Source organism: Panicum virgatum, chromosome 9K (genome assembly GCF_016808335.1).
Source record: "Panicum virgatum strain AP13 chromosome 9K, P.virgatum_v5, whole genome shotgun sequence".
NCBI lineage: Eukaryota > Viridiplantae > Streptophyta > Magnoliopsida > Poales > Poaceae > Panicum > Panicum virgatum.
Window position 1 is genome coordinate 54,683,275 of NC_053144.1, and position 138,248 is coordinate 54,821,522.

A 138,248-nucleotide genomic window follows, 5' to 3' on the forward strand; every position below is an offset into this window, starting at 1 on the left:
GCTTTGATTCGCTCTAGCTTTCCGGACCCTTCGGGGGTCCCACACTCCGGCTTTGCGAGGCAGATTCTGCCGCTTTGCGCAACACCACTGTGCGGCTTGGCCTTGGCGTGATGACAGACAGGGGTCATTTGAATATGAGATCCTTCTATTTTCCAATTCAGTTTTATTTTACTGGGAAAAGAATTAAACGCATTATTAGCGCACACATTTATGGAAAAATTGACTTGACGTACATCATACATCTAATTTGATCATTTAGGGCCGGCTTGGATGAGCTAAATTTGAATGCTAAACTTTAGTGGTATGTATAAGTAAATATATGTTTGCTAAAGTTTTTGAATCTTGGCTAAATTTAGCCTATCCCATTAGCACTTCCGTTTGAATACGATACAATAGTGCTAAACTTTAGCACTTTAGAGTATTAGCATTTGGATCCAAACACTTCTTTAGATGCATCATCTCTAAATATCAATTTGGTGGGTAGGCGGCTCTAAAAAAATTAGTGGGTAGGCACAGATGGTCGCTATGTGGAAAAAAGTCATGTTACTAACTAATGTGCTATTCAGTGTCTTATAGAAAAATTATATTAGCAAGTTGTAAAATAATTAAAAATCATATATTTATGGAAAATAGTTATTTTTTAGAGATGGAATAAATAAAATAAGATAAAATAACAAAATATATGTTTAAAATGATGGCGCACATCGTATGAGAGCATAAAGGCAATCGTAGGTTAGTTCTTACGTATAGTGCAAAGAGTTAAAAAACACTGACCCATATAGGACGTAACACTTAATCAAATACTTCTTTTTGTGGTGAATCACATGCATCAATATGCAAATTGTTGCGGTACAAAGAATATTGATAAATCACATTTGAACATTATTTCTCCTTGTAGGAATGGTTTATATTGAGTTTTAAGTTCTTGAATGTATGGAACAAACAATTATGAACCACACCTGGATACATATACAATTCTATTATTATTATTCCATCCATCAGCATGCAAACTTTATTATTAATTAGAATACAACTTTGGTAATCTATAAAGCACCGAGAGTGATCGATTGTTGCTAGAAAGTGTGCGGGGTTGGCCACAGCCAATTAATTGGCTGGATGGAAGCAAATAATATTGTTGATACACCAATTGAATAACAGGAACTGTGAGAAACAATAGGGTGGTTTGCCACAGCCGCTGAATGGAAGTAATTGTTTCTCCAATTGGTTGAACACGTTAGGCAACAGCAATTGTTGTAGGGCTGCCATGGTCTGTACATGAACCGAGAACTGTTGTTGAGGAAAATCCTATAATTGTTTCACAATAAAATCTGACATGGGTGAGATGTTTGATGCAAATGTTTGCAGTTGACTGTATGATTGAACAAAATGCGCCTATCACTCCTAGCAAGTACAACGGAATAGTGGCAAGGTCAACCACTCGTAAGAAGCTAGCATTGCGGAATAGTGATTGCAGTGGTAGCGGTCACTTAAAAAAACAACAAGTGTAAAAGATGCAAATATGAAATATCGTGGATGTTATTGTTGATGAGGATATGGTAGTATGTTTAGTTTCTAACGCTTGTTGATTTTGATGATATATGCAATACCCAATCCAATATCCTTAGGTACCGTTTGGGTGTAGATATTGAAGGCTAGATATTGGAATTGGTATTGAATACACTCAATGTCAGCTGTTTGGATGTGCTGAGAATTGGTACTGGAAACTCCCACCAATACCAAGCGGATATTCAACATACTGCTAGAACTTCTCTCACGATTCCGACCCCTAGAGCTCTATATTGGGTTGCATTTACCAGCGTCCGCGTCTCTCCGCCTCCGCGTTGCTCCCTGAGTTCCCTTCATCCCCTGCCGCGCCCCTCGCGACCGGCGGCCAAAGCCGCGCGTCACTCTGCTCCCACGCACCCCTCCGCCTCCTCGGCGCCCCTCCACCGCTGCTCCCCGCGCCCCTCGCGACCTGTAGCCCGGCGGCCGAAGCAGCACGTCGCGGCGTCGCGGAGGTCCTCGGCGGCGTCGAGCCGGCCCCCGCCTCCTCCGCTCCTTCCCCCCTGCGTCCCTCCGCCGCCCTGAGGTCCGCCGCACCGCTCCTCCCCTGCGCCCCTCCGCCGCCCCGAGCTCCGGTGCCGTGAGGCCCATCTGCTTGTGGGCTCAACCTCCACGTGAGGAGGGAATCTTACGGCGGCGGCGGCAACTTGGAGCCCAGACTAGTGCGGCGACTGCGGCAGCCTGGAGGCCCGAACCAGGGCATTCTTCGGCGAGGCGAGGGCAGCGGTGGTGACCTCCTCCCCAGGTCAGCGCGGCGGGGCTTTCTCCGGCGAGATGACGACGCGACCTTCTCTGACATGGCTAGGGTGGAGAGGATGAGAAGGTCAATTCCCAATTTCTTGACATGCCCATCCAAACATGAATTGGCATTTGCTACTTCATTGGATTCCAACCGCCAATTCCATCTACACCCAAACTGCAGATTTGATATTATAACCCATTTTCAATACTAGTCTGCTTTGATATTGGTACATAATTCAATTCCAGCTGCTCAATATCTACATCCAAACGGAGCCTTAGAGCATCTCCAACAATTACTCATCCATCTCCCTAATATCAAAAAGTTGATGCTTTGGTGATTGGAGGTGCTCCAGTAGATTACCAATCCAATCCCCCATTACCTAAAAAATTTTGGTAATCACCAAAACACACCTCCCTCTTATCTAAATGACGGGGATTTCCCTTCTACTCTATTTTTGGTGATTGAATTTTGATAATCTGCTGAAGCAACCATTACCAAAAACACAAAAGTAGCTATTGGTAATAGAGAGAGAATATATAGGGTATGAGTAATCTGTTGGAGATGCTCTTAGTAGTAGTTGGCCCATTAGCCCAATTGTGGTTGTAGTGTGTGGTATCTTAATACCACCTTGAAAGTTTAGGGGTGAGGGCCAGCTTATAATCCTTCTCATTCCAAACATAGTATGTACCTCCAGATTCAACCACTTATATGAAGCGAGGATGAAAATATAAGAGATGTGCTATGTGTATGCGGACTTGCTTTGTGTGTGGTGTTATAAGCAAAATAAATTGTTAGCTGGATAAGCAACAAATGACGTGTCATCTAGTCATTTTTGTCATCTACCCATTGATAGTGTGTAGGACCTCTTCCCTGGTTTGAAGTAATTTTTAGGTTTTTTCTTGCATTTTAGTACCGGTTGGTGTTACCACCCGGTATTAAAGGTACTTTTAGTACCAAGTCATGCTACCGGTGCCGAAGAAAATACTAGTTGCGAATAGTACTGATCAGAGTTAAAAACTAATATTAATTAAAAAGTATTTTTCAAAAGTGATACAACAGAAAGTTGGAAGATAATTTGCACCTTAAACTAGCAAAAGTGTCTTTATGTGTATTTTCTTGATACATGAATTGTTATCTCTATGAAAAGTTTTTATTTACACATGTAAATCCCTTCGCCGATGCTTGCACTTCTGTAGAAGTGTTTTTTACCTAATGATATGCAGTTTTATATTCTTAACTTAACTCACACGACTCAATACGCATATAAATATAGAATAGGATGCCAATAAATCACCTTTGCTTATTATTTATGAAAATTTAGAGTATTGGCATGTGAACTTTATTATTGGAGTACAATCCCATACATCATTTAGAAGATGGCACCACCAATGAAGGGTTGCTGCAAGTAGGCAGCAGGATTCGCCAAAGGCACTTGGCTGAACACGTTTGACAACAGTTGTTGTTTGCCAGTAGGTGACAGGACTCGCTATAGCCACTTGGTTGAACACGTTTGGCAGCAATTGTGGTTGTTGCCAGTAGGCAGCAATGATGGGGTTTGCCAAAGCCACTTGGTTGAACACGTTTGACAGCAGTTGTTGTTGCTGCCAGTAGGTGATAGGGCTCGTCATAGCTACTTGGTTGAACACGTTTTGCAGCAATTGTTGTTGTTGTTGTTGTTGCCTGTAGGCGGTGATGGGGTTCGCTAGAGCCACTTGGTTGAACATATTTTGCAATAGGGTAGCAGCGGGGTTCACTAGCATTTGTTGTTGGTGCTGAAGAGCAATTATGCTCTGTGCTGCAAGATGTGCTTGGCATTGTTGTTGAACCATGGCAAGTGGTTGTTGAATGAACACAGCGGATGGGGCCAAGATACCTGATGCCAACGCCTGGAGTTGTGCATAGTATTGCACGCACGGGTGTGTGGCTGCTATAGCAGTAGCCTGCGGGGAGTATAGCGGAATAGCACCTGCTGCAGCGGTCACCGGTGAAATGTATGCTGTAGCAGCGTTCACCGAGAGAGCAAGGAGAGCAAAGAAGGCAAAAACCTTAGCTGCCATCTTTGCTGAGAGTTGTCTAATACTTCCAAATATCTAGGCTATTAACTCTCAATATGGGTTATGAAGAAACAACTGATTTGAGGGTCTATTTATAGAATATAGTGATCATGTTCCCCAAGCAAGATTTTGGCATTTGGTAAACAAAAGTGTCGGGTGTCTCGATAAGTATAGATGACATGGCTTTGAGTCGACTAATATGCTTGATGACTCTTTTATTGGAAATATATTATGTGTTGGCATGATAAAGCTATATACTTGGTAGTCATGCCTCCTTTTATTGTCATTGCTTGATATATGAACGATCGAGGTATGCTAACTTTAACTTCACACATGCAGCGTCAAAATGGTTTCTGCTTTGTGGAAATGAGTTTGTAGTGTTGTGATATGGTGACATGGATCTATAATCTTCTCAACCAGATTTGTCTACTAATTAGCATGTGTTCCACATGTCACGGCAATCAATCTTGCATATTTTTTTCCTCTTTGTTTGCTTCGTGGTCTAGTGTATATTTGGCAAGTCAAATGTATATTTAATTCTTCAAAAAAAATGTATATTCGGGCCGTCGACAATGGCGGGAAGCTCAAGAGCGCAGAGGTTCACGTATATAAACATTGGTGAACAATGTAAATCGGCATCACTGACAGTAGGCATCTCTTCCGGACTGGCAGCAACCACCGATGCCGAAATTGCACGGGGTGGACAGGGCCGTCGTATAAGATTGAACTGCTGAGTTCCTACACGGACCTAAATTTTTTATGTGTGGATGAGATCATCAGAAGGGTGTCATAAAGGAAAAACATCTTGAGTTCAAGCTCATTTCTGTTAGTAACATGAGAGCCAATCTTCGCATTGTTCCAAGTAAAATTTAAGCGATTAAAGAATGTCCACAAAAACCATCAGTTCCCGTGAAATTACCAACAGCTGTTATTGTACTATAAAATTTTCACAAGATAGAATTCGGTTAGGTAATCAGCTTTCTAATGCCTTTTATATTGTCTACACGAGCTCTGCCGTTAGTCCTAATCCGCAATATACAGGTAAGATCAATGTCATCCAATACGAATCAGAATGTGTTCCTTTCATATGTCACAATATACATGTACAGTCAACCACTATATCTTCTTTTGCATCGGCTTCCATCCTGAATGGCACCGTCACAATTTCTCGAAGTTCTCCAGAACCTCAAGTGCAAGATACCTTCCTTTGTTTATTCACTCTTGCCAAGTTTTCTGAAACCACCCTTGTCAGATTTTGATCCTCGAAACTAGCATCAAGATTGAACCTGAGAAAATTTACCCACGATGCTGATTAGAAACCGCGTAGACTACCTAATGTCTTACTGTTGGAGTATATTGAGCCCATGTATAAAGGCTCATCTAGAGGCCCATGTATAGGAACTATATATCCCACCCTTCTAGGGTTTGGAGGAATACAGGTCACTATTCTCTCTTACATGGTATCAGCCACCCCTCTCCTCTCCATGGCCGCCGCCGCCTAGATCCTGTGCTGCCGCCGCCGCCCTATGGCCGGCCGGCCGCCGGCCCTCTCCTCCTTTCCTTCCCTCTCCTCCTTCCCTCCTCCCTCCCCTGCTTCTGGCCCTGCTGCGGCCACTGCCCTGCCCGCCGGTCCCTGGCGCGCCCTGGAGCCCGCGCCGGGTGCCGCCGCCACCGGGCTCGCGGGTACCCTGCAGAGCGCTGCGGCCGCCCCTCCCGCTGCTCCCCTGCTCGCGGGCGCTGTCGGGGCCGTGGGCGCCGACGAATCTGCTCCGGCCGCCGGCCCCTAGCGCGCCCCGCCCGCCGCCGACCCATGGCGTCCCTGGCGCGCCCTGGAGTCCGCGCCGGACGCCGGGGTCGCGGGCGCCGCCACGGCGGGCGCCGCTGGATCTGCTCCGGCCGCCAGCCCTTGGCGCGCCCTGGACGCCGGGGCCGCGAGCGCCGCCCCCGCGCCCTGCCCCTGCACTCGCATGAGCCCTGCTGCTGCGGCCAGTGCTGGCCAGGCGGCCCCTGCTGCTCTTGCTGCCCCTGGCCTTGCCACATCCATGGCCGCGTGGGCCGCCGCTGTGCCGGCGTCGGCGCCAGCCTCCTTGGCCGTGCGGGCCGCGCCGCGCGCGTGGCACCATCCCGCGGCCACTCCTCTGGCCGCGCCCAGCGCCGCCGCCGCCATGGGCGCGGGCGCGAGCGCGGCCCCTGCCGTCGCCGCTGTGGCCCAGGCCGCCGCCGCCCAGCTCGCCGCTGCTGCCTCCTTTGCACGCGCGTAGTCCCAGGGCGCCGCCGTCGCCGCCGAGCCCTTGGCCGCCGCTGCTGCCTCCTCCGCGCGCGCAGGCTCAGGCCGTCGCACCCCTCATCTGGTCCAGGGCGCGGGCCAGACCGTCGCGCCCGCCGCCTCCCTCGCCGCTGCGCGGGCCGTCGCGCCCGCCGCCCAGGGGAGGGCCTCGTCCTGAACCCTAGCCAGCGGCCATGCTCGCCGCCGCCGCTCCCCTGTTCGCGCCGTTCTGGACCCCGCCCGCTCCACCCAGCCAGCAGTCGACCTGGCCTGGGGGTGTGACCAGGCCGCACTGGCGCAGTCCTTCAGCGCCATGGGGCGGACGCCGCCGGTCAGCACCGAGTGGATCGCCGACTCGGGTGCCTCCTTCCACACCACCCCACATGTCGGTATCCTCTCTTCTATCCGACACCCACATCCCTCTTGTCCTTCTTCCATCATGGTTGGGGATGGGTCTTGCCTTCCTGTCACTGCCGTGGGTTCTGCTCCTAGCTCCTTTCGTCTTGCCAATGTTCTTGTTGCTCCTCAGATGGTTCATAACCTTCTTTCCATTCGTCAGTTTACAGCTGACAATTCTTGTTCCATCGAGTTTGATTCTTCTGGCCTCACTGTAAAGGATTTGGCCTCCCGGCGTCCGCTACTCCGGTGTGACAGCACGGGGCCCCTTTACACCCTTCGCCTTCCTCCTTCCGCTGCACCTCTCTCGCCTTCTTCTTCGACCTGGCCGTCTTGGTCTGCCGTTTTTGCCGCGACACCGTCTTCCACCACCTGGCACCGCCGTCTTGGTCACCCTGGCCGCAACGTTCTGGCTCAGCTCAGTCGTAGTACCGATGTTCCTGGTACTAGGGCTCCTGCTGAGCCCCTCTGCCATGCGTGCCAGCTCGGTCGTCATGTTCGGCTCCCTTTTTCTTCTTCTCCTTCGCATGCGACGCATGCATTTGACCTTGTTCACTGTGACCTGTGGACCTCTCCTGTACTTAGCCTTTCTGGTTATAAGTACTATCTGGTGGTGGTCGACGACTTCTCGCACTACTCTTATGACGTCGTGCGCACCCTTCTTATCCAGGCTTCTCTGCCCCCACGCTTCTGGGATGAGAGGCTCCACACCGCCATCTACTTGCTCAACCGTCTTCCGTCCACTGCTTCTCCTGCTCCCACTCCACACCACGCTCTCTTCGGTACCCCTCCCTGCTACGACCACCTTCGGGTCTTCGGATGTGCGTGTTACCCTAACACCTCCGCCACTGCTCCTCACAAGCTGGCGCCCCGTTCGACTCGTGTGTTCCTCGGGTACTCCCCTGACCACAAGGGGTACCGATGCTTTGATCTCACCTCTCGCCGCGTCCTGATCTCCCGACACGTCGTCTTTGACGAGTCGGATTTCCCTTACTCCACCTCCTCCACACCTCCTGACCCCGAGCTGGAGTCGCTGTTTCCGACTGACCCGGTGGTTCAGCCACTTTTTCCTGTCTGTCCTTTCCCTGCAGGTTTTCCAGGTACACCGGCACCGTTCCCGGTGATCCCTGCTGCGCCGAGCGTGGCCCCGGTGCCCACGGTCGCGCCTCGCGCGGCCCCCGGCCCTCCGGTCGTGCCGCGCGCGGACCCAGTGTCTACCACTGCGCCACGCGCGGCCCAGGTGCTTCCCCCTGCACCTGTGCGGTACGCTCAGCCGGTGCAGGTGTACCGGCGTCGTTCGGCGTCGACACCGGCGCCGCCTCCTGCTCCGGAGTTCCCTGCGACGCCGACGTCGGAGCCGTCGCCGCCTCCTCCGGCTCCCTCTCGAGCCGAGCCGGAGGTGTACCACCTGCCAGTCATCCATCGGGATCCTCGGCATATCCATCCCATGGTGACTCGGCGGATGGCTTCTCAGGCCGCGACTCTCTCCGCCACCGAGGGAGAGCCGCGGGTCTCTCCGGTACCCTCCTCTGTCCGCGACGCCTTGGCGGATCCTCACTGGCGTCGCGCGATGGAAGAGGAGTACGCGGCTCTCCTTGCCAATCAGACGTGGGACCTCGTGCCGCGTCCGTCTGGTTGCAATGTGGTCACCGGCAAGTGGATCTGGACGCATAAGCGTCGGGCTGATGGCACAATGGAGCGCTACAAGGCTCGCTGGGTTCTCCGGGGGTTTACCCAGCGGCCTGGTGTGGACTACGATGAGACCTTCAGCCCAGTGGTGAAGCCTGCTACTGTGCGCACGGTCCTCTCACTCGCGCTCTCTCGCTCTTGGCCTATGCACCAACTGCATGTGAAGAATGCGTTTCTTCACGCCACTCTGTCAGAGACAGTGTACTACTCTCAGCCGGCGGGATTTGTGGACTCGAGTCGTCCGAATATGGTCTGCCGGCTCAACAAGTCCCTCTATGGTCTGAAGTAGGCTCCTCGGGCTTGGTACTCTCGGTTCGCCACGTTCTTACTAACTTTGGGATTCACCGAGGCCAAGGCTGACACTTCTCTCTTCGTCTACCGCCGTGGGGATGAGACTGCCTACCTGTTGCTCTATGTTGATGACATTGTGCTCACCGCCTCCAGTCAGCAGTTGTTTGAGCGCGTCATCTCCTTCCTGCAGCAGGAGTTTGCTATGAATGATCTTGGTCAGCTCCACCACTTCTTGGGCGTTACTGTTGAGACTCGCCCATCTGGCCTGTTCCTTCACCAGCGGCAGTATGCACTCGACATTCTGGAGCGGGCTGGGATGACTGATTGCAAGCCATGCTCCACTCCTGTCGATACTCAGGCGAAACTGTCTGCTGATCTAGGTGATCCGGTGGCTGATCCTACTACCTACCGGAGTCTGGCTGGCGCTTTGCAGTACCTGACCTTCACCCGGCCAGATCTCACCTATGCCGTTCAGCATGTATGTCTTCACATGCATGATCCCAAGGAGTCTCACCTTGCTGTGCTGAAGCGTCTCCTCAGGTACGTCCGTGGCACTGTTGGCTTCGGCTTGGTTCTTCACCGCTCTCCCACCTTTGAGCTGGTGGTCTACACCGACGCTGACTGGGCTGGCTGCCCGGACACTCGCCGCTCCACTTCCGGCTACGCCGTCTTCCTGGGCGGCAACCTGGTCTCCTGGTCGTCCAAGCGGCAACCGGTTGTCTCCCGCTCCAGTGCTGAGGCGGAGTACCGGGCTGTCGCTAACGGCGTGGCGGAGGCGTCCTGGCTTCGACAGCTCTTGGCGGAGCTCCACAGCCCGCTCGCCAAGAGCACGCTCGTCTACTGTGACAACGTCAGCGCCGTGTATCTCTCCACCAACCCCGTCCAGCACCAGCGGACGAAGCATGTGGAGATCGACCTACACTTCGTGCGCGACAGAGTCGCCGTCGGCGATGTTCGGGTACTCCATGTCCCGACCACCTCCCAGTTTGCTGACATCTTCACCAAGGGACTGCCCTCCTCGACCTTCTCGGAGTTTCGCTCCAGCCTCAACGTAGCCGGTGGCTAGTTGTGTCTGCGGGGGGAGGGTCTTTGCCCTTTGTACTTTATTCTTGTTCAGTCTTGAACACCGCTGCGTCGGTAGTTCAGACTGCGGGGGGTGTTAGCTTTCTTGTTGTCCAGTCTTGAACACCGCTGCGCCGGTAGTTCAGACTGCGGGGGGTGTTGGAGTATATTGAGCCCATGTATAGAGGCCCATCTAGAGACCCATGTATAGGAACTATATATCCCACCCTTCTAGGGTTTGGAGAAATACAAGTCATTATTCTCTCTTACACTTACTCCCTTCATCCATCAATGTAAGGTGTATTTTGATAGTGGAAAAATCTTTCAAAATAGATTTTCTCACTTGCTACAAAAATCAATACTATCTTAAAATAACTTTGAGTATATATCTTTTGGTATAATTTTTTACACTAGACATGCATATAATTCAATTAATTACCGATGAAGCTTCTAAAGTTTGACATTTATCTAGTCAAAATACACCTTATATTGGTATAGACTGAGGAACTAAAGTGATATGGTAAGGAACACTTGACAAACATATGATGTGGGCAGTATAAGAACAGGCATCAGTGCACGTACTTGGGATCCAGAGTTATTCTCTGAATTTCTCTGACAGATGAACTTGCTGCATATAAGGAGATCTTTTTTACCTGTATCATTAATGAAAAAGGTTTCATTCTCTCTGTTGGTGATTAGCATTATTAAGGGGGTGTTTGATTTGAGAAATGGGGACGGTCCATCATCTCCTCACTCAAATTTTTGTTTGGTTTAGGGAATGAAATGGTTCGATCCAGCACCAGTTCACCACCTCATCCCTCACAAGCACATGGTTAGCTTAATAATGAGGAATAGGTTCAATGGTTCATCCCATAAAATTTCATGGGATGACTCCATTCTACATAAGGTGATTTCTCATACCAAACAACCCCATAAGTTGTGAATCCATGGAAGGTCACATAGTAGTTTGGCAGATCACAACTTACCTCAAGCATCTTCAGTTTTGCAAAATGACCATTCGGCAGGCAACGGATCTCTTGGGCCATCCGGACTGACTCTGGCAAACTCTCCGGAGACAAAAAATTGAGAGCCAATTGAACGGTGGACTGATCATGTCAATAGAACAGAAAATAATGTAAATTATATCCACAAATAATGTATTTAGCTAGTTCAAAAAAATCAAAGAAGTATGTAAGATAATATATCACTTCAGCAAACCACGTGTAACAGCCACATCTAGTGTAGCTGTCCAAACAAAATAGGGAACAAAATTCATCAGAGCAGCTAAACCTTGAGTTCAAGTAACACAACAAATAAGAGTGAACAAGTCAAATTCAATCTGTGCAAAAATCAGCTCGCATGATTAACTGCATCAACTGGAAGCAGGTTTTAATGTGAAAATACAGTTTCAACACATGATGATGTGCAATAACTCTCTTGCTCTATTTCAGAGCACCACTGCTACTAGTGTCTTTTATGAAACCCTCTAGTATGTTCACACATGCAAATCACTACATTAATTTCTTAAATTTAAATAAGAAATCTGCCACGACATTGAAGTCCTGCAGTTTCATTCAATTCTAATGCCAAAATCTTTGCTCATATTGAACATGGAAATATAACAATAACAAGGAATTCCTGGAAACCTATGAAGGCAATTTTATCCCCAATATTAGACGTGTTTAATGTTGATTATTTTGAATCATCACTTATCATGAAAATAACAGCGGGAGACTTTGAGCCGAGAAAGGATATGAAGCTAAGATGCATCACCTGGAGGTTTTTCACTTGGAAAGGACAGCCGGCTGGAATGAATACAGCCTCACCAATATGTTGGTGGAATGTGCAAGGCTCAATACCTATAAGAACATCCAAATGGAAGTTACAAAAATATGATATGATGGATCTTAATTCCAAAGTTCACTTCTAGGATAGATTAGCAGCTTTAGACTCTCATTCATTGACTAGTGGAGCCCTGGATCCATGAGCACAACCATGCCAGGGATAGAGAAGGGAAGTGGGAAGATCAACATTCTTTAATGGTTCATAATTTTGTAGAGGAGTTCGTGACAAATTGGACTAACTACTAGATATGATATCTAACAGACAATTATTTGAATCTAACTAAGAGATCAAAGTAAACTAATTGTTAAGGATCTATTCTTAGGGTGCGTTTGGCATAGCTCCCAGAGCTGATTCTCTGCTGAATCTAGCAGGAGCTCTACCAAACGGTTTTTCAGAGAGAAGTGATTCTCTACTAATTCTGTGAAATGAACTAAGAGGCTGGGAGCTGAAAAAAAAATAGCTTCTCCTAATTCTGTGAAGTGATTCTCCATCCTGATTTTAAGAGTTTTATGCTAGAGAATCAAAGAGAATCACTTTCAGCCACAGAATCACTTCTCTCAGAGAATCAGCTCCCATAGAGAATCAGAATCAGATGGAGCTCTACCAAACAGGCCCTTAGTACCGAACCTAGCTTGGCACTTGGTGCACAACTTGATGGGGCTAGCCCATACCCACGAGGCCACAACAGCTGCATGTTTCATTAAAAGCATCTAGGTACCAGTCCTAGCTTGGTGCAGGTGCAGCCATGCATCTGGTGCACCACTTGATGTATGTAGCCCACGCCCATGATAGAAGCACGCAGCTAAGAAAGAATGTAGCATGCAAATCAAAATGTAATGTTGATCCTCCTAAGAAGCAAGTCTATCTAGCACAGAGATATTTGGTTGCTGTCTTCATGTGAGAAATTCGAAAATAAGCCGCTTCAAACTGTGGGCTTCAACAACTTACCATTGTAAACTTCGGCTCCAACAATTTGCCACTAAAACATAAGCCACTTACATTCCGTGCCAATCTAAATGGTTTTGTGTTTCTTTTACAAAACCAACCTATGCACCCCTGTGATTTCTTGGGCAGCGCGATGACCATGGCAACTGTGGTGCATGGATCACAGCATAAGGGAAGATGAAGAGCCTGGTGCAGTTCTTCTGGGAGGACGAAAGATCAAGGGAGATGCTTTGGGTCACAAGGGAATCACGTATGGGAGGAATTGGACCATGGCTTGCTGGAGAAGATGAATCAACATCAGCAACACATTTGGCTCCTGCGATCAGGTGGTGGAAGGCAAAAGTGCGAAACGGATGAGCACGATTAACTTGGCGAATGGCAAAGGAGATCATGGCAGCTCTCTTTGACCGGTCGGAGCTGCTGGACGACTGCAGATGCAGCCTCAGGGATGGTGTGTTGGTTGAGAAAGGGAGGTAGAGGCCAATTCAGGTGTTTAATTCAGACAGCAGGGTACAAGGGTTGCTTTACAAGGCGTGACAATGTAAAAGAAACTCAACCATTTTGATTGCCAAAATGGCATGGAAGTGAAGCAGCCCGTATTTTTAGTGGCAAATAGTTGAAGCTAAAGTTTACAGTGGCAATTCGTGAAGCCTTTAAGTTTAGAGTGGCAAATTGTCAAATTCTATCATCTGCTGGCTGAAGTTTGCAAATAATCATTTAAGCTAAGTTAAGACGATAGTGAAGTGACTACATGAAATAAAATGCTATTATGCAATAGCAGTCAGCAAGTCCACAACTAATACACTATAGATCAACCTTTTGGAAGTAAAAACTAGTATGTTCTCTAATTGCACTTGGTACTTACCATATTGATCCTTCAATGTCTTCTTATGATGATTGTTGAGGTACACATTTTGATCATAAATAGGATATTTAACCTGCATTGGAAACATATTATCATAAAACATATTTGAGAATATATTAGAGAATAAATTTGATGCCGAAGAAAGGAGTCATTACAGAGGGCACAGCTTGACAGTTAGCTCCAAATCCTTCCCGGTGAGCAGCCAAATATTCATTAAGCTTTGGAAGATCCTGCCTGCGGAATACATCCCAGACAGCACCAGCCTGTGATCCTTCTAAATTGTTAGCTTTTGCCTGCTCGCAATGTGAAGTTGCAAGTTTGCACTTTTGCTCCCCCACAATCAGATCCAAATATGGAACAGGAGTGTGATCATTTACATGCGTACTAGTTCCATTAGCAATCTTTTCAGCTCCATTAGATGATGGCCTCTTGGGACATTGGTTATGTACTTCAACTGCATGCATTAACATGTGAACCTACAAAATGAGACCAGTAGCATTAGCCATCTGATATTTTAAACAGTTGTCAGTTAGAATATTCAAGTTATTCAGCAAGTCAACATATGAAAAGCAAAGGCTCACATCTAATAATGACTAGAACTTTGAAGTGAAAACTGAGCAAGACCAAACTTACCACATCACCCATGTTAATCGTTAGATTCATCACTGGATCACCTTCACCAAGTTCTTGACGACTTCCATATGCAATTAGCAGTTTCATCCCTACTTCAGGCTGTAATGCATCTTGGGGTAACTTGGCAGCAAGATTTAGGAGACCCCATCTAGGATGAATAAAATCAACAAGAGGAAAATTGACAATAAATTCTGGTCTGTGGCACAACAGAAACTCCTCTAAGACACTGGGCTGGGGCCACTCTTTCAATTTCAGCATCAACAAGCGGCCATCGCCCCCCTTGTTGCCATCTGAATAACCTTTGATAAACTGTTTGAGCTCGATATCCACCTGAACAGGAGTAACAAAACAGGATATATATTTTTTTTAGGATAGTGGTACCAACAAATTTTTTTCTAGCTACTTTCTGATTCTCTACTTCCACAATTTTCCCACTTCTCCAAAATCCCACTTGAGGTATGGGTAGAGGATGGTCACAAGGGATTTGCAAAGCTGGTATGACATAGTCAGGTAACCTTTTTAATGCTAACCTAAAACAGACCAGTAATAGCAGTGTAACTAACAGAACAATACATCGGAACCTCTCAGCACTTCTTTCTTACCTCAGATTGATTTGAGCAGTCCACAGCTTTGACTATTACATCTTCATCCATTTCTTCATCGATGATCTCCTGGATACCTCTCCAAATACTTAAAGGGTCCCAGATTGATGACAGGGAAGGCTCAAATGCTTTTCTGATGACAATAGGCTCCGCCTTTATCCAATGCTTACGAAACTGCATGATGCCTTCATGTTTTAAGTCCTCCAATACAGGAGAGTACACACAATTCCCGCTAATATCATCACTGTTTGAGCATTTTGAGAGACCAAGGTCATGCTGACCAATTAACTCTAACTGTCTGCCATCACTGTACGACAAACATTCATCCTGCAGATCATATACTTTGCAACCATTGACCATTTCTTCAGAACATTTTACAAGTTTAGCGATCCAATTAATTTTGAATATTCGCCTTAGCACCAGTTTTGAGGAACCACAGCCACCAGCTTCATGAGGCCCACAAGTGAGGCTGCCGTCATTGCTGACTCTCCATGTAGGGACTAAAGATCTAATGTCAATATTGTTTAGATCCATTGGCTGAGAGCAAGAATTGTCATTTACACTTTCTGCAGATGGTTCCAGTCTTGCTCTTCTACTAAAAGAATCTCTACTTTTACCTTCAACATGACCTTCAGTATGTTCTCCTCTTGCAACAGTGGCCTGAGAACGCCGTATGTCTCGACAGCAATCAAGGCATAAATCATACAGACACTTTGGGCAGTGGCGGTGATAATCAAAAACTGGCACTTTGCATAAATCACTGCAAAAACAAAGAAAAGTTTCAAGGCACCATTACAATATAGGCACCATTACAATATAATATATAGTTGGAACTTGGAATGGAAAGTTGACACAATGACAAAACAACACAAAGCCATACCAGCACATTTGTTCATCAAAATTTATCTTTGCTCTGAGGATATCTGTCTTTGGACCTATCACAAATAGTAGTGTCAGAGGAATGCTAAGATTCAGAAAAGAACATAACAAGAGAAGATGAAAGGGAAACTGGAGTACCAGAAGATCTTGTTTCAACACCTATTTCAAAGCATTGGTCAGAATAAATCTCCTTTAGTACTGGAAGAACATAGGACAAAAGGCAATGAAGATATCTCAACTTATCAACAACTGGTATTTCTTGCACCCTGGCCTTTAAAGTACAAAAAAATTGTTACATTAAGGACAAGTTAGTAAAGCATAAATCAAATATATGGTAACGAAATGGAAGAAAAACTATTAGAGACTATGTACCTTTATTAAATTGTCTCCTTGTAAGCAAACTCTGCAATTACAAATGCCACGGCATGCGGGACAAACCTTTCGAACATCGTCTATCGGAATGTCAGAGTACCTGCATTACATTTGTGTTACCTTAGTACAGCCGATAAAAGGTTTGGAGGAGTCTCCACAGCATACTAGAAGTCTAGGACCACTGGTTTGTATTGCGCTATATTTAAAAGTATTGACAAAGTATTTTTCTTTCACCCACAGATTTAGTCATATCTTCGCATGAGCAATATACATTCTAAACAGTCAAAATGTACTAGGACACTATTGGAAAAAAACTCAAAATATAGACAAGGAACCATAGAAAAGCCTTGCACTTTTGCACTACAAAACCATCTTCAACTCAAGTTATAAGAAAAACTAAGTTTTCAGGATCATCCTGGTTCCATCCAAACAACATACAACTAATTCTATGACCCAGAAGTTGTACTATCTTATGAAAAGATGATGACTGTTGCACCTGAAGTTGTGTGTTGTTGCTTTCACATCTGACGATTTGGAATGAACTGACGCCAAATTTTGCCTTTAAGAGGCCAACCCAGAGGCTATGCTACTGAAACGAATAAGACAGGGAGCAGTTAAATATCCTTGCATTTTTTGGAGGATGCATGTTGCGATAAGAATGCCCTAAGATAGTTTATGCTTTCTGTAAGTTCCATTCACAAGTGCCTGAGATAGCTCATGTTCTCTGCAAGTTTCATGCACAAGTGCTTTCGATTTTTGTAGGTGGTTTGGGCAGGCAAAAATGCAACACAACGCGTAGCAGTAATTATTGTAGTATATCTCCTTCAGTATGGTCATAGAGATCTGGTGCACGTCTAGGTGGACGCTGCTGCAATCACCTAACAATAGCATAAAAATGGAGAACCACAAAGCCTGAGGCACCTTCTATGCACTAATGCACTACTAGCTCTAGTCTGTACTGACTACTGACAGACCATGGCGCAACATACCATCTCGAAATGCAGCCGGCACAGTAGCCTCTCCTGTCACAGCTGGAGCACCAAAGGACGGCCCCAGCCTTGCGGCACTGGTGGCAACTCGTCGTCCCCGCCGGGCCTCTCCCGACCAGCTCCTGCAATCACCGGCGCCCAATCAACACGAGCCCAGCAGCACAGGGAACCCAATTGAGCGCGGGGAGGAACGTAGCACGAGGCGGCAGCCAAACTCACCGCCGCGGTGCGCGCGCCGGCAGCATTGCCCAGGGGCAGGCCGTCGTACGCCGGGGCCCTCGACGCCGGCGCCGGCACGGGCTCCGCCACGTACACCGTCTCTCCGGCGACCCTGGCGTAGACGGGCCTCGCGACCGCCATCGGCGGCGGCCCGGGGCGGGCCCCGTCGTGGAGGCGGGCCGCGGCGGCGGAGGAGGAGCGGAAGGGCGGGGCGGGCGCGCCGCCGGCGGCGGCGGCGGAGGCGGACGAGCGGCGGAGACTTGCGCGGAGCGCGGAGGAGGCGGAGCGCCTCTTGGCCTGGACGTAGTGCTTCTCGCAGACTGTCTTGCCGGGCACGGAGGGCGCGCCGCAGCGCCACTGCTTGCCGTCGGAGCGCTTGCAGCGGAGGTCCTCCGGCACGGCCGCCATCCCCTCCGCCGCCCCGCCGGGTCACCGCCGGCGCCACCACCGCGGCGAAGGGGATCTAGGGTTTGGACGGGGCGCGGGGCTAAAGCGTAACGGTGGCGGTGGTGGTGGTCGGGTTTAAGTGGTGGTTGGGCTTGCTCCTGCGGGGTCGTCTGTAATTTGGGGACGGAGCCGTGCGTGCGGCGCGGGGATGGGCTGCGCTGCAAGTCTCCATCCATCCTTCCTTCCCCAGTTCCCCCTCCCTTTCTCTCTTCTCTCTCCTCTCCTCCTGCTGGCTGCTGCAGTGCGTGGGTGCTGTGCTGCTGTGGCGGTGTGGTGCGCGATGCTAGCTAAACAGCTAGCTCAGCAGCACTAGGGCTGGTTGCCGAGTAATTTCCCTTCCATTTTGGAAGCGGGTGGTGCCTGCCTCTGCTGCCTGCGTGGGCGAGCGCTGCACAGGCCTGCTGCTGCGACACAGAAGGGGCGTTGAGCGAGGGAGAGGACTAGAGGAGAAAGCCAGTGGGCGACGCGGCGCGGAGTTACCGGCCTGACCACGGAGATGGCAGCTGGTTGCGAAGAGGCGGAGGGGTGATTTGGGGATCTACCCAGGGTTGCCGGCCGCGAGAGAGAGGCGGGGCGCCGGGGCTCGCGGGGGAGACGGCCGCACTCGCAGAGATTTTAGAATTTGGACGTAAATTCGCTAACCTTTCAGAATTCGATCCTCTGATCCATATATCTGTCTCGGTTCTTTTTTATCTTGACCTTTTAGTTGGACGTGCTGATTTAGATTTTTTTTTCCAAAAGGGAAGATATGTATTGAATATCAGTGCATCTCCCTTTTACAAATAAGACCCTAAAAAAATAAAATTACAAGAAAACCCCAAAGGCTACTTCATCTTCATCGGCTTCTCCAGACTCCAACGTTTGTCATTTTCTCCTCGTGCACCTTCCAAATCCGCCTCCCATCACGCCAAAGGACTCCAAGCATTGTAAAGCCACAAGATCCAACGCCTATGCTCCACCAAGTGCATCGATTTCGCTGAATGACTACCGGCCATCACATTGACATAACGGAAGATAAACAAGAGATCCACCACCGGTGACCGGAAGAAGAGTCCGCCATCACTGATGAACTCAGCGAGCCAGACAAACCACGCACACAGGGATGCCCCATATGCCTACCCTTTCGCAGAGGAAAGGGAGAAAAGAACTCACTCTGACATCACCAGCTAGGTCAAAGAAGCTCCGATAGACGCACCTTGCCACGTACCCGCCGAAGCAGAAGTCATCCAAACACTCGCTGGATCTGACGCCGAGGAGACAAAAGACCCCATCCAGAGACAACGCCGAAGAGAAGGATCTACCACTTCACAACCCAAATCTAGACCTTGAAAGTTGGAAACTGTGCACCGCCCATCAAATTCGTAGCTCTCCACCACCTCCGACGCCCACAAGGCAGATGAGCGCGGTGGAGAACTAGCGAGATAGGTGCTGGACGGTAGCAGGGGAAAGGTCCAGAGACAGTCCGAACTGGTTCCCGTTCCAGGTTTCATGGAGCTAGTTTGTGTTGATTTAGGATCTGTTTATTTGAGCTGCAGTTTTTAAGGGTTTTTTTAAAAGATGTTTCTATTTTTTATTTCTAAAAATCCAACACTAGCTTTAGAAGATATGTCTAGCTTCATGAGCTGTGGCCAGTTTCCCGACCCGCCACACTCTCGGATCGCACTCTCGGATCACGCGCTCAACGACGACTTCCCGGGAGCAGCGCGACCCACGTGGGCGCAGGACGTCGTGGGTGCGTAATCGACGCAAGGGAGAACAGCTTGGCGAGGGCGTGTGCTTCGGGGACTTTCCCTTCGGCTTCGGTGATGTCGGTGAAGTCTTGGCACCAGACATCCCGATCTTGCTCGCCGCCGGGCGCCGGCGGCGAGCGACCTCGGCCCTTTGGGGACGTCATCGCGGTGCGCAGGATCCCTTCAACCGGCTCTCAAGCCAATTGTTGGAGAGCCCGGCGATCACCTTCCAGGTGAGCACTGCGACCACCAGCCCGGCGACCACCTTCTTGGTGAGACCGGCGACCACCTTCCAGGTGAACCCGGTGACCACCAACACAACGCTAACTCACGCGAGAACACTTGGAACGCACAAGCTTTTTGGTGCTGCAGAACTGGCGACGTTTTTTGGTTTAGATTGCTGAATAGTATAAAGCTGAGATTATAGAGTAAAACGCGGCACGTTCGTGCTCACAAAGTGCCATCCCAAGTCGCTGGGACGTGACGCGGTGATCGTGCGCATGGCAGGCGAGCGGCTGCATGCGCGCAAGCTCAGCAAAAGCAAAAACTGACTACCCTGTACAAACTAAGATCAGGAACATGTGAACGTGCAGGATTTAACTAACACCCCCGCATCATCAACCGCTGAAATCCTCCAGACACCAGCTGTCCCTGAAAGATGAACATTGCTCTTGTAAGTTCAACGGTCAACTGATCGTTTAATTTACTGAGCTTGGTAGTAGAATTATGTATATGGGGGAACATGATGTACCATTGAAGCAGCAAAACTGAGTAACGCCTAGGGGTGCAAAGAGGTGACCTTTAGGTGCACCTCCGATCATCTTTAGTTCAAAATTTTGTACTACTTTTCTAAAGTTTACTTTTTCACAGTTGATCCTCTTTAGTTCAGAATACTTTGGAAAAGTAGTACAAAATTTTGCGGAGGTGCATCTTAATTTGCACCCTAGTAACGCCGACGGCCCTGCCTCTCCTTGCTCATACTTGTCAGCAGACGTTCGTCAGAATTGACTGCACATATGGTTCACCGATGGTTAGAACTAGTGAAGTTCATCGTAATGTCATTTCCATCAGCTGTGAAACTAACATTTTACATAAGAGATGGCATCTGTACTAACCAAATTTCCAGCGAGTCTGAACCAGAGCAATCTCCGGAATGCGACCCGCATGCTACGGAGCCGTCCGCACATACCACCAGCAAGACAAGGTATAGCTAGTGACCCCTTGACCCAAATCCAAACGCATCATATTCTTACCTCTGACGGCGAGGCACGACCGCACGAGACGCCCTGATGACGCATCGGATATCCTACTCCCACCCCTCGACGTCATCCCCCGCGCACGCCGCTCGCCGCTCGCCGCTCGCCGGCCGCGGCCCCATGCCCCCCCTCCCCCCCCCCCCCCCCCCCCCCCCCCCCCCCGGCGCACGCCGCGCCGCCACTTCCGGCGTAGGCGGTGGGGGCTCGCCGGAGTTCCGTCTAGGGCGACCAACTCTTTCGCAGTAAGCCCATGACGTTGCAGTCCAGCCCACCCACATGGGCCTACCTACAACCTGCAGCCCATTACGATTTTTTTTCCCTTTTTGGGACCAGTGTGAAAAATCTTGGCAAGATGGTCCGGCGACGACGACTTTCTATATACTAATCTAATTTTGCAAAGAATTGAAAATTTAGCCCTCAAAAAAAAAGAATTGAAAAATTAAATGAATTTGAGCTCCGTTTGAACGTAAGAATTCCGGCACGAATTATTCGATGGAAACATCGCCTTCGACGTGGACGATTGTTAGCCGCCAGCGCTAGCTACCTGCAGCCGCCGAGCGCAAGCGCAACTTTTCCGTGGACATCACATAGCATGCACGCCATCACACGTATGGTTCCGGCGGCCGGCCGGCCGCCGTGTCGTTGGTGCTTGCTACAAGCCCCGGCGGGCGCCGGTTACGGCGGACTGGCCGGCCATGTCTAGCCGCACGCCGGCTGGACTACACGATGGTCATATAGCTTCCCCTACTCGCTCATTGCACCCGAGAAGGACGGGTTTTGGAGTTAAGTAGAGAAGATGCAAACAAAGCATCCATGCCCATGCTTCAACCGGCCTGGATTCTCCGGGATTTGTTCCTTCATCGCTCACCGTATTTTTTTCTTTTTTTTTTTGAAAAGAGGGCAGGAGCACTGCCAAATTATGTTAGGAGAAGAAGTTCTAATTTTTACAAGATTGTGATTACATAAAAAATAATAAAAACCTCTAGAGAGAGAAAAATCATAGGAAACTAATAAGATACATCAGGGGCGCTGCACGCTCTGAAACGAAGATTCGCCTCCTCGACGAACTGCGGCACGGTTGAAGGCTCTGCTTTCTTCCCTTTACAGGTTCTCCTATTCTTTTCCTTCCACAGGCTCCAAACAGTATACATAAGCTAAGTTTTTGGAGCCACCGGTAGGCTAAGGCCCTCTTTGGCTCGCTGGTAAAACGTAGGATAGGAATAGGAAGGAGCCGGCGTAGGAATAGGAAGGCACCCGTTTTCTTTCCTCTCCCTTTTCTTTCGCTCTCCCTGCGGTTCACCCACGAACCAAAGGACCCCTAAGTTTTGCAAAGATTGGAGCCACCGGTCCTCAATGCTCATATTCATTGCTGCTCATAAACAGTCCCCCCCCCCCCCCCCCCCCCCCCCCGAATCCTGTGCCCTGGAGGAGAGGAAGTATGCGATGCGATGCGATGCGAGCGGCAGATGGAGATGGAAGCACGTGCTGTGAGCATGAGCCTGAACAAAAAAAAAAAATCAGAATTGATCACCCCTTCTCCACTCGGCACTCACTGCAGCTGCAGCGTCGCCCCCCGTGCCGAATTCGCTCCAAGCGCGTGCAGATGAGCGGAAATTTTAGAGACGCCTACCGTACGCGTGTGACACTGACACGGTAGGCTACTACCCATCCTTTTTTTGCCGGGAATTAACTCTCTCTCTCTCTTATGTGTACTCTAGCCTTTATATAAGCGGTTCGGCGCACCATAGTACGTGTACTAGAGAGAGAGAGAGAGAGAGAGAGAGAGAGAGAGAGAGAGAGAGAGAGAGAGAAGAATACTGAAGAGCTAGTAGGGCACGCGGCAGGGAGAACGAAGAAAGATGAGGCAGCAGCAGTCGAGCAGGTTCAAGAGGATTTGCGTCTTCTGCGGCAGCAGCCAAGGCAAGAAGATGAGCTACCACGACGCCGCCATTGACCTCGCCAAAGAGTTGGTAATAACTAATAATTAGTACCTACTACTCTCTAGCTAGTACGACCCAATGCAACTATATATGCAGTAGGAGTAGCTAGCAGTAGTAAGCGCGTACGCACTACGCAGGCTTTTCTAGTATAGGATGTACGACGGTGCGCGTGTTCATCATTCTGTTTCGATCTTTCCACTATACGCCCCTCGATCGTATTGGTAGATCAAGCATCCATCCATTTAGGCCCTGTGTTTGGATCTCTTAATAATGATTAAGAGAGTATAAAATAAACTACTGATTTACTGACTGGCCAAGATAAAGATAAATAATCCCGGCACACTAACTTCTGTTTACCAAGCAAGCGTCTATTTAGGCCCTGTTTGGACTTTGGATCTCTTAATAATGATTACAAATCAGCTAAAAAGCCCTGTGAGATCAAACCATGCGCATCATATTCTTGTGAGGATGGAGTAATCCAATAATTTACCAAATTAATGTAATCATATTATCTACTCCAATCCTGCTATTTAGATAATTAATTTAGTAGTAAAAAATAAAAGACTCAATCGACAGTCCAACCACCTAGTGATCCAAGGATAGATTCCAACAGTCTAGATAATCATAATCCACTATCGGTATCCAGATTCTTGTAGTTCTTAAAAGGGGTCAAAATATGGCTTTATTTAGGCCGACTAGCAGGGAGGGATAGGAAAACATATTAGGGTTTCCCTAGTTCATAGATGTGCGATGGAAAACATATGCTTGGCTGGTGTTATGTCACCCAAACTAGCTTGTCAAAAAGAAGAGACAAAGAACGTACGCGGGTACTGTTTATTTAACTTATCCTCTGGCCCTGGATTCAATGCAAGCGCTGCATCGTCCTTGTGGCGCTAGCTGCCCTGTCGACTGCCACGCTGCGGCGGGTCAGGAGCTGCGCGCGCGCATTAGACTAACTCCAACGCGTGGTCCAACCCGCAGTCTAAACTGATAAATGGACGGGCCTGTCTGCCGACGCCTGCAGGCCATCCGGCGTCACCCGCGCGCTTAGGCCATTGTCGGTGCAAGTTTCGTAGACACGATTATATGATTATATAGAATGACACATCATCTAAAATTATTTGAAACTAGAATAAAACACTCCTACCTCAATGCATAATTTCACCTATTGTTGTTTTTTAGGTTACATGCAAGACACAACTTGTTTAGGTAATCGTGTACACAGGGTTTCATCCCCATAAAACTCATTTCACATCTCTCTTCAATAATACACTGCCACATCATCAAAAATACTGACATAACAACATATTTAATGCCTATAAAATTTTCACTGAGAATGGCCTAAATGGCCTAAATCGCCCCCTATGCAGGAGCCTGCCAACTTCTCCTTAATTAACCGCGTTCTCCTGCCAAGTTTTGCGTTCTCCTGCCAAGTTTTGCAGGAAGAAATATGCAGGCCGGCGGACGTCTGCCGGAGCCTGCGAGGCCAATAAGCTAGTACGATCTCAACAACGTAACGCCTGAACGACTGAACCCGCAGGCCACTTGCGCTCCTTGTCATTTCTAAACAATTCTAAACAATGGAAAATAACAGTGAATTTGACATTTGTGCTAATATTTATTGGGGAAACTACCCCAAGTCAGAACTCAGAACTACCTTGCAAGCTACAATTTACTCAAGTCTAAAACAGCAGAGCTTTCTGATAAAAGCACAAGAGCAGTTATCAGGTGGGTTTTGTCAGAAGCAACTAGGATTGAGTGATGCGCAGATATAAGCAGATTACACAACAGTCTAGCAATCTATCAGAAATTCTATTAGTTGATGAATCTAACTAACAAGCAAAGTGCACTGACTGCACTTCGGAATATCGACAAGCTTGAATGATGGAGACCTCTGCATGTACTGCTACAAGGATGTGTAGTAAGGCTGTTTCCAGCAGCCCTCGCATCGCATCCCCAATGCGGAAAAAGCGCACTACTAGGGTACTGTAGCACCCTCTAGCAGCTCCCGGATGCGGACGCGAACAATACGAGAAGGCCGAATGCGCACCGCATATCTACACATTCTCTCTCTTCACCGCATCGGTCGTCGTCTGTGATCTCCGTGGGCCCGCGCGCGGCGGCCGGCGGCCTGCTTGTTGTTTGCGCGTCCGCATCTGCACCGCTGTTGGAACGGGCCTTCTCCTATCACCTAGCGAGTGGTGGGCCCGATGCGTATACGGAGCTTTTTTCCGCATCCGCATCCGCTATTTGCTAGAAATAGCCTAAGTCAAGAGTTGCATCCCGAATGCCCTGCAAGGAGAAAGCAATGACATTAAAAGCTGTCGGTCAACAGCAATAAACATGTTTGCTGCATCCAGCTAACAGTGTTTTTCTCTCACATCAAACCAGCACCAACCAGCAGCCACCAGCCAGCCAGCAGTAATTTTCCCTCACAACAAATCAGCACCAGCCACCAGCCACAGCACAGCGAACAGAGTGAAGGCTATCTGCACTCGTCGTACTCTAAATTCGCTCTTGTCGTGGTGTGGTAAACCACAGCCGGGTGACGGAATGCACCCGCCTAAGCCCAGAGGGTGAGTACTCAGGGGTTAGCTACGACTAGTTCGATCTCGCTCAAGAACACGATGAACACACCAGGTTTAGAGTGGTTCGGGCCGCCGGAGTGTAATACCCTACGTCCACTGTCTGTTGTATTGCTTGTGTTGTGAAGCTGAGTCCCAGAGAATCTGAGCCCAGCGTGAGTCTGAGTGAGCTTGGGAGCCTCGTGTACAGCGAGCGCCTCCCTTTTATATCTCAAGAAAGGTGTACATGTCCGTTGGGTCCCCGACAGGTGGGCCCAACGATATAGTATAAAATAACATACTGTTCATACATTATGGCGTTGCAGGAGGAGGAGATATCATTCCTGGATTTTCTTGCCTGCCCGCGGGGATCCTCCGTCCATCATATCCATGCCCCGTCTTGTCGAAACGGCGCCAGGCGTAGCTTGCGGCGTCACCAGCAGCGTAGCTGAACGGGCCGTGTAGCTTGCGGCGTAGGCGGCATGATGGAAAAGTGACGTGCCATCGTATTCATTTAATGCGGCAGACGGGCTCCGCGCGGATGCGGTGCAGGCGGCTGCACTGTATACCTCGGTAATACACGGTCTACAGTGAGACCTGGCAAAGGCCCCTTTCCCTCTCCTCTTTAATATGCGGTGGGTGGACGAGTCTTCCAGCGGAAGACCCGCGCCCGCACCCGTGCCTGCGGGACACGTGGAGCCTCCGGACCCCCCCCCCCCTCGGCGGTATGCTGGCTCTACGCGCGTAGGAGGTCCGGACAGACGCGGGGGGGGGGGGGTCCGGGCCCTCGGCTATCCCTATGGGGGGTCCGGGCCCTCGGCTGTTGTCTCGGAGCTTCCCCTCCTCAGGGACACATGACGTCACCGGACCCGTCCCAGAGCGGGAAGCGGGTCCGAGGCCGTTTGGCCCGGTGAGGTAGGAGCCTGACCTGTGGGGCCCGGCTGCTCCACCCCTTATGGCGTAGTTACTGATGACTACGCGAGTCCTGCCTTGCTGCAGTAGAAGTGGGTATCCCTGCTACAGAGTACCGACAGCTCTCTAAATAGAATATTTTATCCTGGTCATCGAAATTCTCTTCTCTACATTCAGTTTCGCTGCACTCATTCACTCTTTATATCTCTACTTTATACCAACTACCAACCACGGGACCCACACATCAGCTTTTTTATCCCCCCTCCTCCCGTTCTCTCTCTCTTTCTCCTCCTCCCCCGCCGCCGTCGGCATCTCCTTCCGCGCTCGGCTTGCGCCGCCGCCCCAGCAGCCTCCTCGCGCCCCACAGCAGGACTGCGGCCTGCGCGGCGATTGGCCGGCCCTGTGTGCGGCGGCGGAGGCCCCTTTTCCCTCCTTCCCTCCCTTCCCCTTCCCCTGCTCCCGCGGCGGGGCGTGGCGGAGCGGTGGCCGGCGGCCTCCGCTGCTCCTTCCGCGCCAGGCCGGCGGGCGAGGAGCTACGGCGACCTCACCGGCGCCGGTGCAGGGCCTCCTCCGGCGCCCGCTCTCTTTCCGGCCAGCGGCCATACCCCGCACGGGCGCAGGCGGAGGCGTCGGGCTCCGATGCGGCGTAGGCAGAGGAGCGATGCGGGGTGCCGAGGTGGTTGGAGCGGGCGCCGGGCCCCGGGCCACGTCGCTGAGGGCGCACGTTCTGTGCCGCGCTTGGCCGCGGTATTTTAGTGCATGGGATAGCGATCCCCGCTGCGGCGATTTTTTCGCTAAAAGCAAACTGGAAACGGCTTACCGCGTGGGATAGAGATCCCACTGCGGACAGCCTAAGGATGCCAAAATCCATTTTTCATTAATTGTATCCAAGTACTAGTTACAGCCTATACAAGCAGAGTAAACACAGAGCATATTCTAGATGTAACTGTCTTCCAGTAAATAGCCAGATGCTACAAAGTTTAAACTACATTCATTGTTTGAAAGAGAAATCCTGAAACACATATAGTGCCATAGCAGAAATGAGATTTTTTAATTTTTGGCACTGCATCTACATACATTTACTGATGGTGCTGCTCCACAGTTAATCCCATAATCCAAAAGATAATTCTGTGCAGCACTTCCGATCATCACCTAATATAGGTCACACAATTATAGAGACAGACCTTGAATTTCTAATGATCATTCAGCCCCAGCTTCTTTAATAATATCGCTCATGTTGTCAATCCATGAAAAGTTTACTGAAACTTAAATATGCATGGCATAATTCAGAAGTATGTTAAACACACTTGGCACTATATAATTTTTTGATGAGAACAGTTCAACCAATCCTAGAAACTAAGATGCCAGCACATGAAATTGATCACTATCGGGGACATGAACATTAGCATTTATAGAACTTGGAACAGATGTTGAAAGCGACAAGGAAGAACATTAGCATTACTGTAGGAGCTCTGCTAGTCATTGACAGACAAACAAACGCAACATCTGCAAGACAACTTTCAGAATTCCTACCTAATATATAAATTTCTATAAAACTCATATTCTCTGGATGTTTGGCGCTAAAGAACTATAGCCCTATTACTAGTGTAATCCATCAAAGGAGGCTCTCTTATTGGCAACTAGGGGTCACTGACCAAGTTAAGCTACAGAGATCCATACGACGCAGACCAACCAATTGCTAACGAACGGACCAATCGGAGATCAGATAGGAGGAAGGGGATCGATGAGCCTCGCAGAGTTTAGACGGATCTGGGGCGCGTACTGTCGGTACCTCTGGACTAGGGTACCCACTCTTGCTGTGTCAAGACTCGCGTGGTTATCCGTAACTACGCCCTAAGGAGCTGAGCAGTCGGAGCCCTGGGGTCCGACTCCATCTCACCGGACCAACGGTCCTGGACCCGCTTCCCGTTCGGGGTCGGATCCGGTGTCACCACGTGTCCCAGAGGTGTTGTTGTATCTAGGCGAGAGCCTCGTAGTTATCCTTGAAACTACGCGCTGACGGCCTGAGCAGCCGGTACCCCGCGGTCCGAATCCCTTCTCACCCGGTTAGCGGGCGCAGACCCATTCCTTGCTAGGAAAAGGTCCGGTGACGCCGCGTGTCCCGGAGAAGGTCCCAGATCCCCATATGCTATCCGGACCCCTCAGCGGGGAGGGAACAGACACCCCGCCTGGGGGGGTCCAGAGCCGCCACGTGTCCACAGGTACAGACACGTGCGCGTCCGCGAGGCTTCACCGGAAGACTCGCCCACCTACCACATTTAATGCGGGAGGTGAAGTGCGCTCTGCCACAGCAGAGCCCGAGGTGACTTTTGCCAGGCTGTACTATTGACCGCGCGTTATCAAGGCGCACAGTACAGCCTCTGGCGCCACCCACGCCACGCTCGTCAGTCTGGAACACCAGTTAGACACGACAGCTCGGCGACGGAGTATAATAACCCCTACGCGGTAGATGCAACAGTCTATGCCGCAACCTACACCGCCTCAACGGGCGCCTCGCCGATGGGACAGGTGAAGGCCCCCCTCGGTCAGAGAGTCTACAGCGCGATGAAGCGTATCCGGCGAAGAGATTCTCAACCACTGGAGCACCATTAAAGTCTTTTTTGTGGTATTCTATACATCTTTGTTGGGCCCGCCTGTCGGGGTCCAACGCATGTGTACGCGTCCCCCTTGCGCTATAAAAGGGAGACGCCCGTTAGAGAAGGACTCAAGTCCAAAAGAGGACTGGGAGGCAGAGGATAGACTCATCCACAGACACAAGAGCAATACTACTCTCAGTGGACATAGGGTATTACACTCCGGCGGCCCGAACCACTCTAAATCCTCGAGTGTTCTTGTGTGCTTGCTTCATGAGTAGATCTGAGGTACCGCTTGCACTTCCCCGAGTAACCACCTTCAGGGATTAGGCGGGTGCACTACGCCACCCGGCTGTGGCCCTCCTCCTAGAGCCATGACATCTGGCGCCGTCCGTGGGGATCGCGCAAGCGTTGGCCAGATCTCCGCTCACCTCCTGGCTTCTTAGGTTGAGCTCATCCTCTGCAACGACGACGAGAAAATGAAGAGAGGCACGGCGTCACCTACGCCGCATGCCTCGACACCGAGGCGACAGTGCCCTCGGTGCAGTGGCACACGACAACGGCGTCTGCTGTGCGTCGCCACTACGACTCCTCAGAGCCGGCACGGTGGCACGCAGGGGCGACGCTTGCTGCGCGTCACCCTGCGACACCCCAGCATCGGCTCAAGGTTTCCTCTCAAGCAACCACCAGGATTCCCCTGCGGCGGCATGGCGTCGGTTCAAGGCTTCCTCTCAAGATGGAGCCTAGCCTCGATGGCCTTGGCTCGGGGGAAGTTGACGGTCGCCTTCTCCCCCGTCTGGCTCAGGCCTCTCTCGGTGCTGCTGCAGACAGGCGGCGACCTCCGTCGCAAGGCACGGGGGCCCTGCGCCAGTACCAAGGTGGAGCCGGCAAACGACCGCCCTTCTCCACACTCCGTGCTCGCCCAAATGAGCACTCGTCCTTCCGCTGCGCCAGGGTGTCAAGCTGGCTTCAGCTCACTATGAGCGGCCATCGGGCTGGCTTCCGACGGCAGCTGGCAACGACAGGGCCACTCCCATTCAAAGACAAAGAAATTGTTCTCATGCTATCTGAGTATGAAACAGTTCTTGTGCTGAGGAGGACCCTGCAAGCTCCCGAGGTGATGCTGGATGATGCTGTATAGGCACGTCCAGGGCGCCTCCACCCCCAACGGCTGAGAAGAACCTCCAAGGTGGCAGTTCCACTCCGGCCAGGAACGTGCATGCCATACGAAGCGACGGCTACAGGTTACCGCTAGATAGGATTGAGTGTGTTTCTCCTTTGTAATGATGTGGTGCCTACGTGTGGTCCAGTGCGGTAAAGGTCCGCCCTTGTAAACCCGACCTCTAGCTTCATCGCACAAACAGGCGACACCAGCAAGTGGTCCAGAGCGGTAGAGGTCCGCCCTCGTAATCCTGTCCTCTGATGTACACCACGAATCAAGTAATGGAGGAGATTTGCTTCCTCAGTCCTATCTTTACATTAACTTAATTGCGCTCATCCGTTTCGGCTTGACTATTTCATTCTCCCGTACGGAGTTTTTTCTTTTGTTGTTAACAATCCAAATTGAGTTGCTGGCTTGTGGTCAGGTTGGGACACCCCATCCAGCTGGAAGGTGGTCCGAACTCCTAGGGACCTGTCCCGGAGAAGTGGTGCTTGTATCCTGGGGTGGAGGAGTTCTGTGTATCCGCTTAGCCTGGTAATGTACCCTAAGCCTACGCACTTCACTGCCCTGTTACGAGTACCCTAGTATCCGAGGCTGCCGTGTCTAGACGTCCGGACTCCTTTCTAGTATAAGGCGTGGTTTCATATGCCTCACCGCGAGGTCCGGTAACGTATCTGGGTGGATCGATGGCAACAGCTCAAGTCCACTCTGGTGGCCCGCTCCGGCGGAGACCGCTCGCCACGGTCGCTCAAAGTCCACTCCGGTGGCCCGCTCCGGCGGAGATCGCTCGCCATGGTCGCTCAAAGTCCACTCCGGTGGCCCGCTCCGGTGGAGACTGCTCGCCACAGTCGCTCAAGTCCACTCCGGTGGTCCGCTCCGGCGGAGACCGCTCGCCACGGTCGCTCAAAGTCCACTCCGGTGGCCCGCTCCGGCGGAGACCGATCGCCACGGTCGCTCAAGTCCACTCCGGTGGCCCGCTCCGGTGGAGACCGCTCGCCACGGTCGCCTGGAGCCGGGTCCGGGGAAGTGGTGCTCGCTCCCCGGGCGGTTCGAGGTTCGTGCAGCCGCTTCACTTGGTTCCGTACCCTAAGCCTGCACCTTCGCCGCCCTGCGGAGAGCACTAGTACCTGAACCTGGTAACAAGTGCTCCGGCCTTTAGGGGGTACGGAGCACCCGCTCGCGACATGAGCACGCCGACACAGCCAAGTTGCGCCAGAACACATCACGATAATGGCCCCACTTGCGGGTTCGTATCTCCCCCGAGGTGGGCCCGGGGGCCACTGTCGGTACCTCTGGACTAGGGTACCCACTCTTGCTGTGTCAAGACTCGCGTGGTTATCCGTAACTACGCCCTAAGGAGCTGAGCAGCCGGACCCCTGGGGTCCGACTCCATCTCACCAGACCAACGGTCCTGGACCCGCTTCCCGATCGGGGACGGGTCCAGTGTCACCACGTGTCCCAGAGGTGTTGTTGTGTCTAGGCGAGAGCCTCGTAGTTATCCTTGAAACTACGCACAGACGGCCTGAGCAGCCGGACCCCCGCAGTCCGAAGCCCTTCTCACCCGGTCAGCGGGCCCAGACCCGTTCCTTACTAGGAAAAGGTCCGGTGACGCCGCGTGTCTCAGAGAAGGGAGCGCTCAGGCAAAACAGCCGGGGCCCGGGACCTCCCACGGGGTCCCGGACCCCAATATGCTATCTGAACCCCTCAGCGGGGAGGGAACAGACACCCTGCCTGGGGGGGTCCAGAGCCGCCACGTGTCCACAGGTACGGACACGTGCGCGGCCGCGAGGCTTCACTGGAAGACTCGCCCACCTACCGCATTTAATGCGGGAGGTGAAGTGCGCTCTGCCACAGCAGAGCCCGAGGTGACTTTTGCCAGGCTGTACTATTGACCGCGCGTTACCAAGGCGCACAGTACAGCCTCTGGCGCCGCCCACGCCACGCTCGTCAGTCTGCAACACCAGTTAGACACGACAGCTCGGCGACGGAGTATAATAACCCCTACGCGGTAGATGCAACAGTCTACACCGCAACCTACACCGCCTCAACGGGCGCCTCGCCGATGGGACAGGTGAAGGCCCCCCTTGGTCTGAGAGTCTACAGCGCGATGAAGCGTATCCGGCGAAGAGATTCTCAACCACTGGAGCACCATTAAAGTCTTTTTTGTGGTATTCTATACATCTTTGTTGGGCCCTCCTGTCGGGGCCCAACGCATGTGTACGCGTCCCCCTTGCGCTATAAAAGGGAGACGCCCGTTAGAGAAGGACTCAAGTCCAAAAGAGGACTATGAGGCAGAGGATAGACTCATCCACAGACACAAGAGCAATACTACTCTCAGTGGACGTAGGGTATTACTCTCCGGCGGCCCGAACCACTCTAAATCCTCGAGTGTTCTTGTGTGCTTGCTTCATAAGTAGATCTGAGGTATCACTTGCACTTCCTCGAGTAACCACCTTCAGGGATTAGGCGGGTGGACTACGCCACCCGGCTGTGGCCCTCCTCCTAGAGCCACGACACGTACCTTTCCTGGCCAGTGGTTTCCCAGATCTGGGCTTTGACGACCTTGTCCTCGACGTGGATGCTGCGAGTGGCGAACTCGACTCCGATGGTGGACGACGACGGCGAAGAGGTGGAGGCGGAGGACACGCGGCTCGCCGGATCCAGCGAAGGCAAAGGCGGAGTGGAGGGGGCAGCGTCGTTGCGTGGAGGCGCGAGGAGGAGTGGAGGGGCGCCACCGTTGCGTGGAGGCGCGAGGCGGAGTGGGAGGGGCGGCACCGTCGTGTGGAGGTGCGAGGCGAGGCCGCGAGGAGAGGGTCGGCTCCGAGGCGCTGTCGTGTGGAGGCGGAGGGGAGGAAGGTTCTTGATGCGCTCTCGTGGGCCTCGCGGGATACCTGCAGATGGTCGCAAGCTTCCTGCTTTGGCCCAGCAGGGTTTGCAGGCCCATCCCACTTCAGCCCGCCTCCAAAATGCAGTCGCCTGCAGAGGCCTGCTAACACGTTTTCGCAGGGCGGGCCTAGTGGGCTGGCATGCCCACTTGCGCCTGCCTGCATCTTGAATTATTTGCCACGGCGAGGGCCACTTCACACGACCAGCTGCATGCACGCGGGCGGCTGTGCATAGGTCCTCGCTATAGATGGCCAAATGGGCTGGGTTAAATGGGCCGCACTAGACACGACATGAAAAAACACGACCCTAACCCAGCCCAGCCCATGACCAATAGGGTCAGGGTCGACACAACCCGATAGATTGGGTCGGGTCTGGGTCGAGACTCCGACCCATAGTGTTGACCCTGACCCGACACGACTAATAAGCTCAACTCGATCCGACTCGACTAATTTTGGAACCCCCAGCCCAGGCCAAACCCATTACTACATTAGCCGTTGGGGCAGCCTGACCCGGCTAGCCGTTGGAGCGGCCCAGTAGCCGTTGGGCCGCCGGCACCGGGTATATAGGGCGGGCGCTGGGTGGGGGCAGGCAAACCCTACCCCCCCCTCTCTCAATCTCTCACTCTCTCGGCCGCCGCGAGCCCACGACTCCAGTTTCCACCTCTCGCAATCCCGCTCGTATTCCGCCGCCGCTGCCGCCTCGACTCACTGGTGCTCCTCGACTTCCTCCTCTCCGGCCCGCCGCCGTCGGCCGTGGCCCGCGGGCACCGATGGCCTGCAGCCCGGGCCATCTCGTCTCCTCCTCCCTCACCGACCTCCTCTCCTTGTCCACTCTCTTTCTCTAGATCTAGACCACCTCGTCTTCCTCCTATCCGGGCGGTGCCCGGCGGTCATCCGCCGCCGCTGGGCTTCACCCGGGCACGGCACAACTCTTCCTCTTCATCCCCGCCTCTCCGCCGCCGCTGGATAGTGCCTGGGTCGGCACTAACCCTATGGGTTAGCCGTGCTAATGGGCCGGCACGGCACGACTAATTCTTAGTCGTGTCGTGTCTGGGCCGACGCCCAGGCACGCAGTGTCGACACGGCACGGCACGACTAATTAGTCGTGCCGAATCGTGTCGTGCCGAATCGTGTCGTGCCGAATCGTGTCGGGTTACATAGGGTTAGGGTCGGGTCGTGCCGTGCCGATCCATTTGGGCATCTATAGTCGTCGCTTGTAGAACTGGAGTTGCATTTCTGTGCATGGAGATATAGGTAGGGTCGTTCATGCCCTCTGCCCGTTCCAATTAATATATACAGTGCGTGCTTGCGCGTTGATTCCATATATATTTGGGGTTTTGCATCTATTCCACGAATCGCAAAAGCAAACACGTACTGGTCATCATTTTCACGGCGTGGGGGCTTGCATTGAGGCGCATGTTGCGCTAGCTTCTGACCAGTGGAGCCCCCCGATGGTCTTTCGGTGGACGCATGCATGCAGGTGTCCAGGGGCGTCGACCTGGTGTCCGGCGGCGGCGGCGTAGGGCTCATGGGGCTCGTCTCGCGGACCGTCCCCGCCGGCGGCAGGCGCGTCATCGGGTGCGTGTATCGTACGTCACCATGGTATACATACTGTTGGTGGTGTACGCGCAGGCAGCTAGCCGGACACCGTACGTGCATTCATCTTTTTTATTTGTTGCCGCATGCTTGCAGGGTCATTCCCAGGAGGACTCTGCAGATGACCACTCCCGAGGTATGTATGTACGTAGTAGTACGTGCATGTGCGTGCGTGCGTGTGTGTGTGAGTTTCGTTTGTTGCCAAGTACCATACCAGTAGACGCCTCTCTTCTGTTATATCGTTCTCGCACCTAAAGATGACGGAGTATATGTCGTGGGTCAGGTGGTCGGCGGGGAGACAGTGGGGGATCGGAGGTGGTGCCGGTGGCCGACATGCACCAGCGGAAGGCGGAGATGGCGAGGCAGTCCGATGCGTTCGTAGCCCTGCCCGGTGAGTACGTACACCTCACATATTGATCGCAAGCTGCTACATACACTCGCTCATTCTCAGCACGCAGCACATGTACGTGGACCACCGGCCCTGCACAGTACAGTACTTTTTTTTATATATATATAAGCATATACAGGGGAGAAGCTAGAGTTAAATCGAGGGGGGTGCCCAATCTATGGTTCTGCTGCTAGCTCTCTAATTTATAAGGTGGAAATTTGATGATTAGCATTGAGTTTTCGTTTCGGCGTGGGTGCCCGGGCACCCCCCAGAGTGAACCTAGCTCCACCTATACATGTAACTTTCACGTGCTGACAGACGATAAAGCTGCATGCATTGATTTGTATTCCCTCCGTTCCAAATTATAAGACATTCCAAAAATTTTGGAGAGTCAAAGCAATCTCAAATTTAACTAAAATTAAAGAGAGAAATATAAAAATTTATGATATCAAATTGATGTACTATATATGAAAATATAACTAATAAAGAATCTAATGGTATTTAGTTTATATAATAAATATTATTATTTTATTATATAAATTTGGTCAAATATAAAAAATATTGATTCTTCAAAATTGTTGGAATGTCTTATAATTTGAAACTGGGGGAGTACATGCGTGCTGATCCAAAAACGACCATGCCAAGCTATCTCTGTTGTGCGTTCGTACGTATACATACCTACTACACGACCTGCTGATGATTTTGGTATCAATGCATGCATGATCATTATTGCGCTTTGATTATTTCCAGGAGGATACGGAACCCTGGAAGAGCTGCTGGAGGTCATCACATGGGCGCAGCTAGGCATCCACCGTAAGCCGGTAGGTGTGCCCCTACAATATGCATATAGCATATATGTGTACGTGTGGCTTGAGGTAGCATGACGTACCAGATCAATAGATTTAATTAATTTTCTGCAGGTCGGGCTGCTGAACGTCGACGGCTACTACGAGTCTACGACTCCCTGATGGGGTTCATCGACCAGGCCGTGGAGGAAGGCTTCATCAGCCCCGGCGGCCGCGGCATCGTCGTCCAGGCCCCCACGGCACAACACCTCATGGCCAAACTCGAGGTATCGCTACCTGCTGGTTGTTATACTTTAGGATCACCAGTGAATAGATCATTTGGGGTTTCTGTACAACTTTTCTCTTCACGAGTTACAATTGGTCCTAATCTAGGAAAACAAGAACACAGAGAGAGAGACGGAGAAAACCCTCGCTGCCACTGGAGCTCGATTCGGCATCTCTGGTTCGGTGGTGAGGATCCGCTCTTTGGCGGCGACGGTCGGTGCAGTGGCGACGGCGAGCCGGTGGCGCTTCCCGTCGCTTCAGCACATCCCTGATCGGCTAGGGTTTCTATCGGTTGGGCAAAGGGCGACGATCTTTGGACTGTGTGCCACTGACCCCCACCTCTTCCTTTTATATGTGTGCTGCGCGACGGGGGCCCACCAGCCTTCCATGGACTGGGCGCCCCCGATCAGGGCGCGAGTCAAGGCCCGTTTGGTCCGTTGGGCCCAAACGGTGGAGATCAACACTAACATTCTCCCCCTTGATCTCATCTCGTATTTTAACTTATCTCAATCTTTACTTTCTTCATTCTTGATTCTTTATCTACCTACTCCATTACAGATTAGTGCATATGAGCATGTCTCATCGTCACGGTCAATAGCCGATGGACTTAACAGCTACAACACACCTCTCGGTTCTGAAATAGATACTTTAACTTTGGGCCCTTTATCATCCGGAAAACATAGGCTATACCATAAACCCATGTCGACTGTGTGTTCTCTGTACACACTGGGCGGCAAGCCTTTAGCAAGCGGATCCGCAGACACTTTCTGTCATTTATACTCACAATGCATTTCATCATGATTCCGGACTTTCTCCTTTACAACGTATAACTTTGTGTCAATGTGTTTGGCACCACACTTGACTCGTTGTTATAGGAGCAAAATACTTTAATGGTTATTGCTGTTGTCAACCATTATCAACTCCGGGTACAGGTTCCCTTAACCATTTTGCCTGTCCCTCGGCCTCGTATCATGCTATACTATATTTTTGCATCACATTGATCATAATTGCTTTGTTTTGGAGCTTTTCCACACAAAACCTCCAAATGTGAAAGTTAGCGACAATTGTGGATTTCGCTACATATTTCACAAGTTCTACTTTTGTACTCACAACCTTTTGAGAGTACTTGATCTTTCCAACTTAGCATGAGGCCAACATTCTCAATTTCAATTCCAGTGATCTATCTCTAGATTGTACTTTTGCCAAAATAACCCGGATACACAAAATATGTCAGGGTAAGTTCTTTACTTGCGCGCTAATAAAGCTTCCAACAGCTGAAGTATATGAGACTATTTCTGTTTCACATTGATTCCTGGAACATTAAGGTTCCCAAAACTATTACCCTTAACGATAGGAACAGGCGTAGGCTTACTCCTTTGCATACTTCATTTCTTTAGAATCTTTTCTGAGTATGCCTTTGTGATAATCATAATACCCCTTTCTTTTATCTCGATGAGTCTCAATCCATAGAATGAAAAACTCATCACCGAGATCAAAATTTGAGGACAAGAATTCTTTATCTATAACAGTATATTAACACCACCACTAGTGGGTAGGGTGTTATCTTTAAGTTGTGGAAATAAAATTTCCCATTCTTTAACTTTCTTTAAAACTTTCCTTAAAAACTATTATCCTCCTTTATCTCTTTAAACCTAAAACTTCATATTGTTTTATTTAAACTTTAGATACCACCGTCTCGTGGCTTTCTTCAATCCATAAATGAATTTACTATTGTGGTATCCCATATGTTCTTTCTTCTCTTTGACTAAAACTTTTGTCACAAAATTTGCTTTATATCTTTCAACATTCCCTCTGGAGTCACATTGACATTTTGTAGGTCCATTATAACCTACTGTGATGATTCTTTCAGGAATCACATCCCTTTTTTTTTATATATATGGACTTAACCCACGGAATTCTTATGACTTCTTCAAATGAGGTGGAATCGACCTCCATTTGATTTTCTTTAATTTGTATGGGAATGTTGTTGCTCCTTTTGCCAAATGGCTATGGACTAATGAGATCCTGCATAACAAGATTCTTCTTTACTTTATTCATTTTCTTTGAGAGCTAACAACATGTGTTGTATACAACATCAGCATGTATGAGAAACTTGTTGTTCTTGAATCATCGAAGTGGACACGCATTCTCACTTCTCATCAAGTCTAAGGTATCTACATACCATGCTCCCCCAGATTTTGCCATCTTTTGTAAAGATGGCATATCAATAAATCTTTTGGTTTAGGTTCTATCTATGCTCCGTAAACTTTATATGTGCTCGTAAGCACCATCTTACTATCTTTGAGGGTAGTCCAGTAAAAAATGCTGAAATTTAGCTATTTCTTTATATAGGGGTATCAGTATAGTGACCGTTGCACTCCCTCTGACGGTCACATTCATTCTTTAATAGATCATCTCTTGCTTTCAATGCACATTACAGGGGAGTATCTGTATTAACTGACTCATATTTCTCCCCCTCGAAATGTGGCTTGAACTTTTCTGCCACAATTTCGAAAACTATTTACAACTTTTGTGAATGAGTAAATTTCAATTACTTACTTCATTCACATGATTACGTCATGTAGAACAAAGTAATTCTTAGTTCGTATGGGAGTACTTTTAACTCATTTCACTTTAAGAACTCAACATAGTCCTTTATTTCATATGACAGTTCTTTTTCCTCTTTTCACTTTAAGACCTTTTGCAAGTCACGCTCGCATATCACTCTTATCTTGAGGTTCGTATGCAACTTTTCATTCTTTTTAAACTCATTGAGTGCTTAATCACTGTGACACAATGGAAGTGCCCAATCAATTCTAGAATAGCAAAGCTACTCCTAACTTTTCTTCCAGTATGAAATAAACCAGCACATGAGTCATCACAACTTTCTCCTGCCATACAGGATTGGCACTATGCCAACTTTACCCCGTCATGCGGGTATTATTTCATACTTTTTCCAGACATAAATGTCAGAATTGGCTCATATCAAATTCAGAAATAAATCTGAATATTCCATAACACACATGCTTAATCCGACGTTGGTCAAATTAAACATGTATGAGTTATCACAACTTTGAATAAACTCAAAATAAATCCTACTTGATAGAGAGTACATAAGAGATATTTCTCAATACGATCTCTTATTGCTCTATCTTCTTTTCTTGGATCAACATGTATAATTACTTTTCTTTTCAAGCCATTCTTTAAAAAGAATACACTTTCTCATGCAATGGTCTTCTTTCTTTTTGAGTCACAGGTAATCAGTTCATGTTCTTTTATCCCTTCAAGAAGGACTACACGCAAAACTTTGTCTGAAAAGACAATAATTAAAACTTTAAGTTCTATTCTATATCACCGTTGGGCAGAAATAGAATAAAACATCTTTCTTTTACATTAATTCCATATCACCGTTGGGCAGAAACAGAATCAATGAATGGAAAACTTAATAAACTTTAAAATCATATATCTGCACCTCAAAATTAAATTCTCCCATTGGTTCGAATTTAATTAGAAGATAATCAACTTTATTGCAGCAAAAACTTGGAGAATATGTTTCTCTAGTTTAAGAGCAGTTCTTTGTCTATTCTCTGAAAAATAGTCACTTTGATGAAACATCTACTAGAGACTTTAAACTTTTAAACTTTAGGCTATAACTCATGAAATTATAATATTGTTATCATCAACGTTGGTCAGAAAATAACAATACCATAATTAAATTTAATTTGTTCTTCTTTGAGAATTATCTTCGAGACATCAAATGGCATTAAAATGCCAAAACTCAGCTTTGACTTTAAACAGCGGAAGGATTTCTATCTTTTACCCACAGAAAAAAACTTATTTAAGACTATTCTTCCAATTAAATCTTCTCGTTGGTTCCGACTTAATTGAAAAATAGCAACAGTATAACACCATAAATCTTTTCCTTTCTTTATGGCAGCGGAAAACTTTTCTTTCTTTTGAGAAACAGTACTCTGTACTCATTTTCTCTCTAAACAATCTATCTCGTTGGTTCAAAATTGAATAGAGATAAAACTGTACAAAATTTACTCAAAGTAAATTCTTTAATCAAGCTCTTAAAATTAAGAGCAACACCTTTAAAACTTTGCCGCGAATACATGTAAAATTCTATTCTATATTCAGAAGCATTATCACTTTAAAACTTTACTATTCTCTAGAATAAATTATCGCGTTGGATTAAATTTGAATCTAGAGACAAGACTGTGTAAAAGACATCAAGTAAAAGCTCTGAAAAAGAGTCAAATAAAAGATAAAAGTTACTGTTTAAGCAGCCCGAAAACGAAAACGGCCCGCGGCCCGCTCAGCGCGCGGCGCCCCCCGGCGCCCAGGCCACAACCTGGGCCTGGGCCGGAAATTTGGCCCGCGCTCGGCTCCCACCTGGGCCGAATTCGGCCCGATTACCGCCGATCGCCCTTGGCCGTTGGATTCGATCCGACGGCCGTCCGGCCTCTTCGGCGGATCAAAACCCGTCGGCCGCATCTTGCTCCTCAAAACCCTAATCCATTTCGCTCCTTTCCTTTTCTCTGCGCCCGCTCCGAGCCGGCGGCGCCGCCGCCTGGTGCTCTCCTACCGGCGCTCCTCCAAGCGGCAGTCACGCCGGTGTGGCCGGCGACCCCGAGGCATCCTTTCTTTCTCACGCCTCCCTTCCCATTTCCTTCTGTCCCAGCTCGGGTCCTGCGGCGCCGTCGGTGGCCTCTTGACACCACGCTGGCCGGTCTGATCGCCGCGCCATGGCCGGCGGCCCCGAGCCTGTTCTTTCTTTTCTCTCCTTCCCGGTTCTTTTCTGATCCCGCAGCGCACCACAGCCACTGCAGCAGCGACGACGGCAGGCACCCAAGATGGTCATAGAAGGAGACTGGCGGCACCGCCGTAAGGCTCCTCGCTGATGTGAGCGTTCGCCCTGGGCTGAGCGCTCCGCCGTCGAGTAGCCTTGCGACGGTGCCCTACACGCCCGAGCTGAGGCATGGCCGTGCGTTGGCGTGGCCTTCCCGGCCGGCGAGTCATCATTTCTTTCCTATTCGAAATCGATATTCTTTTCTTTATTCTCGATCCAAGATCGAGATCTTTCTGTTGCTTTAGATCCGAATCCGGATCCTTCCCAATCTCGATCTACACACTAGATCGGCTCTGGTACCAATGTTATACTTTAGGATCACCAGTGAATAGATCATTTGGGGTTTCTGTACAACTTTTCTCTTCACGAGTTACAATTGGTCCTAATCTAGGAAAACAAGAACACAGAGAGAGAGACGGAGAAAACCCTCGCTGCCACTGGAGCTCGATTCGGCATCTCTGGTTCGGTGGTGAGGATCCGCTCTTTGGCGGCGACGGTCGGTGCAGTGGCGACGGCGAGCCGGTGGCGCTTCCCGTCGCTTCAGCACATCCCTGATCGGCTAGGGTTTCTATCGGTTGGGCAAAGGGCGACGATCTTTGGACTGTGTGCCACTGACCCCCACCTCTTCCTTTTATATGTGTGCTGCGCGACGGGGGCCCACCAGCCTTCCATGGACTGGGCGCCCCCGATCAGGGCGCGAGTCAAGGCCCGTTTGGTCCGTTGGGCCCAAACGGTGGAGATCAACACTAACACTGGTGGGCCACACACACACACACACACACACACACACACACACGCTGATTACTGGATGCATTCTATTATTCGTCCAGGAATACGTGCCGTACTACGACAGAGTTGCCTCCGGGCTCAACTGGGAAGCGACGAGGGCGGCCGTCGTCGGCAAGGATGCCGCCGCCACTGGTTCTCCCGGAATCAGCGTTTCAGGCATATGACCTTCTCGCTAGCTGTTCTTCAGGGTCATGTAGTGTGTGCACGGCCAGTTGCTTTCTTTGGCGTAGTACCTAAAACCTTCGACCAGCTATCGGTTTTAATTTCTCGATCGTTGAATACCCAAAACTACCTGCTAGCGAGATTTGTCTAAACAGAAGATGCGCGGGCTCTAGCTAGTTTGGAAGAATGCAAGTTCTAGTTGTTACCACCATAGTCACAAAGTTCCCGGGTCGATCGGGTCGAGGAACGGGGTCGAGGGTCGAGGATCGGTACTTTATAGAATTATAGTACGAGGAGGGTATACCCGTTTGGAACGAGAATCCTAAATTTGGTATGTGACTCCGTCGTCTATGGATCGATGATCCTGGGACGGTGCTTGGGGTTGAGGGTCGCGTCCCCAATGTTTATGGATCGATGATCCTGGGACGGTGCTTTGGGTCGAGGGTCACGTCCCCAATGTTTATGGGACAATGACCCCGGGACGATGTAGATATTGTTGGATTGTGATCCAACTTATATTGGATCGACTTATAGTGCATGAACCGTGAGTATGAAATCAAGAATTCCTAAGCACATATTACACTCCAATAAACTAAAATTCGAAATCAACAAATAGTCTGACTCTGACACACTCAAATCTGAATCCCAAAACTAAATAGTCTGGCCTGGTAAGTCGTCGTAACCTTGTCCATCTGCATCTTGTCTCGTCCCCCTCTCGAATCGTCCCGTGGTGCGATGGCCGTCGAGATTCGGAGCTCGTCCCTTGATTAACCTGTGCGGCAACAGGACGATGACCCGTCCTGAATCGGGACATTGACCCCGTCATTCCTGACCCTCGATTCGGAACACCACGGATCGATGCACCAACCCCGAATTTTGTGACTATGGTTACCACCCACGGCATAGTGCCTAAAACCTTCGACCAGCTATCGGTTTTAATTTCTCGATCGTTGAATACCCAAACCTACCTGCTAGCGAGATTTGTCTAAGCAGATGCGCGGGCTCTAGCTAGTTCGGAAGAATGTAAGTTCTAATTGTTACCACCCACGGATTCTGAACTAGTAAGTAGTAACGGGTAAACGGGGGCGTTGTTCTACGCGGACGACGCGGGCCGGGCAACAGTAGAACAAATGGGCCGAGCTGCTGACCAGGCCAGGCCAGTGAGGAGCAGTGCACGTGCTTGCTTGGTTGTGTTCGGATTAATGGGCTGGAAGCTGGACCAACGACGGGCAACGGAAACGAGCCTGCTGCAGTGCAGCGCCTTTTAGAACGGGCTAGCCACGCAAGGGCTCAGCCCAAACGGACAGAACGTCGCGCATGGTGCGCATATCCCCCACCGGCCACCACCCTCCTTCCCCGGCACGAGCAGGTGGGGCAGGCTTCGGTGCGCCGTGCGCGTTCTCTCTCGTCCTCTCCCCGCTCCTCCCGTGGAAGTGGAGGCTGAGACCGGAGCCGCGCCCCGGCGAAAGGGAGTACGTGGCGCGCCCGGAAACGGGCCGGGCGCGTCCCCGTCGCGGGCGGTGCCGGCGAAGGACGTGACGCGCGGCGACGCGCGCGCCCGGCCGACCGTCGGTTTCGGTTAGGCGCGCCGCGCCAGCGTCCTGCGATCGGCTCGTCCTTCCGTCCGTCGTCCCGCCCGCCGCGGAGAAAGCGCCGGCACATCAAGCGCCTCCCGGCGTGAGCCCTGACATCTACCTGCTAGCCTCCCCGCACCGGCGGCTGTTCCATCAGGACTCAGGAGTCGGTCGGCGTGCGGCGCTGTACACCGTGGCGGGCGTGCACCAGCCACTGGGTAAAGAAAGTTCGACGGGAGCGCCAACCCAGATTTTCCTTTTTTTTTCCCCTCCCTCTCGGAGAGTTCAGAGTCTGGTTCCTACTGAACTCTGTTGCGCTACTCGAGCGCTTTCCGGCGTACAGCTGTAGCATGCTCGGATGAAGTTGCTCATCAGAGCATTTTTTTTGTAAACGAGGCAATCCCATTTCCATTTATGCAAACGGAAATACCAGTAGTCTGAGAGGTCACAGATGGAGGGGCGAACTACAAGAACAGAGCAACTAGCTACAAAGGCTCCGAACCTGATTCAAGCTAGCAACCTAAGCAGGACCTCGAGGAGAAGAGTAATGTCATTACAGACAACCAAGGCCAACCAACACCGAGCAGGCAAGATGTCTTAACGAAAAAAGAACGAAGAAACAGGCCTCCAGCTTCATGCACCACCATCCTCCCGGTCACTTGGATCCTGGTGGTCAGTGGATGGAAGGAGCAGCCTTGGCGCGGAACGACGTTGATTGGCAAAGCATCTGACAGGTCAACGGCAGCAGCACGCCCACTCCGTCTTTGATCTGAGCTTGAAACTCCTTATGCAGACCTGCCCAAAAGTTCAACGGAGAACAAGTGTGGCAAACTAGCTATTTCAGCCGGATGTTTTATTGTTTTAAATTCGAAACAAGCTCTATTTCTAGCCTTCCAAATGTCCCAGCGAATAGCTGAGGTCGCATTGCCACTGGGTTTTTTCCTCTGTGTTTATTGCATTAAGAAAAGCTGGGCGCCGGCAATGTGACATCTGTGTGTGTGTGTGTGTGAGAGCCTTCCGTGTCGTTTCGTTTCCCGATTAGCTGCGCACCACACGAACAGGGTACAAACAACGCGGTCTATAAAATATCCGCTAAAAATGGTGCTAATACACATCAGGTGTCTAAAAAAATGGGTAAAGAATTGGCAGGCTTTCCGTCGTCTTTCCAGTTGCTGGTGCGCCGTCTCGCTGCCCCTCCAACTGCCGGGCTAGTTCATCTACGCGCCCTCCCTCTGTGCACCTGGACTCTTAACTCCACCTGAGAGGACACCCTCCTGGGCTCCTCCCTCTACCCTAGTGAGTAGTGACTGAAAAGTGAAAACGGCAAATCTTGCCGCCAACCGCTTGCAAACTAGGGGTTTGTTTGGGAGGCCTTCCGCCGGCTCCGCGCTACGGCGCTCCGGCTATGGCCCCGTAGCGCGGAGTCGGAGCCATCCATACTAGGCTCCACAGCTTCAATAAACAGTGTCACGTGCCAGTGAGACAAGGGGAGATGAGAGGGTGGAGCTGCTCTGATGAATAGTGCTGCTACAGTATTGCTGCTGTGGAGCTAGACCCGCATGGAGCCCTCCCAAACGGGGCCTAGGGGTGAAACGCCGTGTTCTAAGGGTGTAGCAGCTTGTGTGGAAAATGAAAAAAAAAACAGAGAGAGCATAGCGTAGGAAATGATACGTTGCTCGACTCGTCATAGCCATCAAGAGCCGGATCATACTAAACAACCGTCACGATCGATCGTGCTGCTGCGCTTGCTTGGGACTGCAGTCCAGTTCTCTGTTTGCATTTTGTCACCCTCACTCATCCCTGATGAAGCTAGATGCTAGTGGAAGTTGCACGATTTTTAGATGGGACATGAGGTGGTTACGCGATCTATGTTGTTGCCATGTCATATTAAACTAATCTACTAGATAAGTTGGCCGTATAGATAGTCTGCACTATTAATACTTGATTTATTTTAATTCTCTCATTCTCTCACCAAGTTTATATGTGTCCGTGTTGTAGTCGTAAGCAGGCTATAAACTTGCAGCATGCTTCTCCTCTCTCCCCTCGATGTGATATTCCATTTAGCCTTCATACGTCATTTCCTAATACTTGCTCTAACGAGCTAGCAGTAGCCAGTAGCTAGGCTAGCGGATCAGCAGCTAGACTAGGCCACCATCATTTCTCATCAGGTGCAGTTCAGTGCAGATAAAACCATACCTGACGAAAGCCACAGGGGCAGGTGCTCTTCAGAGCCCAGTGTTTGGGTTTACCCTCCCACACCCGTGCGGCGCAATGATATACAAATTGATAATCTTTTATTGTCAAACCCTAAGGCACGTACACCTTATTCGGCTGGCTGGATGGCTGGCTGATTTGGCGTGAGAGAAAAATACTGTTGTGGTTGGCTGAATCTCCCAGCCGAACAAGGGGGTAGGCCGCGCTGTTAGCGCGCCTAATTTCTTGTCCTAGAGAGCAAGCGAGATCAACGAGATACATGTGTCGCCAAAGCGGCCGGCAGGGACAAATGGGGGCACGTCCAGTCCTCATCTGATCCTGGTCAACTCGATCGATTCCTTTTCGCCTAACAATCATTCTTCAGACAAGGCTTTTAGAGAAGAAAACGAAGAGGAAAAGGACGTGATGACGGTGCTGATCGGCCTGATCTCCGTCCATTTTGGTTTAGGCCCAACGCAACAGTAATTCGTGCGCGGGTGCACAGGTTGCCTATGAGAAAACCACACGATTTCGGATCTCTAATGTGTCAACTGTCCATCAACGGTGACGCCCGCTGCCACTGAAACAGAGCTACGGCCATCACGATCAGACCAAAAGCTGGGGCCTGGGGCCTGGGGCTGCGGCCCGGCGACATTCGAGCAGTAATAGTCAGGCAGGCCCTGCTGCTCGAGCAGATGGGGGCACTAGCGGCGTCAATGGCCGCAATTCGTGGCGACCCGGTGGCGGCGAGCGCCCTCCTCCTTTTCTCCGGATCCCGGAGCGGCCGCTTCGCTGCCCTGACGTCGCCGTGGAAGGCGAAACAGTTGCGGCCACGAGCCATCGCGTCACAGCGTCACGGCCCGGTCGATTTCCGCAGGTGCCTGCTGATTAGATTAGGGTTGGATTGGGATCGATCTTGTCGCAAGAATAGAGAAAAGGAAAAATGATCAGCATCGAGACCAATCGATCGGTCATGGGTGCTGTGGAGTTGGACGCGGCAAAGTGTTGCCATTGCCTCCGGTTGCGTACGGGCCTCGAGCTCTGACAATGGTGGCCGTCAATTATGTGACCATATTTAAGCATGGCTGATGGAGGAAGGCGGAAAAAGAAGGGAAAAAACATGACGAGCGAGCTAGATCTAGACCGTGGGTTCCGGATCCAACGTTGTTTTGGACGACGAGCCTAAAAAATTCTTTACTCCATAGCACCAATGATTCAGCATCAGAGGAAAGAGAACCCCAGACGCATGAGCGTGATGCTGGGGAGTCTGGAGAAGGCCGGCAGTGCCGCCCATGCCGCCCTGCTGTATAGGTATGGCGATGACGCGGCGTCGACGTGGCGCAACCACGGGCCTTCGCGTGGGCGTGGCGTGCGGAAACCGCATCGACCACATCCCGCAATGTCTGCGGCCGCCATGCACGCGTGCATGCTCGTGCAGAGGACCGGTCGTTGGAGTCCGCCGCCGGCGGCGGCGGCGAGTTCCTTCCGGCAGGGGTCGCAAAGGTTGAGCGGTGGCGGGGTGGGTACGCGGGTCAGAGAGGGCTCAAAGCCGAGCTGCGGCAGCCGCCAACGCGCACGGTAACGGAACACCTACCGCGCGCGCGCGGGCGCGCGCACGTACGCCCCGCCGTCGCTGCCTCGCCGGCCGGTGGGGTCGTCGTCCGTCCCCTGTCGCCTGTCGCCGGCTGGCCACACGCACTCCGCAGTAGGAAATTAAAATCCACCACCACGTACGACCTGTCAGCGGGGCGCTATCCCGGTGCGCGCGTGCGGACGAGAACGCCGGGTGAATCCCGAACGCTCCCGGCGGGCCGCCGGCACCGTTGCTATCCGCCGGGCCCTGTGGTCACGAGAAACCGGAGGAAGCCAGCCACGGGCCACCACCGTTAGTAACTTAAAAATCTTTCCGGCGACCCGGCCGGCGGGCGGCGAGCGCGCATTGTGCAACGCTGGCCAGTGGCGTCACTGCGTCTGGCGCGCCGCGATCTGTGTTCTCCGGGGATACTGCTAAATGCTAGTGCCCATGACGTCGCCGTACGTGGGAGGCGAAACGGCCGATTCGTGTCAGCCAGCAGCGCTAGCGGCCATGTATGTACGCTTGCCGCCCTAGCTTGGCCTGTCCCGCCGGTCGATTCACGCCCTGGTGCCACCTGACTAAGATTTTAACGAACGGGGGGATCACCACCACCACCCGAAAGGTTAGTAGATTACTGCTAGGATGCACGGATGTATCGATGGTGTTGGCGACAACGGACAGGATTATAGTTCCGTGGGTGCCCAAGGTTGCGTACGTGCTTGACGCTCCGACAATGGAGGTGGTAAGCTCGCCACCGTGCTTACAGGCGGCTGCCGGTGATCTATCGCTCTTCTCAGAGTTGAGATAGATTCAGCGATGTGCAGGAGGCAAGATACATGATCGATGAAGCAGGTCTCTGTACGTCTTGTTCAAAAACTATAACGGAGCTAATTAGATCCGGGCCATGGGTTCAGGATCGGATCCAACAATGTTTTTTTTAAAAAAAAAGAGGATCCAACAATGTCGAACCCCACCATATTCGTATATGGAACGGAAAGTCAATGCAAGGCGGAGGCGGCGCACAGGCGCTGGCCCATGATGCACCGCTGTACGGGTGTGGGCATGATGATGCAGCACTGACGCGGCCAACAACCTCAAAGCATGGCACTCGGCCGCGGTGCTGTGCACATGGCCGCCGATCTTCGAGTTCGAGGCGAGGGCGCCCGAACCCACGGCGCGTAGCACGCTCGTCGACTGTTCGTTGCTAGCGCTTGACGACGACGCCAGCCGCGACAAAGCGCCACGTACGCCGCCTGACCCGTGTGTTCCTGCATGCGTGCGTGCGCGGTGCGTCTCTGTGTTTTACCCGGCCACGACGCATCCGGCGAGGGATTGCCGTCGGATCGAATTCACCCTTGCCTGAACTGAACGGCCGGCACTTCTCTCTGTAGCTAGCTAGCCAAGCACTGCTCCAGCAGGCTACAGCGCTACTGCTCCTGGATGGCAGCAACCACCAACACGCCAGCGGCGGATCGTCCTCGTCAATGCGCGCCGCGACGACGAGGACGTCCAAGAGGGAGAGGCGTGTCCGCCGCTGCCTCCCCTGCCCCGCCCCCGCGCCGCGACGAGCCAAACCTAACCCCGTGCGTCCACAGGCCGCTCCCGCTGGCGCGCGCGGCCAAAGCTAAGCCGAGCGAGCCGAGCCGGGCCTTGCTTTCGTCGCACTCAAAGCCAGCCCCCTCCGATCCCTGGCAAAACCAATGCTAAACTCCCTCCGATGAACAAGAGAACTAACAAACGGCCGCCACGCCGGTTCCCAGAGACGTACATCCACATGCCCATCGCGGGAGCCACGAGAGACGACGAGCTGCAAGTGGCGCAGCTGACGGGCGCTGCAGACAAGTACGCGGGCATCGCAATTAATACGGCGAGCGCGGCGCGGCGCGACACGTCGTCGAGCCAGGCCAGGCTAGGCCAGAAAAAAAAGAAAATAAAGGGAGGAACGGACAGCCAGTTTTATTTTACCCGACGAGGGTTTATTTCCAGCGATGGGAAAAACTAGCGGCTGCCTGTGAAACGAGCTCTCTGCTCCGCAGCTTGGAGCTGGAGCAGCCGTGGGGACCGAGAACGCTAGGTCCCTAGAGAACGCCATCCCGATCGATCCGCGCAGCGGCGCAGGACCCAGTGGCGAGGGAAAGGCGGGCGGGGAGCTATCCGGATCCTGACCCGCCTGCCTGCCAGTGCCAACCTTCCCTGCAGCTACCTCCTGCTGCCTTGTTTTACAGTTGCCCGAGCGGGGCATTGCTGAATGCTGGGCGCTCGAGCAGTTGAGGTCGAGCCTTATCGAGATAGCCCGCGGGGGCCAAGAAAAGGCGGCAATAATGGGGGCTTTCCAGGCTCCCCGTCGAGGACGAGCTGAGCTCGGATCGCAGTGGAGTGGAGCCGCCGCTAGCGCTCGCTCGCCGGCGCCGGCGCCGGGAGTGCAGTCCAGCGCGCCAACATGATCCGGTTGCCATCGCTCCTCCGCCGGACGCATTTGTGGCGATGGCGTCAGCCTCGTCCGTCCTGCCCAACATGGACAGCGGCGGGGTCCCCGCGCACCAGGCGCTGACGTGATCGCCCGGCTCTACTGCCGTACTGCTGCAGGGTAGCCCCCCCCCCCCCCCCCCCCCCCCCCGTGCCGTGTGTATCATGCGGTGGAGCCCTCGAGTGGAGTGGAGTGGAGCTCAGACGAGAGAGGACGCCCCGGGAATGGATTACAGCAAGATGGGAGAGAAGATATATATATATATATATAACATATAGTTTCTCTTATAAATGATTGTTCATAGATAACTTAGTTTATAGACAAAAGCTAATCGTGTGCCACATGATCGATAAACCCCTGAAACATTTTATTTAAACTCATTCGAACGCAGCCAAAACAAGAAATGCGAACCATGACACCTGGCATACAAGAGCATCATTGGCATTGTGTTTGCATTTTTTAGACTGTGTTCGAGTGCTTTCGAAATCGAATTTGAATTTAAGAGATATTTAGGATCGACATCCACCCCGTGAAGTAACTCGAAACTTTAGCACATAGCAAGGAAAAGTAATAAATTTATCAAATACATTTATAATATTGTTGCTAGATTTTACTATTTTTGTAATTGCCGAAGCAGCAACATGCCAAGCACAAGTTGTAGATGAAAATTTGTTTGAAATTTGGTTAAATTTTCCTTGCCTCATTGGGCCAACATTGCAAGTAGTCATGCAACATTAATTAACGTCAAGGTACTTGCAAAATCAACAATCGAGGACACATGTGTAACACCACAGGTGTTGATTACTTATAATTAAATTAATCACGGTTATTAGTTCAAAACTCAAGCGACAAATCACCAACTCAAACTTGTTTCTGTCAGTCTGGGCCAGTTCAGCCCGGACCGGTCTAACCGGTATGGGCGACCGGTCTGACCGGTCTAAACTGAGTTGGCGGTTTTGGACCCCACAGCATTTAAATCACTATCCTCTCTCTCCCAACGACTCATTCATCCTCCCCAGCGCCCAGCCCGTCTCTCTCCCGAGCTCCCTCCTCCCTCAAACCCTCACCTCCAAATCCCTCCTCTCCATTGGATTCCAATGGCGGGGAGAGCTTCAAATCGGTGGAGGATCAACTTCCCCATGTTCTCCTCCATGGGGTGACGCGGGATCGCAAGTTCTTCGTGGAGGAGGAGCCATTCAAGGTAAATAGGTTAGGGTTGGATCCATCTCTTGTTCTAGAAGGTTTTAGGTGGTTTCCTCTGGTCAAAAGCATCCACATGAACCCCTGAACTAGATCCTAGAAGGTATTTGGAGTTGGTGGGCGATTTTCGCCGCGCCAAGGTTTCTAGGTTCTGGTCTGGCTAGGACCGGTCTGACCGGTCGGAGGGACCGGTCTGACCGGTATCACGGTAGGCTAAGGGGGACCGGTCTGACCAGTTGGGTGGACCGGTCTGACCGGTATAGCTGGGCTGAGCAGGGGTAAATAGGTGGTTGTTGACACAGTTAGTTGGAAATTTATTTGGGTATTGATTACTTATAATTTTTATAAATCGTGCATATGCATACGTGTAGCAACCACAACGGAGGAGGTTGTATACGAGGTGGTTGCAGAGCCACAGGGGCCCCAGGGGCAAGCCCCGCAGCAGGAGGGTCGTGAGGAGTCGGCCCAAGGCCCCACTCACCCTAGTGTTGAGCAGCAGACTCAAGGCAAGCCCTGGTGCACATCCTACTATTTCAAATTTATGACACCTATATACATGTCTCTATTACTTGTGCATTAAGTTAGGAACTGTTTGAAACTCTAGCTGCATGATCCCTAGGTTCCCTTGAGTTATACTAGTATGTTTAGGACGTTAGAAATGCTACGCTTAATAGACTTCGGTAGAAGTCGAGTGATCTCGGGTCACTCGCGAGATATAGGGTATCTCCATGTTTTGAAGATATGGTATAATGGATTATGTAGGAAAGGAAAAGAATTTGGAGACCGGGCGGGGAAAGGTTAGCCCCGTCTGTGTCGGTTAAGGACCGTTCGTTGTCTGGCCCTGTGATCGAGTTTGAATTGTACTAACCGCATGTCGGGAGTAGGAGGTAGTCGAAACCGGTAAGCCTAGTACTGCCTCGCTTCGAAAGTACAGAACTGCATCACCACCCCGTAGGGCGAGTCGAGCAGTCGCGGAGAAACGAGATGCATTTGTTTACTTTTGGTGTTCTCACGTTGAGCTCGGCTGACTATATGAAGGTGGGGTGGTTCTGTAGTTCGAGGCGGGGAGGGGAAGGGTTGGTGCGTGTGGTCCGACGGGGCTTTTACGTGCCGTGTGGGTTAGGTCCACCTTGCAAGGTTAAATCGGATCGATTCGCCGTCAGTCGCTCTCGGATATGAGCACCTTAATCTCAGCACCGCATCGTAGTAATCCCTTATGGAATTTAAGTGATGATTGGAAATGACTATCATGAATTATTACCCCATGTTTGTTATGATTGCTTAGCAGGTGCAAATACACTAGTTAATGATTTTTGTATACAGAATTTGGAGCTAAAAGTGGAAAAATAAGGACTCATTTTTGAAGCTTTGTGTGCAAAACAACCACCAGCCAGAAAGCCTTGCATGTCTAGATATGCGGGCTAAGTTATACCCACTGGTCGGGTAAGTCTTGCTGAGTATTAGAATACTCAGGGTTTGTTGCCACAATATTATTACAGGACACCCGGACGTGGACTTCTGCCCCTGCTGTGTCAAGTTCATCCGCCGGGATGCAGAGGGGTGGGAGGTCGTGGAGCGAGACCCCTAGGCTGGGAGTCCGTCGGGTTGTACACTTGAGGGTTGAGTGTGCGGACCCTCTGTTTTGCGCAGACCGGTCTGACCGGTCCCTGGGACCGATCTGATCGGTGGTGTCGGCAGGCAGTGCCGACCGATCCGACCGGATGGGAGAACCGGTCTGACCGGTCCTGAAAGTTCAAAACTGATGAAAGCTAGAGTAGCAGTAGGATCTTTTATATTCGCACTTCAGTCATAACTATTGTAAAGTTTTTGTAAATTATGCAACTCATGTAAAGTTTATGGATATTTGATCTCGGTTTGTAAAAATTAATCGTTCCAGAATCTTGTTGTGTATGTATTTTAAAGTATTACCTCGTGCTTGTACCATCTGCGCCCGCCTTCGTGTGGGACTTCCGGTGTTGTTTCGATCGGGTCGTTGGTTGAGAATGGATCGCCAAATTAAACCGTTAAGCTAATGCGCCTGATGTGTTCAAATGACGGCCATTACGCTTAATTAGAATTTTAATTTGGCGGTTCCGTCACAACATGCAATGAAACAATCACTATAATGATAATGACCTTGAGCGATAAAAGCTGACGACGTACGCAATCGAACAACATGCTCTGTGCACAATTGGAGCTGCATATCATTTCTTGTTTTTTGTCATTTCCATTGTCTTTGAGGTCAAAGAGATGTATGATGGAAAAAAAGGCAATATCCAAGACTATCTCCATGACCTCCCTCTTTTGTCTTTAGATTAGAGTAGTTAATTAAGTCTACACTAGAGTAGATGCTGCATCAACCTATACCCAACCTAATGTGATGTACTGAACTGGCCTTCTAGTAATCTCGAAAAAAACCATTTCATCATGTTGAAAGAATGAATCCGGTTTATTGTTTCCCCGGTTGGCCTTTTCCACGATCAGTCTATCGTCTGGTTTTAAGTGTTGGACCGTCGAGCGCGCAGCCCGGCGGCTAACCGGAGGCCCGCCAGACAACCGGCTGTCCCTAAGCTCATACTAGCATTTCAGTTGAACCCATTTGAACGGTGGACCCACGTGTCAGCGACCTTGAACCTTTTGCCCCGTCTCCTCCTCACCCGACTATAAGATGGGCACCCCGGCTGCCGCCTCCCTCCCCTCCCAACGGCCCCAAAGCCACAAAGCCGAGTTCCTCTGCTCCTCGAGCAGCCGAACATAGCAGTCTCCAGAGCACCCCCCATGGCGACGGCAGCTGCGGCGGCCCCGGCCGTTCAGGTGAGCACCACGACCGTGCCTTTCTCCTCTCCCCCGAGAGAACCCGAGCGCTCTTCGGTCTCATATGAGGTGCCAATTTGGTTGCTAGCTGAATGCTAACTAACCTCTTGATTCGTGCTTCGTCCTTTGCAGACTGTGGTGCTGAGGGTGTCCATCCACTGCCATGGCTGCAAGAAGAAGGTCCGGAAGGTGCTCAGGAGCGTCGAAGGTGCGGTGCCTAGCTTAGCTAGCTAGCTCGATGATGTCCTGGTTTGCTGGCATTTCGGGGCGTTTTTGCTGAATCGCGGTGGTCTCGGTTTGTGCCTTTTGGTTTCAGGTGTGCAGAACGTGACGGTGGACGCCGCGCAGCACAAGGTGACGGTGACGGGCACCGTGGACGCCAACACGCTCGTCCAGAAGCTGCACAAGTCCGGCAAGAAGGGGGTGCCGTGGCAGTACTGCCACCCGCCCGCCAACAAGACGGAGGCCGCCGCGCCTGCTCCGGCGCCGGAGGCGCTGTCGGCTCCGCCGGCCGGCGACGGCGGCAAGGATGATGCTGCGAAAGCGGCGGACAACAAGAAGCCGGACGAGGCGGTGAAGGAGCCGCAGGTCGAGAGCTCCGAGAAGATGCAGCCTGAGCAGGAGCCCGCGGGCGCGGAGAAGAAGGCGGAGGCACAGCTGAAGGCGGAGAAGAAAGTGGAGGAGAAGAAGGACGGCGGCGACAGCGAGGCAGCTGAGACCAAGGCCAAGGGCGCAGAGCCAGCAAAGGAAGAGGCGAAGGAAGCCGCCGCCGCTGTTGCCAAGAACGAGGACGAGGCAAAGAAGAGCGACAAGCCCAAGGACGCCGCCGGCAAGCCGGAGCCCGTCGCCGTGACGTCGGAGAGGTCCCTGCCCGCGCCCCCGCCGCCGGCCCCCAAGTACGCGTACGAGGAGGACTACCGCCACCCCTACTACGCGCCGGCGCCGCAGCCGGTGATGAGCTACCACGCCGCGCAGCCGAGCGCGAGCGTGTCCTACTTCGCGCCGCAGCCGCAGCAGGCCTACTCCATGCCGCCGCCGGCGTACTCCGCGCACCAGCCGCAGCCGCAGCCAATGCGGCAGTGGTCGCCGTCGTACCTGTATGTCCCGTACCCGCAGGCGGCGCCGGAGCCGTACCACCAGGACTACTACAGCCCGCCCGGGATGCACGCGTCGCCGCCGCCGATGCAGGACTCGTACCGCATCTTCGACGACGAGAACCCCAACTCCTGCAGCGTCATGTGAGCGAGGGTGGTTCGCCGGCCGCCGCCGTGCCGGGCTTCGTCATCGGGTCGGTTCCGTGGCGGGGGCGAGTATAGTTGGGGGAGGCGGCACCGCAACCGCAATAGAGAGAGACCTCTCTGTGGTTGTTGGTAGAGTAGCCTGTATTACTCTCTTCCACTCAGAGGTCAAACCTCTCTCTCTCCATGACAGAGCCTCCATTTTCTTTACTGTCCCTTTTTTATTGTTCTAATCAAGTAATTAGAGCATGTAAATTGTAATGAGATACGTACGCCTTTACCTGTAGTTAATTTCCACCGCGTCTGTGCAGGCTACTAGAGTTTTGTATGAGCTACCACTAATACATACCAATACCATGACAGATCACATTACTAATAATCTAGTAATAATTTTATATAGAGAGGGAAATGCAAAGCCTTCTTCTCCGAAGAATATTCCTGCTGATCCTCGTCAGTTGAGACATCAGGCTTGGACCCGCCGTGAGCCGGAGATTTTTACAAGTCTTTTTTGTGGTCCGTTTCCAAGTTCCATTTCTCTTTCTGAAAAGGGCAAAAAATGTGTAGCTCCTCTTCAGATATAGAAGCTAGTACGAGCTATGAAGGGGGTATATTCACCACGAGCTGGGTCCTCTCTCGGATATTCTATAGGAATCAAACATGTAACATCCCATGCAAACATGGATAAGAGCACTCAGAACAAAAACCTTATAATAAACTCGAGGGTGAGCACGAAGAATTCCCCGGACGAATCCCTCCCGATCCAAACACCCCCGTAGTCGCAAGTCGCAAGCCGTAACCGTAACCCTTGCGCGATAAGCGACCGGTACATGTCATGAGGGGACGGCGTGACACGAGCCGCCGGAGTCCCGTAGACTTGGCTACCTCTACGGTAATTTAAACCGATGATGCTAACCCCTTCATCTTTTCGCTGATCCATGACGCGAGCGCGATAATGATGATTAATTTTGGCGTGATAGCTTGAGAGCCCTCCTCCCAGGGCCAGGCCAAGCTGGCCAGCTTGTTTGAAGGCACTTTGAATACACCAGGTGGGGGCATGTCCACACGCCAATGATTCACCCCTGCGTGCCTCAGCCAGGCTGATCACATGATTATATAAGTGTCCGGTCGCTAATCGCACCCCCCTCCAAATCTAATCTAATCAAATTATTGTGGGTTGAGGAGCATGATGAGAGCAGAGTGGAGGGCAAATCAGTGGTGGCGGTGGGCCCCGCGGGCTGTACCGGATATCATATTAGAGGAGAATCAGTGGCCTCTGCTAAAACAGGTGCTTATGAAATTGTTAATTGTTAATTGGGCACTTGGGGGGGGGGGGGAGACAATGGATGGAATGGAATGGAAGTAGGGCAGTCTCCACTGGGAAATGTGCTTAGGTGGATGAGGTCACAGCTCTGGTTCTGGTGGTTTGTATGCGCCTGTCAATGACTCAAAAGCACGCCTCCTGCTGCCGGCTTGGCCGGGCTCCCCTGCCCTGTGGGTTGGGTTGGTTGTGTTTGGCCTCTATCTATGTGGAACGCAACAACTATTCTCTCTCTTGCTTTGCTCGACAAATCACACATCTGTGACTACTATTCAATCCAGCACGGGACACATGTTGCTGTCTGTCCTAACTTCTAACAGCTGGTGTGTGTGTGTGTGTGTTTTTCTCTCTGTGTGTACGTGGGCTTAAGACCTGTGATTAGTGTTTGGTTGTAACTGTACTTGATAAAACTGCTGCGCTGTTCGTTTCCTTTCGGTGCAACAGAGGCGGCACATGGGGGGTGCCATGCACCAAACAGCAGAAGATTCGGCGGTTTCGCTGCTCCGTTGATTTGGCCGAATGTTTTCTCGAATTGAGATCAAAACAAGCTCCTACAGGACAAAAATTCAGGAAGGGAGGAATATCATTTGCTCGTGCCAGCAGGTGCCAAGTGCTGAGCACTAAGTACCTAACAATGTGCCGGTGTTGGAAAATGCCTGGCTGATGACATCGATTTTGAGTTTGAGTTGCACCGACCAATTCATCGAAAAGATGGAACCGAATACTCCACTCTCGCTGTCTTTCAGGACACACCTACGTGTAAAAGTTTGGCCCTTTGTCATTCATGCCGATGCCAGATTTCCACTGCGCACACTCGCGTTTGGCCATTTGGGTATAAATGTTTGAGCCCCCGTTTGATTTTTTTTTTGGGTGCGTTGTGCACGCACCACTGATTCAGGACCAACAGCGACAGCATTTTCCGTTGACACCCCACACGCCGGAGCTGGACGAAGCGAGCATGGGAAGTGGGCGCTGGAGAAAGGGATAGGATATGGTTGGTGCAATAGCTCCCGGCACGATGGATGTTGGCTCCAATATTTTTTTTTCTTTCCGTTTTTCAGAGAGAAAAACCCCTCGAATTCACAGTCTCAGCGTGGGCCGCCGCCGGCGCGGCAGATCCACCGTCGAGCTCTTTCCCGGCCATCCCCGTACACAGTATTGAAGTTGCGCACCGCCCTTCACCCACCCACGCCCATTCTCTCGCTCTCTCTCTCGGTTCACTCTCCCTCTCACTCCCGACGCCATGGACGGCGCGTGAACCTCCCGTTCGCCGGCCGATTTCATGAGCTCCCCTCCATGGATTTCAAATCCACCGCACCCAAAGCTCAACCACCTCCCTAGCTCCCTCCTCAACCCCTCCAACCACAGCCACAACCCCCACCTCGCCGGGAATCCCGGATTCCCCGGCCGCCAGTTCAAGTTTCGCCCAAACTCGACCTCGCCGTGGAACTCCATCGCCCGGCCACCATTTCTTTCGTCCAAGGGCTCAAATCGACTGTAAGTGAGCCACTCATGCTCGTGCTCCCCACGTTCCTCCACGTTCACATCGTTTCCACGCACGTTCTCGACAAAGTTGTTTTGACCGCCACGCGCCGCACGTCGCCGACTAGGTTAGGTTTGATTTCTTCGCGTACATCACCCATGCCCGTGTGCGTTTCGTCCAGTAGATGGTGTAGTGCTAGACTCGCCGTCGGTCGGGCCACCGTCGGCGGAAACGGCGCGCCGCGCTGCCGCGCCGGCATCACTGGTGGCAGCGCGCGGTGTCAAAAGATATGAACTGCGGACGGTCCGCCTATGAGGGCCGGACAGTCCGCAGGTCAGGTTAGATGTTGTCCAGAGAAGTTGTTGCCTCTGATGGTTTCGCAGAATTGAACTGCGGACGGTCCGCTATTGGAGAGCGGACAGTCCTCCGTAGAGTCTAGAATTTTGTCCAGAGACGTTGTCGTCTCTGGTGGATTGACAGAGTTAAACTGCATACGGTCCACCAAGGAGGGCCGGACGGTCTGCAGTAGAGTTTAAAATTTGTCCAGAGGCGTTGTTGTCTCTGGTGGTTTTGCGGAGTTAAACTGCGGACGGTCCGCTGTTTGAGAGCGGACAGTCCGCCGTATAGATTTGAAATTTGTCCAGAGACGTTGTCGTCTCTGTTGGATTGGAAGAGTTAGACTGCGGATGGTCCGCTAATGGGGAGCGGACAGTCCGCAGTATAGATTTGAAATTTGTCTAGAGAAGTAGTTGGTTCTGGGGGGATTGCAGAAGTGTGTTGCGGACTGTCCGCGCCTCAGTAGCGGACAATCCGCCAGTCAGTCTAGAAATTCTCCAGAGACGTTGGGGGTTCTGGTGGGTCTGCGAAGTTGAACTGCGGACGGTCCGCCATTTAGTTGCGGACGGTCCGCAGGACATTTCATTTTGGGTATAGTGATTATATAGTTTGAGTTGCACTCAGTCATTTCATATGCATTCGTGTAGCATCCGCAGCTGAGGGCGCCGTATATGAGGTGATTGAGGCACCGCAGGAGCAGCCGGAGCAAGCCCAGGAGGAGAGGCGTGAGAACTGGCCTAAGGCCCGTCTGACCCTAGTTCTGAGCAACAGCCACAAGGCAAGCCCCGGTGCATAACTTTTATTTCAAACTATACAACAATATATATATATATATATATATATATATATATATATATATATATATATATATTTCTTGTGCATTAAAGTATAGGAGTTGAATGGAACTTTAGATGCATCACCCTTAGGTACCATGAGTTCTATACTAGAATTTGTCAGACGATAGACGTGCTATGCTATATTGAGTTCGATAGAAGTCGAGTAATTTTCTGTTACTCGCGAGATATTGGGTGTCTCTATATTTTAGCAATACGAGCTACTGAATTCAAGAATGAAAGGAAATGAAAGTGGGGACCGGGCGGAAAAATGTTTAGTCCGTCCGTGTCATTAAGGACCGATCCGTTGTTGGCAGTGCTGATCGGGGATTGAACTGTACTAACCGCATGCCGGGAGTAGGAGGTAGTCGAAACCGGTAAGCCTAGTACTGCCTCGCGTCGAAAGTACAGAACTTCATCACCACCCCTTAGGGCGAGTCGGGTAGTCGCGGAGAATTGGATGCATGTATTTACTTTTGGTGGTCTCTCGTTGAGCCCGGCTGACTATGTAGGTGGGGCGGTTCTGTAGTTCGAGGCGTGGAGGGGAATGGTTGGCTCGTATCGTCCGACGGGGCAAATGCGTTCCGTGATGGTTAGGTCCACCTTGCAAGGTTAAATCGAATTGATTCGCCGTGTCTCGCGGATATGAGGGTCTCGATCTCTTTGTCGCCTCATAGAAATAAATTTGAAATATTAGTGATAAGTGATGGAACTACTTTGAATCATTATTGTAATGCTCCAACATGAGTGTTTTAGATATGCCAATATTAGATAAGAGTCTTTCTATACAAAACATGAGGCTAAAACATTGAAAGTAAGGATCCAATTGTAGCTGCTTTTCTGCAAAACAACCACACTAGCCAGAAAGTCGTGCATGTCTAGGTAGAGGCTATGTATATCCAAAGTCGGGTAAGTCTTGCTGAGTATTAGTATACTCAGGGTTAGTTGCCACAATTATTTCAGGACACTCGGACGTTGACTTCTGTTCCTGCTGCGTTAAGTTCATCCGTCGGGACGCAGTGGGATGGGAGGTTGTGGAGCCAGACGCTTAGTTAGGGATCTCCTCGGGGTACTCTTTTGGTAGTTCTAGACCATTTCCTCTATTCGAACCTTAATGTCGGTATTGTAAAGTTTATAAACTAGATATGTATTCAAACTTGGATTGTAAAACTCAAGATAGAGCTTTATGTATATTGTTGTATTTTCAAATATGTGTCGTGCTTGTACCATCTGCGCTCACCTTCGCGTGAGACTATCGGTTATGTTTCAATCGGGCCGTGGGTTGAGAAAGTATCGCCAAATTAAGTCATTAAACTAATGCGTCTGATGTGTTCAAATAACGACTATTATGCTTAATTAGAATTTTTAATTTGACTGTTCCGTCACCACGAGGCCCCAGACGCGTCCGGCTCGGGTCGAATTCGCCCAAGATCATCAGAGATCTCGTGGAGCCTTGGAGGTTGCCTGCCGAGATGTGTCCGCCAGTCATGGGCAGTCTGTTCGATCTGCCACTTTGGCTTTAGCAATGTGAAGTTCCTGGGCAGTTTTGTTTTGTTTTTTCTGTCTTGGTGCGGTTCTGATTTCGGTCGAGCTTTCGGTTATCTATCAGGTCAGGTCTACGCTGCAAGCCTGCAACTAATCAATCTTACAAGATACTTACAAGGTTGATGCATAGAAGAATATCTACGGAAGCAATATGGTCGGCTTCTTTTCGTGGTACACTGGCACTGCATGATGCTGGTAGATGCTGCAAACCACCGGCATCACACGCTGGACCCTGCATCAAAAGGTAACTTTTGAGTCAGCCGTTGGGTCTCTCATGCTGCAGCTCGATTCAGGGGCCGTTTAGTTTCCAAAAATTTTCACCTCCCTTTTAAACACATGTATGAAGCACTAAATATAATTAAATAACAAAACTAATTACATAGTTTGGATGTACATGACGAGACGAATCTTTTAAGCCTAATTAGTGTATGATTAGCCATAAGTGCTACAGTAACCCGCATGTGCTAATGACGCGGTCAAAGGCCTCAAAAGATTCGTCTCGTGGTTTCCAAGTGAGTTCTGAAATTAGTTTTTTAATTAGTGCCCGAAAAGCCCTCCCGACATCTGGTCAAACAATCGATGTGACCTTTGATCCAAAAAATTTCACTAACTAAACACCCCCTCGCTTTGCTGTTTGCATGATAGGGGAATCGGGAGGTCAGGGTATAGGGGGTCGGTTGACAATTTCAGCATGGTCTAACTGCTATTATTCAGGCCATGTTTAGTTCCCACCCCATAAACCCCTAAACACAAAAAAAAACATCACATCGAATGTTTCGACACATGCATGGAGTACTAAATGAAGTCTATTTACAATACTTTTTGCATGGATGGGCTGTAAATCGCGAGACGAATCTAATGAGTCTACTTAATCCATGATTTGCAACAGTGATGCTACAGTAATCATCCACTAATTATTGATTAATCATGGACTAATTAGCATTATTAGATTCGTCTCGCGATTTACAACTCATATATACAAAAAGTTTTGTAAATAGACTTCATTTAGTACTTCAATTAGTAAGATTCTATCGCAATTTTTTTTTACAAAACATCTAAACACGGCCTCACTACACAGCTGTTAATGGCACACACCCTTTTCGCGGCATGCGTAAGGCTATCTCCAACCATTCCCCCTCTCCAACTCCCCCAAACGTACTATTTACTATATTTTATTATCTCTCTCAAAAAAATTCCCCCTATAACTCATTCTCTCTAACCATTCCCCCATATCTATTCCCTCTATATACTATCACTCGTTAACTAACTATTTATTTATCGTGGGAGCTTTGGGGAACTGTTGGAGGGAATCCCCAAACCCAAACTCCCCCTACCTAGGGTGGGCGGCGGTTCGCAGGCAACTGTTGGAACAAGCCTAACCATTTGGTCAAGGTTTATGCATGTTAGGTAGCTGTAAGCTTTTTAGTACAAAGTTACATTTCAAGCCGGACTAAAGCACTTGAACATCGAGCCCTTGTTATCCCACTAGAGCAAAATCTTTCTCTAGATACGTCGAACCATCTCCACCTTTCATGATTTTTTTCCAGATAACCACAAAGAACGCTCAAAATATGACCTGAAATCCGTATCAGATGAACAGCTACTGCTGACCAAACATGAAAACCACCTCGTTTCAGAATGGCCTCCTAGCACGAATTTCTTTTGCATGTATGTAGTACTAAATGAAGTCTATTTGCAAAAATTCTTCAGAGATGGGTGTAACTTTTCGCGACAAATTTAATGACGGTAATTAATCAATGATTGCTACAGTGATGCTACAGTACCATCGTCAAATCACACGGTCAAAGGTCTTATTAGATTCTTCAGGGTTTCTAGTGCAGGAGTTCTGAAGTTAGTTTTATAAACAGTCATTATTATTTACTACCCCTAATTATTGATTAAAGTTGCTACAGTTCCTAACGTAGCACAAACCAAACAGAACCAATGTGCGTGGGTCTAATTCCCATCAAGAAAAACACCAACAGCAGAAATTAGTGCGTAGGGACAAAATGGCCAGAATGCATGGTTTGCCATGTACTCAACCAATTGGTCCCCTAACAAAGTGTCCACCGGCTGGTACCTATCCGGAAGAAAAACTTTTTCGTACACTAAAGCGAGATTTGCAATTCCTCCAAAGCTCGTAACATCTCAATCGCCCCCCATGACCTAAAATTGCCCGTGGCGTCCCGGTCGCGAGCCGCAATCTCCTTGCGCAAGCTCGACTTTTTTTGCCTGCCTTTAGGCTGACTTCAACAGCCATGGGCAAACGTATTTTTGCCTCTCCGATGCCGATTGTTCACAGAGGAATCGACTCCAACAGACCATGCAATCGCGGAAGGCAATTTGCATTCGAGGAGAGAGACGGTGCAAAATTGCACTCCCTCTCTCCTCGAATGCATCCGCTTCCGCGGGGCGAGGCGAGCGAGCGGCCGGCGGGGCCAGGCGACGCGGAGCAGGGGAGGCCGGGCCTTCCTCCTCTCCGGCGGATCCCGGCGACTGCGAGCCTCCTTCCCCTTCTCTCCCTCCTCTCCGACGGATCCCGGGCGCGGGCAAGCAAGGTAGGCAGAGCTGCTGCCTCTCCTCCTCCTCGTAGTCTTCCTCGCCGCTGCGACCCAAGCAGAGGCGGAGCAGACCCGAGCCACTTGCGCACGGCGCGGTGCGGGTCCCGGATCTCCACCGGCGCAGTGGCGCACCCGTCCGCCGTCCGCCTCCTCGAACGCATCGGCCCCACCCCCAAGGTCCAACTCGCCATCATAGTCACCCTCTTCAGCGCCGCGCTCTACCTCGTCCTCGCCTGCGCCACCGCCTCCGCGCACCTCCTCGCCGGCGGCCTCATAGGCTTCATCTGGATCCAGTCCGGCTGCACCCGCCGCGGGCAGGCGAGCTCCGCGCCGCCGCGGCCTTGGGCGGGCCAGCTCCGGAGCTCGAGCCCAATCCATTGGCGCCGGCGCAGGCCTGCTCTGCCGCGGGAGAAGGGGACGGCGGCCCCGAGCAGGAGCAGGGGAGGGGCCGCGGCGGGAGAAGTTGACGGCGGTGCGTCAAGCGCCGCTTCTCCATCCCCGCGGCCGACGCATCCGCCGTGTCCATGGCCGGCGGTGGAGCTCCGTGCACGTCGAGCGGGCAAGCTCCTCGCGGCGAGGCGAGGAAGCTCCTCACGGCAGGCGGCGCGTCGAGCAGGTTGGACAGCGGCATGGCGAGCAGGCGGGACCATGGTGCGCGCGGGTCCATGGTGGCCCTCCTCCCTCGCCGCGCGGGACCATGGTGCCCACCCTCGACGGCACGCACGCCGGCGGCGGAGACGGCGTCGCGGCGGCGGATCCTCAGCGGACTGGAGCGCGGGCGAGCGACGGGCGTGCAGGACTACGGCGTGCGAGTGGTGGCCGGCGAGCTGGACGGCGCCGAGCACTGCCGCCTCGCCGAGCTCGAGCAACAGCTCCGGCGGCCAGCTGCGGCGGCGGTGGAGAGTGACGAATGCGATTGCACTGCGTCTGTTGGAGCCGGTGGGATGAGAGAGGAATGGGAAATACTGTTCACGCGAGGCAAAGGTCTATATGCCTTCCGATTTTGCACTTAGTTGTTGAAGTTAGTCTTACCATGTGATGAATTATTCATTCCCCGGTACGCCACTCATAGTGTGATTCTTCGTTGTCTTGCTTTCTTAAATTGCTAGTGATGTTTCCTTCATAAAATTGTTAGTGATGTTGATAACACCGCACCAATCGGCAATGAGTGTAGTTTTCAGGCTGATTAGGCGATCGAGAATGCGTGTGCAGAAAACTTTGTGTCATTTCAGGAAAGGAAACTTGTGGTTAAGAGAAACATTGGAGCCTTTGCTGCACGAATGGTCAGGCTGCATTTTCCCTGTCTTTTTGATGGCTCGACACACTACAGAACAGATGACTAGATGAGTACTCCACCTGTGTACTTGCGCCTCGTGTGTTGATCAGGCCGTGTGCGCATTTCAAAGAATTTACGGTGAGGGTAGCTGCTGATGCAGTGATGCTCAGGATTCCACAGCAAGGTTTTACTAAATTGTCTGGAACTGTGGTTATTCAGGGAAAGGGTTTGGAAGTCGGAGACACTGACAGTGTTGCTATTTCTAAGCCACTGTGTATTTCGGACCGACACATTTCTGTCCGCATCATCCACCTTATCTGGCTTTTACTCCCTCCATTCTTAAATATATGATGTTTAGAACAATAAAATTAATTCATTTTGAACTAAATAACTTGTCCTAAATGTCATATATTTGAGAATGGAGGGAGTATTTGACTAGGCACAGAGTCCCTGTTGGAAACAATGCGTGATGTCTAAGTTACCGACCGGTCCGGTCAAACCGGCAGGGTCCGGTACCGGTTTGGCCGGAAACCGGTCCAAACCGATCGAAGTCAAATTTGAATTTAAAATCCTCTGTGCAAACGGTTTGTACCGGTATACCGGTCGGTTTGACTGGTAACCGGCCAAATTCAATTTTTTTTCTTTTTTTGTTTAAATTCAAATGCCCGCAAAGTATACTAAATAAATGTTTGTATAACATGTTTTAGCCTAAATGAACCCTCCAATCCTTTTTTTACTACCTTTAAATTGTATTTGTATACTTTTGTATGCACGTTTTTTTTAACATCAAATCCCCGCAAACTATACTAAATGAACGAATTTTTGAGAAAATTTGACACCATTAGATTCGTCGCACCTTGAATTATTTTTAGGATTTTTTGAGAAATTTTCATTTTTTTGAATTTAAATTTAATTTTTGAATTTGAGCCGGTTTGGTACCGGTCCAAACCGGAACCGGACCGGTCCGGTTTGACCGGTTTGGTGAACCCTGGAGGTCTCATCTCCACGAGCAAATTTTCTCAAGAAACTGATAGTAAATTGCCGAGCTTCTGTCCCGTAAACCTCCGAAACAATTTTCTAATCCACCTAACCCATGAGCTCCGAATAAAAAAACGGAGGTCGCGAGCTCGGCACAGGCTGGTTGGACTTGGAGAGCCGAGAAGCTCGGTTTTGGTAGGCGAGAGGGAGATCCTCTCAGCGCTGAATCAGACGGATGGGCACGCACATTCCAGAACGAGGAGGAGTGGCAGGTAGGTGGCGACTTTGCGCTGCAAGCGGCCCCGGTGCTGACATGGAGCCGCGTAGGCGGCGAAAGCAGGACGTGCCACGAGCCAGCCGTCGTCTTCAACCTCGCTATCTTGGCCGTGTTTGGTTTGCCATATGAAATTTTTTTTACAAAAAGACAAATACATGCATGAAGTATTAAATGAAGTTTATTTGCGAAACATTTTTACGGATGAGAGTAAATTTTCGAGACGAATTTAATGAGCCAAATTCCACCATAATTGGCTACAGTGATACTACATAGTTATCCTCTAATCATATAGTTGAAGGCCTTATTAGCTACAGTACCACAGTTGTGGAGGTGGTTTTACAATTAGATCTCATTTAATACCTCTAATTAGTGGTCAAATGGTTGAAAAATTTTGATGAAATTTTTTTCGCCGCTAACCAAACACGGCCCTTAACAATTCGCGAAAAGGAGCTTTCGGGAAAAGAGAGATCTTGCCGGACATGGCCGGCATGGGCATTGGTCGGCGAGAGCCCTCGGTTCCCGAGCCCGATCATCGTGTTGTCCCAGGGAGTAGTAGGCTACTTAGCCCAGAAGCAAGATCAGAGACGGGAAAGATGGTGGATTTCGAGTAAACTAGACCCGGTTTCCGCAGCGAGAACGACGACGATCACTCGGTGCATCCTGATGCAAGAGCACGGCCCTACTTCGGCAGGGCCGTGCCGCCGGCAGCCTCTGCTGGTCGTGGGCGTTGCATGTTGCGTGCACGGCCCTGGCTAGGCCGGCCGCCGGGGGTACAGTAGAAGCTTCTTCCCGGGTGGCGAGAGCCGCCCGACCTTTCCAGCCGCAAACCGCCGGCGGCCGCCGGTGGCGGCGTTGACGTGTGAAACGCCTGGGCCCGGCGAGCGCGGCGTCTCGTGTATCTTACTGCGGTGTTTACCGGGGAGATAATGTAGTTAACACGAGTTGATCACCTAAAATGGGGGGCCGAGTTTAATTTCTTGGTGCAGAACGAAGAGCCTGTGCATTATGCAAAGCCTGGCATCGGTGTCATGAGCTCATAGCCAGACTGGGAGTAGACCATTGTGTGTTTTAATTTTGTATAGAACTAGGTAATTATGTCCGTGCGTTGCTACGGACAAAGTTGGTATAAGTATTAGATATGTATTGATGCCGTATATTAATTTATAGGGATCTACGTGATTGAGTCGTAAACGGAAGGGATTAGTTCGACTCGCATACGAGATGGACTAATGCCCACCTGTCAATAACATACGCGGACCAAACTAAACAACCAAACCAAAAAAATTGGGTAGAAATCTTACTCGCTTCAGTAATAGATATATGTATAGATTTTTCTGCGGTTGAATGACCTAAAATTTTCAATCGGGGCAGGTTGAAAAAAAAGAAAGATTCGTATTTTTCAATGGGACTTCGTGCCTGCAGGAAGCCCCCGTGCGGGTTCGGACCTGGAAAAGGTCACGAAGTGGGGTGTTGGATTTGAACTGATCTCGGGAGAAATTTAAAACCAGGCGTGGAGAAAAGCGATGGCTGCGCGTGCTGTCTGGCGTACCAGCGTACAGCCCCGGAGCTGCAGGTGAAAGTTGTGCCAGCATCAGGTCACGGCCCGGCCTCACGGGCTAGGTTACGCGGTGGACTGCATTTGTGCCTTGCATGCGTCGTCTCTTCCGGCATGTGAAGTCGTGACTCGTGAACCACCTGCTTGTATTTCAGCTGGTAATTATCCGACAAATGAAAGTCCTGTGCAATAATGCGTGTACTACTGACTGATGACTTTTAGGCCAATCTCAGTGAAAATGTCATCGACATAGTTATCTAGACATGAATCTTAAGAACTGTGCCAATAAAGTGTCAAGGTGATGACATTCCTCTCACATTTCATGACACTCTTCTCTTCTCTCTCCTCATATTATTGGTGCATGTTAGCAAATTTAATGTCCACAACACTCATGACACTCCCATTGAGACTGACCTTGGGCGGCAATCACATCTTGCTGTGCCAAGGAGGACTTGACGAGTAGGTGTAGCATTTTGTGGGAATCGCATGACCCAGACTTCTTGCTGCATGTGTGGCAAGAAGATCGTAAACCCGTTGATTAACAGAGGAGAAGTTCTTGATCGCAAAAAAAAAACTCCTGAATACGGAGTACGTGTGTTCCACATGATGACACATTTTCCTCACTCTGCCCAGATGCACTCCGTTCCCTGTCTTCAGCAAGACCTCACGCACTGACGCGAAATGAGTAGCAGCGTCTCACTCTCTTGTTTGTTGGAGATCTTTCTGATAACTTCCGGTAAAAAAGAAAAATCTCGACTGCTGACCAGGAGATACTTTGGCAAGCGCCACGAGAAGATATGCTGCGCGCGGCGCCCATCGAAGCCGGCCGTCGTCGTCGCCGCATTTCCTCCGCAGGCCCCAATAATTCGCGTCCCCGGAGGACCACGCCGCGCCGCCGGCGGCGGCGCGCGATGCGTCCGTCTCGGCGCATTGAAAATTTGAACGCGCGATTGAGTGCTGCTCTTCGTTCCGTTCCCCTCGCCAGGCAGCTCGGCAGGATGTGTCAGTGACGGTGCACGCATCAGGTCTCAGGCCGACGACGAAGCGCCGCCGCGCTGGTGGCCCTGGACCACCAGTCCGGTGAGGTGTGAAGCGATGTCCATTTCCGGGGACCTCGCCTTCTCGGATGCAGAGTGAATGCGTTTCTCGATCTGCACGACTCCACTGTTTCTCGCTGTTAGGGGCGGCAACCTTCAATAAATTTTCGACGTTGCTTTTGCGTTGCTCCGAAGATTAACAGATCGCGGGAGGTCGCAGTCTGAAACGGAAAGGAACCGCAGCCCAGTTTTCTAATGGGCTAAAGTAGCCCAGTTTCTTAATGGGCTAAAGTAGCCCAGTTTTCCTATGGGCTCACCTGACCAACATTCCAGCCCAACTAAGCACACGCCAGCCGTACTGTTCTTTCAGAACCGTTCGTTTCAGCTCAAACGGCTAGGATTCGCCGGCGGACGGCCTCGCGAGAGGCGCGGTCACGGCCTGTCCACCGGCGGTCCGGTGCCCGCGGAGGTAAGCGTGGGGGAAAGCATTGCCGTGTCAGCACCTCCCCCCCCCCCCCCCCCACCCACCCCTGCGCCTCTGCAAATCCCTCTCCCCTCCCGTCGCCGCTGTCGCCTGCCCCGACCACCACCTCAACGACTTCCTCGTTCATGTGGACCTCCCCTGTCTGCGCAAGGACGACAACGCTGTCGCCCTCGTCGCCGGCCGTCCCGTCGCCGACGCGGACAAATACCGACCGCCTTCCGCAACGAAGCCTTCCAACGGCGCCCGGCGACAGTGAGTTTTTTTTTTTTGGCTTGCTTATTGGTTGTGTTTCCGTTGAACATGATTTAGGCAGGGTGTACATTTTTTCAATTGCCTCCTGGACTGCTGGCACATGCATCTTGACTTGTTCCATGATAGGGTTGAGTCCGGTCCACTGTAACTGGATCATTGATTCAGTGTTTAGAATTAGAAGAACGGTTGTTGAATCGGTTGCATATGCACTAACTTGTCCCGATGGCGTTAAAAGAAAATTATGTCGTGCTGCATTCCTTCTGGTTCCTCAGGCAGCTTAGCTGAATCATGTAATCTGAAAATTCAGTTACTACTCCCACTTGAAGTGACCGTCATGCTGTCCCTATAATTCCTTATGCTTGCAATCAGTTACAGACCACCGGGATGCTTAGGTCTTAGCTGAGTAGCTGATTAGTGTGATAGCCATCAATGTGTTTGTGGCAGTATTAGTAACAATTCATTGAACTCAAAGGTCTGCTAAGATCTGGCCATTGTGTGCCCAAAATATACCTAATCTGGCTATATCATTTTCATTTCATTTTCCTTTTTCTTATGAAAACTAGAACTAATACTCTATCTCTGGTTCATTTCACAGAACGGCAAGTTTAGCAAGTGTTTTGGCTAGCATAGCAAAACTGGTACGCGAAGACCCATTAAGGTTCATATGGAGTTTGCGCGTATGTATTTCTTTCTGTACCTATTTGAACTTACTGTTAAATTGTTACATGTATCCTGAAAAGTGGATCTCGTGATAAGCCTGGTTCGTGACTTCGTGTTAAATTGCGTGCAAATTCGGTTCTCAAGTTAGCGCGTGCATGTGGCTGGAAATGTAAACATGGTTGTCAGATTACTCAAGAAATCCAATGAAGGAAATGGCGAACCCAATGGGATACTTTAGATAAGAAAGCTTGCATTCTCAGGATATCTTGACGACAACCGATCAATCTCACTGTCTAGACCGTCCAAGGAGGTTTAGGTATGGCATTTGTGCCAACCCGAAGGAGCTACCACTTACAGAACACAGGGACGCTTAGGTCTCAGCTGAGTAGCTGGTTAGCGTGATAGTCATCAATGTATTTGCACTAATATAACCTTATTAGAAGTTTGCAAAAAAAAAAGTTCTTTCAGGGACATATGTGCTAGTGCTAAGTTTTTTTGATGGGTTCAGTAACAATTCATTGAACTCAAAGTTCTGCAAATCATTGGCCATTGTTAGATAGGACAAAATCTAATTTGGCTAGCAATTCCAGATGATAATATATAATCACTCTGTTCGCTGTGATGTGGCTGGTGCTAATTTGTTGTGAAAGCAAAGTAGGCTGGTAGCTGGTGCTGGTTTGGTGTGAGAGAAAAATACTGTTGGCTGGTTGCAACGAACATAGTGAATGAAAATTTTTATTTCTTCTCCCTTTTACAGATGCAAATTAGAATCAAAACTCTGTCTGGCGTTCATTTCATGGACAGACAAGTTTAGCGAGTGTGTTGACTATTTTCGTGGCTAGCTTTGCAAAACTTCTACATCAAGATGGGTATATTATTACCAACTGAAGTTCATATGGAGTTTGTGTGTATCATATTTCTTTCTTTTCCTAACAGAAACTACATTGAAATTTGAGTTACCTAGGTGACTATACCATACAATTGCACGGAGTGATTTGCACTTACAAACAGAAATTTAATGATTTCTTTCCAATTATTCAGTGCAAGCATTTATTTCCTCTCATGCTTATTTTTCTGGATGCATCTAAAGCTGTGCAACACCAACATGCATGACTAGAGAGTGGACAAATGAAACGGCGTGCCATGATATTTTCATTATTACTGTATAAGCATACCGTGAATACATTTATGAACTGCTTCAGCTAGTAAGGTGCAGCACCTCGCCTGTTTCACATATCTTGCAAAGTGGATCTCCTGATGAGTCTAGTTCGTGCTAAATTGCGCGTGCAAATTTAGTTGTCAAGTTAGCTGATGCATCATGCATGTGGCTGGAGCTACAGACACGGTTGCCAGCTAACTCAAGAAACCCAATATAGGAAATGGAGATCCCAATGGGAGACTTCAAAATAAGGAAAGCTTGCATTCTCAGGACATCTTGCCAGCAACCGATCAATTTCACCATCCGGACTGTCCTGGAGGTTTAGGTACGGCATTCTTGCCAACCTGGAGGGGCTACTACTTACCATGATGATATTTATATGAGAAGACACCATACAGTCTATACTGTATACTCTATAGCAAGCCATCATCGCCAGGGAATTTGACAAACTGGTCTGAATCTTGAAGAAACGACAATGAAGGCCCTATCTACCTTCCACCTGGCCATGGCACAGCTATAGCTTGCGTGTGGAGCAGACAGCAGAGCGTCCAAGAAGAAGCTGATGTGTCAGTTGAGGATGGAGCCAGGGCAATCAAATTTCAAGCTCTCTTTGCAGAAAAGTTGTTTCAACAATTAAGCACACTTCGACTTGGACGGCTTGCTTCTCAGGTACAAGTATCCAATTTTAGCGGCATATGTCACAGTCTTATCTTGCAGGATCAGAAAAACTTGGCAACAATCACCGCCGAGAACGGTAGCTAGCTGCTCGCGTCGGTCTTCAGGAAAAGAAGAGGAGTAGCTGCCAGATGACTCGACATTATGCTTCCCACTATATATCTGGTAAGCAACATACCGTTTACCCCCAGGCACTGCTAAAGCTTCAGCTAGACCATGGCATCCTATGCTTCCGCTTCGTTCATGCTCTTGCTGCTCCTGCACCTATGGTCTTGCAGTGAGGCATTGCCTGGCGGTCACCTCGTCGACCCGACCTGTCCTCCGGAGTGGCCATCAGCGGCGGCCATGTCCTCCGACAGCGAGCCGTCCTGCCACTGCCAGCCACCAGCGCCGCACATCCCGGTGGCCGTGTTCCCCTACGACGTCGACCCGATGCAGTTCGCGCTGAACCTGGAGTTCACCGAGGCCGAGTTCTTCTTGCACGCGGCGTTCGGCGTGGGGCTCGACAAGATCGCGCCGAAGCTGGCGCTGGGCGGCCCGCCGCCGGTGGGTGCTAGGAAGGCCAACCTCGATGAGGTGACGTGGCACATCGTCGCCGAGTTTGGCCTCCAAGAAATTGGCCACGTCAGGTTCGTGAGGAGGACCCGATGTAGTGCACTGTACTGTACCTTCGATTATAACTTTATAGTATACGATAAAGTCCTTTTCAAAAAAAAATAGTATACGGTAAAGTTGCAAGTAGCAGCTGCAGATGTATTCCTTTTGTTGCAGGGCTATCCAGCGCACGGTCGGCGGGATTCCTCGGCCACTGATAGACCTCAGCGCCCACAACTTCGCCAGGATCATGGACGAGGCGTTTGGGTACCATCTGAACCCTCCTTTCGATCCCTACATCAACAGCCTCAACTTCCTGCTCGCCTCCTACGTGGTCCCCTACCTCGGCCTCAACGGCTACGTTGGCACCAACCCCATCATCGACGGCTACGAGACGAAGAAGGTAACCATCTGAAGAAGCACATTCCATGAAACGTCACATCCATAGTCACAAAGTTCCTGGGTCGACCGGGTCGAGGAACGGGGTCGAGGGTCGTCACTTTATAAAATTATGGTACGAAGGGGTATACATCTATGGAACGATAAATTATTATGTGGGACGCGACCCTGATTCATCGGGGTCAATATCTTCGGGTCGATAAATACAAAAACTATATATATACTACTAATGAAGAAACTAATCTGCACAAGCATATAAGAAACATATAAAAGAGTACATTTAGACCATGCTATACGTACTCAACTCATTGTCTAACAAAAACCACACCAATCCACTGTCCTTAACCTCCTTATCCTAATTAAATCTGCTAGCAATGGGGCTGCGACCCCTTTCAAACCGGGACACGATTCAACCTTGAATGGGACACTGACCCTCTTCGACCCCGACCCTCGAATCGGAACGACGTTCCCAGGTCGAGGGACGAGGCATCGACCCCGAATCCTGTGACTATGGAGCGTTTTTCTTTTCTTTCAAGAAAGCACATCTATGGTCGATGAAAACATGGCGCGGGCAATGTGTGTGTGCAGCTTCTAGCTGGGCTGCTTGGGGTGGAGGCAGGGCAGGACGCGGTGTTCCGGGGGCTCCTCTTGGAGCGCCTCGGCGAGGCCGTGCCGCCGTACGGGAACATCACGGTGGCCGAGTTCGCGGACCGCACGTCGGCGCTGCGCAACCGGCTGGGGCGGTGCGGGGTGAAGGACGAGGGGCTGACGGTGCCCCGCGAGCTCGGCGCTGAGGGCGCCATCTGCACCAACTTGCTCTCCGCCGACGGGGACTCCCTCTCCTACGCCCGGACGCCCGCCGAGCTGCTCAGGATCCTCTACCTCACCGGCGACGAGCACATGCCCGGCGGGTTCTACCCGGAGGGAGCCAACGGAAGGATCGCCAGGTCGTTTCTTAGCAAATAGTAAACCACACTCATGACTCATGTTGCTGTCGCCTGAAAACTAGCTAAAGCTCTGAGCTGCCAGCCCTTTGGCAAGTAGTGTGCGATTAAATTGTGTTTGGGGTGGTGTATGTGAACTGAAGTTGAAGTTATGTTGCACTATTTATTCCGAGCTCGAAATAATTACAAAATTAACCGAGTAAGCTTTAGAATTCTGCAACTCGATACGGTTCTGTTGAACTTGCAGAAGTTGCAGAATATTGCTGCATTATTATGTACAAGAAATGCGACTCATTTGTGTGGTTCAGTGTGTAACGAAGAGAGCCAGCCAGCTGACGGGCATAAACACCAGAGTAGAATGGACGTAGTTCACCAGGGCGTTGTGGGCGTTCTAGCTGCCGGCAGCTCTGGCGATTAGACTCAGGGATCGGCACCCGGCTCGGGATGAAAGGATGATGTGGAGGCAACATATGCAACCTGTAAGACATCAAACTCACAAAAAGGTTAGTCACAACTGTCTAGTACTGTCTACTGCAGAAAATTTGACAAACTGATCTGAATTCTGAACAAACGAGAACCTAGCGAACAACCAAAAGTGCCCTATCTACCTTCCATCTAGCAGCGGGATAGTACAAACTACAAAATGACGAAAGTTTGGATGCAATTTCATCACAATCCACATGACAAATCGAGTATACGGTGCGCACGTCATTCCTTTTTGTGTACAAATTTTGCATTTAGTGGATTACTTCTCGGATACAACAGGTAACCCCCTAGGTGCATTTATTGACTCGAGTGGATTACCTTTCGGGTACAATTGCTATCACTTTTCCCGCTAGAACCAAATGAACCTGCAACAAGAACAGTCGGGAACGGCAGCTAACCGTTTGTATTTTTACAAGGATTCCTAAGCTACTGTGGGTACTGGGTAGGCTGTTTGTCAGTGCTTTGCTTGTGAACCCACTATACCAGTGGTGAGCTCCGAGCTTTTGCTTCAATGGCAGTACTATCCACTTATCCAGCACAGTGATGATGGACAAGACGTTTAGGGCGTGTTTGATATGGGCCAATTCAGTGGCTCGAGCTCCCCACATGCAGGCAGCCGATGTTTGATTTCCTTCCACTGCTCCTCGACCAGGCTCCAACGAACCAAAAAACCTTCTCTCTCTTGGCTCCCGTGCGACGCTCTTGACTTCCGTTTTTCTGGAGCCAAGCGCGTCCCGTGCTCGCGCGAGCCACGGGTGAGGATAGCGCTACCTCCACTCTCACCCACCGCCCCCCTTGAACACGGTACCTCGACGCCTCCTCGTCGTCGTGCCCGGCGACACCGACGAAGCCCAGGCAGGCGCGCCAGGAGGAGGAGCCGGCGCCGAGAGCTTGGCAGCAGGGCGGCGGTGGATTGGGGTTCTGCTCGACGCTCCTGTCGCAGTCCGGCGCGGCGAGGACGCGTCGTCGCTCGTGGTGGAGCAGAGCACGGCTGGTCCAAGCCGTCGCCGCGGTGCCCCCGTCCGCGGCGCTGGCGTCGAGGCCGGCGCCGGTCTCACCCTCGGCCGCGGCCCTCGCGGTGTTCCTCACCATGGACATCCCGAAGCTGGCCGCGTCCCCCGCCGCCGCCCAGGCCAAGCGCCGCTCTCCTGTGCTCTACCGGCGTCCCCGTCCGACCTCATTCGTTCAGCGTCCGCGACCGGCTCCCACGGCAGCAGGCTCTGTCGCGGGCGACGGCGACCTCCGCGTGGGCTTGAGCGAGGCCGCCGGACTCGCCCACCGTGGGCCAGGCGCGGGCACCCGCACACCGGCCGTGCTGTCGTCGACCTCGAGCGGCGGGTGAGCGGCGGGCTCCCTGCTCCGGCATTGAGATGCGCGAGAACGGCGGGCGAGCGCGGTGGCCAACCGACGAGCGAGAGCGTGCGCAGCGGCTGGCGGGAGCGAGACACGAGGGTCTCCACGGCGCTGAGGTGCTGCTTCACCGGCCCAGAGGTGGTTGGCTGGTCGCCATGCATGTGTTCGACGAAATGACTCACAGGCGAGAGCAGAGAAAGGATGGGTGGTAAGGCTACATGTTGCTGGATGCAAGGTACCCATACCGCTGGTACACGCAAATCAAACACATTCGCTACATAGCCTGGCTCATTTGGTACAATTAAATCAAACAAGAGCAACTGCTGGCTTGAGCCTAGCTGTGGCCGGCGAGCCACGAGCCAGGCGCCCAGGCCTTCTAGAGCGCAGAAATCAAACACGCCCTTAGGGACTGATTGGTTCCAGGATGTGCCTAGCCTGCATCGCATGGCAGAGCCAGACTCCCCACAACCAGGCTCTGCACATGCAAGGGCGGTATGTTTGATTGCTAGTATGGCTTGAGCCAGGCTGCATTGAGCTAGTGATTGGTTGCATGGATGCATGGAAATTTCAGTGTAAAATACCTGTCCCGCGCTGGCCGCTGCACGCCGGGAGGCTGGCTCCAGAGAAACGAGCATATATGTAATCCTATATCGCTGAACCAAAAGGGACGCTGCGGGAGCCTCTACGCTGTCCTGCCAATTGCATTTCCCCACCTGTCTCCTGCATGTCCAGTGTTTTGCTTCATGTGTCCTGCGTGCGCGACGCGTGCCCCATGTTGAGGTGGCCTGTGTTTTGCTTCCTGTGTCCTGCGTGCGCGACGCGTGCCCCATGTTGAGGTGGCCTGCTCACTGCTCATCGCCGTTGCTGCGCTGCGTTCTGCACTTATCTTTGGCCTTCATTTTTTTTCCTGGCCCGTTCGTTGCGTCGTCCTTGCCTGTGCGTCGTTTTGGCCTGTTTTCGTTGCTGCTCTCGGCCTATGGCCTGCATTAGGACCGCGTACCTCCTACACCACATCTCGATCCCGGCTGTGCCTCTCATCTCCTACCTGTGGGTCATTTTCTCGGTTGCGTCGCTGGCTACGACGCCCATCGGCTCCACCGCCGACTACAGGCATCTTCCTCCTTTCCTTCCTAGGTAAGTTTTTGTTCCTATGTTTTCGTTATTCCACTTTGGTGAGTTGTAAGATTTGTCGGCCTTTCTCCAGCTCTACGTCTTGCTCCCTTCCCTCATCTCCTCCTCGCCTCCGTGCTGCTCATTGCTGCCTTCTTTCTGTTCGTTCCTTTCCTTTTTGGTTCGTGGCCTTGGCCGCCGGCGCCCAACAGGGACCCCTCCTCGGTGACGTCGCGATGCTGCGGGAGGGCGACGGCTTCGGCGCGTGCGTCTGTGGCCTTCGCCACCGGCGCACGAGTGGAGCCCCTCCCAAGTTCCGTCGCGTCGCCGCGGGAGGGCCACGGCCTCGGCGCGCGCCTCTGTGCGACGCCTGGTACGCGGAAGCCGACGAGATGCGGCGGCGCACGTACATACTGCTCTGCTCATCTGATATATTTTCCTTTTTTTCATGCGTAGGTTCCATTCACCTGCTCTGTGCTTTGGTCTTCATGCATGTGAGATTACCAATTTTAGATTCTACTGTTCTTGAGTGCCTACCCGAATTATCCTGTTGTGCTTGTGCTACCATTTTATTTTTGCTTGTTTCATTGCGACTGTTTTTCGTTTCTGTGGATACGCTCTACGAGGGATTTTTGTTCTTCTCTTTTACATGTGTTGTGTCATGTGAATCTTATTTACATTCCATCATTGCTTGCCGTGTGCTTATTCTGTGTACCTTGCTTCCTTTCCTTTTGTGATTGTTCTTGCTGGTGCTCTTAATCTGAGAGTATCAAGTATCCTTTGTGTGCTCAAAAAATTCGCTCTGCTCCATGTGCTTGCTGATTATAAAGTCTTTACCAGGTTTAATAGAGGCCCTTTGTACTCAGAATATTGTTGTTATGCAGTCACCTTTTTTGGGGGGTTGTCATTCGTGCTGTTCTGCTTCCTACTGTTGCCCTCCTCTTTAGTTACAGTGCCAATTTGCTAAATTGTCTCAGTATTGTTTGGTTTTTTCCTGTATATCTATTCCTCTATGTGGGTTGCATAGCTGTGTTCAATTCTATTTCGATGCCTTCTAAAAGGCCAAAAAAGACTTGGTCAGCTGCATCTGCATTGTCTTCTACATCAGCCCATCCTACTTTGTTTGTTCGTGGTGTGCGTGGTAGAGGTCCACCAGGCTGTCATGGCCATTGTGGCCATCGTGCGTGCACTGGTCTTATTGAAGGCCGTCCAGCAGCATTTTTAAGTGCAGGTCTCTGATTTGCTAAGGATCATCTTGGTTCAGTATGGCTCATTTTGTGCTCAATTGCTCCATTTTAGCCTCTCTGCTCTGTGTTTGCTTCTTTTTTTTGCCCATCTGTGATTTATCTACACCTCTGACAATATGTGTGGTTGTTCTTATTTGCCTTCCTGCTCTATCAGGTGCAGCCTCCACGGTTGTTCCTTCATGGGGCATCATCGTCAGTTAGTGCCTTCCCTTCTATCTGTTATACATTCTCAGCCATATAAAATTTTAATCCTTTATTCAATCCATCTACGGTCATGTTGTCGATATAGGAGACCACTACTGTTCGTTGGTGATGCGTATTGACTCAAACGAGAGCCATGCTAAAAGAATGTGTTACAATAGAGTCAAGGCGGCAGCGAGGCAAGGTCCGTGCCTTTCCTCATTGCTTGCCTATTTTTCCTATTAATCTCCATTTAATGTTCCCGATGCTACTTTGGCTATTATTTGTAGATCGTCTTTGTCGTGCTCCTTTTGGTATGCCTGTATTTTCATTTCCTAAGGAGTATATTGATGTGTTGAAAGGTACGTTCTTGAATGACTTTGTGTGATTAGGTAATATAGGCCTATTTTTTGGGCTGCATTTGCACTGTCATGTTCCTTCCTGTCTCTGCAGCTAGGTATTCTGAACGGTCTTATTACGGTGGCCCTGACTATGTGTGCCAATATTGCTTAGTTGTTTTCTGGTACCACGAGAGAATACAAAATCAGAGTACATATTATGGTGGCTCGAGGCTTATTGGAGATGACACTGAGTGGCCTTTTTTATTCGATAAGGCTATCGCTTGGGCAAGTGCATATCAATTGAGAAATTTATTTATGACTGTCTTAGTGTACCGTGATGTCAGTAATGTTAGAGCTTTATTTGATCAGTACTGGAAATATATGGCTGATGACATTGGTTACCGCCTTCGGATTGCACTTAATAACCTATCATATATAGTGCCTGATTCTGTGCTGCAATCGGGCCTTATGAAAGAGCTCAATGATATGTTCAGCAACAATGGCCTTTTTCATATCATCCTATGACCTACCCGTTTAAGGGATGAACTCCATGGATGCCAGTGCTAATAGACTTATCATGGAAGAAATGTGCTATGATAAGCATGTGTTACTTGCCGATTCAGTTAAGATGGCTGCTTCCTTCAATTCTGATCAGAGATCCATATATGACTCTGTTATTGATGCTGTTTCCAAGCATGAATCATTTGTTTACTTTGTTTCTGGACATGGAGGTACTGGGAAGACCTTTTTATGGAATGCTATTTTAGCAACTTTGAGATCACATGGTCACATTGTGCTAGCTGTTGCCTCATGCGGTTTTGCGTCATTTCTCCTTCCTGGAGGTCGTACAACCCATTCAAGGTTGAAAATACTGCTTGATATTCATGAGAATAGCCTTGTGGGATAGGAAGAGGAACTAACTTTGCTGGTTTATTTCTAAAACTTCTTTGATTATATGGGATATGAAGCTCCTATGAGTCACAAGCACTATTTTGAGGCCCTGAATCGTTCTATTCGTGATATTCTTGCTGTTCAGCCAGGCCCGAGGCCTCTCCCTGCACGCGGCGGGCTAGGCTCACTAGCTACTCCGGGCAACCAATCACCCCATCCTTGCATGCGGAGAGCCTGGTTGGCCTGTGGTTCGGGCAACCAATCAGACCCTTAGGTACCCGGCTGAACCATCGCTTTGACAGTTCCTACGTGATCTCGCACTTAGTTAGCTGCCGATGCTTTGGTAGTTTCATAATGATACCTCTCTACGAACAATGAACCATAATTTCAAAGCCTTGCGGTAATTTATGTATTGTGAACCTATGCGGCATCAGATAATGCGGCATTCAACAAAGAAAAGCAATTTCACATAGCAGGTTATGCAATTTCACTCTCAATCTCACGAACCAAAAAGAATTTACTGATCTTTTAATTCCCTGTTTCTCACCATGAATAGATCAAAAGAACGACTGAAACTTTTAAAATTGTGCGTTGCTAGAACCTTCATGACACCAAACAGCAGAAGAGGCAACACTTGTGCTTAGCATTAAAAAAAAATCTGAAACCACAATCATCATAAATTCTGAGATCTAGTTACGCAATGTCGCTGCAGAAGGGAGTTAAGCTACTTTCATTTGACAACGTGACCAGGACACATCAAAACTCAGAAGGAATCCAACAAACGATATTAAGTCTTTAGATTTAAGATACCAACTGAAATCACAGCATTGTATCCCAACGGTGTGGAGACATGAAATCAAAACATAGCTAAGGCAGCATCCCTCAAGAGTCGATTCTTAGTGAAACTATGAACGAGATCTACTGCTTGATCTCAGCCTTCCTCTTCTGCCACAGCCTGTCCAACGAGCTGTCAGCGTCACCCTGCCAAAAGAAATTAACAAATCAGAACCTCCTAATATAAACACATAAAAGTTACATCCTGAGTAAGCAGAACAAATACAGGATACAGGAAATCTTTATATCCAGCAAATTACCCAATTTACAGACATAAACCAATTATTAAAGAAACAATAGACGAAGCGGCCTAACAGCTCTAAGATGCAAACATCATAATAGTATTGTGCAGGGGCGAAGCCAGCCACAAATGTCACCAGGGTCTTCATGTTTATGCAACGGGGTCTTCTATTAGTATTCGCTGTAGAGTTCTATAGAATTCTGAATTTTTATCGGGGTCTTGTGACCCCAATGCTAATGGGTAGCTTCGCCACTGGTATTGTGTTCCAGTGTAGTCTGGGTCCACGCAACCATCCATTGTGTATTCAACACAAATTATGAATCCGCATGGACAACTTAAGATCGAAAAGCTTAAGAATTAAATCATGATTATTGTCCAGTCCTTAGCTTGGTTCAGTTAACTCTGGTACTTTAAATTTACTTAATCTGAAATAAGTTAAACAATTCAAAAAGAGAGAAGGGGGGAGGGGGGGATTGTGCCAGGAGACAGGTAACATGGATGCAGAGAAATAAACATCATGCTGTTTAATTCTGGCTTCGTGTTCAATCTATGCTTCCCTCTACAGAATGACCCGACAATAGAAAAATCAGGTCATTCTTCCAGTCGTGAAGCAACAAACCAAAACAAAAACAAAATGTTGTTACATTTTGTTAAACTAAGCTTGTAAGCTGTCTATAATTCAAGATGAAACAGCAACGTGCTTTGTCTCTTCAGTTCAGGTCTCGAGAGTTCCACACAGCACCATGAGATAAGTGCGTCAGAAGAACGAAAGTATGCATTTCAATCATCACCAGAGACCGGCAAATAGATTTTTTTAAAAAATTACCAATAAGTTATTAAAAGTAGAAAAAGCAACAATGAGCACCCTCAGACACGAAGTGAAGAGTATCAACAGATTGATAGTTTTTCAGACAAGGCTGAAACTTAAAAATATGTGCATTCATCGGGTTAAAGGGAAAAAAGATATTTTTTTAATAATAGAAAAATAGAACCACCATGAATATGGAAGATTAGTTCAGATCCCTCTGCGTGATAATAATACGGCTCATCAACGATGTAAATCAGGCCACTACTTTAACATCACATCTTCATCGGGATCTCGCAAGAGCTCAGATCCTTCCAAAACAATCCAAAAGAAAGAAAAAAAGCAGATCGAGTAAGAATCTCCTCAGTTCAGGTCTCCAAATTGTTCTTCCACATTGCAACTTCAGAAGAACGAAAGTAATTTTTACATCATCATCAGAGAACAGTCGATCCATCAGCAAACAAATCTCAAAAGCCAGACAAACAGTGGATCAGAATGGAAAACAAGCAAGAAAATTGAACTGGAAGAAACCAGAGCAGAAGAGAGCAAGAGAATCAGACCGGGAGAGCATCGGAAAACTGAGCTTCGCAGTGATTGTCTAGTGCTGAGCAAGAATGCTAAGAAATACTTTGCATAAGCAACTAACGTGTGAGCTTTAAAATTATGACTACCATGAGTACATAGGATTAGTGGACATCACTCAGAAATGTTAGAATTTTAGCAAATTACTAGTATGAAATTAATGCCAATCAGCTTAATGGTGTTTATCTGTTTTCTAGTTGATGGTTCAGTATTTCAGAAAATTCAGCACCATCAGTAGTTTCTAGCTGCGGATGTTGTGTTAACCATTGAGTTAACGAGGCAGTTATCCAATTAACAGACAGACAATAAACCAATAAAGAAAAAGAAAATAAAGCGACCTAACAGCTCCAAGTTACAATCATAACAGTATTGTGCTCCAGTGTATCTGGGTCCACGCAACCACACATTTCTCTGCGCTACAGAAAAAACGGCCTAAAATAAAGGATTAAGGTGACCAACAATGTGAAACACAGAATAGTATGCGCATTCACAGTAGAAAGTTGCAACCAGGCATTACTTTGTAGCTCGGAATTTGATAGACTAAACACACTGCAATAAGAATAAACTTGAATGCAAGGATATTTGACAATCACCTGAGCGCGGACAAACCCAGAGAGAGCGAATGTGGTAAAGTGACCATCATACATGCCATTCGCATCCAAGTGACCAATGTTGATCTGGACAGAGGCGTGATCCTTGGCAGTAATGATCCTGTTAGTGGCGGAGCTGCAAAAACAGATCTGAAGCTTAGCACGCTACATAACGAACAATGAAGAGCAGCACCATTTGAACAAGAGAATGAGGCAAACGTACCACTTCCTGGGGACATAGAGGTCCACCGTCTTACCCTCCTCGTTCTGCATGGTGACGGTTGGGGGACTACAGCAGCAGCAACTGCAGAGCACAGAAGAGCAACAATCAATCAGTCACATGGGTAGCAAAAATAACAGCACTATGCACCTGATATATCCTTTCCACTGCTGTAACTATTCCAAATTTATGAATGAACCTCTAAAACTTATAACTATACAGAAACTACTATAGAACCGCTCCAGTTAGGATTATGAACGAAAATTCTAGGATTTATCCGTGACTATACGCTCCAGTTAGGATTCCGTAAAAATACTTGATTGATCGGATCCGGAAAAGGCATTTCTTTGCAATTCGAAAAATGATTGGAATGAACTCATCGGCGCAGCTAAAGCTCCAAACATACAGGTTAACTAATCCCTTCCATCTAAGAAACAAAGCATGGTACCACCATTCTACTTGAAACGCTAGCAGCAAACACAAGCCACCAGGAGATCCCAAAGACAACCCTTGACTAACAAACAATCAGCGATGCTCGCAAGAACGAAAAGGAATACGAGACTGTGCAGCAGATCGTCAAGGAATCGGGGAGAAGGGGAGAGGAGGCGCACCTTGATCTCTCGAAGGGGAGCGCGGGAGACCGATGACGGCTGCTGCGGCGGCGGCGTGTGATGGTTCGGGCGAGAGGGCTGGTGCGATTTATAGGAGACGGCGGGTCGTAAACCCTAGCGTTTGCCTCCGGGCCGTACCGGTCCTTATAGTGGGCCGTGTCACCGTGTGCGTTTCTTTGGCCCAGTTCAAACGGGAAAACGGCCCACGCACCGTCCCTTCCCTTCCCTTCCCGTTCCGTTTCCTTCCCCTCTCCCCAACCAAGGCAGCGCAGGCGGCGGCGGAAGGGGAGCAGGCGGACGCGGCGGCGGCGATTCGGCCATGGAGCTGTCGATGAGCGGCAGCTCGCTGCGGACTTTCGGCCGGTGCGTCACCTTCCTCGCGCGCGTCGCATCCGAGCTCGTCCTCCAGGCGCACCCCGCCAAGGTCCGCCGCCCCCCCTCCCCCTCTCGTCGCCTCCCGGCCGCCGCGTGGGGTCCCCCCCCCCCCAAACCCACCCACCCACCTGATTCTTACGCGTTCTCTTCGTTGACGTTCCATCAGCTGGAGCTGCACACGCTCAACAGCTCGCGGTCGGCGTACGGTTCGGTCTCCCTCGCGCGCGACTTCTTCGACAACTACCACCTCGACGCCGCGGCTTCGGCGCCGCCGTCCACGCCGCTGCAGTGCAGCGTCCTCCTCAAGTCCCTGCTCGCCGTCCTCCGCACGCCGCACGCCGCGCTCGACCGCCTCGACATCTCCCTCCCAGAACCTGACGCGCCCAAGCTCCAGTTCACCCTCCACTGCCTCAACGGTGCGCATACATACACGCCCCATCCTGCGATCTCTATCTGCTTATCTAGCCTCTTTAAGGTTTCAACTAGGAGATTTCTGCGGCCATGAAACATTTCCCCCAATTTTGTGAATCCCGTGCTCTTTGCCCGCCGTTCTCTGCATTCCCGCCATTTTGACGGTTTTGGTGGGTGCCCCTTCCATTCCACTCGTAGCTGTGCTGAAGTGTAATTTCTCCCCAAATCTTGGGGTGCTGCGTTGTTTAAGGTGTCAGGAAGACGTACTGGATCGTGTGCAGCGCGGAGCCCGAGGTGCAGTCGTTGGCGCTCGACCGGGGGCGGTTCCCGAGCCGGCTCTCCATCCGGCCACGGGAGCTCGCGCGCCTGCTCTCCAACTTCCAGTCCTCGCTGCAGGAGCTCACAATCATCGCCACAGATCCTGCTGCAGGGCTGCCTGATGCCGGCGGGGACGTTGGGGGCAAGGCCGTTGAGCTCCGGAGCTACAATGACCCTGCGAAAGGTAGCTCCTTCTGGTGTGGCGTGGCGTGGCAGCATAGTTCTCTTTTTTTTGTTCTTGATCGTGGAGATAAGCGTTTAGAGTGGTGATTGGGTTGTGAATTGGAATCGTTCATGGAGTTGCAGATGACTGTGAGACTAGACTGCACACACAGCTGTGGATCGACCCTGTTGAGGAGTTCGTGGAGTATGTCCATGCTGGTGATCCGGTGGATGTCACCTTTGGTGTAAAAGAACTAAAGGTTATCTATGATCCATCTTTTGCTCTCGTAATGGGAAATGGATTTGAATACAGTGTGCCTTTGATTGAATCTGAGAATAGCTTTGCAGAATCAGCGAGGAATTATGGAAAAACTATGTTTGTCTGTGTCAGCACATGCATTACATTTTCAACTCCCCACTATTGTGAATTAACAAACACAGTAGCAGAGTTAAAACTCCACTTAGTGCCATTATAGACTACAGATTTCTCCTTGCTAGAAGTTTGTTAGTTCTTATGGGTGTGTTTGGTTGTGTGGCTTAGTTTGGCCTGGCTACAAACTTAACCCAGGCCAGCATAAACCTGTCTACCGCAATGTAAGAGATCTGTGTTTGGTTGCTTGTGTTAGTTAAGCCTGCAATGGAAACATTGTGTTTGGTTTCCTAGCTTGTAGCTCTAGTTGCTGGAAGTATGTTCCTTCATGACTTCATGACAAATGGCATATTGGCATGCTTAGCAAGTTCATACATTTTGTTGTTCGTTTGTTTGAGAAAAGATCCATCGTGTTTGACATTTGATGCTGATAATTGCTTTGCTTTTCACGTCAAGTGATATTATGGAGTCTTCACATATTTCTTTCTCTCTTTTTTTGTTCTATATGCTAGGCCTTTTTGACATTTTGTGAAGGGTGTGAGGTTGACATTCTTCTATTTTTTGAGAAGACTGGCGAGTAAGTTGCCTTGCTTATGGAATTTTGTTATCTCTTCGAATTGGTCCACATGACTTTTTTGAACTGCAGACCTGTTCTTTTGGTTCCGAGATTTGGATTGGATAATGGATCAACCTCTGATTTTGAAGCTATGCTAGTTCTTGCCACTATGACTGTATCACAACTAGCTGACAGCAATGATGCCCAACAGCCAGCTACATCAGCACAACACAATGGAGAACCAAGGGCTGCCACTACACCATCAGTCTCGAACCATACTAAAATATGGTCAGAGCTTTCAGGTGTGCATCTTTCTAGTCCAGTGTTCTTTTTTGGTAACCATTGGTATGGTTACACTACATGCATGGCTTCCTATGCCCTATCAGGCACCATTGTGGTCTGATGGGAACCAGGGCAGAACCAAAGGAGGCTTTGGTACAGAACATAATGGCCACTTTTGGTGCATTGCCAGTATCAGACCACAATGAATGAATGGACCATGGCATGCCTTGGTGTAATCAAACTAACTGGTGACTGCGGAACTACTTTCATCTCCTGTCTTATTGCTATACCATCAGGCTAGTTAAACATAAGCAAAGCCTTCTTAAACAGGTAATACTCCCAAAAGCTTTGAAGCTAACAGAGAAACACATGCCCCAAAGAAGAGCAATGCAGGCACTAGTATGCTGGACGACACGTCAGTTTTGCCCAATGTTACAAATGCTCCACGGAAGCCACCAGCTGCAGATAATGCAAACAATATGTATCCTATAAGACGCTTGCACTTAATCCTTGCTAATTTCTATTCAATGTTATAATTTTTGCCACCTGAAATTATGGACTGACAACTTTCAGTTTGTTGTATTTCTTTCCAATCCTCTAATTAGCTAATCAGCATATGTTGTCACGGTAAATCTACCAGCACTTTGATAGCTCATTAGTCGCATTAAAAAGACATGCTTTTCTCTGTTTTCTGCGCCTTAAGGACATTGAAAACTCTATGCATGCTTTATCTGGGATTATCAGCATCCCTCGACATGGAACCTTTCCGCCCTGCGTTTTCATCTAGACAGAGCAAAGCCTAATAGTCTATCTGGGCATGCCTGTCTTCCTCAGAGTAAATGTGTTTATGCTAATTTAGCATTAGGCAGTTAAAGTTACACTTCTGGCTTGCGAAAGGAAAAATTGTTGCAAACATTTTGGATAATGACAAACTTATATGGTAGGAGTGACCTACCATCGTGTTAGTTGTATAGTTGCACTGAGTGGCCTAATTGAAGAAGCTATGCTGATATACAGTCTCTGAGTTTGATGAATGAAAATTTTCTCAGACGATGTGTTGATTCCATAACAAACTTTCATCACCAATAACTACGTGGGAAAATAGTTACTGTCTTACTGTGAAAAAGTGGTCTGTTGTATCTAACATTCTGAATTGGTAGACCAACTCAATGAAGTCATAGAGACATAGATCATGCATTTGTTTTGATGTTGACAACAGACTTTTCATTTGTTAGAAATCTTAAGTTGGTAGCTATAAGATGTTGGAGTGCTTTTATTTTATTTGTGTTTCCTTAATTAGCTTGTACCACAGAATGCAGCCTTTGCAGATGGTTCACTTGGAAGAGCATCCTGGTTAATTATCATAACAAAATCATCGTTTCCATTACGTCACCAGTTACTGATAATATTTCGCTAACTTGCTTTTATGTTGTTGCAGAAGTTCTCAGTGCTAACCCAAGGTCGCAGCATCACCCGAGCAACTGGGTAGGTGCTGAAGATAACGACGATGACAATGAAGACGAGGAGCTTCTAGTCCAAACAACACCTCACTACATGGACTGAGGATAACTGCTGATTCTGAAACATGCAGACTACATGAACTGAGGATAACTGCTGATTCTGAAACATGTAGGGACATTTCAGCCTAAAGTGTAGTGGATTAAGGATTCTTCATAGTTCCTATAGGGCAGGAGTTTGCAACTTTGACTAACTTTCCCCAGTCATGTAAAAATGTAACAGCTTCTCTGTATCAAGTGTGAGTGTGTGACTTCCATTTCTTTCCATAATGTAGGGAAACATCGAAGGTGATTTGTTCTGATCCGCGTTAGCGGCCTGTTTATTGTTTCTTCTGTTTCATACAGCATACTTCTGATTTCTTCGCAATTTGCCTACACTCTGAATGCTTTTTGGGTGCGCAAGCGCAACCAGCAGGCACCTGCTTGTTCATGTACTGATGTGTCGTGTGCCGTGCGCGTGGGGACGCGCAGCGCCCATCATCGCGTTGCTGCAAACCTCAGGGTTCAAGGATTTTGTGGTCGATTCTTTTTTTCCCATATTCCAACACCTCCGCGGAGCTTTCCTTTCATCATCAGCTGCTGCGAGGCTTTGCTATGCGTGGCAATTTGGTTTGTTTACGACTGTTTGTGCTGCAGTGCGTGACTAAACAATGTAGTGTTGTCACTTTTAACTGGCCTTGGGAGACGGTGGAGAGAAGCTGAGATCTGGCATGGAAACTGCTTCCTTTTACTAATGGTAGCTTTGATTCTTCCGAGTGTCCTGCGGCAGGCCATGCTTGCTGGTGCAGGCGTGCAGCTCGCCTGGCCATCATCGGAATCCGCATGCTGTCCCGCTAAACTGGCAGAAAAGGATGGCCTCATTTCCTCGTCTTTCATTTGCATCCACGAACATGGTGTAGCTCTTACAAGTTGCAACTGACCAGAGATCTCGGGGGGGGGGGGGGGGGGGGGGGGGAGGTTCGATTTTCTTGATGCAAATTGAATGGGGTTCTTGAGTTTACGTGCCGTTTCTGCAGGGATTACCGATAGTTTGATTCGTTCAAACTTGATGCTGCCCATTTCTTCATGCAGATTTTCACCGTGCGGGTATGGATTACCGATAGTTTGATTCGTTGAAACTTGATGGTGCGTCGCAAACTCGCAATAACCCAAGGCGGTGTGTGTGTGTTTTTACCAAGTCGGAGGAAGGGAAATGGGGGAGAAGATTTCTAGGCCAACCTGCAGCAAGAATCGCGCGCAGGAGCAGCGGGAGCGCTAGATGTCTGTGCATCGCCACGCGACCACGCAGCCTCGATGCCCGTCGGCCGTCGCGTTTCGTTGCTCCTCTGCCGCATATCAGAAGAAGGTTTACATGGCATTTTTTTTTCTTCTGCAATTTTCTGCCCTAACGGTGCTGCAGGAGCAAGGTCAACGTAATTGCATCGCCACATACCAGTAATCTCCTACTGACCCACGTGCAGGTGCAGTCTTGCAGCACTCCCTCCGGTTTAAAGCCTTCTCCCTCTCTTCTCGTTCCCTCCACCGCCCAAGCCACGCTCACCTGCCTCGCGCGCCACCAGCTGCACCGAGCACCACCGGCTCGCCGCAGCGCGCGCCGTCTCGAAGGACAGGCGCAGCCAACCGGCGCCCACACATGGCCTCGTCGCGGCACGCTCTACCGACGCTGCTCCTCTTCCTCCTCCTCGCGGCCGTGGCGGCGCTCGTCGTGGGGTCCGCGGCGGCGGGGGAGCTCACGCTCACCACGGCCCTCCACGCGCGCATGGCGGCGGAGTGGGCGTGGTCGGCGGCGGGGGCGTCCGGCGACGACTCGTGCTGGGGCTCCCCGGACGAGTGCCCCGTCGTGTACGACCTGGACGCCGAGGGCGGCGCCGGCGCCAGCGGCGGCGCCGCGGCGAGGGCCCGGATGCGGCTGCAGGAGGCGGCGTACTACGACGTGGACACCGCGGCGAGCCTGCTGCCGACGGCGCAGTTCATCAGCTACGCCGCGCTGATGCGGGACTCGGTGCCGTGCTCCATCCCCGGCGCGTCCTACTACAACTGCCAGCCGGGCGCCGAGGCCAACCCATACACGCGCGGCTGCTCCGAGATTGCCCAGTGCCGCGGCTAGCTCCTCCGCCTCGCCGTCTTCTGCTGCCGTGGTCGTCGCTCTCCTTCTCTCCGGCCATCTGCTTGATGGCCTCATTGTCTCCAGGGGAAGAAACTGGGAGAGATTTATTGTACCCCCTGCTGATACGCTTATTGTTACGCGGATGGAAGAAACTGATTAAATGAGATAGATTGGAAGCTTCCCCCCCCCCCCTTTCTGCTCTGTCAGCATCCCGATTTATTCTCGTCTATCTCTGTTCAGCGTCCACCACTGCATTGATAGTTTGACGCGCTGAACTGCATTTTTCAGCTCATTCCTCTCCACACTGAATCGCGCAGGGACTCGCCGCAGAAACGATAAATGTTGCATTTGTCTGTGGTATTCATCTTGCTTGGTTTTTTTATTGCACACAAGTGACGGTTTCTGTGCGCTCCAGGGGGGAAAAAATCAAATCATACTTTCGGTTGTTTGTCTTTGCTGGTTCATTCCGCTCTGAATTTGGCTACAAATTTGGGGGGTTAATCTCTGTTATCGAGGGACAAGCTACTGAGGAGAAGCTGGAAAGGGAATTAAAGAATCTGATTAATCCAGACTGGGATTATCATGTCAAAGAGCTAGACAGGAATGTTTTCAGTGCTGCTTTCCCTGATCAGCTGTCACTAAACACCTTTTCCAAACTGACTGATGTGGGCTTAGCTATATATGGCATCAAGGTCAAGATCTCTAAGACAAATATAGATCCAGTTGCTTCCTCTATCTTGCAGTCTACTTGGATAAGGATTGATGGGTTACCAACATTTGCTAGGAAAGAGGAGGTGGTAAAGGAAGTTGCCTCTCTAGTTGCTGAGCCTCTCAAGGTGGATAGCTTTAGCTTGATTAAAGAGGAACCAGTGAGAGTTAGAGTTAATTGCCGAGACCCAGCTAAATTGAGAGGAGTGGTGGAAATTTTTTTTAATGGTGTAGGATATGAAATTAAGTTCTGGACTGAAAAAGGTTCCAGCCCCTCCAGGACCAAAGATGGTGTGTCTAGCTCTGGATTGTCAAGAGATAGAAAGGGCCCGGATAAGAGCAATGGAGGGAATCAGGACCACAAGCAGAAAGACACTACAAATGACAATGGCTGATGCCTTGAGCAATATGCTGGATAAGGCTGTGGAAAAAGGGCACTTAGTGGGGGCCTTGGATTGGCTAATCCCCGGGGGGATTTCCCACATCCAGTATGCTGACGACACTGTTCTCATGATTGATGGGGCTTACAACTCAATTTTATCTCTCAAACTGATCCTCTACTGTTTTGAATGGCTTTCTGGCCTCAAGATCAATTTCCATAAGAGTGATGTCTATGTTTTTGGGGTTGATCAAGAGCAAAAAGAACATCTGGCCAACATGTTGAACTGTAGAATAGGTGACTGGCCTATGAAATATTTGGGTTTACCTTTATCTGACCACAAGCTGGGGATCCAGGCTTTCTCAAGTGTGGTTGACAAAACGAGGAAAAGGTTGGATCCTTGGAAAGGCATAACCTTATCCTCAGGAGGCAGGCTTGTTCTAACTAATTCCTGTCTAACAAGTCTTCCTATTTACACCATGGGGTTCTATCTCTTGCCTAAAACTACACATGCTGAAATGGATCAAATTAGGAGTAATTTTTTTCTGGCAAGGGGCTGGAGAGAATTTCAAATATCACATGGCCAAAATGGATACCATCTGTCGACCTAGGAATCAAGGTGGCCTGGGTATGATCAATACCAAGATCATGAATGAGTGCCTACTGACTAAGTGGATATGGAAAATCCAAAAGGGCTCGAAGGAGCTGTGGTATCAGATTATCCAGGCTAAATATCTGCAATCTGGCTCCTTCTTTTGTTCTCCTTGTGCTGGTACCTCTCAATTTTGGCAAAGCCTTCATAAAGTCAAACACTTGTTTAAATGGGGGGCCATATATCAAGTAATAAATGGGGAAAGTATTTTCTTCTGGGAGGACATTTGGCTTGGGGAAGTTCCTATCAAGGTCCTGCACCCAGACCTTTACCTAATGTGCAGTCAACCGCAGGCTAGAGTAATTGACTACTGGGATGGCAGTGATTGGAGCATTGCCTTTAGAAGGAGTCTGAATATCTCTGAAAAGCAAAATCTCGATGACCTGATCTTGCAGCTGAATCAGGTTGACCTGGTAGTTGGCAAGGATAACATTCTGTGGGACCTGGAGAAATCTAAAGTCTTCTCGACCAAATCCTTAAACTCTTTCATTACCAACAGGGGTGTTACCTTACAAGACTCAGGCTCCTTCTGGAGGATCCGTGTGCCTCTGAAAATCAAAATCTTTCTCTGGCAGATTAGCAATGACAAACTACAAAATGCCACCACACTAAAGCATAGGGGTTGGAGAGGGAGTCACTTATGCTGCCTTTGCCAAAGGCCGGAAACGATTGATCACATTTTATTCCAGTGCTCCCTTTCGACATTCTTTTGGACAGGCATTAGTGAGGCGTTAGGTTGGCCAGGGCGGCCAAAAACCTGGGAAGATTGGTGCTTGTCTTGGGTTCCTTCTAAATGCAAAATGCCCAAACGTCTTAGCATGTTTCTCTTTGCGGGCATGGCTTGGGCGCTCTGGAACACTCGTAACAAAATGGCCATTGAAAGCATCTTCCCTAATAATGGTCTTCAGCCTCTCTTCGTTGGTCTTGGTTTCTTGCAGCGATGGACTCCGCTGTTGAAGGTTGCTGATCGTGACAAGATTCGAGAACTGGTGGAGGTCCTCAAGGCCTGGGCAACGAATTTTACTCCTGCTGCTATAGACTTGTCGGATGTTGGCTTCATTTAGCTTTCTGCTGTTGTTTTGTGAGCGGTTGCTCTTGCTCAGTTGATGTAAACTGGTATCCCCAGTCCTTTATTTGTTTTTGCACTATGTACCGTTATAGCTTTCAATCAAAGCAGAGGTTTTCCTCCTTTAAAAAAATGGTAAGTTAAGTACCCCAAGTTGATGAGATTGAGCATTTTGCAGTGTTATTAATCGCACTGGGCAAGGATAGGTCATGGACTGAACTGAGCCGTCCGGCGATGTAAGGAAAGGGAAGCCAGCGGAGAGCGTAGCTTGAGATTTATCCTAGAACCTTGTTCCTCCGAATTCCTAGTAGTTGTCTAACACAAAAATTTGATCAAAACGAGAAAATTTGACAGTATAATAAACAAGAGAGCGCTGCAGTGTGCTGTGTGCGATCTTACGAACCACCAAGTGCGTGTGCTTTGTTCCAAGGCTTCAGCTTGGACCAAGATATTTGCGCATTCCCCTTCAAATTCAAATAATCAAATGCAAATCGATCATCATGGACGAAAGTATGCACTGCACACCTTCCGCTTCCTTTGTTGCCTACCGGCGTGAATCTCCCGACTCCCGATAGCTTCACGTCGTCTTCACATGAACACGCGCGCCGCCGCCGCCGCTCGGCGGCCTCTGTCCCGGAATCCGCCATCTTTGCGCTCCTCCAGCATTACCGCCTTCGACTTATCTTGTTCTACGTCCAAGTAGCTACCAACACGGCACGACCAGACGCCGGAGCCGCCGTCACCGCGTCGCGCGTCGCGCGCTACTCCGTCCGAGCGCACGCCGTGGGCCTGCGGCCGCGGCTGCCCGCGCACCGCGACCGGACGGTCGCCGCCCAGATGCTGCGGTGTCTGTAGGTGCGGAGGTGCCGCGGCCGCGCGAGGGCCAGCCATGGTCGCCGCGCCACCCGCGCGTACGCCGTCTCCCAGCTCTGCAGACGCGGGCACTGGCAATGGCAAGGGGGCGGACGGTATGTGCAGACCGGGGGTGGACGGTATTTCGTTTACCGTCCACCCCAAAAGTACCTGAGCCGTTCGATCCACATCCCTCGGTCACGATTTGAAGCAGGGCATATACACAGGAGACGAACCCACGCCAGCCCCTGCCCGTGGGCCCCCAAGCCACCGCTGAGATCATATTTGTAAAGCCCAAGAGGCCCACTCTCTCCAAAGCCCACGACAAACAAACGGCACCACCGGACTCATCTGCCGACCAAATTATCCATCCACACGCAGACACGCTCCCACTCCCCCGAGCTCGCTCGCTCGCACGCACGCCGCGGCGGAACACCGCCGCCGCCATGGCCTCCACGTGCACCTTCCTCTCGCTGCGCCTCCCCACCCCGTCCCCTGCCCACGCGGCTTCGTCTCCTTCCCTCCCGCTGCCCCTGCTCCGGCAGGCGCGGGGCGGGGCGGCGTCCTCGGCTCTGGTGGCACGCGCGGCGGCGCCAGCGGCGGCTCCGTCGCCGCTGTTCAACCCCAGGGGGGACCCTTTCCTGTCCACCCTCGCGGCCGCCTCGCCGGAGGACCTTGCGGCCGCCGCTGGTGGCGAGCGCCGCGGCGAGGACCACCTGCCGTTCCTCGAGATCTTCCAGAACGCCAAGCTCATGGCCACGCCCGCGCAGGTGAGGGCTCCGCGCTTGTTTGGGCTGGGGACACGAAGCTGCTGTTATATGATGTATGATTCAGGTCTCTTCAAACTGTAAACGATAGCTCGAGTGTGAGGCGCTGATGCTCGTTCGAGTACTTATTCTAGAAGCAAATTAAGAATGCTTTAGCGGTCTGTTTTGCTTGTTTTCTTAAGATTGTAATCGTACGTGTGAAGCAAAATACTTATTTGCTCAGCTATGTTTCAGCACCACCTGACATTCTAAAATACTTATTCGAGTAGGTTGGGTATTTGCCAATAGTTCCAAAAGGTCTTATTGAGAAGTGTAAACTTCTCCATATGAAGATATCAATCGTGTTGTATACAGTATGAACCTTACCACTAGTATTTTCATGTGTACCTTTTGGTTCTGAAATGGTTGTGATGCACAATATTTGCTATATGCATCTTGATCTTTGGAGTTTGCAGTAAATTATAAGCCACAATTTACTTATATAATCTCTCACCTATGCTTTGTAATTGACAGGTGGAGCGTTCTAGCAGTTCTTACAGTCAACACAGACCTAGAAGGCCTCCACCAGATTTGCCTTCATTGCTTCTTCATGGTCGAATTGTTTATATTGGAATGCCGGTATGAATTTGCGCCGCGGTTCTCACTTCTCAGTAGGAAACGTTTTGTTCATATCATTTCATTCTTGCATCTGCTGCTTCCAAAGGCAACAAACTCTGCGGAGCTCTATTAGACTGGATAAACAATCCGACTCAATGCCAAATTCTGAGCTGTAGGTTTCAACTTTACCTCATTCCGCACTCAACATATAATGATATAAACAAGGGAAAGTGCGGTGCCATGGGCAAAGCTGGTCACTAGTAATTATCAACAGTGTTTTCTCATTCTGTACCATGATTTTGTATTACAACAAGATGTCATCTGTTAAGGGTTGTTCATCTTACTTAATTAGATGTCTAAGGTTCAGATTGGTACCAGCATAAATCTGGTAGCATGCTAAGAAACCTTTATGATAGTTTACTTGCCACTGCCACTAAAAGGCCGCGGTTGTTTGGTTTGTGTTGAAACCAACCCTACCAAAATTGGTCAAGCCCCAAGAAGTTTGGCAGTTGGCACCTATTTGAATTGTTGGCAATGGCTACCAAAAGTTTTGGCAAGCCCAACTCCTCAGTCATACCGTATACATTTTCTTGTCAAACTTTGGCTGATGAATTGAGATCTGTGATTATGTGCTACCTTAGCCAACCCTCCTGGCACACATTTCAACACATGAATCAGTGGTGTGGATAAGATAGCGACCAGCCGACCACATGTCTAACATATGCTTATCACTATTTTTCACCTGTGCTTAATTCACCAGAGTGGATACTTCTGATATCTGAGTACATATTGCTTTTAGCATATTTCTACCATATTGTTGTGACTAGTAACTCGTACAAGGAAACATTTACTTCACATAGTTCACATTGGGATATTGGGCACATACCTTCAGTTTGATACTTTGACAAAAATGATGCCATTTGTCTATTGTCACTTTTAGCTCAGTTCTAGTTCACATCCGATAAGCATGTCCAGTGTTTTGTCAATACTGCAGAAGAACCTTGCTTATTTACAAATTAATTGCTAAAGGTCTCTGATTTTGATGGTCGGACAAATTCTGTTTTCAGTGTACATCTACTCATTCTACTATAAGTTTATGACAATTCTTCTTCAGTATGAAACAAAGTGATATGTTTATGCTGTAAGAGTAGGATGGGTAATTCTTTCATCCTATCCCATAACCTCACATGATTGTCTTCTTGTGTTGCTTTCTAGTTGGTGCCAGCAGTGACTGAGCTTGTTGTTGCCCAGTTGATGTACCTTGAATGGATGAATAGTAAAGAACCTGTTTATATATACATCAACTCAACAGGAACAGCTCGTGATGATGGTGAACCGGTAAGCAAAATTGTTAAGTTGGTGACTTGCTCTCAAGTCTCTCTAATGTTGTGGTTAACTACCTGTACACTACAGCTTATTCATGTAAATGGGATGAACTATGAGGTCTCAATGAGTTATGATAGTTGAATTGTTCTTTAATGTTCTTGTCTACATTTGTCAGGTCGGGATGGAGAGTGAAGGTTTTGCAATCTACGATGCAATGATGCGTATGAAAGCTGAGGTGATATACATTTACTATCTGCAGCTCATTAGTGCAATATGAATCATATGGTACAGACTGTCATGCACTAAAAATCTCCTTGAAAATATTTACTGTCTGCGAAGAACATATAGACATAGTACCTTTTAAAGAAAGTTTTACCATGCATGCCATATTGGAGTTTCACCGTGTCTTGTTTGGTAGAGATTAGTAGTGGTCTAGTAGGTAGCATGCAAAGATGAACTAATTCACTCTTCTCTATGCATTATTTGTTCAACAAAACACGAATTTTTCACATGCCTCTGTGCACACATGGCCACTCACTTTGCTTTAAAATTTGTGTCACAGAGGGTTGGTTTAAAGAATCATGTGGTAGGTGTGAAAAATCAGGGGTTGGGTGTATATGAGAGGGGAGGAATGGATGATCAAGATAAGCCATGTATGCACATATACATGTGGGCTTGCATTTCCCATAAACCCTTGGTTTGCACTGGGAAATGACATTTGAATTGGGCATATCGCTGTTTTTATCAATGCAAGATTAGGATGGGGTGTTAGTAGTAAATGAGCTTACAATATTTACAGTTTTAATTTTGTTCAAACTTTATCTATTTTTTTATATATAGCTCTCCTGATGAAGTTACTTTTTTTTTGCTTTATAGATCCACACACTTTGTATAGGAGCTGCAGCAGGTCATGCTTGTCTTGTGCTTGCGGCCGGAAAGAAAGGCAAACGCTATATGTTCCCTCATGCCAAAGGTATTAACATGTCCACTTCCACATCTGTTGGGTTTGTTGAGAAATAATCTCTTTTGCTGGTCATTTCCTGCTATTTTCTGAGATTATGGTTGCATATCAGCTATGATTCAGCAACCTCGTATTCCTTCGTATGGGATGATGCAAGCATCGGATGTTGTTATTCGAGCTAAGGAGGTATGGGCTGTGATTGTTGTTTCTTATTAGCTAGCATTCTTGAATGCTATTTCCTATTCTAGTATATGCTAATCATGTATGTACCCATACGATCATACATTCAATTTACGTATGATTACTTTTATTACTTACAGCTTTGTGAAATGTAAACGTTTTTTTAATCATAACCTAATCTTTATGTTCTTATTTGCTTAACCTAATCTTTATGTTCTTATTTGCTTCTTGTAGGTCGTGCACAACAGGAACACGTTGGTCAAACTTTTAGCAAGGCATACAGGAAATGTATGTATAGCTTGTTGTGTATTTCTTATGCTATTCTGTATCTGTATTACTGTGTGTTTCTGTCAGTTGGGACTTTTTTTTTTGTAACAGCCGCCAGAGAAAATAGACAAGGTAATGAGAGGACCGTTTTACATGGACTCCTTGAAGGCAAAGGAGTTTGGGGTCATTGACAAGGTAATCTTATTTCACTGTCAGTTATTTCTCTAACCTTCATATTCTTCTAGTTCTTGGAATATCTGAAATGTGGACGGATAGTTGGTAGCTGTTGTTTAGGCAGCATTACACATTTGCATAATATAGAATCATGATTCAATTTTTTGCCCTATTAGAAGACAAGCGTCTAATTGCCTATTGGCTGTATGTACCAATGTTTTTAAGGCGGTAAGGCGAAGCGCGGCGACTCAGCCCTTTGAGTCGACTAGGCGCTTAAGGTGCGCGGCGAGGCGACGACATACAGATGTCCTAGCATGTAGGAAAAGAGCAGAAACATACCTTGTTGGTGCCAATTTTCCAGCTCTCTTCTTTCCAATTTCTCTTACTTGATGTAGCATGTACTTGCAACATGTTGTGAGTGATAATGAATGTAAGAAACAAGTTATAATGCAATTAATTAGCTATGTAAATATGGATCAAGTGTACCTTGTTCTTGCTGATGATTTGTGATCTCTTTTATTCTCCCAAGCACCAAGCTAAAAAAATAGAGAAATTTAGCAATATGTGGTCACAATCCACAATAGTAGTATATGGGCAAGTTCACAAGTAGCATAATGGGTAAAAATACAGCATAAGTAACATCAATACATCAGTCCATAAACTTAGATACTAGTGGGATAATTTGCAGCATAAGTAGCATAACTTAGATACATCAGTCCATAAAAATACAGCATAAGTAACATCTCTCAAAAGCCAACCCCAGCTCAAAAGACAACCCCAACTCAATATCCATCATCAAACTCATCATGGTTATTTGCAGCTTGCAATCCTTCCATGCTTTCTCCACCATCGGGAGGAGCATCCTCAGAATCTGTCACATAAGCATCATCATGTGGGTCTTCATCTTCTTCCTCTTCATTGCCTAAACCTGATTCATCTTCATCCAACCTTGGGTTTGAATTTGTTGCACACCTGCTTGCATTCCTTGGGAGATTGCGTCCTCGAAGTGAGTTTGATGCACCAAGAGCTTCATCAACAGCAGCCCATGTGAGGTCATTTTCATCACACCCACGTGCACCTTGAGGGTGTACATACGACGAGTCAGCCCACTCATTATCCCAATCGAACTCTTCAATGACTAAAGGGTCAAAGCTTTTCCCTTTCTTCTCCCGCCTTATTTGAAACCTAGTCTTCATCTTTCGATTGTAGGAAATGTAGACAATATCATTCAACCTCTTATGCAGTAACCTATTTCTTTTTTTGGTGTGGATCTGAAAAGGGGGGAAGACATAAAGAGAATGGTTAACATGCTGAAACTAAACAAAAACTGAGCAGGGGAAATGGTACTCACAAACTCGAACGTGCTCCAGTTTCTCTCACAGCCGGATGATGAAGCACATAGGCTAACAATGCGCCTAGCAAACCTTTGAAGGTCAATAGCACGACCACCATATGAGGCCCACCAATCAACTACATGACCAAATATAATCATATATTAGGAATTATGAATGAAATGGACTTGCTGCAATAAATTTACTATTATGCAAGCTGCTGAAATTACATGTAAAAACATGACTTACGAGGACTCATTTTCTCAAGGTTTTGCTTAGCTCTTATATTTGAGAATGCTTCTCCTCTAAGGGCTTCATAGTCCAAAGACTGAGCATCAATCTTGTCTTGGGTATCTCTATCTTCCACCATTCTTCCAAGAACTTCAAGGAAGCAACCTCTTAGCTGCCCAACAGTGGCATCATCATCATCTCTTATGAGGGGATGTAATTTTCCTGGGTTCAAATACAATGCAGCCCCATACAAAGGATGGTCCATTTGCTTCACCCAACGCTTCTCAATAATATCTATGATTTTCTTGAGCAATGTTTTCTTAGTTGGGATAGCAAAGCTTTGTTTGATCCTATCTTTTGCTTGATTCATTAATGCTGCAACCTCTGGCATGGCAGGCTTCTCATCACCATCAACCACCCTAAGAACAATGAGAAGAGGGGCTGAAGCTCTAAGGCAGTCCTCAACCTTGTTCCAAAACTCAGTAGAGAGCACAATGTCATGCACATCCTCACCAGCTTTAGTTTTTGCCAATTTATTCCCAGTCCATGCTTCACTGACAAAAAGAGATTTCAAAGAATCTCTATGCTTGTGCAAACTTTTTAAAGTGAGGAAAGCTGTGGCAAACCTTGTGGCTGCAGGTCTCACAAGATCAGACCCACCTGTCTTTTCTCTCATTGCACTAAGGATTCTCCCATGTCTATAGATGAAAGTTGTTACACGCCTTGCACGTGCTATGGGCTTCTTAAATTCCTTCAACCCTCCTATATCTTCTAGCATAAGATCCAGACAATGTGCAGCACATGGGCTCCAAAACAGTGAAGGAATTCTCTCCATTAGATGCTTACCCGCTGCCTTGTAGTTAGCTCCATTATCAGTGATAACTTGAACGACCTTTTCCTTTCCAATCTCCTCAATTCTTTTCTCCAACAAATCAGCAAGCATATATGCATCGTGGGCCTCGCTTGATGCATCGACAGACTCTAAGAAGAAAGTCCCCTCTGGGCTATTGACAAGGAAGTTAATCAAATGTCGTCCCCTCCTATCAGTCCATCCATCTGACATGAGAGTGCAGCCAAAATGCTTCCATGCTCTCTCATGGTCCTCCCTCATGGTACTTGTCAACTTCACTGCATCTTTAAGCAACGGTTCCCCAAACTGATATGGAGAAGGAGGCTTGTACCCTGAACCAAACTGTGCTGTTGCCTCAACTGCCACCTGAAATTGTCTTGATGCTGCTGCATTGAATGGTATGCCACACTCATAGAAAAACAGGGCCCATTGCATATCCACATAATGATGTTGCTCCTTGGTCTTAGTGCTGGACTGAATTGGGGGCTGGTAAGACCCTTTACGCCTTCCATCGACTATTTCTTCAGGTGATTTTCTTAACATCTCAAGAATTGTCTTGTTTCCCTTTGGCTTTTCCTTGCCTTTGCTCACTGCTACAGCCTTGAATGAATAGGCTGCACGCCTTTTCTTTGCTGCTGTCCCTGAACTTGGCATCACTTTAGAGGCCTGGGATTCAACTTCATTCACAGGTGCACTTGCCTCTACCACGACCACATCTGCTTCTCCATTCTCCTCTACCTGCTCTTCCTCATCATCTAGGTACATTGGCCTTTGCCTCTTGTGTTTTTCCAAGTAATTTGTCATCTCCACCCTAATCTCTGTAGTAGTTTCGCTGCATATTTTTGAATCTCCAAAGCCACCTGCTAGATGTTGCTTCAGCCTTTTTATGCCCCCATGAACCATTGTGCCACATAGGGTACATGTCACCTCATCTCGGTTACCAAGGTCTGCCCAATATCCATACTTCCAGCCTGGGTCCTTGGACCTTTTGGGCTTCCTGGCTGGATCAGTCTTGGGATCATATGCAGGGTTGACAGAGGCAGCTGGAGTTGCCATTTTTTGTTGCTAGATAGTACATGAAAAGAGCCAACCACCATAGACATAATTAAAATATGTTGAGGACAACAGTGCATATTAAAAGATCAAGCTAGCAGACAAGATAGAATTGGCCAGATTAAACTAATCACTTAATCAGATGAGCAGTTGAGCACATAGTTCAGAGCACTAGACAGCCAAAGCACAAAGCACAGAGTAAATTGAATAAGAAATTAGCATAGCACCATGGATCAATCAATAAACTAAACACAATGTACAGGCCTACAGGGCACAAATAGTTGAGCAATGGGCATAGCAGTATAGCACCAAGTTGTAAACAAAGCAAAGCAGTGGCATCGCAATTAGTAAACAAAGCAAAGCAGAAAGCAACAATATATAATAACAGAGGCAGAGAGTACAGACTAAAGCACCATCGTTTGAGCTGCTAGAATGGACTGCACTCAAGCCTGAACTTGGCCTTTTGGTACCTTGAGGACCTAGCGTCCATAGCAGACAGACCGAGGGCATGGCGAGGTGGGGAAAAGAGAGAGGGGGAGAAGGGGGACTCATTTGAGGGCTCACCGACGCTGGAGGACCACGTGAATGGCAGATCTGCTGTTCGTGGCGCTCGATGGCCGGAGGTTCAGCGACTTGAGGAGGTCCAGCTTATTGCAGAGCGGAGGGGGATGCGAGAGCGGCAGAGTCGGCGGCGAGCGCGCCGGGGAGGCAAGAGCGGAGACCGAGGGGGAGGGCGAAGCGGCGCCCAGGCGCGTGAGAGCGGCGGCGGCGAGCGCGGGTGTCGAGCGCGTGAGACTAGAGCAAAGAGAGGATTCCTGGGCTCCTTGGTGGAAGCTGCTGGTGAGGAAGCGGAGAAGAGGAAGGAAAGGACCGGCAGAAGATCCGCCGGAGTCGGAGAAGAAGGGGAGGGAAAGGCTAGACGGAGGCTGTCCGCCGCCGCCAACCTTCAGGTGCGCCGCCGCCCTCTCTCCCTTTTCTCTTCTTTCCCTATCTGAATCTCAGCTCTCGCCCTTCCCCAGCGTGGGTCATCCTTCCGCGCGTGCGTCTCCCCGCGCGGGTCGCGCGTTCCCGCGCGCTCCTCCCCGCGCGGGTCGCGCTTTCCCGCGCGCTCCTCCCGCGCTGCGATATGGCGTCGTCTTCTACCCGTGAGGCGTCCAAAGTCGCCATATAGCGCCTAGGCGACGCCAAACTACCTAAGTCGGACGCCATACCTCGGATTGGTAAGTCGAGCGTGACGCCCAGTACCTGGAGGGCGACCGGACGACTAGGCGACGCCTAGGCGACGCCTAGGCGACGACTTTTAAACAATGGTATGTACTAAAACCCTACATACAGACTCTTGGTCTGTCCAAATGAGTAGATTCTTAAAGTTGTGTGATTGTCAGATCCTCTGGCGCGGTCAGGAAAAATACATGGCTGACATGCTCTCCCCGGATGAGTGGGACAAAGTTGCTGGAGTCAGACGCCCTGATCCAATGTGATGTTGTACACTGGAACATTAGTACTTAGTAAGTTTTTCACTGCTGAGAAGATGTAGTTATTATATGAGTCTCCATTTCAATACAATTTGCATTTCATGGACCTGGATTGTGAATATTTATTGACTTCTGTTTTGACGTTGTGCAGGTTAGGCTCAAAGCTTGCAAGGGGAGGTAACAGCTGTTGCTGAAAAATAATGCTTGATTGTCAATGGTGACGGTCAGTTAGAGCCAAGGGAAACTTGTCTTGCTAGATAAGCGTAGATTAGAGCACGGGCCATCAAAATATCGTGTGTGGTGTCTGGATGAGAGCTAGCACGAGCTTTCCATGAAGTTATTCTTGTTCCTCTCACCAATTCTTGGCCAGATTTTGGTATTTATTGTTAGTATATATAGTTCACACATTTTGGTCGATCCAAAGGTTGAACTAGCCAAGCCCATAGTATTATCCTTCATATTTCCATGGCCACAGTGCCCTTATAATCTGGACTTCTGCGAATCCGATGTACGAGTCATGTGACCTACAATCATCAGCACACTTGGTTTCCGCTAATTCTTTTTCTCTTGAGCTCGGCTGGACACCTCTTTATTTATTTATTTTTTGGCTAAATTAGATGTGATCCTTGAACCTTTCCACGTTGTCTTGTGCAAGCTACAAGGCTCGCCCGCAGCTGGTTCTTGACGAGTGACAGGTAACGTCATGGCTTTGCAGCTTGTCTTTGTTAAAAGGAGTCTGTTGTTGATCCGAGTCTCTGCATTATTGGCGGTCCAAGGGAGCGCGCTTTCACGCGAGCTACATGGTGAGCCGGCTGGCCTTTGGGGCATGCGTAGGGGCGCCTCCCTTCCCCAAGTTGCAGCAAAATCAGAGACAGGTTCAGGCCTAACTTGTGACGCTGACGGAGAGAGCAAGCTGAGCTAGTGCCGGTTGTGTTTGCTGCTGTTGGTGTTGGGTGTGACCGTGGCTTCTGTTCCCGGCAACGCCAGGGTACCGTCTCCCGGCGGACGCTTTCCGCAACGCCCATAGAAGCAAGTTTTGCGGCACACGGACAAAACACAAAAGTAGTATATGATCGTGTTGTGCACCGCAAAAGTCCTCAACAAATTTGGCTATGAGGCGTGCGTCCTTGTCACCATATGCTAAGACACACTGAAAATATGTAAATAGAAAACTGGTGCCATCAAGTTATGGTACTTGGTCATTGATACAATGTCTGGTGAAATACCAGAGGTTTCTCATGTCAGTGACCCCAAGTGCACCGTACAGTACAGCAGGGGAATTTGTTCACACGACCATCTATGAAGTTAAGGGTGTCGATCAAACTGAGTAACTGACATAAGATTTTGTAAACATAATTTCCTTTACAAATCCATCCTAAAAAATACTCCCCTTTAAAACCCTTATGTGTATATTCATCAAGGTTTATATTTTCCATTTTCTAAGCCTCGAGCACTGCCGGCTTGGGTTTCGTATTTGCCCAGTCTCAGTGGGGAGTTTCATTGCACATTTATCAAGACAGTGAACTAGGTAATCGAGCCGAAAGAGTGTCACGGTGATGACACTCATCTCACATCCCATGACACTCCTCCTTCACTCTTCTGCTATATCAGCAAATTTAATATGTCATAATGGCACCTTAGGTTTTCTACGATGTGGATGATGTGGATGCAGCCTTGGTGTAGGGTGTGAGTGAATGTGCCCATGAATTCAGATATTATAGCTTTTGTATTTAAATGGTTGGTGCATAAAAAAAAGCACACTACTCTTAGACCCTGTTTGGTTCATGAGACTTTTGTATAGGGCTAAATAACCAAAAAGAAGGGATTTTTTGGAGCTAAAAGTAGGTTAGGGGCTAAAGAATGAGAAGTCCCTCCTGAGAAGCTTTTTGAGACTTTTAACCTACAATTCCATCCTACCCCTGTGGTCCCCCCTCATCTATCTCCATTATGACTGGCTGCATACATGCAGAATAGGGGTAGTATAGTACTTTGTTCACTTCATTTAATGTCCTTTAGTCCCTCTAGTCCATAGGGACTAAACATTTTAGCCCAAGAACTAAAAGTAGCCTAGAGACTTTTTGTAACCAAACAGGGCCAAAGAGATAACAAAAGCTACCTCAAGAAGCATCCAAAAAGATTACCAATGCAATCTTTTCCGCACTCGTTTGAAGCACCGAGCTCAACTCATAGGGATTTGCTAGGCTGCAGCTTAAGCCCCGTCCGATTGCTACTCAACAGTCTCAGGTCCCCGTTTAGATAACCTATAACTCAACTTTAGGTGGCTAAACATCAGATCATTAAATTTTAGTCTATGTCTATTTGGATCCATAGACTAAATTTTAGGTGGGACATATATAGAAATATAGAAGTGTTATTTTTACCCTTGTTTTATACTGATGCCTCTATATAGTGAGGGGTACTTACGCCTTTTTGCAGTTCGCGGGCTGGTTTAGTCCAAATAAGATGGGTTTTATAAAGACTAATGGACTAAACTTTAGTTATTAGGATGGAACTAATTTTTAGTTTCTATTTTAGTCCACCTATTTAGATCCAAATCCTACGCCGTGGCAGGGGAATGCATGACATCCCCTATCGCTATCAGGTTGACCCGTTTTATTACTTCTAACCCGAGTGAAATAAAAAATGTCATAAAAAACATCTGAATCAACATGACGTTCCATCGTCCTTAGTGAACACGAACCAGCCAAATGATGGACATAAAGCTAAGCGCGCCCCATACATTAGCCGTGATGAAAACCACAAAACACACAAGCATGACATCGGCATTGTCATCAAGAGCACGTTGAAATCAATATTTGGTGAGTGGTGACTAGAGCACACCGCACATGTACATGTACCCAGCAGTCAGGTAACATGACATCTCCTATTCAAAATGGATATATGCTACTCGCAAAAAAAATGGAAATAGACTGACAACTAAGACCATCTCCAACCCCTCGCGGTAGCATAGTGTCCATAGCATTAATGAGGCTGTCACGTAAGCAATTTGGTGATATGACATGTGAGTTAATGAGGAAAAAGATAAATATGATTTCTCATGCAAAACACCATGTCTACACAAGAATCAAGAAAATGAGAAAAGTGATAGGGTGAAGTAAAGAGAGAGAAGAGAGGGTTGGATGAGATCTATTTTCTTCAATTATTATAGAAATTATATATTGGGGAGGTAGTGTCTATAGATAGTTTTTTACTCACTTTTTTCTTTAGACATCACCTATGGACACTATGTGTTGGGATGGTGTCTCCAAATTCTGGAACGAACGACCTCATCGTGGGATAGATCGATCGGAATATTTTTTTTATGATAAGATAACAATCGAAATATTGATCTTGTATTAAAGTCTCAGACAGCGAGGTGAAACGAAAGAAGTTCGAGCCCAATTCTGTCATAACTCTCCACCCGTAACAAGTCGGATCGCGCAAAAATTGCACGAGGAGAGGAGAGGAAAGGAAGCGCCGCGCCCCTCATATCGACTGGACAGCACAGTCTCACCTGTCGCGGCGCCACCGTGCGATTGGTGGTCGCGGCGGCCGCCTGATTATTATATTCCGCCTCGGCCCCCCGTAACAAGTCCAACGAATCCTTCGGTTTTGTATTCTTCTCGGCTTCCTTTCGTCTTCCTCCTCGCCCCTCTCTCACTCTCGCGTTGCCCCCCCCCCCTCGCCCCCCTCGCGGGTTCTCGCGTCGCCGTCGGAGATGGTGGAGACGAGGCGGAGCGCAGCGGCGAAGCGCCCCGCGGTCGCGGCGGCGGAGGAGGAGGAGGAGAAGGGCGCGGCGGCGTCGCCGGCGCCGCAGCCGGCGGAGGGCGCGGCGGGCGGAGCGGGGGACGGGGTCGCGTCGTCGTCGCAGCCCCCGAAGCGGGCCAAGGTCCGGATCTCCCCCCGCCGCCCCCACGTGCATGCGGGCGCTCTGGGCCTCGGGGTTCTGGGCTCCGGTATTGATCTGGTTGGTTCTCGTTGTTGATGTTGCCGTGGCCGGTTCGGTGGTCGTAGGTTGCGGGCGCGGATGCGGATATCGCGAAGCCGTCGGCGGCCGAGGCCGGGGCGGCCGCGGCCGGCGCCGTGCCGGGGCCGCGGCCGGACACGGCTGGGCTGCAGGCGCTGACCGGCGCCATGGACAAGCTCGAGGCACTCCTGAGGTCCAGGGAGGCGCAGTCCAACTCGGCTGGTACGAGCCTTCTTTCTCCGATGTGCCCAGCACAGGTCCTGGTTGGGGCCCTGGGGCATGACGAGTTCTCCCTGTTGGTGCAGGGCATATGCGGGGTGCCAATGACAAGGATTTATCGGCGAAGATAAAGAAAGCCAAGGATTTGAAGGATTTGTCGGAGAAGATGGCGGGGATGCTGAATAAGCGCCAGGTTGTGGCCACCAGCAGGCGGCAGGAGCCCTGGTGCAGGCTGATTTCCCAATATGCCTCGGTACGCCTTTTCCCATGTTCTTTCACTTTTCTTTTGATCAGTACAACTCATGACCTACCTCTGGTTGGTTTTGACCAGACCTTAGTGGCCAAGAACTGCATGCTAATTATTCCGTGTAACTACTAAAAAACCCTCATCTTCCAACTCAGAATATGTGATAGTACCTAGGACTATTAACCTATTACACTATTACCTTTGTGTTCCCAACTCTTCCAATCTTAAGCAAGAAAGCATCCTCAAACTCCGATTCATTTGCAATGTATGCTTTTGTCTAACGATTCTAATCGCGGAAAAGTAACTCTTTTGTAAATCATCTTACAACCAATGTTATTATGTTATAAAGCAAAGTCACCACAGGGCTGACTTTCCAACTAGTATACAGGCTTATTAGCGTTCAGTGCATGCAGGGTACTAATTTTTAGTCATAGTTAAGCACACATACATGTTGCACAGCATTGAATCAAGAGGATAACAACATGAGAAAGTATTCAGTTTGTTTGTTACTTGTCTTGGGCCCAATATTTAGTTCTTGTATGGAAGCAACAACAATCCACTTATTCAATGACTCACGATTAGTTGCATTGCCCTAGTTAATAATTTGGTCACTCAGGTCAGTTAAATTATCAACATTTAGTTCTTTTATGGAAGCAACAACAAGCCACTTGTTCCTAACAAAACGAAATACGCCTTGTAAAAAAACCTGGTGGAAGTATATTCTGGCAATTGAATGAGCCTTGATCATTTAACAAGTCACATAGCAATTCAAATCTCAAGCTGTATGTCATAAGAAACTGTTTGCGTTTTGTGTTTGGTTTTTCTTTATTTGCTAGGCTATATGTGATGTGATGGTTGGCTAGATTATTTGGGAAATTTTAACGTTCCATACTTCCATTGTTTGTGCTTGTGTGTGTATGCTGTTGTATATACATGTTTAAGCTTGTCCTTCAGTGAGTTAACTAACTCTGTTATTGCTCTTAGTTGCAGCTAAAATGATTGAATCGTTTCATCAGACTGATGGCTCTTTGTTTAATTTATTTGTTTTGTCGCAGCACCCTACCCTTCCAATTTATGGATCGCATTTCACTATTGGTCATGGAGCGCATCATGATTTGAGACTGGGGCTGGGCGAGTCGTCCACTGCCTCACCTGTTTGTAGGCTGAAGCAGGCTAAGGTATTGTGAAGGTTTTTGTCCTTCCCTCCATTTCTACTCATTATATTGTTTCCATTCTAACATCTTGTATTAGCGAGGTGCACTCCTTGAAATCTTTGACTCCAAAGTTGTTCGTGTAAATGGGAAATCTCTGGACAAGGCTGCCAAAGTTACCTTGAATGGGGGAGATGAAATTATCTTTCGTTCACCCGTGAGGCATGCTTATGTATCCTTTTCTATTGCCTACTGCTTTATTTTAACAAATAAGTTATGTTTGCGGCTAACCACAGATGAAGAAGCATGGCTTATATTAGATTTGTTCGTAATAGATATAATGTATAAATAACGGTTAGACATGTAAACATTTGGCATTGAAGGTCCTTAATGTGATGGTAGATATTTGAGCAACTTCAGCAGGAGAAATCAAGCGCTTCAGCATTATCCTCTACTTGCAGTAGCATCCAGCAGGGGCAACATTCTCACTTCAAAGATGTCCAGGATCATTTATCATCTAAAGGTCGCAAAATCTCAACCTTTTACTTTGGAAAAGGCCGATCTTCATTGATTCCTAGTGGTGAGGCCGATTTATATTTGTCATCTTTGCCTATTTTTTAAATTTTATTTGCTTGCTAGCCTTTATATCTGTCAAACTTCTTTATAAACTTTTACTTGCTAGCCCTGACCTATTAAGTTCACAGCTGTTTAGATGATCACATATTCAGGATGGTCCAAGCATAGTGACTTTTCTCTCTCGTTCTCCTTACATGCTTACCGAGGAGTATTTATTGCTGATATTTGATTAACATTTCGCTGTATAAACACTATTGCAGGATCATCAACAGACCCAGTTCTACTTAATTTATGTAAAACAATAGATGAGCGGAGCCAGTTTAACTCTGAAGATAATACATCTTTTGGTCGGTCGCAACTTCTGAAGGAGGATCTGGTAAACGCAATGGTTGATCCGAGTAACATCTCTGAGTCATTTGATAGTTGTCCCTATTATCTAAGGTAAGCATGCATTCAGCAATCTCATTTTCTCATGTGAGTGTTTTTGATTTGCTGTAACCGGTTTGGCTAAGAGATGTGATACTAGTCTGCCCCTCCATAGGGACATTGAGTTGGTGAATAATGTGTCATGTGCACACCATAATTTGCACTCTTGACAAGATGGTTGGTCATTCAGCACTTTAAGTATTAATCTTGCATAGTTTTTATCGTTTCTTCTTGGAAGTCATAAGCCTATACCTGAAAATCGCACAGCCAATATATTCTGAATAATCTTTGTAATAATATTCTGTTTGGGAGTACAAGTGCAACTTGTAGATTTTAGGTCTTTTTTGTTGAGTTGCCTTTTCTCTTTAGGGAATGACTATTATTCGTGCTATTGCCGTCTGAACAAAAATCGTGCACTCAACTCATGGCTCCGTTCTATTTTACACTATTGGCTTCCCCAATCCTGTATTTCATTTGTAGAAAATATTTTGTGGACAGTTATTTCATTGCGCACTGTGCTTATTCCAATTCCTTTATGCATCTGAAATTTATAAGTGTAATGCTCAACATTATAGTCGTACTTAAATACTTAATATTACTGTGCAACTGCATGTCATGGCAGCAGACTAGTAGTAGTTTACTGTCTATTGTCTGATTTACTTTTGATTAGGATGCGGACGTTATTCTAGATATTACTAAATTATATATAATTGAAATAAAAATGATCAAAATCACAATGATACGTAGTTTGCTTTTGATGATAAATCTACAATATTGTCCTCATGTGATTGTACTTTGATATTAGAACTTTACTGTTTGCACTCTAGGACTAACCTTTTTCCAGTCTTTAAGTTCGCCGGGTGATTCTCCATTTGTTAAGAATTGTTTTCTAATAACTTTTTGTCCTCACAGCGAGCATAGCAAATGTGCTCTCATGTCATCAGCATATGTACATTTAGAATGCAAGAACTACTTCAAGTTTACAAAAGATATATCTTCTCTTAGTCAACGAGTGCTGATATCTGGCCCAGCAGGTATATGTGTGTAAATTTTGTATGCTATTGCGGCTTTAAAATCCACAATTATTGTGACTATTTTTTTATTAAGCGTGGTTTATGTTTCTATAGGAACTGAGATCTATCAAGAATATCTGGTGAGAGCACTTGCAAAATATTTTGGTGCTAGGTTGCTCACGGTGGATTCTTCCATGCTGTTTGGTGTAAGACCCTGAACATTCACCTCCATTTTTCTCTCTGTGTTCCACTTCTTATGACAATAACTTCTATGTTTCCAATGTTTTAAACAATCACACCACTGCTATATTTTCTGTATCTGACCACTCTATCTATACATCAGTCTTTCTCATCTTCATCTATTTCATTTTTAAAATAAAAAACTTTCTTTGAAAGTCCACTGCAAGTGTACTTTGGATATTTGCTTGTATTTGGTACTCATTTATATTATGTTGTTCAGGGGCAGGCTTTCAAGGAATCAGAGTCATACAAAAAAGGTGAGAACATTGATATTATGCGACATTAAAAGCTGAGCTGAAATTTTAGTTATTTCAGCTATAATTTCAGAAATCTCCTTTTAGTTTTAATGCATTTCATCCACAACACTGACCAGTGTACCAGTGGCAGTGCAGAAACAGCTGATTGAATTTATATGTTTGCTCGCAAACTAGCGTAGTAGATGCAGTGATAAGGCTTTAATGTTTTGCTATGGTGTTGTCTAAATGGCTTTGTTCTTGTCATTTTTTTTTCAGGTGATAGAGTGAGATACATTGGTTCGTTACAGTCAGAAGGCATTATTCTTGATGGACAGAGGTACAACTCGCTGCCTAAGATTGATTCTATATGTGTTTATTGCAGTGTTAATAAGCAATTTACTTTAAATAAAATTGCCTGAATTCAAATGTTATTGACAAGTAGAAGAAAAAGGGGTTATCGTTTTATCTGATTTAGTTGTCTGACATATGACTTGTGAGACTTATAAATTGTGTGGTTGGCAATATGGGTCATTTTGTTGCTGAAATCAAATAAACTTTCTTATTGTTCACCTTACAACTATTTTGATGTATTAATATCTGCTGCTGATTCTTGTTAAATTGTTCAATCTGCAGCCCTCCAGATTTTGGTTCACAGGGTGAAATACGTCTTCCTTTTGAAGAAAATAGATTATCGAAGGTTGGTGTAAGGTTTGATAAACAAATTCAAGGAGGTAATGATCTTGGAGGCAATTGTGAAGCTGATCATGGTTTATTTTGTCCAGGTTAGTACTTTTGCTGATATCGTGAAGAAATGATGTTATGAAAGCAAACCGCATGATGTTACTTATGCAGCTATGCCCAATTGTTGGTTATTGCCACACTTCAATTGTTTAGATAATGTTCCTACCTCTTGCTTTCCAGTTGATTCGTTATGCCCTGATAGTCCAGGATGGGAAGTTAGATCCAAACATCCATTTGACGTGATAGTTGAGGTATTTAATAGTTGTGTTTGTTTTTTCCAGGGTATGTTATATATTATGCTATTTGTGTTTTCCTTACACTTACTGTCCTTGCCGTACAGTTTATCTCTGAAGAAGTTCAGCATGGCCCTTTAATCCTTTTTCTGAAGGACACAGAGAAAATTTGTGGGAATAATGACTCCTACCATGGTCTGAAGAGCAAGCTTAAGCATTTTCCAGCCGGTGCTTTTATTATTGGATCTCAAATCCAGCCTGACAATCGCAAAGATAAGGTACGTTTTGTAATTTAAACGATACTAGACTTGATGTTTCATTAAGCCTGTCATGTTGTTTACTTAACACTCTACCTAACAAAGTGCAAGCTCCGCATTGCAGGCAAATGCCAGTTCTCTTTTTCTTTCAAAGTTCCCGTACAGCCAGGCTATACTTGACCTTACATTACAGGTAACTTTTAATTATACCGACTTTCCCTCCGTTCAAAATAATTGGCAATTGGCATTCTGGACATGGCATGTTTCTTATATTTTTAATCCAATACAATCCAATCAAGTTGTGAGATTATATCCATTCAAAAGTAGTTGGTGTTCTGAACTGTGCATGGTTCTTTTATTTTTAATCCTGCACAGTCCATAAAGTTGGGACATTAAATTGCAGAAGTTTTTTTAAAAAGAAAACTCCACATATTTCAAACTAAATATTTGAATAAAATACCAGTAGTCAAAAAGTTTCAAAAGTTTGAACGGATTTGTTCATAACGGTAAGCATTTTTTACTGGGGGTAGTATTTCATTAGTTGTATAAGGTTTCTGACGAACCATCTACTTCTACCAATTTAGTTATGATCTTATGCTTGTATATGGGTACTGTATGGTCACTGACTAGTCTGGGTTATGTGCTAATGCATTATGCATGACAATTGTTGGTATACTAGTCTTACAATCTAAGCACTGTTTTGTACCATCAGTTGTCAAAACTACAACATTTTTTAGAATAAAAAACTACCAACATTTTTTCATGTCGTACTCGAACAATCATTTTTGCACTCCCTGTTTAGGGTTTATATTCTTATTTTTCAGTTGTCTTCTCTATCTTCCACTGATTTTTACTGTTAAACTAGAGGTGCAGTATTGTTATTAACACTAATCATATGTTGTCCACTTTATTGGTGCATTTTCTTGTTACAACCTAATGTAAGGAAATGCAGGACATTGATGCGATAAATAATAAATGTAAAGAAGCTTCAAAGGCATTGAAGCATCTAACCAAACTTTTCCCAAATAAAGTGACGCTCCAGGCACCACAAGTATGTTATTTGGAAGTACTTCCAAAAGGATAATTAATTTTAAGTAGCTCTTCTGGCATTTATTTTGAATATATGTGGGACAAATGTTACAGGATGATATGGAGCTTTCACGGTGGAACGAGATGTTAAACCGAGATATCGAAGTTCTTAAAGGAAATGCCAACATTTCAAAGATACGCTCTGTAAGTATTTGTGCTAAAATCAATTATGCATTATATATTTATTAACAGTTATGAATTCGAGTAATTTGTGATTTACACGGTTGTTCTAGGCGATGCGCAACACTTTCTTTCATGGATTTGGACATAAATATTATGTTATTATCTGTGTGTTATTATAAAATGCAGTACATCTGTGAGCTACCATCCGGTCACGAATACTTTACATACGGATAGGATTTGGTCAATTTTTGAATCATAGGTGTAGGGAAAGAAAGTACTTTTACTACATCATCAATTTATTAGAAAAGTACTCCATAGCCTCATCAGTTTGTTAGATATATTCATATATCCTGATAGAAAATAATGGTCAAAGTTGCACCTAAGACACTACAAAAATAAAAAATGTAAAATACTGTTGATATGAGGGATTAGTCCATTGTGTTATATTTTTTCTTTGCCGATTTGTGTTGCACATGTGCAAGCTCTATTAACTCAATGAAGGATCAGAGGAATTTGACTTGTCTTAATGGTATCCTTGACTGAGGAAGTTCCTATTTTGAAGTGCATATTTATAGATATGTAACAGAGCTCGACTCTAGTTGCACCTTGGACCTGCAGTGAACTTGTCATATTATTATCTCGACTTATCCTTCTACCATTGCTTTCAGTTTCTAACGAAGATTGGATTGGAATGCGCTGACCTTGAGGCAATATTGGTTAAGGATCGCATTCTTACAAATGAGTGTGAGTGCCATTTTATATTCATGTTGATGAAATATATCAAATTTTCCCAATGTCATGATGGCCTCATTGTTATTTTTTAGGTATTGATAAAATAATTGGTTTTGCTTTGAGCCATCAACTTAAGAGCTGTACAATTCCAGACCCTTCAAGTAGTGTGCAGTTTACCCTATCCAGTGAAAGGTTTCGGATCTTATCTATCGCTTCAGCAGCTTGTCAATAAAATTATTTCATCCGTGCAAAAATGTTTATTGTTCTATTATTTACATTGCAGCCTTAAACATGGAGTTGACATGTTGGAAAGTATTCAATCAGGATCGAAGAGTAGCTCTAAAAGGAAATCTCTCAAGGTTGCCACTCTTTTTATATATTACATCCAGCTCAATTTCTATTGCAACTGTAACTGTAACCACCCAGCGAAAAAATACGAAACAATAAGTTATTTCTGACCATGTTGGTCTTTCAAAATTTATATTGCATACAGCTTACTATTCTTGTTTCTAAAATTGTCAGGATATTGCTACGGAAAACGAATTTGAAAAGAGGCTCCTTGCTGATGTTATCCCTCCACATGAAATTGGTGTTTCCTTTGAGGACATCGGAGCTTTGGAGAGTGTCAAGGATACTCTGAAGGAGTTAGTGATGCTTCCACTGCAAAGACCTGAACTTTTCAACCGAGGACAACTTATGAAGGTAGATAGTTGGACACTACTCGTTGTATTTAGCTGCACTATTTGTGAGCAACATTTTTGAATGATCCTTTTTTTCTGTAATGCTTCTATATATTACACTACTTTCCATCTTATTGGCTTGAAATCCAATCCTTGCTAACAATTAACAAATGAGGCAAATTTGACCATGTCTCGCAACTGTTAACCCATTTGGGGTGGGACAGTTAAAACTGACACATCTTTTATCATCCTATGACCTTCATTTTAGCATGCATCAGATGAACCTAATAAATGCTGCGCTGTACCAAGTTGGATTGAAAAAAACGGAATAGCAAATGCTTTTTCTTGCATATTATTATTACCAGATATTTTTCTGTTGATTGTGGGGGAAGAACATTTTTTTATGTTAGGTCAGCAATGCTGAGATGGTTTGGACATGTCCAACGAAGGCCTCCTGAGGCGCCGGTGCGTAATGGGGTTCTTGAGCGGGTCGATAATGTAAAGAGGGGTAGAGGTAGACCTAAACTGACGTGGGATGAGTCGGTTAAGAGAGACCTTAAGGATTGGAATATCTCTAAAGAGATAGCTTTGGATAGGAGCGCTTGGAGACTAGCTATCAATGTGCCTGAACCTTGAACTTATTTCTTTCGGGTTTCATCTCTAGCCTACCCCAACTTGCTTGGGAAAAAAGGCTATGTTGTTGTTGTTGTTGTAGGTCAGCAATGCTGAACACTAAGCTAATAGGAAGCTGACTTTTTTTTTTGGTTTGTATTACACCAGCCATGTAAAGGAATTTTGCTTTTCGGCCCTCCTGGTACGGGAAAGACAATGCTTGCTAAGGCTGTGGCAACTGAGGCTGGTGCTAACTTCATAAACATATCGATGTCGAGTATTTCTTCAAAGGTACTAATCATCAGATAGCCTGCTATGTTTGTTTGGGGGAAATTTTGAGTATCTGCATTATTGCATCTAAATCACCAATTTTCCAGTGGCTTGGTGAAGGAGAAAAATTCGTGAAAGCTGTGTTTTCATTAGCAAGTAAAATTGCTCCAAGTGTGATTTTTGTGGACGAGGTAAGTTTGTTCTGTTAAACAACATTTTTGATTGATTTCTATGTATCGGGGCACCATCTCTGTAGCTCGCAACTTCACTGTCAATGCCATAGTGGTGCATGCTTTCCTGCTTATCTTCTGCCCTTTTTTTTTTTAGGTTGATGGCATGTTGGGAAGGCGTGAGAACCCTGGAGAGCATGAAGCAATGCGTAAGATGAAAAATGAGTTTATGGTGAACTGGGATGGTCTAAGAACAAAGGAGAAAGAACGTGTATTAGTACTTGCTGCAACTAACCGGCCATTTGATCTTGATGAGGCGGTTGTTAGGAGGCTTCCCAGGAGGTGATTACCAATCTTTTATAATCTAATACATCTGTAAATAGTTTGTTAGCTGCAGTCTTATGGAGCAATGTTTTTTTCTAGGTTGATGGTGAATTTGCCAGATGCATCAAATAGGAGAAAAATCCTTAGCGTAATACTAGCCAAGGAAGATTTGGCAGATGATGTTGACCTTGAAGTTATAGCTAACTTGACAGAAGGGTACTCGGGTAGTGATCTCAAGGTATGTTACTACAAATGTTACGGATTTGTTATCATACTTATTCTTAAAATCAAATATTTATTGTTGTCTGCAATTAATTTTCAGAATCTGTGTGTTACTGCTGCTCATCGTCCTATTAGAGAGATTCTTGAAAAGGAGAAGAAGGTTTGTTGACGTTTCGGTAGTTTTTTCCTTTCTCTTGTGGTCTCTAGTTCTTCAGGTTTTTGATATATCAAAAGTAATAAAATCAACACAACATTTGATACCGGTGGAGTGGTGGTGTCTGGTATACACTGATGGATGCTTTGCTTACTATAAAATGAGTTCATGTGCATTGTCCACCTGCAGGAGAGAGCAGCAGCAGAAGCAGCAAATAGACTGTTGCCTCCATCACACTCGAGCAATGATGTGCGCGCATTAAGAATAAGTGATTTCATGCATGCGCATGAACAGGTATATCCTCATTTTTGTTGATTCATTTATTTTGATACACTAGGATGTGCTTCTGTCACTAATAATGCTTTATTATGATTAAATGTTGCTCCCTCTGTTCCAAAATGTAAGTCATTTTAGTTTTGTCTATAGTCAAAACTACTTTAACTGCGACCAAGTTTATAGAAAAATACACTTATTTGGTATTTTACATGTTTTAACATGTTATTTGGTATTTTAGATGTTTTAACATGTTTTTCTATAAATTTGGTTGAAGTTAGAGAAATTTGACTTCAAACAAAACTAAAGCGATCTATGTTTTGGAATGGTTTACTGCATTGACGATACAGATTTATGAACCAGAGTGTTATGTTCTACTGAAGCAATGAGTATAGGGACGAAATACATGATGATTCCTTTTTTGATAAAGAAATGCAGTATAACAGTGTTCTTATGAAATAATAGAACACATAGCCTTGCTTAATCACACTAAGGGTTTGTGGTGCATTTCAATCTCTGCTCTGCTCTCAAAGCTGTTCCGATATTGTCTAGTAACATTGCTCACAACAAATGTGGTACCTTTCCTGTAGGTCTGCGCAAGTGTTTCCTCAGATTCCATTAACATGAACGAGCTTGTGCAATGGAATGATCTCTATGGGGACGGGGGATCAAGGAAAAAGACAACACTAAGCTATTTTATGTAGCTGATGTTGCGCATATATCATGAGCCATGGTGCGAAGCGCAAAGGTTGGAGGCTAAATGTCGTGCAGGTTCAGCGCAGTTCGAAAACAGGCGTTAGAGACATCCATATCCAGATAATAGAGTCGATGGTTCAGGTGGAGCACAGTGGCGAATGTACATATCTGGTTGCTGCTTTCACACTGGCCATGCATCATGGATTTAGACAGACCAGCTGGTCTGGTTCGTAGTAGCCCTGCTGCAGTTTTGACTGCAGCACATCTCCATCAGAAAAAAAGAATTAAAAATAGATCGCATTTGTTGTACTCACCCAAAAAGCCTGGAGATGACCAAGGGTCTCGCTTGGCCCACCATTTTCCGCCATTAAAAAAAATCATTATTTAGATTGTAAGGTATAGAGCCTGTCCAAGTGTACAGTATGAGCATCAGGCCTATTAACTTATGCGGTCAGTGTCTGATTCAATTTGTTAATCATAATTACTGTAGAATCGTTCTGTATATGGATTTAGTATCACCTTTTTGAGTATAAGAGTGCTGTCGACTATCAAAGGCACTCTTAATCTACATAGTAAAATCGTTACTCCAGGTAGCATGGGGAACATGAATTGTGCTTTGTTCCTGGCAACGTCACTTGTTTGCAAGTTGTGACTGGTCATTCTTTCGTTCTGAATATCTTCGCATTATCCGATTGGCCTACGCTTTACGTTCGGACTAGTGAACGGACTACCGGATTTTGTATTGTGTTAAAAATACTGCGTCATTGTTGCTGGCGATTGTCGGGGGAAACGAGCATGACGTAAGGGTTCGTTTAGTTTGGGGACAGGGTTGGATAGAAATATACCGTAATATCTCAATCAATTCATGTGCTTATTTTACCATGGGGCCTTTTAAATTTGTAAGTTTTAAGCCAATAGTTCAAGAAAAATGGAACCGCTATTAAGTATTAACTGAGACGCAAAAAGTCGCCGTTGAAATGTAGTGGATCACTGAATAACTACACGACCAATCCTCAACCAAAAGAATGAAGTTCCAAAATAAGCCGGAAGGACCAGACTTGTCTCTGATTAAGAAGCTAATTACACATAATCACTCTCCTCTCAGTAGTTACCATGTAGCTAGTCCCTCACAAACTAAGGTAAAAACGCTAGGAACAACGAAATCGATCGAGGGCAGTCTCCTCTTCTGCATATATTTACTGTAGTTAGTAACGTTCATCCAGTGATCCAGCTGACCTTCTCGGTGCCTCACAATTCACATGGTGCGGTTGATGAGGCCATGCACGAGCACGAGCCCCATGATGATGGACCGGTCGACGCCGGGCTCCACCGTCAGGGTCAGCACGTCGGCGCCCAGCGCCACCCCCGCGGCCGTCGTCTTCCGCTTCACCTCGGCCACGGCGAGCCCCGTCGCGCCGTCCACGATCCTGGCGCCGCGAGACGGCGCGATCCTCCCGTCATCCATCCTGTAGGTCCTCACGGTCGTCGCCGCCGTCGCCGCGTCGCCCCTGAGCTCGCAGGTGCAGCGCGAGGGCCCGCGCCACGCCCACGCCCTGGCCACCTTGAACCACGGCCGCCGCTCCTGCTCCTGCTCGCTCCACCTGTACCCCTCCCACCTCCTCCCGAACCCAAGCTTCTGCAGGCCACCAGATCGTGGAGACTAATAATTAACTATCTACAGCTTATACTAATTAAGGTTTTTAATTACGATTGATGTGCATGACAGAGATCAGTCGCTCATTAACTAATTACTTTCTTGAGTATCTGGAGGACGACGTTGCCGGCGAGGTCCATGAGGCAGACGTCGGCGGCGCGGCGGGCGCCGTAGTTGTCGACGCGGTAGACGATGCTCCCGGCGGAGTCGTAGACGGTGCAGCCGCTGCCGTTGAGCACCAGCGACTTCATCCAGATGGTGAACACCTCCGGCTTCTCGCCCCCCACCAGCAGCTGGGACGGCCGCGCCGCCGCCGCCGCCGCCGGCCGATCATCAGAGGAGGACGCAACCTGCGACGACGCAGAGTGCACCCTCACCATCGCCCTCCACAGCTTGAAGCTGCCACTACAACACATGGATCGCACCTCCAAAACTTCTAAACCACTTGTTCAACTAACAGAACAGCTGATCGAGCCTTTGCAACTATTTGTATATATATAAAAGCAGGAGAGGAGAGGAGAGCTAGCTTTTTTTTTGCGCTTTTGCATACGCACGCTTACTAAAGTGAAATTGCGCGCTCGATTAAAGTGTAGTTGTAGCCTTGTAGGAGGATGATGATGACGGCATTCACGTACGTGAACAAGCTAAAATAACGTGTTCTTTTTTGGGGTAGCTAGGGGATCGCTCTCAATCTCATTGGCGTTCAGATTAAATATGCATACCTGATCAGGGTATTACCGCATCTGATTAGGATTTGTTCGTTCCATGCTTATCAAGTTGGCTCTAGTACGTCAAAGCTTGCTCAGTTTCGGCTGCTTCGCGCAATCTCTCGTTGGCTGAGCGAGACGGAGAGAACGACCGGTGTACGTGTATCGGGACGGACGACGCGACTCGCGAGGCATATGAAACGAAACCACCATGCATGTGCATCCACAAGAAGCAGCCGGCAGCACAGCCTTTTGAAAATCAGAATGAAAACCAGAGCCTTCCACTCACAGATCGATCGATGCACCGTTATTTCAAACGCCGCCTTTGCATTGGCGGCGCTGGCCATTCAGAGATCGATGTGTGTGCATAGCATTAGCATAGATGTATGCCGCCCATTGCCGCCTTCTCTTCAGTTTTTCTGAGGAGCCAACCGAGAGCAAGGTGACCGCCCGCTCTCTCTATCACAACGTACAATGGTCGTTTGATCACTGTCTTATTCAAAAAATTTATGTAAATATATTTAAATTTAAATCATTCTTGAATAACTTGTATTAATAAGATAAACTACAATAAAAAAGTCATATTTTACAGAAATTTTTGAATAAAACGAGTGGTCAAACTTAATTTAGAAAAGTCAAATGACCTATAATTGGAACGGAAGAATCGGAGTACAAAATAAAGCCCAAGACACGCCACTACTACAAAACAAGCCTTTGTTCCTGGCCATTTGTCCCGGCAGCCTTTGGGCCCGGGACAATAGGTGGCTTTTGTCCCGGGTCCAACGGCTAGCCGGGCCAGCGGGGGGGACGGGGGCCTTTTGTCCCGGTTGGAGGCACCAACCGGGACAAAAGTCCCCCCTTTTGTCCCGGTTGGTGCCTCCAACCGGGACAAAAGGCCTTGCGCCCCTTATCCCCTTCCCTCTCCCCCCGCCCGAGCCATTCAGCTCACTTCTTTTCTTGCTGTTCTTGGCTCGGGATAGAGGAGTTCTTGCTCATTTCTTCACCACATTTGTGAAGATCTTTGATTCCCCGTCCATCCATCTGCTCTAAAGGTTTGGGGCTTGTTTTTCTCTTCTTCCTTGGCTTGTATACTCATTTCATACTTTAGAAATAGAGAAAATGTGTAGCTAGCTCATTTCTTGGACATTTAGCTAGCTAGATTGCATATGCAGGTGTAATTTTCTTTTAGATTTAGATGAGTATATGGATAATAGAAATTTTTAGAATGAGTGTAGATACTTCATGTGATGTACTTGTATATATGACCATATTGTGGATAGTTGATTTTTTTATTCATGAATGAATTAATGAAATGAGTATATTATAGAATTTTTTGTATTATGAATGGATTATTTTGACACTCTAGTGATGTATTTAATCAGGCTCACATTGAAACCATCTAGAAGCTAAAAAAATCTTTTTTTCGAAACAAGTATACGTCGTTAATCTCCATCCAACGGTGATGGCACTACCTTTCAGGGATACACGATGCGCTATAAGGACGTCGCAAATCGGTTGGTCGCATCACCAGCACTTCCGATTGATAAGAAGACAGCATTTGACGCAGTCAGCATGCCCGTTATTGTACTGAGAGCATATCAACGAGCATGCTGCCTGTGCCAAGTGCTGTGCCTATTAATCGTAAATGTTGGTGCTGCGACTAGCCGATTGGTGACATCCTTGTACCGCACCGTGTCCCCCCGAAAGGCAGTGTCATCACCGCAGGGTTGAGGTTACTGACATATACATTTTCAGAAATAAAGGTTTATTTTTCTTCTAGAGGGTTTCTGGATATTGAAAAGAGTGTACTCCTGGAACTGAAGGGTGTCAAAGTAATTAGAAGTTATAGAGATTTCTTTCAATTAATTAGAGATTTCTTCAGGATTAATGATACATTTCGTCTTTTTTATATAATTTCATTGTTATTTGCAAGAGTTATTAATCTGATCATTGTAATTGTAATAGTAAATAATTTTTGCTTTGTAATGGTAAAAATTTATAATTTTGTGGAAAATAAAGGTATTTTTCAGTAAAATATGGCTTCAGCAGCTGGAGGGAGTGGCGCCGGTGGGGGTGATCGTTGTCCTTCTGGAGAGAAGGGCACAACTCGAGTAGGTCGTCGGTCCAAAAAACCTAGTGCTTTTCATAGGGCAGCGCTCCGTTATTTGGAAAAAGAATATAGAGAATGCATGGCAAGGGGCGAGGAACCTCTGTTTGATCTTGAGGATTTATTGCGGCGTTACGGTTCGTCACCACCAAACTCGGAGGTTTCAGCTCCGCCATCTTCTTCTGCGCCAGCAAGAAATCCGTTAGAACATTCTGCGTTCTAACGCAAGGACGGTTGAAAACCTATGTGTTGTTGACCGAATTTTTAAATTTCATGTATAGTACTCCTTTGTTAAGTTCTGTAATGGATTGAGTACTCCTTTTAATTAATCAAGATGTATGATGGATATTGCATATCTTTTAATTATTCATGTTATGTTACATTTAGTTTAATTTAGATTTGATATATTTTATTTATTCGATACGTGTAAAGAATTCAAATCGATTTATTTAAAATGCAGATGGACCGGCAATGGATGTACAATGCTGACCGACGTTCGAAAGAATTCATTGATGGCCTGCATTATTTTTTGTCTGTGGCTGAGGCAAACAAGCAGAATGGTTTTATGTGCTGCCCGTGTATTCATTGCAACAATAACAAGGATTACTCATCTTCAAGAATCCTACACAGCCACATTTTCGCAAATGGTTTCATGAAAAAGTATGTTTGTTGGACGAAGCACGGAGAACAGGGGGTTACCATGGAAGACAATGAAGAAGAAGATTTTGACGACCACTTTCCCGGGAATCCTGGAATCGGTGCATTCGATGACGATATTCCCATGGAAGAGCCCGAAGTAGATGTAGCAGAAAATGATCCCAGCGACGATCTGGGGCAAGCATTGCACAATGTGCAGGCAGACTGTGAGAGTGAAACGGAGAGGTTGAAGTTCCAGAAGTTGTTAGAAGACCACCATAAGTTGTTGTACCCAGATTGTCAAAATGGATTTAAGAAACTTGGCACCACCTTGGAGTTGCTGCAATGGAAGGCGACAAATGGTGTATCCGACAAGGGATTTGGTGAATTACTCAAACTTGCTAAAAAAATGCTTCCTAAGGACAATGAATTGCCTGCCACAACGTATGAAGCCAAACAACTTGTTTGCCCTTTGGGACTGGAAGTGCAAAAGATACATGCATGCCCCAACGACTGCATCCTCTACCGAGGCGAGTACAAGAATTTGGATGCATGTCCCGTATGCAGTGCATTGCGTTACAAGATTAGAAAAGATGATCCTGGAGATGTCGAGGGGGAGCCTCCCCGGAAGAGAGTTCCTGCGAAGGTCATGTGGTATTTGCCTATAATACCACGTTTGAAGCGTCTGTTTAGAAATAAAGATAATGCTAAGTTGATGCGATGGCACAAAGAGGAACGCAAGAAAGACTCGATGTTGAGACACCCCGCTGATGGGTCGCAGTGGAGAAAAATAGATAGAACGTACCCTAAATTTGATTTGGATGCGAGAAACATAAGGTTCGGTTTGAGTACGGATGGCATGAATCCTTTTGGTGAGATGAGCAGTGGTCATAGCACTTGGCCTGTGACTCTTTGTCTGTACAATCTTCCACCATGGCTCTGCATGAAACGAAAGTTCATCATGATGCCAGTGCTTATCCCGGGTCCAAAGCAGCCCGGAAATGACATTGATGTGTACCTAAGACCATTGGTCGAAGAACTCTTATTGCTCTAGTGCGATGAAGGTGTACGGATGTGGGATGAATACAAACAAGAAAACTTCAACCTACGAGCATTGCTGTTCGTAACGATCAATGACTGGCCTGCTCTTAGTAACTTGTCAGGACATTCGAACAAGGGATACAAAGCATGCACACACTGTTTAGATGATACCGATAATATATGGTTGACTCACTGTAAGAAGGTTGTATACATGGGTCATCGTCGGTTTCTTCCCATCAGGCATGCGGTACGAAAGAAGGGTAAGCATTTCAAAGGCCAAGCGGACCACCGAACAAAACCGATGCACCGTAGTGGTAAAGACGTCTTCAACATGGTAAAAGATCTAGAAGTTGTTTTTGGAAAGGGATCTGGTAGCCAACCTGTTCCGAACGAAAACGGAATGGCGCCCATGTGGAAGAAGAAATCTATATTTTGGGAGCTACCATATTGGGAAGTCTTAGATGTTCGTCATGCAATTGATGTGATGCACCCCACGAAGAATTTTTGCGTCAACCTGATAGCATTCTTGGGAGTGTACGGAAAGACAAAAGATACAGTAGAAGCACGTCAAGAATTGCAACGTATGGAAGAACGAGATGCCTTACATCCACAACAGCGAGATAATGGACGACAATACTTAAGTCCTGCCAGCTATACTCTTAGCAAGGAAGAGAAAGAAACCATGTTTGACTGCTTGAGCAGTATAAAGGTTCCATCTGGATACTCATCCAATATAAAAGGAATCTTAAATTTGGCAGAGAAGAAATTTACAAATCTCAAGTCCCATGACTGCCATGTGCTTATGACCGAACTTCTTCCGGTTGTGCTGCGGGGGATTCTGCCTGATAACGTCCGGTTAACCATCGTGAAGATATGTGCCTTCCTCCACGCAGTTTCTCAGAAGATAATTGACCCGGAGAATTTGATAAAGCTACAAAACGATGTGGTGCAATGTCTTGTTGGCTTTGAGCTGATATTTCCACCATCTTTCTTCAACATCATGACACATCTTCTAGTGCACCTTGTCAAAGAGATTGATATTCTCGGACCAGTATTTCTACACAACATGTTCCCATTCGAAAGGTTCATGGGGTACTCAAGAAATGTGTTCGTAATAGAGCTCGTCCAGAAGGAAGCATCGCCAGTGCCTACGGAACTGAGGAGGTCATTGACTTTTGTGTTGACTTTATTGATGACCTTAAACCGATTGGAGTCCCTGAATCGCGATATGAGGGGAGACTAACTGGAAAGGGTACATTAGGAAAGAAATCTTATGTCTGCACAGATGATTTCTCATTCAAGAAAGCGCATTATACGATTCTTCAACAATCATCCTTGGTTGACCCATATATCGAGGAACACAAGAAAATTCTGCTCTCCAATTTCCCGGAAAAGTCTGAGGCATGGATTACACGTGAGCACATGAACACTTTCTGCAGCTGGTTGCGGAAGCATCTAATGCATAACATGAATATAAGTGAACAACTGTTCTTATTGGCTAGGGGACCATCTTGGAATATCTTAACATACCAAGGGTACGAGATAAATGGAAACACATTTTATACGATAGCCCAAGATAAAAAGAGTACCAACCAAAACAGCGGTGTTCGTATGGATGCCACGGACAATAATGGAAAAAAAGACACATATTACGGCTACATTGAAGAGATATGGGAGCTGGATTACGGTCCCAATTTCAAGGTGCCTCTATTTCGTTGCCAATGGGTTAAGCTATCTGGAGGAGGGGTAACAAAAGATGAGTATGGGATGACAATAGTTGATCTCAACAATCTTGGGTATAGAGACGAGCCATTTGTTCTAGCCCAGGATGTCGCTCAGGTTTTCTACATTAAGGACATGTCCAGCAAGCCAAAGAAGGGGATCAACAAGCAAAAGGATGAGCCTAAGCGACACATAGTTCTATTAGGAAAGAGAAACATCGTTGGAGTGGAGGACAAGACAGACTTTTCAGAAGAATATAATAATTTTGTTGCCATTCCACCTTTCGAAGTAAATGCTGATCCATGCATCCTGCTAGCCAATGATGATGCTCCATACTTGCGCCGTGATCATAATCAAGGGACATTTGTGAAGAGAAAGTCTGTTACCGCTAATCCTTCATGTACTTAAATCATTTTATATTATTGTATAAAAACATAATCGCAATTCGAATACTTTTATTATATATGTACTGTACAATTATATTTTATGTGTTATTTATATTATTTTATATATTTTTCACTTAATTACTAGACTCAATTATAATTTTCATTCAATAATGGATTACTCAACTAATTTTATTTATTTCATGAAATTACATTCACATTAACACACTATACTCTCTCACTAACACACACAATCTCACTAACACACACTATCTCTCAAACTCACACACTACTCATTAATATCATAAAATTGCTTAATTTTATCTAAAATTCACTTTTTAAACGTTAATATCGTGATAGAATCCACTTTCTATCGAAAAGCAACAGTTTGAAAAAAAATTTCACCTAATATATTTTTGCATGGTCAAAATAACAAATATGATTTCAAAAAAGTTAGATATTTCATTGACCCAATCACTTGAATGAAAATTAATTATTTTTGTTGCGTGTATCAAGTTTATATAGAGATAAGAAATTTTGTTCCATAATTTTTGGAATCATAATTTTATTAACTGAATTAACAAATGAAAGCCAATTTTAAAAGAGAAGTAAAAAGAAACAAAAACAAACATAATATTAGGCGGGAACGAGGGAAAACGGGCCCCTTTTGTCCCGGGTGGTAGATCCACCCGGGACTAAAGGTGGGCCGCGGGCTGGGAATTTTCCCGGCCCGCCCAAAAACCCGGGACAAAAGGGGGGGCCTTTTGTCCCGGGTGCAGCCACCACCCGGGACAAAAGGTCCTTTTGTCCCGGGTCGTGGCTTCACCCGGGACAAAAGGCCCCCCCCATATATTTCCTTCGCCTTCTCCTAACACTTGGTTTCTCATTTGCGCCCGTCCTGCTCCCCCCACCGCGCGAGCCGAGCACCGCCGCCCAGAGCCACCGCCGCCGCCGTCCTGCTCCCCCCACCGCGCGAGCCGAGCACCGCCGCCATCGACGTCGCCGCCGCCCAGAGCCCCGACCTCACGCCGCCGCCCAGAGCCACCGCCGCCGCCGTCCTGCTCCCCCCACCGCGCGAGCCGAGCACCGCCGCCATCGACGTCGCCGCCGCCCAGAGCCCCGACCTCACGCCGCCGCCCAGAGCCACCGCCGCCGCCGTAACGCCCTCGCCACCATCCCCTGCTCGCCGTCGACCCGCGGCTACAGGCCATCCCAGCCCACGCCGCGTACCCAAAGGTAGAGCTCGATCTCGTCCCCTCCAACACAGAGCACTAACAGAACCACCATGCTTGTCTGCTGCTCTCAAATGTAGGTGCATTGATGCTTGGTCATCAAATAGGAAATGAGGCTTCACAAAACTATTATAGTGTTCACCCTGAATCTGACTTAAATCATCTGTCACAAATAGGAAATGAAAGGAAATAAGCTCACGGATCGACACAAATGCACCGTGTAAATCATCTGTCAAACTTACAGTACCACAACAATGACTAACATAACTTTCTAATTATGATCTGCATGAGAGAAAAATTATTGATAAGTAATTGACATGAATCTATGAATTTACTATAATAACATTCAGGGTCCAACTTAATTGACGTAAATTGCTGACTTCGATTTACTAGAAAGAAAACTCTTGGCAAGTAAGTAACATGGATCCATAAATTTTCTATAACATTTACTAATAAAAAAACTTTTAGTTTCGTGCTACTTAGACCTAAGTCCATAAAATCAACCACAACAAAAGAACCTGATGAAATCGGCACAATTCAAAGAAAGTAGCAAATTATATGGTTAATTTAGCATTGCACAGGATCAATGAAGGTCTAGAAAATTACGAGAATTGTGTACTAAGAAGCATGGTAAACTAGTATAAGAGCGATCAATCATTCAACAATACATTTGTTATACCTAAAAGGTAAAAGTAATGCAGCAGCCTGGTACATAAACTACTAAAGCTGCCTGTACCTAAAAATAGATGGAATCATACTGGAGAAAGGCCGAATCCCACTGCATTTGACACCGAGGTTTCATCTCCTAAAAGATCGTCCTACTACGAGAGTCCCCTCAACACCTTCTCCATTCCATTGAACCCCAGAACCTCTCGCTACGTTGGGAAGCTCCTGCCTCTGTATAGTTCCCCAATGTTCTTTAATTTTTAGTTTTCAGAGTGTGTCGAGTGTTTGCAGCACTGAGATCGACATCGTCGACCAATTATGGCTCATTTTCAGTAGCTAGGAAGCTACACTCATGTAACTTTGGGACATGCTCATAATTTGAAATCATAATTTAGAGTTCATGTTATTTAGAGTGAAATCATAATTTGTTGTTAAGAGTGAAATCATAATTTGTTGTGTAAATAAAGGTATATTTACAAATTTTTAAATGTATGAATGTATGTATGTATGTATGTATGTATGTATGTATGTGTAAAGTGAGTTTAAATTTCTTTTAAATATTTCATGTATATTTCTTGAATTACTTAGTGAAATATTTCTCGACCTCATCCATCGATCAGTACTTAGTGAAATTATCGATAGAATATTTCAAGTTCATTTCTTGAATTACTTAGAGAATATTACTCGACCTCGTCCATCGATCGGTACTTAGTCAAATGCTCGCAAATATGTGGATTATTTAGATAATTTTTAAGGGTTTTATTTGTATTCATATTTTAGTTACGATGGACCCGCGACACACAGACGCGGAAGACGAACAGTTCTTGTTGAATATGATTGGCGAAGGTCAAGGAGATGTCGCTGAACAAGCTGATGATGGCAGCAATACCGACATATATTTGAATATGTCCGGTGATGGAATTGAGGCACCATCTATTCAGGATGACGCTGCTGCTGAACAAAGTGCTAATGTACATATCACAACTATAATTATTTGTAGTGACAATCATATTTTCATCTGAATCTATATGAATACTATGAATGTTTTTTATAGCCGTCTGGATCATCGTCGCAGCAGAAAAAGACGAAGCGAGGCCCAACAAAAAAACTGGAAGGGCGGTTCATTATAACGGAAGTTGGTCCAGATGGCGAACCGATCGCTCCAGAAGCTGCCGCCAAAAAATTCATAAGACAATCCGGATGTATTGTCAGGGACCACATCCCGATCAGCTTCAGGCTCTGGAAAGCTTCCAATCCAAGCGAGGAACGGGATGCGGTACCCGAAAGAGAAAAAGAATGGTGCTGGCGGGAGCTTAAGAAAAACTTCACGGTTCCAGCTGAATCCGAAGAGATATGCAAGTGCTGGACCCTGAGTAAGATGGCCGAACAACTGCGATCATTCAAGAAAATTTTGACGAAGAAATATATCAATACCGGGACCACACCCGTATTTACCGGCGAGCTCGAAAAGCTCAGGGGTCACTGGGATGCATTTGTGGAATACAAGTCTTCAGAGCTTGGGCTTCAGAAGGTGCAGAAGGCCAAAGACAACGCCTCGAAGAAAGTGTACCATCACACTCTAGGCCAAGGAGGCTACAAGCTTGCAGTACCCAAATGGGAGAAGATGGAGCAGGATCTGCTTGACAGAGGCATCCAACATGCGACCATGAACTGGCCTGAAAGGTCAAGGACCTGGTTTTATGGTCACGGGGGAAGCTTGGACCCATTGACTGGTGACTGCATCTATGGGCCAAACATCCAGCGAGCAGCCCAGAGACTACAGGAGGCCATACAAGCAGCGGCCGAGAGAACATTCCAGCCGGATAGAGAGAGGGACGAGCTGACTTATGCCTTTGGGAATCCAGAGCATCCGGGCCGCACAAGAGGCAAAGGCGTGGTTCCGTGGAAGTATGGGTTCAGGGATTACATTGATTCATATAGAAGCCGGCAAAGAAGAAAGAATGATGAGCGGGAGCACCTGCGAAGGCTAGAGGAACGGCTCATGTCACACGATCAAAGACTGGAGGAAGAGGTTCAACGCCAAGTGGCCGTAGCAATGAGCCAGCAACAGCAAGCGCAAACGTTGCCTCCAGAGCCTAGTGTCGCAGCCGATCACCTATCTCAGCGGAAAAGCAGCTGCGCTTCCACAGACGTCGCCGCCGCCGAGCCCACGGGGATCCAGGTGAAAGGATCACCGGGGTGTCCGACCCTAGAGGGGGAGGGGGTGAATAGGGTCGCTAATCGCTTTTCTATCCTAGGGCTCAATCTAATTGCATAAGATAAACCTAACACGTCCTACACAAGCTAGTTATGACTAAGGTTTATCTATGCTACCCTCTACTTACCCCAAAAGACTTGCAACCTATAGCCAATCCTAATCAAACTAACTAGGAAAGTAAAGGAAGCAAGAAAGAGTAAATGCGGAAACGTAATGCGGTAAGTAAAGCGGTAAGGGAGAGGATATGCAAACTCCCGAGTAGACACGGTCATGTAACGTGGTTCGGCACAAACGCCTACGTCCACGGGACACCGAGGCTCTTCCGATCACCGTCTTGCACTACGCCACCAAGGCGATGCCGGCAAGCAAAGGCAAGTGCGCACAAGACACCGAGTCTAGTGCACCGCCACCGTCTCTCTCGGTCACCCGGCCGAAATCCACTACGGAGCTTCTCCACCAAGGAGGGGGCCTCCTCTTCCCCCGCACAAAGTGTCGTTGCCACTCCACACCAAGACGGAGGGTCACACGACGGATCACAAGTTGCTTGCCGCAGCAAGACTTCTCTCAAGGGAGCTCTCGCAAGAACTAATCCCTAAGCAAGCACTAAGCACTCTCACAAGTGTGCTTAAGCCTATATGATGTACAATGAAGCTCTATGGTGGTTGGAGATGTTCTTGGGTGTGTTTGGGATGTTCAGCAACTCCAGCACACTTCAAATGGACGGGGTGAGGCGTATATATAGGCCACCAAGTCTTGTAGCCGTTGCTCCAACGGTCAGCTGAAAAACTGCGTATCACCGGAAGAACCGATGCCTCTTGGTGGGGTAGCGTCGGTTCATCCGGTCACTCACAACATGAAGTAGCCGTTGAAGTCCTGACAGCAGACGCAGAGACCACCGGTTGAACCGATGCAATGCACCGATGCCTCACCGGTTCAACCGGTGCTGAAAGAATCTTCTCCTGGACGCTGACGTCATTACACCGGTGGTATGCACCGATGCACCGTCGGTTGAACCGGTGCTGAAGAAACTTCTCCTGGGCACTTGACATCGTCTCTGGTACAAAGGACGGCCAATGCACCGACGGTATGCTCCGATGCACCGTCGGTTGAACCGGTGCTGAAGAAACTTCTCCTGGGCGCTTGACATCGTCTCTGGTACATAGGACGCCCAATGCACCGATGCCCTATTTTGGACCGTCGGTTCAACCGGTGCCTATAGGCTGACTTGGCTTCGATTCCCTTCTGCACCAAGGTATTATGGCGTCGGTTCTTCCGACTACCACCGGATGCTCCGATGCCCTAGCGGAACCCCCGTAGGGGCGGCCCTTCGGGCCTAGCTTCGCCTCTCTTCTCTTTGTCATCCCTTGAACCTAAAAGCCTGAGTATATCATCTAAGCAAACACATTAGTTCAAGTGTTGCGTGTGTCATCAATGGCCAAAACATTATATTGAAATATGGCATGAGAGGCCATTTTCGCTACACCAGGCCGCAGTTGAAGCGTCGGCCCCGCAGCGATTTCCAGTGGATGAGATCACCCACCGGACACCTTGTGACCTGCAGACTGCCGTTAAGAACTTAATGTTCACTGTTGCGTACGGTACCGCCATGCCAACCGAACCAGGCGACGTGTACCACGGGCAGCAAATTCCGCCTAGATACACAAGAGTTGGCGTGGAGCAGGTGTGCCAGGGTTGGGAGACGCTCGAGCTTGATATTCCTGGAGGCGATGGGGAGAGGACACTAGCAGAAGCCATTCATGGCTACATCCTATGGGATAAGCGCTACATTGTCCTAAAGTCGGATGATCAAACACCAAGACCGGCATCTCAGCATGCCTCTCCAAGACCGGCATCTCCGCAAAACTCCCCAAGGGCAGCACTGTCTCGGCAAGGTTCACCAGCACATTCTCCATCACCATCATCTCATGCGCCGATGAACACTCAAGCGTCACCGTCGCCTCCATGGTCACCCCCTCCGCCGCCGGCAAAGAAGCAGAAACGGCCGCCGGCAAAGAAGGTAGCTGCACCGGCTAGGGAGCCTCCAAAGAAGAAGGAAAAGAAGAAGAAAACCAAGGAGGCTCCTATTAAACCCTGGGACATGAGCCTTGAAGAATGCGATCGGATAACTCAAGAAAGAGTTAAAGAGCACTTCAAGCCGAAGCCGAAGCCGGAGCCCGAGAAAGTCATAAATCCGATAGATTTGAAATTTTTTAAGGGAATGTGCGAAGCAAATAAGAGAAAATTCATTCCGAGAGACCCCCCTTCAGACTACGAACGCACAATTATCAAAACTACTGAGAAAAAGAAGAGACAATCAAAGTCGTCGTCGTCCGACGTTCCACAGCTCGGAGCCCAAAAGAAACAATCAATAGAGCCTCTCGTAGTGGGACAGACGACGCAAGAACAAGACTTTGTTACATTTCTGAAAGAATCAAACCTGACGGCCGCTCAGATTGCAGGGGGAGAAGATATTCCAAAGGCCGATGTGGTCGTCAAATGGACGTTTGAGATCGGCAAAACTCTTGTACCCCCCGAAGTAGTGTCTGTGCTTCCAACGCAAATGTATAAGCTGCACCAGCACTACATGCGTGCGATGGCCGATTGCATCTTCATGCAGGGCGCAAAGATTAAAGATGACGATTTCTTACGGGGGGAGGCCATTATATGGATAAACTGGGAAGAAATTTACCAACTATTCCATCAGGAGGCCCTCGACATCTCTATGGTCGGCTTGTGGGTTCTGTAAGTATTTTACTCTCCTTACGTATTGTTTTGCATGATCTCAACATACTGATCTCTTGATTTATTCGGTATCATGTAGAATGGAGATACATACTTGCAGAAGAAAGGGATACTCTCACCTCGGCTTCATCGACCCAATTACTTGTAATTGGAGGCTTTTACGGGACAATCCCGATGACATATTCCAAAACTTGTTCAAGTACATAAGCGTTCATCACAACAAGCAAATGATATTGTTTCCTTACAACTTTGCGTGAGTGATTCCTTCCGTCTAACTCTTTCTATTCTATAATCGAATTGTTTAAACCTTAACTACCAAGAACTGCCTCCGTATAATCTTGCAGTGAACACTTTGTCCTAATTGTCATAATTCCCGAGAAGAGCCTACTCGTGGTTATGGACTCATTGAGGAGACCTCCAGAACAATACGAAAATCTTCTTAACATGATGAAAAAGTAATTCTACCACTACTCCGTCCATGACCGATAATTTGAATCACTTTGTTACTTGACTATAATTGTTCTAATCATGCACAGGGTTTGGAAAGAATTCGCTAAAAATCATCCAAGCAAATTTGACAAGGAATTGAAGATCAAGACAGATTTTCCGGTACGCGCTTGGATGATTCGTTGCACGATTCATTAGTTTTATTATATATTCATGTAAATACCTGATAATTTCTTCTCTCTTAAAGTGTATGAGGCAGAAACCAGGCACTGTATTGTGCGCATACTATGTATGCGAGAACATCCATGGTCTGGTAGGTCCTCCAAAGGGCTGGACAGATTGGGAGGAGGAAGTAAGTAAAAAAACTTGTTAATATTTGAACTCGTATTTTAATTAGTCGAAATTAATTATCCCCTTTTTCCATAGGTCGGGGAGATGCGCGATAAACTCATACCGGAGGAAAAGATTATGGCGATTCAAGAACAATTCTCCGGATTTATTGTTGAGCAAGTCCTCGATCCAAAAGGCGAATTCTACTATGATGGAATATCTAATATTGACAATCACAGTAAATATGACAATATATGCGTATATATGTAATTAAGAACGAATATAACTATGTAAATATATATGTGTGTCTGTGTATTAAATTTCTATTTATGAGTATGTATGTATTAAATTTCCAAAAGGCGAATTCTACTATGTAATTAAGAACGAATATACCTATGCAAATATGATGGAGTATGTATGTATTATATATATAAGCACTCCAATAATATATATGTGTATATATATATTTATATAATATTGGTCCTAGACATTTTCATATGTAAAGGAATTCACATGTATAGATATGTGTATACATATATATATATATATATATATATATATAAGTGAATTAATTTATATATGAAAACTATCTAGGACAAATATTATATAAGTAACTATATATATATGTATATATTAGTGGAGATCATACACACTGAATTCCAATACATAAGTTTAATTGAAATGCAAAAGTATAATTGAAATAGAAAAAAAATTGAGAAAAGAAAAACATGAAAAAAAAAGAAACCTTTTGTCCCGGTTGGTAACACCAACCGGGACAAAAGGGTGCGCCAGCCACGTGGGCGCTGGCTGCACCTTTTGTCCCGGTTGGTGTTACCAACCGGGACAAAAGGGCACCCCCTTTTGTCCCGGACAGGCGTTCCCGGTTGGGAAACCGGGACAACAACGGTTTCCCAACCGGGACAAATCAACGTTTTTGTAGTAGTGTGCTTTGCATGCTTTCCGTCTTTTCATCAGAACTCGACAGCATTAATTTGTCCGTACAGTTATTTTCATAAATGTTGCATTGTGGAAACATATGATTGAAATTATTAAGTTTTTATACAATATCAAATGGAAGCGAATGACCAATACAATATCAAAATTGTGTTTTGTGACTTGTGGGAGCTAGTGTTTTTTCGTTAGCGTGAATGGCCAAACGTGGATTCAGTTATCTATTACCTAACATTTCCACTTATAATTCTAGTATATGGTAAGACGTGGGTGCTTCTTGTCATGCCCACACTTATATCATAAGAGCGTCCCAACTCTTCATGTAGGATGGTTTCTATAGTATTAAATATACCGCCACATAGAATTTTTAGCTTATGCGGCACCATAATAGTTGAGAGAGGGAGAGAAAAAAAAAATCTCATGCAAGATTCAATGTTGTGCATTTAAAGTGTGGTGGTGCCTTCATAATAAATGGAGAACAAATATAATAGGTGGACAAGAGGGAATGAGTTTAATAGGAAACCACACTAAGACACCATAGGTTGCAGATTATAGTTTCTTAAGGTGGTGTCTTGATGATATGAGAACATAGACACTACTCATGGACACTATGTGTTGGAATTGCCCTAGAACGTCAGCTACAAGCACCCAACAAGCACCAACTGTGCAGAATTATTGCTTATCCATCAAAGTTGAGTGGGTTGCTTGCAGCGGATCGCGGCGGCTGGTGCTGCTTCGCGACTGTCAGTTCGGTGCGAAACAACGTCGGAGGATGGCGCTTGCGGCTTCGACAACATGGGACAACTTGGCTTGCAGCGGACTGCAGCGGGTTGCCCAACCTTGCTTGAGTTATTGCGGTGTGGTACATCGTCGGAAGACGGCACAAGCGACATATTTGAATTCCTAGCATGGCGGTGGTGGGCTTTCGCGCGAATTTAGCAACGAGACGAGGTCGGCGTGCGGCGGTGGCTCTGCTGCTTGATGGTGACCCAGGGTGTAACACCCTAGGTGTCTGCACAGTAATTAAATAGGTGTCTGCACAGTAATTGTGTATATTTTATATGCATCATGTGCTTGAATTGCTTGAAAAGGATCTTTTTTGTAAATACAAAGGTTATATGTGTAATTATAATTTTATGCAAGGTCCTTTCTCTAGTTATGTTGAATAGGTTGTGTAATTATAGCTTTTGTAGAGGGTCTTTTTGCAAAAAAATTCAGTGCATTTAATGCATGGCAGCAAAATTTGCTTTTAAGTGTAAATTTAAAGTGAATTTGCATTGAAAAAGACAAGTTTCCTTTGAATTCAAAATCCCTTCAATGTTTTTAATTTTAGATCTTGAATCTTTGATCAAATGAATTTTTGCACAACATCAAAGTTGTAGATCTTGAAAAGTTGAACAACTTTTATGTTGAACACTTTTTCATTTGAGCCCTATTTTAAAAGTTATCGCTGGTTTACAGAGTGGTCCCTAAAATTTTTGGAAATTGCAAAACGACCCTTATCCCCATCTCCCACCTCCCTGCTCTGTTTCTCGCCGCCGCCCACCGACAGCGCCGCCCGCCGGCGTCGTGGAGAGGCTTCCCGGCCATTACTTCGCCTCACGCTGGCACCCACGCGTCGCTCTGCTCCTCCTCCCCCGCCTGTTGCCTCGCGCTGGAGCTTTCCCGGCCGAGCCACGCGCCCCGCCGCTTCTAGAGCCGCCCAGGCGGCCGCCACCGCGACGCCGCCGTGGATAGCCCCGGGCAGCGCCCGCCGCCCTCTTCTAGCGAGCGCCCGAGCACTACAAGAACCCCAGAAGTCGAATCCGTTCGCTCCTTTGCTCTCTCCTCGCTCCCACGCCTCGGAACGCCGCCGCCGCACCACCCCGAACCCCGGCGAGCTCACCCCACCGCGGAGCCGCCACCACAGACCCACTCCACCCTAATAGCCCCCATCTTTAGCCGCGCCTCGACCTCGCGCAGCTCCCCAGCCCTTTTCCCTCGCCCGAACCTCACCGGAGCCACCCCGCCGCCGTGCTCCGAGCTCCACCGGCCGCCGCTCGCCGTGGACCGACCTCCTCCCGCCCTTATTTCGCGACCCAAGAGCCTCCAGAGAACCGCATCGACCTCTACTCCATTTCCCCCAACCCATACCTCGCCGCCGGTGAGCCCCTCGCCGGGAAACAGCCGGTCAAACCCGCGCTCCCCCTCTGACCCGGCCCAGGGACCTCGGGTTTAGAATTCCAGAAACTTCGGGGGGTTTTGTGAATAGACAGTGACTCATAGGAATAGTGCCAGTAGGGACTTGTTTGAAATAGTTTGCTGTGATCTTTGAAATTCAATATCAATTCGTGGAAAATTCGTAAAATAGCAAATGTGGATGTTTTGGAATCCTCTTGAAGAGCTCTATGCAGTAGAACCATAATATGTTAGGCTTTAGTTGCAAGTTTTTGCGGTAGAATTTGATTTGTGTTACTAGTGCATAAATATTTGTTGGTTTTATCTTTTTCTTAACTACTGTATAAAGCCATTTATTGCAGTGAAACTTTTATGGTAGTTTAATCATGTAACACTAGTTTTTCTATAAAAATTTCATGATCAGTTCTCTGGTGTAGCTATTTATTTGATTTAATCCTTGTTTAATAGACTTTATTTATGTTAAGTAGTTTCTGTTCTTGTTAAATCCTGAAAATATTCCTGAGTTTTCATCTGGAGTATCTTAGCTTGTCCAGGAAGTTTTAGCTTCAGTTCATGGCTAGATTAGGAGCTAAAAATATATCTTGATAATCTATTGTCTGTTTTGTTTATTTTCTCATAATTATTTATCTGTATATAAAATCATGAAAAATTCACAGTAGCTAAATAATCCCTGTTTAGATCATCTGTTAAATTTTGAGGTTCTTCTTTGTTCTAGTTTGACCTGTATAATTCAAGCTTGTGCTAGGTGTTGTCTGAATGAATGAATTGTTGTGATTAAATGGCTACATTGTTTGGCATGATTTTTACAGGGTAGATTAATCTGTTTATGTTCTGCTTAGGGTAATTTTTCCAAATTTATTTCTATTTGTGCTTTGAGTTATTTATTTATTAGCAAACATGGAATTAATTGCTATAGGAATCAACCACCACTCATTTTATGAAGTTAGTATAATGTGCTTGTGCTGTTGATCATGATGCCTTGTGTAGTTAAATTTGTTATTTAACTACTCTATAAACGATTGCCCATGTGTGTATTTATAATGTTATTCTTGCATTACATATAGATACGACTACTTTGTCAGACGGGACGTACGAGCTGATCCCGGAGCCTGACGGAGGTGATCTCGAAGCTCAAGTAAACACTGCGGAACTAACTGAAGCCCCGAACCAAAGTTCGGAAGAGCCTAGGGCTGAAATAGTTAGCAACTACCGAGAAGGCAAGCCCCGGACATAACCTATACTTCAAATTAATATCATTTACTGTATTACTTACTTGTGCATTTACAGTTCTTAGGATTTGAATTGAAACCCTAGATGCATGATCCTAGGAACCTATGTACTGAACACTAGACTTGAGTTCGACTACTTGCTAAGCTTATAGGACCGGTAAAAGTCGAGTGATTGCCTGTCACTCGCGAGCTTTATATGAATTGCTTGTTTACTTCTGTTATCAATATAAGGACGACGGACGGGGTTGTGATCAATATCATGACTTTATGTGAGACCCCGTCTGTGTTGATGAACTTGCTAAGGTCGCGGTGTGTGGTAGTGTAGGTTAAGTTTTTGAAAGTACTAGTCACATGCTGTAAATATGGTACGCGGCAAGCCTAGTAGCCGATTGGACCGGGGAGTGGATATATTTTTATGTTGCGCAACACTACGACTTCAAGGGACAAGGTTCGGCCTTGGAGCCCTGTAGTCGGGGAGAGTGGCACTATCCACAAGCCGGAAAGAAAGGTCAACGGTTGTTTGGGAATGACCCGACGGTGTTCCAGACGTGTGTGCTAGGTTTATCCTTGCAAGGTTGAATTTCGATTCAGAATCGTCCGCCTCTCACGATGAAATGAGACTGCTTGATCCCTTTGCCACACAGAGTAATAAGAGCAACAATATTATTTATCAATCTTGATGTTTGCTTAGTTTTCTACCATGATTGGATAGTAGTTGCTTACATAGAATGATTAATCAACTAGAATCTTGAAAGCTAAAACTTGAAAGTAAAGACATACTCTTTATTGCTTTTCAGCAAAAGGAAAACCAGAGCCTCACAGAACCTTGCATAGTCTAGCTACAGTGGGTTAAGTAGACCCGTGGACGGTTAAGTCTTGCTGAGTATTAAATACTCAGCCTTGCTGTTGAAACCCTTTTTCAGGTATGAGTTTTGAGGATCAGATCGCTAGCTTGACCTATCCTTGCTCGTTGCCTCCTGGCTGGTCCGTAGAGTGGGATATGTCTTCGACCGGCAATGACTTTGACGAGTGATACCATGCTTGGGCTAGCCTGGTATCCTTTTACGACGTATTGTAGCCGTCGTGTTTTATTTTTTCCGCTGTCTAAACTCTGAACTTAAATTATGGTTTATATAACTGTTTTACTTAAGTTGGCTTTGTAATAATGGTTTTAACTGGTTTGTAATCATTACTATGCCTGTGTTGTAAAATTGTGGTTGTAATATCTCTGGACTCGCCTTCGTGCGGGGTATGCTTGTTCGATCCGAGAACCGGTGGTTGTATCGGGACGTTACCCGACAGACCAAGAATTGTTCCGTTTGAAGTGCGTTTGAGCTAATGTTGCCTTTATGGTGATGGCCTGTGCACTTGAGCCGGGATAATTTAGGCGGTTCTGCCACACAGGGAGGCGGGGCGGCTTTGTCCACCGTTCTGATGGCAACACAAGAGACAGATCCGTGACTTGGAGTGTTGTGGTGGATGTGGCAACGCCCCACATGCGGTGTTTCTTAGTGAGCGGAGCCCAACGACGTACGTGGCGAGGCCCCCGCGCGTTGAGGAGTAGTCCGGGTCTGGTGATTTCACTCTGTCAATTGGTGGGTGGTGTTGCAGCGGCACTACGGCGTAGGGCCCCACAGGGCGGCGACTTTCTCGGTGTGGTGCGGTTTGCCTTTTCTTGTTCACTATCGGCGTGGGACCACGCTTAGCTC

The 138,248-nt window shown here is 47.8% G+C and overlaps 11 protein-coding genes, 3 non-coding genes and 3 pseudogenes across 25 annotated transcripts; 8 read left to right on the forward strand and 9 right to left on the reverse strand.

Moving 5' to 3' along the window:
- The window catches only part of LOC120652382, a 26,881-nt pseudogene extending 26,853 nt beyond the window's left edge, over positions 1–28 (reverse strand).
- A 3,554-nt stretch (positions 29–3,582) lies between these two features.
- Positions 3,583–4,406, reverse strand: LOC120648805 (annotated as a pseudogene).
- An 838-nt stretch (positions 4,407–5,244) lies between these two features.
- LOC120652383 (lysine-specific demethylase JMJ25-like) lies at positions 5,245–18,445 on the reverse strand. 3 transcript variants are annotated; one of them, XM_039930181.1, is made up of 14 exons: positions 17,413–18,445; positions 17,194–17,315; positions 16,205–16,304; positions 15,971–16,103; positions 15,834–15,888; positions 14,954–15,713; positions 14,352–14,681; positions 14,096–14,194; positions 13,874–13,981; positions 13,719–13,791; positions 11,837–11,922; positions 11,050–11,169; positions 10,646–10,716; positions 5,245–5,645 (listed from the first exon to the last, which is right to left on the reverse strand). In XM_039930181.1, the coding sequence occupies exons 1-14, from the start codon at positions 17,818–17,820 to the stop codon at positions 5,546–5,548; spliced, it is 2,565 nt and encodes an 854-aa protein (XP_039786115.1). In that variant the 5' UTR covers positions 17,821–18,445; the 3' UTR covers positions 5,245–5,545. The 3 variants fall into 3 exon arrangements, with proteins under 3 accessions (XP_039786115.1, XP_039786114.1, XP_039786116.1); XM_039930180.1 differs by having other exon boundaries at positions 13,874–14,194; positions 17,413–18,443; XM_039930182.1 differs by lacking the exon at positions 10,646–10,716 and having other exon boundaries at positions 13,874–14,194; positions 17,413–18,444.
- Positions 18,446–22,689: 4,244 nt separating this feature from the next.
- Positions 22,690–41,866, forward strand: LOC120652384 (annotated as a pseudogene).
- Positions 41,867–53,422: 11,556 nt separating this feature from the next.
- LOC120652386 (heavy metal-associated isoprenylated plant protein 35-like) lies at positions 53,423–55,183 on the forward strand. Its single transcript, XM_039930183.1, has 3 exons — positions 53,423–53,583; positions 53,716–53,791; positions 53,900–55,183. The coding sequence occupies exons 1-3, from the start codon at positions 53,548–53,550 to the stop codon at positions 54,823–54,825; spliced, it is 1,038 nt and encodes a 345-aa protein (XP_039786117.1). The 5' UTR covers positions 53,423–53,547; the 3' UTR covers positions 54,826–55,183.
- Positions 55,184–68,545: 13,362 nt separating this feature from the next.
- On the forward strand, positions 68,546–73,407 carry LOC120652387 (desiccation-related protein PCC13-62). Of its 5 annotated transcripts, none has more exons than XM_039930187.1 (7): positions 68,546–68,756; positions 69,352–69,433; positions 70,793–70,900; positions 71,043–71,415; positions 71,529–71,879; positions 72,022–72,247; positions 72,832–73,407. In XM_039930187.1, exons 5-7 carry the CDS (start codon positions 71,596–71,598, stop codon positions 73,207–73,209), a joined length of 888 nt encoding a protein of 295 aa, XP_039786121.1. In that variant the 5' UTR covers positions 68,546–68,756; positions 69,352–69,433; positions 70,793–70,900; positions 71,043–71,415; positions 71,529–71,595; the 3' UTR covers positions 73,210–73,407. The 5 variants fall into 5 exon arrangements, with proteins under 5 accessions (XP_039786121.1, XP_039786122.1, XP_039786118.1 ...); XM_039930188.1 differs by having other exon boundaries at positions 69,352–69,394; XM_039930184.1 differs by having other exon boundaries at positions 70,507–71,415.
- A 2,022-nt stretch (positions 73,408–75,429) lies between these two features.
- LOC120652389 lies at positions 75,430–78,865 on the forward strand. Of its 3 annotated transcripts, XM_039930195.1 has the most exons (7): positions 75,430–76,160; positions 76,349–76,509; positions 76,593–76,630; positions 77,538–77,579; positions 77,673–77,768; positions 77,854–77,925; positions 78,017–78,865. In XM_039930195.1, exons 2-7 carry the CDS (start codon positions 76,373–76,375, stop codon positions 78,427–78,429), a joined length of 798 nt encoding a protein of 265 aa, XP_039786129.1. In that variant the 5' UTR covers positions 75,430–76,160; positions 76,349–76,372; the 3' UTR covers positions 78,430–78,865. The 3 variants fall into 3 exon arrangements, with proteins under 3 accessions (XP_039786129.1, XP_039786128.1, XP_039786127.1); XM_039930194.1 differs by having other exon boundaries at positions 75,430–76,509; XM_039930193.1 differs by lacking the exon at positions 76,593–76,630 and having other exon boundaries at positions 76,349–76,542.
- A 600-nt stretch (positions 78,866–79,465) lies between these two features.
- Positions 79,466–82,806, reverse strand: LOC120652391 (40S ribosomal protein S21). The gene is made up of 4 exons (XM_039930196.1): positions 82,679–82,806; positions 82,071–82,151; positions 81,851–81,983; positions 79,466–79,776 (listed from the first exon to the last, which is right to left on the reverse strand). The coding sequence occupies exons 2-4, from the start codon at positions 82,118–82,120 to the stop codon at positions 79,714–79,716; spliced, it is 246 nt and encodes an 81-aa protein (XP_039786130.1). The 5' UTR covers positions 82,121–82,151; positions 82,679–82,806; the 3' UTR covers positions 79,466–79,713.
- LOC120653109 lies at positions 80,342–80,485 on the reverse strand. Its single transcript, XR_005666793.1, has one exon. It is a non-coding gene; the product is annotated as a small nucleolar RNA snoR137 (small nucleolar RNA).
- Positions 80,575–80,668, reverse strand: LOC120653044. The gene has a single exon (XR_005666740.1). It is a non-coding gene; the product is annotated as a small nucleolar RNA Z159/U59 (small nucleolar RNA).
- On the reverse strand, positions 81,033–81,117 carry LOC120653043. The gene has a single exon (XR_005666739.1). It is a non-coding gene; the product is annotated as a small nucleolar RNA Z159/U59 (small nucleolar RNA).
- A 76-nt stretch (positions 82,807–82,882) lies between the features above and the next one.
- Positions 82,883–87,016, forward strand: LOC120652388 (cell cycle checkpoint control protein RAD9A-like). 4 transcript variants are annotated; one of them, XM_039930189.1, is made up of 9 exons: positions 82,889–83,102; positions 83,220–83,469; positions 83,715–83,966; positions 84,089–84,204; positions 84,827–84,891; positions 84,961–85,172; positions 85,483–85,633; positions 86,465–86,505; positions 86,594–87,016. In XM_039930189.1, the coding sequence occupies exons 1-9, from the start codon at positions 82,998–83,000 to the stop codon at positions 86,713–86,715; spliced, it is 1,314 nt and encodes a 437-aa protein (XP_039786123.1). In that variant the 5' UTR covers positions 82,889–82,997; the 3' UTR covers positions 86,716–87,016. The 4 variants fall into 4 exon arrangements, with proteins under 4 accessions (XP_039786124.1, XP_039786125.1, XP_039786123.1 ...); XM_039930192.1 differs by having other exon boundaries at positions 82,891–83,102; positions 86,591–87,014; XM_039930191.1 differs by lacking the exons at positions 85,483–85,633; positions 86,465–86,505 and having other exon boundaries at positions 82,886–83,102; positions 86,591–87,016.
- Positions 87,017–87,954: 938 nt separating this feature from the next.
- Positions 87,955–88,964, forward strand: LOC120652392 (rapid alkalinization factor-like). The gene has a single exon (XM_039930197.1). The coding sequence runs from the start codon at positions 88,303–88,305 to the stop codon at positions 88,774–88,776; it is 474 nt and encodes a 157-aa protein (XP_039786131.1). The 5' UTR covers positions 87,955–88,302; the 3' UTR covers positions 88,777–88,964.
- A 3,790-nt stretch (positions 88,965–92,754) lies between these two features.
- LOC120652394 (ATP-dependent Clp protease proteolytic subunit-related protein 3, chloroplastic-like) lies at positions 92,755–102,216 on the forward strand. The gene is made up of 10 exons (XM_039930200.1): positions 92,755–93,203; positions 93,714–93,818; positions 95,013–95,135; positions 95,299–95,358; positions 96,000–96,096; positions 96,197–96,270; positions 96,499–96,552; positions 96,643–96,726; positions 101,556–101,678; positions 101,797–102,216. Exons 1-9 carry the CDS (start codon positions 92,880–92,882, stop codon positions 101,649–101,651), a joined length of 1,017 nt encoding a protein of 338 aa, XP_039786134.1. The 5' UTR covers positions 92,755–92,879; the 3' UTR covers positions 101,652–101,678; positions 101,797–102,216.
- On the reverse strand, positions 97,342–101,268 carry LOC120652393. The gene is made up of 3 exons (XM_039930198.1): positions 98,286–101,268; positions 98,057–98,175; positions 97,342–97,976 (listed from the first exon to the last, which is right to left on the reverse strand). Exons 1-3 carry the CDS (start codon positions 100,171–100,173, stop codon positions 97,488–97,490), a joined length of 2,496 nt encoding a protein of 831 aa, XP_039786132.1. The 5' UTR covers positions 100,174–101,268; the 3' UTR covers positions 97,342–97,487.
- Positions 102,217–105,246: 3,030 nt separating the features above from the next.
- On the forward strand, positions 105,247–116,905 carry LOC120652395. The gene is made up of 28 exons (XM_039930201.1): positions 105,247–105,534; positions 105,660–105,834; positions 105,918–106,084; positions 107,134–107,256; positions 107,330–107,461; positions 107,632–107,809; positions 108,066–108,246; positions 109,144–109,265; positions 109,359–109,450; positions 109,705–109,741; positions 109,997–110,057; positions 110,354–110,502; positions 110,642–110,712; positions 110,802–110,972; positions 111,076–111,144; positions 111,904–112,002; positions 112,095–112,184; positions 112,832–112,907; positions 112,988–113,087; positions 113,179–113,254; positions 113,418–113,597; positions 114,356–114,478; positions 114,565–114,648; positions 114,785–114,969; positions 115,051–115,189; positions 115,274–115,333; positions 115,517–115,621; positions 116,191–116,905. The coding sequence occupies exons 1-28, from the start codon at positions 105,364–105,366 to the stop codon at positions 116,302–116,304; spliced, it is 3,330 nt and encodes a 1,109-aa protein (XP_039786135.1). The 5' UTR covers positions 105,247–105,363; the 3' UTR covers positions 116,305–116,905.
- A 430-nt stretch (positions 116,906–117,335) lies between these two features.
- On the reverse strand, positions 117,336–118,497 carry LOC120648807 (protein LURP-one-related 11-like). The gene is made up of 2 exons (XM_039925457.1): positions 118,049–118,497; positions 117,336–117,932 (listed from the first exon to the last, which is right to left on the reverse strand). Exons 1-2 carry the CDS (start codon positions 118,364–118,366, stop codon positions 117,552–117,554), a joined length of 699 nt encoding a protein of 232 aa, XP_039781391.1. The 5' UTR covers positions 118,367–118,497; the 3' UTR covers positions 117,336–117,551.
- Between the last annotated feature and the right edge of the window lie 19,751 nt (positions 118,498–138,248).

What these genes read in the sequence shown, in the direction of transcription:
- LOC120652383 (XM_039930180.1), bottom strand. Translation starts at nt 17,820, where the DNA reads ATGGCGGCCGTGCCGGAGGACCTCCGCTGCAAGCGCTCCGACGGCAAG. An exon ending in TCCAAGTGAAAAACCTCCAG is followed by an intron (nt 11,170 to 11,836) that starts GTGATGCATCTT and finishes TGACATGATCAG; the next exon opens with TCCACCGTTCAATTGGCTCT. An exon ending in AGAATAACTCTGGATCCCAA is followed by an intron (nt 5,646 to 10,645) that starts GTACGTGCACTG and finishes AAATTTTCTCAG; the next exon opens with GTTCAATCTTGATGCTAGTT.
- LOC120652386 (XM_039930183.1), top strand. Translation starts at nt 53,548, where the DNA reads ATGGCGACGGCAGCTGCGGCGGCCCCGGCCGTTCAG. An exon ending in CGGCGGCCCCGGCCGTTCAG is followed by an intron (nt 53,584 to 53,715) that starts GTGAGCACCACG and finishes CGTCCTTTGCAG; the next exon opens with ACTGTGGTGCTGAGGGTGTC. An exon ending in GGTGCTCAGGAGCGTCGAAG is followed by an intron (nt 53,792 to 53,899) that starts GTGCGGTGCCTA and finishes TTTTGGTTTCAG; the next exon opens with GTGTGCAGAACGTGACGGTG.
- LOC120652387 (XM_039930184.1), top strand. Translation starts at nt 71,596, where the DNA reads ATGTCCTCCGACAGCGAGCCGTCCTGCCACTGCCAGCCACCAGCGCCG. An exon ending in CAAGAAATTGGCCACGTCAG is followed by an intron (nt 71,880 to 72,021) that starts GTTCGTGAGGAG and finishes CTTTTGTTGCAG; the next exon opens with GGCTATCCAGCGCACGGTCG. An exon ending in ACGGCTACGAGACGAAGAAG is followed by an intron (nt 72,248 to 72,831) that starts GTAACCATCTGA and finishes GTGTGTGTGCAG; the next exon opens with CTTCTAGCTGGGCTGCTTGG.
- LOC120652389 (XM_039930193.1), top strand. Translation starts at nt 76,003, where the DNA reads ATGGCCTGCATTAGGACCGCGTACCTCCTACACCACATCTCGATCCCG. An exon ending in CTTCCTCCTTTCCTTCCTAG is followed by an intron (nt 76,161 to 76,348) that starts GTAAGTTTTTGT and finishes GGCGCCCAACAG; the next exon opens with GGACCCCTCCTCGGTGACGT. An exon ending in TTCATGGGGCATCATCGTCA is followed by an intron (nt 77,580 to 77,672) that starts GTTAGTGCCTTC and finishes TTGTCGATATAG; the next exon opens with GAGACCACTACTGTTCGTTG.
- LOC120652391 (XM_039930196.1), bottom strand. Translation starts at nt 82,120, where the DNA reads ATGCAGAACGAGGAGGGTAAGACGGTGGACCTCTATGTCCCCAGGAAG. An exon ending in CTCTATGTCCCCAGGAAGTG is followed by an intron (nt 81,984 to 82,070) that starts GTACGTTTGCCT and finishes CTGTTTTTGCAG; the next exon opens with CTCCGCCACTAACAGGATCA. An exon ending in CTGGGTTTGTCCGCGCTCAG is followed by an intron (nt 79,777 to 81,850) that starts GTGATTGTCAAA and finishes TTCTTTTGGCAG; the next exon opens with GGTGACGCTGACAGCTCGTT.
- LOC120652388 (XM_039930192.1), top strand. Translation starts at nt 82,998, where the DNA reads ATGGAGCTGTCGATGAGCGGCAGCTCGCTGCGGACTTTCGGCCGGTGC. An exon ending in TTGGTGTAAAAGAACTAAAG is followed by an intron (nt 84,205 to 84,826) that starts GTTATCTATGAT and finishes TCTATATGCTAG; the next exon opens with GCCTTTTTGACATTTTGTGA. An exon ending in TCACTTGGAAGAGCATCCTG is followed by an intron (nt 86,506 to 86,590) that starts GTTAATTATCAT and finishes ATGTTGTTGCAG; the next exon opens with AAGTTCTCAGTGCTAACCCA.
- LOC120652392 (XM_039930197.1), top strand. Translation starts at nt 88,303, where the DNA reads ATGGCCTCGTCGCGGCACGCTCTACCGACGCTGCTCCTCTTCCTCCTC.
- LOC120652394 (XM_039930200.1), top strand. Translation starts at nt 92,880, where the DNA reads ATGGCCTCCACGTGCACCTTCCTCTCGCTGCGCCTCCCCACCCCGTCC. An exon ending in CTCGTGATGATGGTGAACCG is followed by an intron (nt 95,136 to 95,298) that starts GTAAGCAAAATT and finishes TACATTTGTCAG; the next exon opens with GTCGGGATGGAGAGTGAAGG. An exon ending in TATGTTCCCTCATGCCAAAG is followed by an intron (nt 96,097 to 96,196) that starts GTATTAACATGT and finishes GTTGCATATCAG; the next exon opens with CTATGATTCAGCAACCTCGT.
- LOC120652393 (XM_039930198.1), bottom strand. Translation starts at nt 100,173, where the DNA reads ATGGCAACTCCAGCTGCCTCTGTCAACCCTGCATATGATCCCAAGACT. An exon ending in CCTTGAGAAAATGAGTCCTC is followed by an intron (nt 98,176 to 98,285) that starts GTAAGTCATGTT and finishes TTGGTCATGTAG; the next exon opens with TTGATTGGTGGGCCTCATAT. An exon ending in ACTGGAGCACGTTCGAGTTT is followed by an intron (nt 97,977 to 98,056) that starts GTGAGTACCATT and finishes CCCCCTTTTCAG; the next exon opens with ATCCACACCAAAAAAAGAAA.
- LOC120652395 (XM_039930201.1), top strand. Translation starts at nt 105,364, where the DNA reads ATGGTGGAGACGAGGCGGAGCGCAGCGGCGAAGCGCCCCGCGGTCGCG. An exon ending in GTGTGATTTTTGTGGACGAG is followed by an intron (nt 114,649 to 114,784) that starts GTAAGTTTGTTC and finishes TTTTTTTTTTAG; the next exon opens with GTTGATGGCATGTTGGGAAG. An exon ending in TCATGCATGCGCATGAACAG is followed by an intron (nt 115,622 to 116,190) that starts GTATATCCTCAT and finishes CCTTTCCTGTAG; the next exon opens with GTCTGCGCAAGTGTTTCCTC.
- LOC120648807 (XM_039925457.1), bottom strand. Translation starts at nt 118,366, where the DNA reads ATGTGTTGTAGTGGCAGCTTCAAGCTGTGGAGGGCGATGGTGAGGGTG. An exon ending in TCCTCCAGATACTCAAGAAA is followed by an intron (nt 117,933 to 118,048) that starts GTAATTAGTTAA and finishes GGTGGCCTGCAG; the next exon opens with AAGCTTGGGTTCGGGAGGAG.